Source organism: Sturnira hondurensis, unplaced genomic scaffold (assembly GCF_014824575.4).
Source record: "Sturnira hondurensis isolate 20B ecotype Veracruz unplaced genomic scaffold, ASM1482457v3 Scaffold0019234, whole genome shotgun sequence".
In the NCBI taxonomy this organism is placed as follows: domain Eukaryota; kingdom Metazoa; phylum Chordata; class Mammalia; order Chiroptera; family Phyllostomidae; genus Sturnira; species Sturnira hondurensis.
The window spans coordinates 1,148,631-1,291,329 of NW_028091865.1; the positions used below are offsets into that span (position 1 = coordinate 1,148,631).

A 142,699-nucleotide genomic window follows, 5' to 3' on the forward strand; every position below is an offset into this window, starting at 1 on the left:
GTGCGCAGGGAAGTCTCCCACGAAACCCAATGATCCACTCCAAAATGCTGGTGGTGGGAAGATGAAGAACCCCCTGACTCAGGTGCCCCGTGCTGTCTTCACCTCCCACCTGTGCTTGGCTCTATCTTTCTCCCTCATCCCCACGTGCTTACCTGGCCACATTGCGGGGACTCACACATTTTTGTTGTTGAGGTCCTTCCTTGGACCTCCGTACCAAGACGGGGGTGGATCATCCTTCACCATCGGACTCACCATCGCGGTCAACCAAGGCAAGGTTTTGCCTTGTTGATACTCTTTCCCTGGCAATCCACGCCGACCCCCGCTCCAGTCTCTCTGACATGTGTCCTTAATAAGGCCTGTGGGTGACAAACTATGCCGCGTTGCCTTGTGCCTCTGTTTCTCATTTGTCTACATAGTGTTGTGCTATAAATCTCATTCTATTTCTGAATGTGTCGCACTCAACAAAATGCTTGGAAGACCGAATCACGTTGCTAAGAGCCAACCGCTCTGCTTCATGGCTGGACGTGGTGTGAATCCACCACAGTGTGGGAGTTTTGCGTGGGAATGGTTGCCTTCCCCCGCCTGGACTTCCCAAGGGAAGTATCCGAGATGTGTCACCTTCCACTCTTCTGTAAGAATTTGGGAGGTGGGCGTTACGCCCGCCGTGGATAGTGCCATGTCACGTGATTAGAAAAATTCTACATCTTATTGAGCAGCAATCATTGAAACCCCATCTATGTGCCGGCGCCCCAAAACCCAGAGGTCTCCGTGGCACGGGAGGTGTGTCAGAGGAGAGAAGGAAGCCAGGTAACAGACTCCCCATGTCTCTGCCCCTCGGGTGTGGCATTTCAGAACACAAACTTCTAGGGAAAGCTGACACGGGCGACCGTCGAGTGACAGAAGTCTGAGAAGAGTATGAAGGTGCCGCCGGTCGCAAGGTATTGATGTCCCGGCCGCAGGAAGAGAAATAATCTCTGGGGCCCCCAAACTTCCTGCTGGCCAATGCATCAGGCTCTTCCTGTCTCACGTCCCAGGAATCCTGGCTGTGGTTGGTTCCGTCATCATCGTCCCAGCAGAACCCTGGGCACTTCCCAGACATCGTCCTCCCGTTTCCATTTTTGTTCCTTTATTGAGATTCGCTTTGGAGTCACGATGGCCGTGCACCACCACATTCATTTCAGGGGCACACACAGTGGTTAGACGTTTACATCCTCGCAATATTTCTGGCGCCCGCCTGGCCCCGTACAGAGTTCTTACAATATCATGGACCGTTCCCTTTGCTGAGCTTTACCTCCTGTGACTGTTTGTATAACTGGCAGTTTGTACTTCTTTTTCTTATTCTTTTTTTAAAAATGTTTTATTTATTTATTTTTAGAGAGAGGGGAAGGGAGGGAGAAAGAGAGGGGGGGGGACACATGAGTGTGTGGTTGCTTCTAGTGCGCCCCCTACTGGAGACCTGGCCCGCAACCCCGGCATGTGCCCTGACTGGGAATCGAACTGCGGACCCCGTGGTTCTCAGGCCGGCACTCAGTCCACTGAGCCACACCAGCCAGGGCTATTTTTTATTTCATTTTTAAACTTTTCAAGTACAGTCGCTCTCCAGCATCATTTCATGTGACTTGGAGGTGTAGAGCAGAGCGGTGAGACATTTCTAGAACTTACCGTCACACAGACATAAAGTAGAGAGGGGGGACTATCGTGGAAAATAGTGTAATAACTGCATGGGGTCAGTCGGTAGAAGCCTGAGGGAGGATCAGTTTGTACTTCTCAGTCCTTTCTACTTTTCCAGCTCTTCCCCCGCCGAACTCCTGCCATCTGGCGACCACCAGTTTCTTCTCTGTACCAGGGAGTGTCTTCCCGCTTTGTGTGTTTGTTTATTTTGTTGCAGTCCACAAATAAGTAACTCCGTCTAAGAAGACAAAAGAAGGAAGTCGGGCACCACTCAGTAAAAAGACAGAGTGGTCAGCGTTCATCTTGTCCCTTTTCTAGACTCTCAGTAAAACTCCGTTGTCCTCAAAGTCCTGTGGACGCAACCGTTTTTGTTCCCTGCGAAGCCATTTCACACCCACATGCCGCACCTTCCACGGTGTCTGCAACTCGTGTGTGGAGGCTTGCGTGGGGGAACACCAGCTTTCTTCAAACGGTGCCTTTCTGGGGTGGGCCACGCTCGCATGGATCATTGTTCTACCAAAATAAAATTCCACCCCCCCTCAAAAAAAAAAGAAAAAAGAAAAATGAAAGCCATTAGATGGATTCATTCAAAAGGCTTTCTTTTGCCCAGAGAAATAAACCCCACCTGTATAAATATGAGATGCTCAGGAAAGACCCTTTCACTTATTCTTATAGAGCCTACAAGACAGTAGGAAGCGAATCCGGTGTTTATTTTTCGACATGAAATGATATGGAAATCCATTGTAACGGCAGGGTGAGACGTGAGAGTCCAAATGAATGGAAATAGGATGAAACTTTTCCAAACGGGACAGAGGCACCGTCCGGCAGGTACGGGAGGCAGTATCATATGTCTGCTGAGAAACGGCTCAGAGAACAGCCAGCCCTGACCAAAATGCACACCCGAGGTATTTTTTCCTCTCCGACACGACGAGATTTGCTGATTCTGGGGTCAAAGCCAACCCTGACCGGGAGTATTACATCGTCAGCAAAGAGCCATCGGGACGTCCTGCGTGCCATTTTTTTAAAACAAGATTTTAAAGTACAATTTCTCTTGTCTGCCAATCCCCTCTTCTGTAATGAATGAGAGCCTTGTTCTCTTCCCTGTTAAGATTTGTTTTCTTTAACTCGATCCTATGTAGACATCCCTCTTGAGTCAAAGCATATGGAGGTTGCTAGAGATTATTCACGGGTCAGAAACAATTTGTAACAGCATTCTGCGTACGATTGCGTGGGACGTACGTACACTCACCAGCAGGCTAGGCGTATCCCACATTTACAGGGGGTGCAATTATGCTTTTCAAAACCATTCATAATTTACCCCAAATTCAAACGGAGCAGCCTGTGTTTTCTCTGGCAACTGTACCTTCGTGGGCTTAGAGTACAGCTTAGCCGTGTCTGTTTTTTTAGCGTGTTGCCGTTGGTACCACCATGCCGTCTTGGATGGTGGAGACGGACGGAATTGTCATCCTTTAAAAGGGACTCTTGTTGACGGTGAAACAACATGGGAGGTCTTAGCTCTCTTTTCGCCCTGTGACACGGATGACGGGCCGCGGGGGGGGGGGTCTGCCCCCTTGAACATCAGCCCCGACGGTTTGCAGGTAGACCCAGCATCGCGTGGGCGAGGAGTATCGCGCAGAGATAAATTCCCGTGGGGCTCAGAGCAAGGCTTACAGACGGAGCCCTCGGTCGCATCCTCGCTGTTTGGAGTCGGGCCAGTTGCTTCCTATGCTCTACGTCGAGAGGGAGGAAGTGGCCGGTGTCCCAACGCCTCCCTGCGAATCAGGGCATTGACGGAGACTGTCTCAGAAGCAAGAGCTCTCTAAAGAGGTGCTCTGACTGGCAGGCTCCAGGCAGGTGTGAAAGACTCACACCTTTTGAGGAGCAGGGGCGGGGGATGCGGAAGGCGCAAAGGAGCAAAGCCTCCTGGGGAGTCTGGACCGTGTGAGGAATTCCAGTATCAAGCCAGCTGGGTAGAGCTGAACTAGATGCGAATCCTGACGTGGAAACCGGGCCCGCTCACAGCTCCTGCCTCAGAGGTCCCAGGCCGGGGACAATGGGAGAGCCGAGAATTTAGAATCCTAAGCCTCGTTTCCATGGCTACTCATTCACAATGGAGACAGAGGATCTGAGGAATAAAAGAGGCCGAAGACCAGCTTGGCCGTAGGCCGGAAAAAAGAGTTCACTTCAGTGGTTCTGAACGGTCTCCTTGGGTCCAAACAGAGATTATTTTCAGGAGATCAAGAAAATACTCAATAGCTGTTTCTGACAGGGTTTTCAGCCCCGCCCCCAAACGGTGAAAATGGCTTTTGGCATTGGAGGGGCAAGGTTTGTAGAAGGGCGTCCAGGCCCAGGGGGCGGACGGGTGACTCCCGGAGAAAACACGAGGCTTGTGGGTGGGGCCTATGTTGTTACGTAACCACGGGTGTGTGAGTGGGTGTGTCTGTGCCCCTTGTGTGTTGACACCACCCCCCTACACTAAAGCCCTGGGAAAAAAACCAACACTCAACAGGCGTTATCCGTCATTACAGGACCTATTGCTGAGGCTGAAATGATTTATTTCCGTCGCGTTGCCCTGGCAGCCTGGGAGGTGTTTTGCATCAGTTCATTCCCGGAAACTTTTCAAGAGGACCATGAAAATCTCTTGTGTCCGGTCCCATCCATGGGCTCCACGTGGCCAGGAGGCTTAACGTCTAGCTCTCGTTCTGGTCTCTGTGTTGGCTGTGACCTCATTCATTCTTTTTTTCTTTTTTCCTTTGTTCAAACCAATCGATGGGGGGGAACAGAATTTTGGTTCCGAGTGTGTTTTAACGAACCCGAGATGACGAACGCCACCAGAGGATGTTCTGGGAGAGTTTCACTTCGATGGTCATTTTTGAGAATGGCGGTTGGCGTTCTGTATTACTATTTCAGGGCTTTTAGGTGTACGGGGTGGTGGTTACGTCTGAGTACAGTCTGTACTTCAGCTGGTACATACTCTTTGGAAGCTGCGTTCATGCTCTATGAACAGTTGGCTCAAGTGTTTGGTTGGACTAGCTTCTAAAAAGAATCGCCCCGTTATTCTCTTCCCCAATGCTCCATTAAACACCGATTTTCTTGCGCTTCAGCCCACTTCCCCTGATGCTGTTAATGCGGAACGTGACTTCACAGGCCTGTCTTTCGGCACCGGGGCACGGAGTCCCCGTCCTCCGGGGCACGTCTGCGGTTCAGAAACGGGTCGCGCCTCCCCCCGGCGCCAATTTCCCGACTCAAATCTGGGCCCAGATGGAACGAAAACGAGAACAACATCTTTGAAACACGTGAGTGAGGACTGGTCGTGGGCTAGAAGTGTGTTTTGGAAACAAAAGTGGCCTCTGACTTCCAGAACCTTCTACAATGAATTAAAACGTGTGAGTTTGTCAGAACCCACCGGCACCCCGTTATAACCCTGGCAACAGACTCTGAAGTTATCTGTCACGAGGCATTTGTAAAATAACGAGCAGTGTTCCCATCCGGTGGCCCTCCTTAAAAAAAGGATTCGCGGAATCACAGAATCATCGTAATGATTATTATTTTCCTTGTCCGGAGCCCGATAAAAGTCTAATCTCTCCCGATGGTCTGCAATTGCCTGGTAGACAGACCCACCTTGCGAAATGCCCTGGGGACCTGTAATGACTGGGATGGAATTTCGGAATAAGCGCAATTTCCCGCTGGTTCCGATGTCAAAGGAGCCCTGCGCCTGTTTCTAAGAATTGGGATGCCTGGCTTTTCGAGGCTTGGTTTTTTAGCACGGGCGACTGAAAGGACGCAGCAGCCGTAAAAAGGAGGCACTTGATCTCATGCTGCCCCTACGGAATGAATGGAGCAGTGAATTCACACAGTGGCGATAAGAATGCAAAGCAGGGGACTGGGCCCGGCAAGGCGGGCCCAGCTGAGAGGGACCTGTGACGATGTCTCCAGTCTAGGAAGACCTGCAGAGCGGACCGCTGGAATCCCGAGCACCAAGACACAGAGGAAGCTGAGGGGTCAACGCACAAGTGAGGTGAATCGGGGTCTTCGGTGGAACTTGGAGGAGGAGAGAGGAAAGGTGAGGCATTTTTTAAGTTTTCACTTGGGTGTAAATGTTTCCACTTAAAATACCAGGAACGCACCGATCAAGGGCTTGGCTAATGGTCAGACACCCCCACCTCCCCGGGCAGGGTGGCCCTGCCGTTTTTTCCCCTCGATGCCTACCGATGGGCCCTTAGTGACGCCTCGTAAGTGCCCAGAGGCACCAGGAAATGAGGAAGAAAAAGAGGAAGAGAACGGTGGGTTCTTCCTCATCCCTCCAGACATCCAAGAGCTGGTTTTTTTTTTTTTCCAGCTCTTGAAGGAGGACCGCAATGGCCAAGGCTAAAATTTCACAACCTTTCTTTTTACGGCCGTGTTGTAGCCCGTTGTGAAAATGGACCACGGGGTGTGTGTGTGTGTGTGTGTGTGTGTTTTATCCACTCACCTACTGATGGGCATTTGGGCGGTTTGCAGATCCCGCCAACTGTCAACAGTGCTGCAAAGAAGGCGGGATGCATGCCGTCTCTCTGACTGGCGTTTCCGGGCTCTGCTGATCTGATCCCAGCAGGGAGCAGTGCCTTTGGGTCTAACAGAAGTTCCATTCTTGGTTGATTCCGTGGACGCAGACAGCGGTGTGTGGTGTGGACCCAGGGAAGCGGGGCAGGGGTGGGTGGAGGCCGGCCAAGGGGAGGAACATCGGGACATCCGTAACAGCGTCATCACTAAAAACATACATTAATAAAAACAGGACTGGTAAAGGATCGTGTGATCCTGTCTTTCAGTTGCTGGTGACTTGGGATCCGTCCCAGGGGAAGTATTTACACGCCAGCCACTGGCAACAGCGCAAAGCCAGGGCGTCATCCCCCTGGGGACAACTGGTCGACCCGCGCTCCCCAGCCGAAGACCTTCTAAGCGTACCGATCGCTTCTGCAGCGAGCGGCGATACTCTCTTAGAGGCTCACGGGGCTGGCAGGAAGACGGTAGGGTAGGGACGCTTCACACTCTGCGAGCCACAGCACAGCTTGCTCGGCGTGACCTTGACGCTGGCCGCAGACAGAAAAGCAGACAACGGAGAGAAAATCGAGAAGACCTCTAGGAAAAACCGTGAGCTACCTAAAGGTCATGAAAGGGAGAGAGAAGACCCGGGAGGGAATAAATGTAAACTGAGGAGGGGAAAGCCATTGGCGGCCCAGCTTTCAGGCCAACACCAAGCCGAAGGCGGAAACCTGGTCCTCGGCAGGGTCCCCACTGTTCAGCATAATTGGCATGGAGAACAATACCGTGCTTCTCTGCATCTGCTAATTGACTTTCAGATACCGCAGGAAGCCTTCCCATCTGCATACCGATGGGTCTTCCTCCCCACACTCCACACCAACTAGACCCTGGAGTACAGAGGGGCCGCTGGCGAAAAAGGAAACGGACACACGTTTTATTTGGCCCTGGTACACTAAGATAACACGGACGCTCTGCAGGAGGGGGTCAGCTGCTAAGTTCGGAAGGTGAGGGGTTGCTGGAGGGGGAGGCACGGTGATTTCGTGAACACTTTTGCTCCAAAGCGTGGCACCCCTCGACTGCAGGTAGTTCGAGCAAGGATAATGTCTATCCACGTGTTCCATCTATAAGAAAACCCCATCCATATGTTGAGTCAAATGGCGCAAATTCATTTTTATATGTTACCTAAAGTTATACTCTGTAGAGCAGATTGGAAAAAAGAAAACGAACTGGGCAGTATTTCCAGGGGGCAGGAAGTCTAGCTCTGGGTTTGACCATGTCTCCCGGCATGAGAAGCGCTGTCATAGGGGCATGCTGGGTCACAGGGACTTCTTGTGGGTCTTAAATTACTGTGGCAGAAGAAAAAAGTCCCTAAATAATCTGGGAGGCTATATAACAGGAGTCCCACAGGAACTTCACGGGAAACCCACTCATGAAATACTGGGTGAGGGACAGCCGTTGCAAAGAAACGGAGACGATGAACACACGTAAAAATGTTTTTAGGCATCACACTAAGAGGAGAATGTGGATTACAGACAGGGAGATGTCACTCTGCTAAACAGAGTCAGTCACCAAGACCGTAAACGTTGGCCAAACTGGCTGTGGACAAAGAGGTCGGAAGGAATTTCATTCGCTGCCAATGGGTTAAATCGATACAGCATTTCTGGGTGACGAGTCACAATGCCCGATCCTCATTCAGTGCTTTTGGTCGGGCAACTTGTTTTCTTGGGACTGACTTTGCACACACAGGCACACTCGTGCAAACACACCCAGTGTCTGCAGACACTTTGCACAGTCTCACGCACGCGGTGGCATTTTCTAGAGCATCGGTCATAATGCACAAGATGCAGAAAACACAGATTGTCTTACTTTAAGCAACTGGGAAGTTGATCCACATTGCATCTGATCCATCAATGAGAATCATAACCCCGATTGGGAACCAAAACACAGGCAAGTCCATGCATAGTTCCCGGAAGCCGTAAATAACACGGTTTTCTGTGCATACAGCACCTTCCGTACGGTAATGACTATTTTAGGCACCAGGGAGGCAGCGCCCGCACAAAAGCAAAGGCCGCGTTTCCCGTCCCCGTGGACGGAGGGAGAGTGAAAATAAATAAAGAAGAAATGTGTATAAGCCATTAAGGAATTGCTCGGTGCTACAGAGAAAAATAAACGAGGGAAGGACCGGCAGGAAAGAATTGAGTGTTTATTGATGTGTTATCATTATTATTTTCAGGGGAATGAGAGGCCCCAGCGATGGCCCTTTGCACGCCCATCCCAGAAGAGCCAGCCCCTCTTTCTTCCCGGTTTCCTTCTTCGCTCAGAGGCCCACTGTCTGTGAATCCCATGGCGTGACTTGGTCTGCGGTTTTTCCACTTGGTGTCTCTAATCCTGCAAAAGGGGGCAGCATGACAAGAGTCCACCCTCTCGGTTGGGCGTGGTGGCACGCTGGGTCCTATTCTCCAGCTGGGACAATGAGCCTGGGAGCTCAGGATGTAGCAACCGTGCAAAGACCAGCCTCGCTGTCAACGTCACAATGCCACTCATCATGGACGCCTTCACCTGGTCCTTGCCGGGCCTGCATGGTGAGCCACCGTCAGGTGGTCCCTGACACCCAAATCTCATTTGACACCGCGGTTTCCAACCGGGGGCCAGTGCACTTCCCCGGGGACGTTTCAGGATGTCTACACACATTTGTGGTTGTCGCCGCTGGGGGGTGGGGGTGTTCCTGGCCCCCGGTGGGTGCGGAGGAGGGACCCTACCGTGCACGGGGCGCCCCACATCAGGGCGTCACTGGGCACAGACGTCCCTTGGGTGATGTCAGCAGCCTCAGATCTTTGCATGGGAGACAATGTACACCGATGTCCATTTATAACTATTTGTCATCTATCTATCTAATCTATTATCATCATCGATCCACCCACCCATTATCTATCTATCTATCTATTTAATCATTCATCCATCCATAAATCATCCATCTATTATCTATCCACCCATTATCAATGTCTGTCTGTCATCCATCCACCCTTCCCTGTGTATCTATGTCTCTACCCACCTCCCTCCGTATCTACGTACCCACTTACCTTTCTGTCTACGGCAGCGAGTTCCAATAAAGGATAAAGCTGGCCCTTGCCGGGGTGTCCATCAGCATCGGCCGGCCTGCGAGGGTGTCACGATGGAGGAGCCGCTGGCCCCCGTGGCTGGAAAACAGGGACGCACCGCCACACCCGATGGTGCACAGGACGCCCTGAGCACCGCGCACTGTCCAGCCGGCAAAGTTCCTCCTGCCACGTGCGACAAAGGCCACCTTAATGATATCATCGCCACGGTAAAGCTGTTTCTACCACCTGATACCGCAGGAGTCACTGCCGGCTTTCTGGGACGTACTTCCGGTTCCACACTCACCTGGGTTGTCTTTCCTGTCGGAGGAGGCAGAGGCCTCGTGAGCAGAGCAGGAATCTTGGGGTCACCCAGGGCCAGTCAGCCAGCAAAGGGCACCGCCCGGGACCAACCTGAGCAGCGTCGTGAGACGCTGGTTGACGCGCAGGTAAAGGTCGAATCAGGTAGCCCTGCGGTTTCTGTATGAGAATGCCCTAACTTGTGATGAGCCCAGAATCGTTTATGAATGTGGAAGTGGCTGAGTGGAAACCATTAAAAAAAAAAACAACCACCCTGAACTGAGAGTAGTATGTTTTTTCGTTCCACCATAAGGCCTGTGTAACCATGGCCGAAGGGGCTATTCGCGGTAATTCCAGTGTATCCATGGTTCTGCCGGTTTTAAATCTGTGTGATGTCTGACACAGTTGCGTTGTTGTACATATGCCGTTCACCATGTTAAATAGTGCCAGTGAAATGTGATCATCCTTAAAACTGGTTTAGGAAATGAAATTACTTGAAAGATTTCATGTTACAAATGGAAGGGCTTCCCTATGCTTCTCCAAGGAAAAGTGAGTTTTTCAGTGGGTTATCCACACTGATTTTGCCTGGGAACAGGAATCTACCACCGTATAGGGAGCGGAGAGTGACAATTGTCCATCGTTACTTTAAAAATTTTTTTTTTTTTTTAGCTCTGGCTGGTGTGGCTCCGTGGATTGAGCCCCAGCCTGTGAACCAAAGGGTCACTGGTTTGATTCCCAGTCAGGACACAGGCCTGGGTTGTGGACCAGGTCCCCAGTAGGGGGCGCGCAAGAGGCAACCACATATGGATGTTTCTCTCCCTCGCTTTCTCCTTCCCTTCCCCTGTGTCTAAAATAAATAATTTTTTAAAAAAGAAGAAATGTTTAAAAATATTTTTTTAGTGTGCAGAAAACAAAGCAGATTTTCAGCGAAGACCCATGGACCAAAGATATCAGCAAAGAGTCCCATTCGGTCAATGAAGGGAAGGAAGAGACTCGACCAGGACAAGGGGAAGCCACAACAGCCGTGCCTCCGATCTGAAATAGTTAAACGCCGGAGACGTGCACTTCCGCCTCCAGCTCCCCTGGTCCCCCTTTGGAAAGAAAACACGCAGCCAGCGGCCTCGGGGCCTGCACAGGGCACCCCGAGCTGCCTCTGCGAGAACCGGGAAGGTTCTGCGTAAGGGGGCGCTGCCTGTCTCACCGCCACCCAGCGATCGCCAGCGCATCTCAGCGCAGATCGGAAAACTCCAAGAGCAAACTGCACTGGCAAAGACAATTATGACCCAACCCTTGCAAAAAAAAAAAATAAATAGCTGGACCCACTCTTTTTTCCTTGGTCCAACTACAAATTTATAGAGGCGCAGGAAAAAAAGGTGGAAAAAGGGAAAATGTGACCTCTGCCACGGCTCGCCATCCATCAAGGTCCCCTGACGCGCCCTAGCGGCCAGAGGGCAGGCGCGTGCCTGGGCGCACCATGGAAATGCAAATAAACGAGCCCACCCTCTGCACTCACGGATGCCGCCTGCGGGAGACCGGCGGGTTTGCTCTGGACCCTCGCGGGCCGGACCCTCGGGGCGTGAAATTGTGCGTTAGATCACCAGCCACGTGGAAAAGGAGAGGTTCAGAGCAGGCGCGTTTTTTTTTTTTTTTTCCTCAGAAAAGCGTTTTTGTTAAACTACTAAGCAAAACCCATGCATTCCATTTGGGGGCCCTCACTAGGATTCAAACGGAATTTGGAATAAAAACCAGAGGGCTCTTTTCTTTTGAATCCTCACTTTCCGAAGGATGTTTATTTATTTTTAGGGACAGAGAGGAAGTGGGGGCGGGGAGAAAGAGAGAGAGAGAGAGAGAGACAGAGTGCCCTGGCTGGGGATCAAACCGGAAGCCTACCTATGTGCCGTGACCGGGAATCAAACCCACCGCCTTTGGGTGCACAGGATGGTGCTCTGACCAACCAAGCCAGGCAGCCAGAGCACCAGCACTCAATTTCATGTGAATAAAACCATATTTGAGAACACGATTTCTATGCCGTTAATTTTGCAAAGTTAGGGCTGGAGTTTTCCCATTTGGTCTTCGGTGTGTGGGCTTGTGAGTCCTGGAGGTTTCTCCCAAATATCCCAAATATATTCCTCACGCTGGCCACAGGAAATATTTGCAAGACATGGCTTACACAGTCTTTGATTCAGCTCCCATTAATGTGAAGATTATATACTCAAAGAGGTATAAACATCCCATAATAGACCACCAGTAGAAAGGGTAGTCGAGGGCTGTGTTGGAAAGAGATGGGAAATGAAAAGACAGAAAAGACACCTGGCTGGTGTGGCTCAGCAGTGGACTGAGCATGGTCTGAGAACCAAAGGGTGGGGGGTTCGATTCCCAGTCAGGGTACGTGCCTGGGTTGTGGGGCATTTCCCCAGTAGGGGGCGCACGAGAGGCAACCACACATGGATGGTTCTCTCTCTTTCTCCTTCGCTTTCCCTCTCTCTAAAAACAAATAAATACAATCTTTAAAAAATATATAAAAAAGGAAAAAAGGCCTAAACATCCGTCCACAATAAAATGGATGGTTCTAGGGCCTTCGAGGTATGTTGCACAATGTGAATCACCTCCACCCCAGTCTTTGAGGCCTTTGTGACCATGACTCGTCAGTTCAAGAAAAGACGCAGCCCGGTGGAAAATAATCATAAACCTCAGACTTCTGCTGGCCAGATTTCCTCTGTTCACTCCCCACCGTGACATCACTTTTTAAACTTTGCCCTTTGAGGATATTATATATATATTTTTTCCTTTTTTTCCAAGGCACCGGTTTGAAATGGCTGCACACACATTCTGATTCATTACGAAGAATTGTGTTTCGGCCAGTGGGTCTCGGAGACATTGGCCCCCAGGGGCTGATAAAGCTGAGTCTGCAACGGGCTGAGAGCCAGACGTCTAGAGTGAGATCAGAAAACCCGGACCCACTCTCCGTGACATGCTTGAACTGCACACGTTTCCCGTGAAAGGGAAGACCCCAGGCGGTCAGGCCCCTCACTTTTCCAATTTGAGACAAAACCGGGGGCGGGGGCGGGGGGCGGTGGAGAGGGAACTGGGGTGTCCCTCCTCCACGGGGACGCCGTTTTGATCCCACAAATGGAGTGACTCCGAGAGACCCGCTGGCCGACACGGTGCTTACTTACAGAGTGGACAATACTCTATGGTGCATTCACATTTTATTCACTGGGCCAATTTCACAGTGCGTGGGTTTTATTTTATTTTACTTTATTTTTCAACCACCGTAAAAAAAAAAGTCTCCGAGTTTGCGGCCTCACAGGTTTATGAAATGGCCTGCTGGCTGGGGTTCTGAAGGGCAACGTGCCCGTGAAAATAAAATCTGATTCTCAGAGAGGTTGCTTAACCAGGGTGAGCACACTCTGATTTTCGGCCTCAAAGCGAGCCTTCTCCTCCCCACCCTCCTCTTTTCAATGCGCTCATTGTCGATCTCTGGCATTGGCCAGTTTTTGCCAAGGTGCTCCTCGGGACCTCGGCAATCTGGCTCTCAGTGTCTTCGCTGAAGACCTGCCGAGCTTCTAAATTGAACCCTCATGGGCTCCTGCGAAGGGGCAGGAGCAGATGGAGTTTCCATCTCGGCCCCGGGATTTATTAAGTGTGAGAGGTCTTGCGTAAATAAGTGAGTCTGTCCTGGCCTCCACGTCGCTACCTTTCGAGGGGGCGGATATCCTATTTCACAGTGTTTTTAAGTCTTGAAGTGGGATGTGGACCTGCCAGGGGAATCGCTGGGTCACAGAGTAGTTCTCTCTTTAATGGTTTGACTCCCCCTCCGCCCCGCCCCGGAAGGTCCCTAGTGCCTTCTACGGTGGCTTTCCAAACTGAAAAATCCCACCAGTGGTGCCCCAGGGGGTCCCTTTCCTCTGCATCCCCACCGACATTTCTTATTTCTTGCCGTGGTGACTGTGTCCATTCTAACGGGGGTCAGGTGGTGGTGCCTCAGAGGGGTTTTGATTTGTACGTCAGAGACGTACCACACCCCGATGTTCACGATAGATGAAAAAAAACCCAAGTCCCCGGCGACAACTGAGTGGATAAAAAATGGGGGCCCCCCCGTGTAGACAACGGAATATTACTCGGCCGTGAAAAAGGAAATTCCTCGCCATTTGTAACCACAGGGATGTGACCGGAGGGCTTTCTGCTTAGCATAAAGAAGACACGCGCTGTGTGATCTAACTTACATGTATAATCTAATTAAAAAAACTCATAAACATAAAGAATAAAATGGTGATCGCCAGGATGTAGGTCGTAAGGAATACAAGGATTGTTTGAAGGGTCCAACCGTGGCAACCAGTACATACGTACATCCTGGAAATGGAATGGAACGTAGAGCAAATACGGTCGTTTCTGTCCCTTTACAGAAATGGAGATAGAGTTAACGGGACACTATACGGGGGGGGGGGGTGCGGCTATTTGAGAGGCACTAAGAGAGTAGGTGGTAAAAGGTCTCACCCCCCCCAAAATGGACAACTCTGCGTGGCCACACGGAACACAGAACCACAACCCGAATTCGTAAAAGATACAAAGTCTTTATTAGACAAACTCGGAATCAACAGGACAACTCCATAAATTAGACAGCAGTATAATTTTCTGAGGAGATCTATATACAGATCACAGTGATTTTCATTGTGCAAGGAATTCAACGGATTAGAAACAGTTTGCTTTCCGCCCCCACAAGAGAAGCTGGGACACCCTGGCAGGGGGTTCCTGGGCGGGGGGTGGGGGTTGCCGGGGCGTGCCACGGGTGACCAAGGCACTCTGTCTCCTGTCTGCGGCACGCTCCGGCAGCCCCTGGGCCCCCAAGGAACAAGGGCCACCTGGCCAGGTGGCCCGCGGCACAGTGTGAGAAAAAGCAAGGCTACCGGGCAAGAGCCAAGACTGTGTGGGGGTCGTCGAATGGCTTCACATCCCATCCAAGGAAACAGACATGTCATGACTTTTGCTTATAAATAACAGAAGTGCACAGCGTGAGCGAGCGAGCGAGCGCAAAATCAAACAGCTTGAAAGGCAATCATTTATCGGAAATCATCACAGAGCGTGTTTCCTGCGTGGAAAGGGCTTGCTCCTCTGGAGGCGAGCCTGCCTGCCGGGTCTGCGAGGCCAACCTGGTGTGACAAGGGTGTGACTGGCAGAAAGGGTCCCGCGCACTCCACCTCCGTCTCCGCACGCACACCAACGCACACACCAACCGCGCTATCCACACCCGTGAGTCACACAGCTGTCCCCGTGCTTTGCTCTCTGTTTTCTCGTCGGCGGGGACCAGCCCCTGTCGTTGGACCCCTTCGTCGGGGACGGGAAGGCAGAGAGTCGGGCTGCAGCTTTTCATCCGTAGCATCGGCCACCTGCCACGTATTCACACGGTCCAACGTGTAGAGGCAACTTCGGTGGACGGAGAAATGGGAAAGGCGTGCCGCGTCACACACGTGTTTCGCGTGAGGAGGAGTCTGCCACTGGTAACACGGTGGTCTGGAAGGTGGGATGGGGAGAAGGCGACGAAACGTTCCAGACACTTGGTGCGGCGGGTCCCTGGGTGGGGGGGGTGTGAAGCGCACACGGGGTCTCTTGTTGCCGGATGTTTTTTGCATCGTCGGTCACACTGACGGCAGCCAGCAACGTGGGGCCATTTCGGGCAAGAATAGTTTTTACACGGAGTGGGACTCTGACTTCTGCGGGCAAAGGGGTCCCAAGCCGGCCAGTACCAAGGTGTGCTATGCTGGGTAAAATCAATTGCGATTTTATTTCCTTTTTAGCCCGGGAGGCGCTCATGAAAGACGGGGAGTGATGCTTCCAGCAAGAAAACAAGACCCACCTCAATTTAAGTCTTCTTGGCTTAGAGCCAAATCCTTTCCTGAGCCGCATTTTGTGATTATTCCCCCGAATTGGCTTCAAAACTTCACCCACACCCACACCCACACCGATTCTAGATGATGACGGGCGTGTGCATTTCAGCACGACCCCACGGAATGACTTATTAGAGGTACACAGAGTGTCTCACGTGTGGGAACTCACGTTGATGAAATCAGCGTTTTTGTCGCCACACAATTTAAGTCACGTCTCCCCACGGACGCTTGACACACCCGGCGTGTGACGGGGAAGACAGGTACGGCGGTCAGAGGTGAGTCTCAACAGCATCGGGTACTGTCAGACATTGTTTTTTCCTCACTCGTCTGCGTTGCCCGGCGGGTGGCCGGTGGCCAGGCTTTCCAAGGGCAACGGGACCCGCGCACCCAGACACCTGTCGTTCTCGCCCGATGGGCTCAAAATTTTGTGGAAAATTCAGGCAGTTCCACGCCATGCTGCCCTGATACTATTTCCATTCTATTTAGTCAATCCCGGACCACAAGAGCAAAGCCTAAAACTATGCATAATGGCAAATGCGTTGATTGTATTCAAGAATAATCTCTCAATCATTTTTCAAAAATTTTAAGAACACTCCAAAATGATTCTGAAAATAATAATAATAATAATAATAATAATAACAATAATAATAATAATAATTTAATGTTATAGGAAGGAGGGGTGAAATATGCTTGTCTTTCTAGGTGGCTAAGTCAGGGCAGGGAATCACCTTGCCAATCTAATCAACCACGTCACGATGAAACGGTTTCGAGGGTGCTGACGTTTTAGGCAAGGCTGGCGGCCCTCCACGAAATCCGCACGGGACGATGGCTGAGAAGTCCAGGGGGAAAACACACAGTTCTGTCAGGAACACGTGCACAGAACCCATTTGGCAATAATGTCTCATCGAGTTGTGCGTTGCAGAGAGGTTGCTTTATTAAATTCTGTATTGAGGCTCACCTCCTGCGTTCGTTCTGGCTGAAGAGCAGGTCCCATCTCACAGGTCTCATCTGAGAAGGGGGAACCTGCAGCATCTTCGCGTGGACTGTCAAATGTGACAGTGTCAGAGGTGCAGGTGGTCTTCATTTCACCTTCAAAATACACCCGGGGGCCTTCTGATGCGTGAGTGGCATCGGCCCAACAATCGGCCCGGTCGACACACCGCCTTTGCCGTGCGTGCGGCAGAACGACGATGCGTGACTTTGTGGAAAGGTGGTCTGTTGTGCTGCTCGACCTGTGTGTGGAAGACGGAGGTAGCCAAGAGGTATGGGAAGACACGCCTTTGGGGACACAGAAGACAGTATCGACAGCAGAGAACCGCCTGGTGACTCGAGAACACCCCTGAGCCGCATACTCCTAAGAAGGCACACAACAATCCTTCCAATCCCCCCCGCCCCCGCCCACCGTGTCCACCGACCTAACCCCCGGGCACACTCCCCGTATTGCAGCTTCTACAGGAGTTAGACCCGTCTGGACAAGACCCGGGAGGAGGGGACCGAAGAGGGATGGCCTTGCTGTCACTGAAGGCTCCAGAAGCCACTCTTTAAATACCCAGACCTCACATCTCCACGGGGGGGAGGTCCTGGCTAAGCCACCAGGCCAGGTACACGGGGATGTGGGCAACACTGTTTTCCCAGCTGCCTCAGTCGACGCTGCGTGGGCAGCCTGCTTAGGTTGGTAGAGCGAAAAGTCTGGAATCACGGAGCAGAAAATGGGAGAAGACAACAAATGATGGACCACGCAGCCACCAGGGACGTCGATGAGGGCCCTGTTTGGGGGGAAGACTAGCACGGAACCCCAGGTACTTGGTGGCCAACCCACCTCTAGCTTTCAGGAAGTCAACCTCTCGGGGGAGAGTCGGCAGGGGTCTTCTCCACCTATGCTCAGAATCGGCTCCAAGGAGAAGCACTCTCACCCGCTCGACCTCCCTCATGCCTGCCCGGTCTTAGGAGACCACCGTGTGCAAGACGCACTCAATTCGACCACGAGCGCGGAGAAAAGGAGTTGAGCAGAAACGAGGGGAGTCCGTGGGACTATATCCAGTGCGGACATCTCCCCGGTCATCTGCCTGCTCCTTCCCCCAACGTGAAAACGAAAAGAACATCTCTGGCTGAAGGTGGTGCATGCAATGGAGCCAATATCGGTCACCTTTCCGGGGGTGGGGCGGTAGGTTTTGGAATTTTCATAGGCAGCCTTCCCCCGTGCCGTGCGAAATTTGGGAAGACCCTGGAGATTTTTGATTGCATCCCTTGAGCAACTATCGTGGCCCCTGGCCACTTCCAGATTAAAATCCAAGACTTCCCGTTAGCAGATACCGAGGACTTCAGATGTTAGCTGTGCGGACGCCACGGGGTTATTATTTTTTTTTTCCCACAAATGCACGGAAGTATGCACACCACGCCCCACTTCTCAGGCCTTGTTCCCAAGAGAGCAGTGTTGGGGAAAACGGAAAACTGAAAATCATCGGCTGTGCAAAGTCTGAGCGTTGTCTCCACATTTTCTGTCACAGGGGGTTGCACCCGCACGCACACAAGAACACACACCATCTGTGGTTATCACCCAGCACGCTCGGTTCCAGCTTATAAAGCCGAGGCTCCGAGGAAACCAGATACCATCACGGTAAGAACCCGCAGCGAGGACAACGTAAAACCTACAACCCAGCGATTGTTCGAAACACCCTCCTGTGCCGTCGACTTCCAGTTGCTTAAATAACGTGCGGTCCACGAATGTCCAGTGTGGCTTCCAGTCCCTTGGAAGGGACGTACACATGGGGGTGGGTTACAAGGTGGTCCCCGAGGCTGCGTAGCTGGACGTCTTTGTCCCCCGCGGGCTGATGTCACGGCGTGTCTGGTGGGAAGGAGAACAAAGAATGTGGCTCGTTTCCGCTGTGGGAGTCAGTGGCGTGATAAAGGGAATCACACCATAGAAACCCACCTGACTTGGCCCTTCTTGTCGCCAAGAAGGGCCACAAACCTGAATTCTACGAAGGAGAGGTTGTGCCTCCCAAGAGCAATGTTTCATTTTTTTCTCTTTCCTTTTTCTTCTTTTTTTTTTTTGAGCCGTTTTTGAAATGGGGGGCTTTCCCTGTTTATACGCTATTCTCATCCATGCTAGGAGATTCGCTGCTCCTGCAGAACTAGGTCTCTGTTTCAATGCGCTTCACGACAAACGCCACTAAAACAGAAAACGAGGTGTCTCCCCTTCCTGGCCCGCCGCCCCGACGTTCTCCCCCGGCGCGCTGACAATCGCGCGGAGCGATTTAGACACCGCCAGGGAAGTCCACCGTGCTTAATCCTCCGTGGAGACCACTTCATCCGGGAAGCGGTCGTAGGGACGGGGCGGGGTTCTGCTTCATGAAGAATCACGTGCTTGCGTGGTCTCTCCACACCTAACCACTCTTCCTAAAACCAGCAGGTCTTGGGTCTGTTGCCCCACGGACAAATTATGGTCGGGAAAAGGACCGAGGAAGAGTAAAATAGGAAAAGGCGGTTTTCAAAGAAAAGAGCCACGTCCAGATTTGTGGAATAAACGGGAAGCCCCGTGACCAAGGAACGGTGTTTTGGGGTTCCCTCCTATTCTTGAGGTACGCCTTCAGACCTCAAGCTCACTCGTGCACAAAGTACATTAAAAACGAGTCCACCAGGTGAAATGGTCTTTACACACTTTCCCAAGAGGATATACCCCATTGAGGAAGGTGCTTTCCACGGGCATCAGCTTCATAGGGTAGCTAGGGACACGGGACGAGAAACTGCACCGAGTAGGAGGCACCCATCTTAGCAGGTGGCCGCCTTCTGTGTCTTTCAGTAAATGTCATCCTGTCTATACTAGGGGGGAAAAAACCTCTCTGTAGTTAGCTTATCAATGAAGGGTTCTTCATCGATAACGTGAAGCAAGTCTTTTAATCCCTTAATGAGCATTGGAAAAAAAAACATCGTAAAACGTTACAAGCAAATCAGACAAAATCGGAGCATCTGAGTAGACCAGAAGGAAAAACGAGTTTTTCTAAAGATCCGCGGAGATTTTGTGATTTTTAAAAACCCATCCCTGGGCCTCCTCGCTCGCTGCGGAGGGGCTGGGGCGGATAGAGGTGCTGTTACGTTACGAAAACCAGTTCACATCGTAGAACCGATCATCGCATGTTTGAAACATAAAAATATGCCCAAGAGACACAGGGCTTCCTCCTAGACATGCCCGCCTATGTCCCTACGACGATCTTTTCCTCTCTCCTATCAGCGTAACTCTCATCCAGCTCTCCCCCTGGTGTTCCCGGGGAAATGCCGGTCGGAAGAGAAGCGTTTCCGTTACCATGTCCGTCTCTTCCGCCCAAGCTGTAGCCACGGCGGGTTTTGCGAATGGTGTTGGCCAGACAGTGGGATGATTTTTTCTGGTTCTCATAACGGCTACTGGGAAAATAATCACGGGGGGGAAACAAGACAGGTCTACGACTAAATGCGTCATTGGTGGCGGCGTGTTGGTAAAGATCGGAGGTATCTTTGCTTCTCTGAAGTACAGGACAAAAACTTGACCTTCGAGGTCACGGCCATCGAACCGGAGATCTTGAAACGTTCAACGACATACCAAAATCACTTCTTTAAAAATCTCAAATGAAGTCTTGCAAGAGTCCCTAGGGTTCGTTTTTAACAAAAAGGCAGCCCAGAATCGTTCTGGAACGGACCGGTCAGGACTGTCAGGAAGGCGCTTTGAATCTCGTGGTTTTCATAACGCGAGAACGGAGGGTTTGTGACCGCCCCCAAACAGCCGTGCCTGTTGAACATGTAGACACACCCCACTCTCCAAGGGGTCTGATTTTGACACGCAGGTTCTGCCCAAGGCTGACCTGGTTGGGGGACGGGGACCCTGCAAGACGGGCTGATACCCTGGGGCCACACCACACACGCCGAGCAACGCCCACTGGGGTGTTTACAGGACGAACTTGGAAGGACCGTCTCTCCCTGGTGCACGGCGCGGGAGAAGACCTACTCCCCCAACACAATACCCCCTGACCATGGAATCCAGTCCGCCTCGCTCCTTTTCATTTTTATTTTACTTTTAACAAATATTGCCGGGTTTATTGGGGTGACCTGAGCTAATAAAATTATATAGGTCTCGGGTGTACCCCTCTGTCAGACACCTTCTGTATTTTGCGTTAACCTTGCCTGTTTTGTTTTGTTCTGTTTTCTAAACTGCTGAGTACGCAAGACGTACCTTCCCGGGGTGGACGCGCGTCCTCAGAAGTTCTCGAACATCTCCAGCTCTTTGGCAGACACCGCGGGAGCCGTGTTCCAGTCGTTGTCGGGATACGTTTCAAAGTTGGAGGTGTCGCCTTCGCCGCACACCTTGGGCAGGATGGGGGGCTACAGGGTGGGCCGAGACACAAAGGTTACAAGGACGCGGCAGGCACGGCACCTCCGTCCATCCACCCCCCCTCTGTGACTTCGCGCGGCCTAATGGTGTTGGTGGTGTGGGCTGACCCCCCCAGTATGGGCTGGAGCCCGGGCATCGGCGTGTCCATCCTGTCCTTGCACTCCAAAGCACAAAGTGGGGGGCCCTCTGTGAGGAAAGCTGTCACTCACATGCTCCGTGCGGAGGAAGAGGCTCCACGGAATATTGTCTATCTCATCTACAATCAACACCGCAAAATACCCACAACTCTCTCTCCGGGACACAAGCTTTCTCATCATGGCCACTGAGCCAGGGGGTCCGACAGCCCGATGGCCAACCCTGGGGTCTTCAGCCCCCCTGGCAAAGACACCCACTGAACAGGCAACATGGCTTATGGCCGGTTTCAAAGGATGGGTCGGCTGGTGCCGATGAATGCGGGATCAGCCATAAACAACTTAGGTTGTGGACTCAGGCTGTTGTTCGCTTTTCTCGGGATGCCAGGAGAAGAGGCGCCCTTGGATGAATCGTATACCTTGAGTTTCCTCTGCGGGACGGCTTCCCAGTCCAGGCTTCGGAACCAGCGGTGGCGTTTCACGTCATCAGCTCCATTCTGGGAAAGAGACACGCGTCATCGGGGCCCAGGACGTTGGCGGGACGGGAGATAGAACATCCTGAAGAATCTGCGTTCTTTCAGTACGGAAACGAGCCCAAACGATTGCTAGGTTTTCAGGAATTGTTCCTCATCTTTAAAGTTTTAATGTTTTTCATTAAAACAGAAGAGAAAACTCTTTGTTACCACACCTACAAATTGGCGATGTGAGTTGCTGCCAGTTTTTTCTTTTGCTACCCTTCTGACAATTCTTCTTTTCTTATCGGGGAAAAAAAATTTCACTACCACACCAAGGTCCAGCAACAGACACCTGTGGACGGCTTACCTTACGTGGGGTGGGGAGAGGGCAAGAAAGCCTTGGCGTTGACTACTTTCAAGTAGTTCAAACTCTCGTGCAGACACTGAGGTATGACCATATCCGGGTAGATGATAGGAAGATGGAAAGATGGACAGATGGACAGAAAAGTAGATCGGAAAATAGATGGTACATAGAAAGACAGAAGAGATAGATGGGATAGATATGGAGAAAGAGAAAGAAACGTCATAGATACATACATAGATGACAGATAAACTAGATGAGAGCTCAGCCCTGGCTGGCGTATCTTAGTGGAATGAGCATGGGCGTGTGAACCAAAGGGCCACCGGTTCAATTCCCAGTCAGGGCACAGGCCTGGGTTGCAGGCCAGGTCCCTAGTAGGGGACACAGGAGAAGGAACCACACACGGAGGTTTCTCTACCACTCTTTCTCCTTCCCTTCCCCTCTCTCTAAAAATAAAGTATTTCAAAAAATCGATGATAGATCCATATGGAGAGAGAGGAAGGAAGATGGACAGAGGATAGAGAGATACACACATATATATGATGGATAACAAACGATTAAAAGGTAGATAAATCACGAATAGAGGATACATACAGAAAAACAGAGGATAGGTGGGGAGTCAGATAAAACACAGATAACTGTGGAGACAGAGAAGGGAAAATACATGATGGGTGCATACACAGACAGGTGAACAGGGAAGACAGATGACAGAAAGATCAATAGATGGATCGATACATTGACACATAACTAATCTCTCGTAGATCACTGTGGAGTCATTTCCCTGTATGCACATGAGATGGGGTGCGCACCCTGCTGGAAATTGGGCCGACGATTCAAGATGAGCACTGTGCCTTCATTCCACTCCCCCAGATCTCAAGTGTGGCGTCAATGACAGTGACGCGTCCTGGAAACCGCCCCACGGACAGGGACGCACACTGACCTTCATGTTTCCAAGGCGCCTGGTCCGGTCGACCACCAGGAGTTTCCTGATGAGGTCTCTGTTCGGGGAAAGGAGACAAAGAAAGGAAAGCCGTTCCCATCACGATAGAGACCCGAGTGAATGGAGCGCGTCAACAGCCCTAAAACCTACCCACAGAACGTGCCGTTGGGCAACGCTTCGATTGCTCACATTTTTTAATATTTCCTCCCACTTCCGTTTCAGCGTGATCCATCCCCAAATAACGGACGAGACGCTGTGTTGCCTGCACACGGGGAGTGAGCTCACGGGAAAAGAGGCCGATGACGTCTTGGCACAGACAAGGGGAGTTAGACGAGGAGACACAGCTACACCTGCTCCGAGAAGTGTGGGGCTGACGGGAAAAGGCGCCTGTCAGGAGGCCCCTCCCGAAAAGACAGCTGCTCTCACCGAAACAAGACAGTCGTGCCTGTGCCCTGTGGGCTTCCGAATTTACGGGGTCCTTGGTTTGCAGTGCCTGCCTTTAGGGCACAGGGCACTGGAGCCTGTTAAGGTCTGATGTCTCATTCGTTAGATCTCGCCCCTCAATGGCAGACCGGGTCAAAACACAGCAAGCCGGTCCTGTTCGGATGGGCGACGAGGAAGCCCAAGGTTGGAGACAAGGACCTGGGACGGCATAAATGATGAGGATGTTATTTCTTTTTCTTCTTCCTTTTTTTTGGCGGGGGGCGGGGGGGGATTGGAGGGGAAGTAGAGAAAGAGTGGAAAGATAGTAATGAAAAAACAGAGAGAGAGCGGGGGAGAGAGAAAGAGACCAACGATGAGGAATGTAAACGAAAATAAACACAAACTACGAGAAGGCAGGTGGGAAAAGGGACCAGACCTGGAGGGTGGTTATTTCTGCGATGCCTTCTTTCCCCACCCACAAAGTGTTGAAAACCTAGGCAGGGCATTCACCGAAAATGACCTTCCCACGAATGTCCTCATCCGTGGCCTGAGATTTTTGGACCGTCCTTCCCTGGGGAGACCTGCCTTGGAAGAGTTGAAGTCATTGCGTACTAGACACGGGGGAATAGACCTGTGACCTCCGGAACTGCCCGAGACCCTTTTCAGGGTCACGTCCCCTGCGGGCAGGACCCCCGCACCGTGCGCCTGAGCCAGGGCCATTTTCACCACCCCCAGGTTCACCCAGGAGAATTCTGGGGGGCCAACGCGGGCCACCCACGGCCAGACTTCTCTGCGGTTGTGAGTAGCTTTTAATCTCATCATTGGGCAATCACTGCAAATACAGAACTCCACTTGAAAACTGCTTGCTGCCCAGGCGAAACGCCGTGCCTCGACTCAGATGGACCCCGGAAACGAAATCTTATGTGATAGCGTTCACGTCTCTCCAGACAAAGTAGACTTTCGACTGCGGCCTTTGCTCCTCGCTATCTCACCGTTCACGGGGCGGGGTTTCTTCTAGGGGGTGAGCTTTAAAGGCAGCCTCTTTTTTTTTTTTTTTGCTAAAAAAAACTTTAAATGAATAGAAAAGAGAGCCAAGTTTGCACATGAATTAGATCTCGGATGCCTAAGGGGTAAACACACCCCTCCACCCCCCTGGTGCAGCTAGAAATCAGGACTCAGGATCCAAAATGGCTAAAAGGGGAGCAGACTGGTTAAGGTATCTGGAAAACCAAGAGCCTTCTTGTATATTTTTTTAACCTTAGAGGGGCAACAATTTGTTGTCCTACTGACTGATGCATCGCGGAGTGATTCTTGCCTGTGCCCCGCCTGACCGGAGACCAAGCCCGCGATCTTGGCCTGNAAATCTTATGTGATAGCGTTCACGTCTCTCCAGACAAAGTAGACTTTCGACTGCGGCCTTTGCTCCTCACTATCTCACCGTTCACGGGGCGGGGTTTCTTCTAGGGGGTGAGCTTTAAAGGCAGCCTCTTTTTTTTTTTTGCTAAAAAAAACTTTAAATGAATAGAAAAGAGAGCCAAGTTTGCACATGAATTAGATCTCGGATGCCCAAGGGGTGAACACACCCCTCCACCCCCCTGGTGCAGCTAGAAATCAGGACTCAGGATCCAAAATGGCTAAAAGGGGAGCAGACTGGTTAAGGTATCTGGAAAACCAAGAGCCTTCTTGTATATTTTTTTAACCTTAGAGGGGCAACAATTTGTTGTCCTACTGACTGATGCATCGCGGAGTGATTCTTGCCTGTGCCCCGCCTGACCGGAGACCAAGCCCGCGATCTTGGCCTGCGGAGACGATGCTCTAACCAACTGAACTACCCAGCCAAGACCCGCATTCGTACATTTCTTAAAAAACTTAGGGTTTTGTTTTCTTTCCCTACCGCCACGGATTTTAATGAAAATGCACACGCAAAGATACCCACCACGTCGAGGCAATGCAAACGTCCTGGAAGCTGCCCGCTGATTTCGGAAAATCTCAGCGTGCAAAAAGGACTCACAGGGTGAGAATAATTCAGGCAGCAGGGAAAAAAAGATAAAACTCTGCTAAACTCACCACCACGGATGCCAGCTGCTATGTGAGCTACGGGAGGAGGGGGGCCTCCGCGCGAAACACCCCGATGCCTCTCTCGTTAAGGATGACAACAAACGCAGTGACGTGCTCTTGGTAAATGACATTTGTTATCAGAAGGTGCCAATGACCGCTGAGACTCAGGACCAGGGTCCATCACTGAAGCAGAGCCGTGAAAACCTCCCCCCTCTCCCTGGAAAAGATGCCCAAGATGCCCCCCAAACACGTCACACGCAACGCGCAGGAAAAGAGCACCGTACAGTCTCCTGCTGGGCAGACGCCTCGCGGACGGTGGGTTTTTCTCTTCTTCTTTTTGACGCTTTAAAAATAAACACGTTCCAAAGACGAAGGGCACGTTTCACTTACTTGACGTTGAAATCCAAATGTCTGGGGAAATCGATTCTGCCGGCGAGGATCTTCTGGTAAATGCCAAACGGGTTGTCATCAAAAAATGGAGGGAACCTGTCGGAAGCACCGAGATTGGTTTTTAGCGGGCAGGCGGCGGGAACGGATTTTTCCCCCCACCCCGCGCTGGGTGACGGCGGCTGTGCCTGGTCCGAGGGGACAGGACGTACGTCGTCTCACGTGTCCCCTTTGCTTGCATGTGGGAGTCCTGCCAGGGGGACTGTTGTAAGTCACAGGGCTCGGCAGAGACCAGGCGACCACAAAGACATCACGTGACCAGCTCTGGTGTGGCGGCTTGTGCAAGGGACAAACATCCCCACCGTGGGCCGTGACCAGCCCTCTTTGTGTTTTTCACTCATCTGCCCATAGGTGGCGCACAGGGGGACCTCCATAAATGGGTCCAGGACACGTGGAAGAGATGGGGACTTTGTCTTATTTTTTTTGGCTACCGTAGTCCATAACCTTATTTTTATTTTTAACCCTCACTTAAGATACGGCTAGTGATGTGTGTGTGTGTGTGTGTGAGAGAGAGAGAGAGAGAGAGAGATTGATTAGTTGCCTCACAGCTGCACCCTGACCGGGGATCGAACCGGCAACCCTTTGAAGTCCAGGATGGTAACACTCCAACCAAGTGGAGTGTTACTTGGTTGTCCTGGCCAGGACGGTCCACGGCTTTTACAGAAGCTGGTGTCTGCCCCTCCAGAGTCGATGAAGTCCCCTAGGCTGCTTTTCAGCTTGCAACCTGGGTTGAAAACCAGATCTGGCCTGGGGAGGCAGGGCGGGGCGGGGGGCGGGGTTGGCCAGCGCGGTCCCACAGTCTCACTTGGTACACAAAGTGTTATTGATCCACGGCTTAGCGATTGCCTGTGGTCGAGCTGCAGAGTTACAGAGGCAAGGATTGTAACCGTTCTCTAGAAATCAACGGACCTATCTTTCCTAATTAACATCTGGAAATGGAAAAGTAATAATCATCAGAAACAGTCTAAAGAAGAAAGATACATACACGTGTGAACAAGAAGAGCAATCCAAGTAAACCGAGGACTTAAGAAATACATACGCCATGCCCACGTACAGCTAACTCGGATATGTTGACTCGAATTTGCCGAGTGCGAACACCCTCAACTCAAAAGCATACCCTCTGGTTAGCTGCCGGAGAACCAGGTCTCGTGAGTCAGTGGAATGGGCAATGGAAACAGGTGACAGCAAAGGGGTTTTCCAAGGATGTCCGCGTCCATGACAGCGCGTTTCGGTGAGCGGAAACAATTCTCTTGTTGTTTCCCAGTGAATCCGTTGGGTTTTGAAAGAAAAAAAAAACTAAGAGGAGTGGGTCGGCCGGTGGCCTCCAAAGAGAATGTTGTCACATTCTGGCAACCTGTGAATCTGACTCTATCTGGAAACAGGGCATTTGCAGGTGGGATGAGAGACAGATCTGAGAGGAGGTGGCCCTGCNTGGCGCACAGGGGGACCTCCGTAAATGGGTCCAAGACACGTGGAAGAGATGGGGACTTTGTGTTATTTTTTTTGGCTACCGTAGTCCATAACCTTATTTTTATTTTTAACCCTCACTTAAGATACGGCTAGTGATGTGTGTGTGTGTGTGTGTGTGAGAGAGAGAGAGAGAGAGAGAGAGATTAGTTGCCTCACAGCTGCACCCTGACCGGGGATCAAATCGGCAACCCTTTGAAGTCCAGGATGGTAACACTCCAACCAACAGAGCCACCTGGCCAGGACGGTCCACGGCTTTTACAGAAGCCGGTGTCTGCCCCTCCAGAGTCGATGAAGTCCCCTAGGCTGCTTTTCAGCTTGCAACCTGGGTTGAAAACCAGATCTGGCCTGGGGAGGCGGGGCGGGGTTGGCCAGCGCGGTCCCACAGTCTCACTTGGTACACACAGTGTTATTGATCCACGGCTTAGCGATTGCCTGTGGTCGAGCTGCAGAGTTACAGAGGCAAGGATCGTAACCGTTCTCTAGAAATCAACGGACCTATCTTTCCTAATTAACATCTGGAAATGGAAAAGTAATAATCATCAGAAACAGTCCAAAGAAGAAAGATACGTACACGTGTAAACAAGAAGAGCAATCCAAGTAAACCGAGGACTTAAGAAATACACACGCCATGCCCACGTGCAGCTAACTCGGATATGTTGACTCGAATTTGCCGAGTGCGAACACCCTCAACTCAAAAGCATACCCTCTGGTTAGCTGCCGGAGAACCAGGTCTCGTGAGTCAGTGGAATGGGCAATGGAAACAGGTGACAGCAAAGGGGTTTTCCAAGGATGTCCGCGTCCATGACAGCGCGTTTCGGTGAGCGGAAACAATTCTCTTGTTGTTTCCCAGTGAATCCGTTGGGTTTTGAAAGAAAAAAAAAACTAAGAGGAGTGGGTCGGCCGGTGGCCTCCAAAGAGAATGTTGTCACATTCTGGCAACCTGCGAATCTGACTCTATCTGGAAACAGGGCATTTGCAGGTGGGATGAGAGACGGATCTGAGAGGAGGTGGCCCTGCATCCAGTGACGGTGTCCTGAGAAGGGACAGAAGAGGAGACGCAGAGAAGGAGGAAAAGCCACGGGGAGACGGAGGCGGAGACGGGAGGGACGCAGCCACCAGCCCAGGGACACGGGGAGCCCCAGGAGCCGGAAGAGACGGGAAGGACCCTCCGTGGAGCCTGTGGAGGGAATGTCAGCCTAGGATCCCTGGATGACCTCAGCCATCTGGTCTCCAGGACGGGGGAGGGTGAACGTCTGTGGTTTAAATCCCCCCCAGTGAGCAGTCATTTGTTGGGACAACACCAGGACACACATACACAGACGATACACGTTAACTCTCCAAATATCTATCAGAGAAGGAGCAAAATGGAAAAAATAAAAACCCGACCTATCACCTACAGAAAGGAAAGTCAACAGGAAGCAGAGGCAGGGGAGTGAGAAAAATGAAGGATCCGAAATCAACATAAAAATGCAGCCGGGACGGACATGGTGTAAAATAGTCTTAAAAAAAAAAAAAGTCAGCCCTGGCTGGTGTTGCTCCGGGGATTGAACGCGGGCCTGCGAACCACAGGATCCCGGTTCGATTCCCAGTCAGGGCACATGCCTGGGTTGCAGGCCAGTTCCCAGCAGGGGACCCAGGAGAGGCAACCACACATTGATCCTTCTCTCCCTCTCTCCTTCCCTTCCTCTCTAAGGATAAATAAATAAATAAAAAATAAAAAAAATCCGTTCCTTTTACACTTTGGCGTGAACAGAGACACCGTGTGGAGGAGGCAGCAGCCCTACTATGCGTGGCTGTTACGGTCTCCTAACTAAAACTATTTGGCCCCTGTGTACGAGCTACCCACAGTGAGACACCCCCAGGCCGTGCTCGGTAGTAAAGGGGTGCATATTAACACTTCCAATCCCTGCCACCCGTGAACGTCTTTGAGTTAGTAATTCCTCAGTCCATCCCTTGGCCGTCCAGCTGGCGAGGCACCGCGCAGAGCCCGCAAATGCCCAGGGTGGGTCCGGCACGCCCAGGGCCAGGTGGATCTGAAGGAGTCTGCCCAGAACACCTGACTCTTTCCAGGGGAAAACGAAAATAGACCCACCACGAGCAAGCCGCTGGCTGCCTGCGAGGGAGCACAAAGGTCAGCTCGCGCGGCACTCTGGGTCGCAGAGAATCTTAATCGCTCACCATCAATTATGCTAATCATAGGGCCTAATGATAAATCAGATTCCGGGCCTACGGTTCCCTTTTCTATTCTTATGATAGGAAAAGATGAGAAATATTCTATTACTCATCGTCTATTTGATTGAGAGAAATAGCCCATTAGAACAGAAATCTCCTTAGAATAATAGAAATACTGTGTCTTCTAACATTATAGCATATTTTCACGTTAAAGTATATTACATCCTATTTCTATCCTAGTCATCGTCACAGTGCCTTATATCTTTCTGATACGCCCTTTTAATATTTCACAGTCTCCTGTTGTAGTCTTGCAATATGACACTCAACCGTGTACTGCCTTTTAATATTGTATTTGCTCATGGCATTGCATGGTATGGTGTTTGGTAATGTTCTATTTTACCGTGAAAACAACACCGTAAGGGCAACACATGGGAACCTCATTCTGTTTGCAAGACCGTTGAGCCCCCGATACCATTATCGGCGGGCAGTACCGCCCTCTAGTGGCCGAAAACATGGCGGCAGGAAAGCGCGCTGATGGCGCCCGAGGGGAAGCTGATTCTGGGGGCAACAGGGTAGCAACTTCTGCGTCTTCTCCAGAGTCGCCTGGCACGCAGGTAACCCTGACCTGGGTCTCCGCTTGGGAACTTCCTGCGCGAGGGTGTCCGTGAAGGAGTGGGGTCCTCGTGATTTGCTACGCGCCTCGGAGTGAACAGTAATGGAACGTTCCACATCATTTTAGGGGGATAAATAGATGGATGATAGAGATGATTGAGAGACAGATAAGCAGGTGGATAAATAGAGAGATGGATAGGTGGGTGGACAGAAACATAGGTAGATGGGTAGGTGGACACATGACAGGTAGACATAAATGATAGGGGACTAGACAACAGAGAGAGAGAGAATTGAGATAATGGATAACGTTTAGAAAGAGAAAGATGGTAGATAAATAGATGGATCGATGTGTGGGTGGGTGGACACAGATGTGCAGATTCCCAGGTAGATAAATGATACATACATAGGCAATGAGTGATAGATAGATTGATACGTGAATTACCAATAGATGCCTGGTAGACAGAACAATGAGTCCCAGTTTGCACAGACTCCACTCTGGCCAGTCGGCCTCTCTGTGCAAAAAAGAAATCCCTCGCTCCACCTTCCTGTCCCCACCCCACCCCCCGCCCGGAAAGGGAAGGCTCCCAGGTACTATCTCGGGGAACAGATGCAGGGTGCAGGGCAGGGTCTGGCTTTGGATAGCACCAGGAGTTGAGTGAAGTGTGAGACTCACGGACCGGAAACAGGGGTGCGGAGGGAAGAGAAGCTAGGGGAAGGGGAGCAGGTGTGAGGGGCAGAGAGGCAGCCCGTCCCACGGTCCGCAGAAAGGGTGCCGGCACTTCCCCGGCTGGCTGGCCAGCAAATAAAACAAACAGCCTTCGGCTCACAGGATGGGAATGAGTCCCCGCGTCCTAGATTCCTAGGATCGGAGCGCTTGCTTTCTGCAGCTGGTGGAGGGCACCAGACCACCCTTAGCCGAACGCCAGGCTTCCTGACTTCACTCCAAGGACCCCGTGACAAAGGGTCGACCCCTCGGGCAACTGGACGAGCGAGAGAGGTGTGACCTTCCAAAAAGTCGTTCAACGCCAGTCCTGGGTTTCGGAAAAACAGGCGCTTTTTTTTCCTTCCCTGGGTGCTCTCATCAAGTCCTAAACTACTTTTGATTGAGGTACGCATAGCCAGCAGGGAGCTCACCCGGCTCCGAAGGCGAACTGCTCTCGGTTTCTGGTCTGAGGAAGCCAGCGGCGCACGCTCAGGGCGCCCAGCCAACGAGGGCGCTGGGAAATCCGGGTGGGAGCCGCACCCCCAAGAACTCGCCACCCACGCCGCGCACCGTCCAGGGGCTGACAGAGCAGAGGAGGGACACGGGTGACGGACGTTTTGGGGCGCCGGTACTCACCCTGACAGCATCTCGAATATGAGGATGCCCAGGGCCCACCAGTCCACCGCTCTGCCGTGGCCCTTGCTCTGGATAACTTCAGGGGCCAGGTACTCGGGGGTCCCACAGAGAGTCCATGTCCTGTGGAGACAAAGGGGTTCACGCAGGCTCAGCAGCGATAGGCCACGGACCGGGGCCCTGTACCAAGTATTCACGATAGAACTCTCTGACCTCACCCGAAACTGAGCACAAATGTCCACTGTCACGGAACAATAAAAGAGAATTTGGGGGGGGGGAATCCAGGACTTATACTTACACATATTGAAATTACATATATACACACACACACATGCTATTTTCCTATGACAGTTTACAGGCGATAGGATTCTGCACTGATTTCCGAAGAATGGTACGGTGATTACAAACCCGTGTGTTTTGGATACGCCCCCCTGTATTTTAAGTTACGTACCTATCAATAACCAGTTTAAATACAAATGGATTAAATGCTTCAACCAACGGAGGGTAGCGGAATGGATAAGAAAACAATACCCGTGTATATGCTGCCTCCAAGAGGCTCCCCTCAGAACAAACAGAAGTATATTTGACTATTTTTGCTAATTGGGCAAAATGGTTGCCAAAGCTGATTTTTTTTTGGGGGGGGGGATTTGAAAATACAGTTAATAAATAACTGTCTTGACCCCAAAACACCCGCTAAAACAAAATCAAATTCCTTGGGGCAGGACAAAAAAAAAGGAACCCGGGCCAAGGCTGGTGTAGCCAAAGGGTCGCTGGTTCGATTCCCAGGCAGGGCACGTGCCTGGGTTGCCGGTCTGGGTACAGAGCGGGCCAGAGGCCACCCACCCGTTGATGTTTCTCTCCCTCTCTTTCTCCTTCCCTTCCCCTCTCTCTAAAAATCGTTACATGAAATCCTTTGAAAAAGTTAAAAAGAAAAAAAGGGACGTGGGATGGTCCGATAACTTCCCTGACCAGGACAAAGTCCCTGTCCGCACCCCTTGAGTGGAAACAGTATCGTTATCCCAGCTGCCTTGGTCTCTTGCAAACACCTGCATCAGAGTGGGTAAGGTGCAGGCTCGGGGTGGTGCCACGGCTTGCTACTGTTGCCTCTGTTTTCCCCCTCCGTGCTGGAGCAAAGGGGTGAAGGCCCAGCAATGCTTGGGTGCACTTGCCATCATTTCGATGGCCTGGGCGGCTTCTCACATCAAGGGGCCCCGGGGGGGTTAGGGGATTACAGGAGGCAGAAAATGTGTGAGGCCTAAGGTGCCAAAAATAAAAACTAGCTTCTAGCGCCACCTAGAGGACGGCTGGATGGAAGCAAGAGATTCTGAACAGCCAAGCGGTTTTGGGCTTAAGTGGTTGGTTACCATGTTTCTCACTGGGATCACCCCCGCGCCCCGTGGGTCTGTTCCTCACCACGAAGGGGCAAACCGTTCCTTTCTTCTCCTTATAAAAGAATTCTCTCTGCACTTAAAAAGAACTGCGGCGTTCCAATTCCAATCTATAGATTTGGGATGTTTCTGAAGATGTACCTTCGTTTTATGCTCTATTTATTGTCTGATTGTTCTGATTGGCTCCTAGTCTGCATAACTCGGCATGGCCTATTTGCTGACACAATCTCCCCTGTAAACAGGCGAAGGTACGCCCTGGCTGGTGCGGCTCAGTGGATTGAGCACAGGCCTGCGAACCAGAGGGTCGCCGGGTCGATTCCCGGTCAGGGCCCGTGCCTGGGTTGCAGGACACGCCCCCAGTAGGGGGGCGCCCGCGAGAGGCAACCACCTATGGAAGTTTCTCTCCCTCTCTTTCCCCCTCCCTCTAAAAGTAAACAAAGGAACATCTTTTTTTAAAAAAGGTGAAGGTACCAACTTCCGCTTAAAAGGCACAGCACTGAGACTATAGTTATTCGATGCTAACACCGTGTCATTTCCTTGCAAGTTGCTAAGACAGTAGATGTAACAGTCAGCCCAAGAACGCGATGATAACTAGTGAGGAGGCGCGTGTTAACTAGATTTTTGCAACATATACACATCTATCGAACCACTGTGGTTGAGACTGAGAAATCATAGAATATCGTGTTGGGTATATCTCAATTCAAAACAAAGCATACAAAGGAAAAACACAAGAGCCTTGGCCAGGCAGCTCAGTTGGTTGGAGCATTATTCTCTACACCCCAAAGACTGCGGGTTTGATTCGGTTCCCAGCCGGGGCAGGTACCTAGGTGGCGAGTTCAGATCCTGGTCAGGGCGCATACAGGAGGCGACCGACTGAGGCTTCTCACACCGAGGCTTCTCTTTGTCTTTCTTCTTCGGGCTGGAGGCCTGGTTCCTGCTGATATTAGAGACCACGCGTAGAGGCGGCCGGCAGGTAACGGGACCTGCCTCCGATACAAGCGTCTCCGCTTACACTTGGGGAGGTGAGTCTGTGTTCCGGCCCCGTCCAGGCTGTGTCCTGGACCCGTTTCCAGTTTCTAAGGGGGCCTCGGGGGACACTCGGTTAGGGTAGAAATCCCTGCAAAAAGCCTCCAGTCTTCTGAGATGGACAGGGGGGGCAGCCACTGATGTAAAGGGTGTCAGGACTGAAGTACATGTGTGCCCAAGACCCATACCCGGGTCATCGGGAGGCTGCGGCTGGTGGGGACTGAATAATGCATGACCCCGGGCTTATCTCCTTCTGCTCGTGGAGAGGAGGCAAGGTGAGACGGCTGGTCTCGGTTGGCCCACGGTCACCCCTGCCACCCTGGCAGGGGTGGGGGACCGTGTTCGCCAAGGGAAGACGGGGCTCTCTCTCAAATAGGATGGCCGAAGCTCTCACGGCCATGGTCCCGCACTTGCCTCGTGGGCCATCTGAACTGGGGTGACTCGTGTTCCCCCCAAAAGCCATCGACCCCAGTTCGTGTGCATGGGACCTTATTTGGGAGCAGGGTCTTGGAGACCCTGGGATCACATCGCCATGAGCTGACAGGGAATAAGAGGGGGCTAACGCCATGACTGGCATCCTATGAGAAAGAGAAAGAGACGGAAAGGCAGAAAGACAGACAGACTTCTCTGTGCGCCATGGGAGGGCATGGTGAGGAGGGGGTCACACGAAATCCAGGACGTGGCCAGCACCCTGACCTGGGACCTGAAGCCTGCAGAAGTCCGAGAAACCAATTTTTACAGGGTTTATCGATCCTAGGAGATTACGACCCCACTTTCTCTTACAACTTCCTCAAGCCATTGTCTCCAAACACAGTGGCATGGGTGGGGGGCAGGGGAGGGGTCAAAGATTGGACACAGGCCCGTTGGAGGGACACAATTTCGTGCGTTGCAGTGGTAACCATGGTGGCAATTATGGTGGGGATGGTGGGGATGGTGATGGAGTTGACAGTGACCAACGCAGGGCACCTAATGCCTGCTCAGTGGTGGATGATGGACATACAAGGGTGCCCGGTGGGAGTAGGTTAGTCTGGCAACACTGCTACCCACACAACAGTCATTTCCACCGATGGACGGCCGAACAGGGAGGTGTGCCTACTTCTCACGAGGAGGCAAAAAAAACCCCCAGTGCACCATCCATTTCTTTAAAAACAAACAAAAAACACAAAAAACAATAGGGGAAGGGAGAAAGAAACAGACCCTGGATGTCCCCCAGCCCATCCATCTAACCACCCGTGTACAAGACTCCCTGGGGACAGGACACAAGAAAAAAAAAATGACAATGTCAGCTGGCAATCCACCACACCGAGGCTGCAGAGTGTCCCGATGGACAAGTGACCCAGTGCGTCTAACAAATACATGGCAAGGTGGAGGGGGAGAAAAAAAAGTCACAAGGTGAACTTCATGGATTAAATGCAGCCACGAGAGAAATCCGCCAAATGCCATTTAGAAACCTGGGTTAGATTCTGACTCTCGCTGGCGGGGGGAGGGGGGGGAAACGACATTTTTGAGACATTTGGGGGGAATGGGAATGTTGACTGGGTGTTAGGTGATATGGTTGAAGATAATTCCAGAAACAAAAATAGCCGGGGGGGGGCGGGGGGGGCAAGAAACCAAACAAGGTGCCGGTGTTTCGCTCACGGGGAGCGTGGGAGTGAATGTACACTCTTCTCTGGACTTCTGTGCGTGTCGGAAAATATTGGGGGGATATTGGCAACGTCATGTTGCACGTCATCCCCAGCAGGAGGCCAGAAATACAGACTCAAAGGACCGTATTTAATGTGTAACATCCGAAGTAACGAAAGTACAATAGAATCACGGCCACAGAGGAAGTCCACCACCACTGAGAAGGAACGGTATGAATTTCACGTGTAAAATCGAACGGAATATTCTCAGTAGCCTCTTTTGACCATTTTGGAACATGCAGCCGTTAATTTCAGTTCGTCCCTTAACTTTCAGGAGGGCTGTGTGTTTAAGAATGTCAGCTGATTTCTGGGCAGCAACTTTGCCGCCGGGCATTGGAAAGAAATATTCAAAGGGATGAAAAGGAAGAACCTACGGCCTAGAGGACTCTATCCGGCAAAGCTATCACGTAGAATGGGCGGGCAGAGAAAAACGCTTCCCTGACAAGGTCAAGCTACAGGACTTTGCCGTCCCCAAGCCCTTATTCTAGGACGTGTCGAAGCGACTTATCTAAGAAAAAGAAGATCAAAACGATGAACGTTAGCACGGCGATAAGCACATACGTATCAAAAATGGAACCCAGGCAAGCAGACTGGAAAACAGACTCATGGATACAAGCACCGATTTGAGACCGTTGCCAGATGGGAGCAGGGTGAGCGGCCGGAAGAAAAAGGCGAAGGAATTGAGAAGCACAGACCCGCGGTTACAGAAGAGGCACGGGATGCAAAGTCCAGCACAGGGAACGTGGCCAGAATGTGGTCAGTAATAGTCAAACAGCTGTGGACGGGGCCAGATGGGTGAGAGATTTACTGGGACGATCATTTTGTTAGTTACTTAACGTCTGATCACTGGGGGGTGTACGCTGGAAAGGAATGTAGCATAATGGACACCGACTGTACCTGAACAGTACACATGATTCAAAAAAGCGAAAAACGTCTGTAGGCAACACCGTCTCAAACAAGAATAAGCAACGTCCCTGCGAGAACACAAGAGTCTCGCAAAAATCAAGTGGCGAGAGAAAAAAGACCTTTAGGAAACGCATCCTCCGTAAAGTCACCGTGAGCCGATAAAAACTAAAGTCGTACGATAAGGAGGGCATTGCCGGCGTGCTGAAAGGTGTTGTCCCTCACAGCATTAAAAAAATGTGAGAAATATGCTTCTCTAAGTTGCAGTGTCAAAAATATTTTTTCCGGAGGAAGCCTCTGTGTTTTGTTCCTTCTATTTTGTTGTGATTCCTGGGGACTTTGGGGGAAGGTCTCGCTGTTCTTACACTGAAGGGCTGTGTGAACGGCCTGCGTTGGGGAGAGCTGGCTCTGACAGGGCTGCTTCAGGAAACCAAGGGGAACACATGAAAAAAAAAAAAAGGACTAAAAAAAAAAATCTTTGCAAACCACACTATGCATGTCTGGGGAGATAAAAGTCCTTTCTAAAATCCATCCATCAAGTTGATAATAAGGCCGTCTTTCCGAAGCGCCAAGCTATGCATCGGGTTCACTCGTCGCGTGTTGTTTTAGGCTGAACTGATTTCATTTGTTGAATCTCCAGCAGATGAGCTGGAGAGGAACACGCTTTGCCGAACTTGCAACCGAGTGAGCGTGAGAAACACTTTCTGCCTGGTTCATAGGCACCAGACTTCCCCGTAAAATCAATTCCAAACGAATCAAAGGTCCGTCCTATACCGTGTGCTGCCGACAGGGGGCAGCACTGATGCACCGAAACCGACATCAAGGATAAAGGGAGTTTTTCTCTCCAGGGTAAAAACACTTCCTTCTTCTCTGCTTGATTCTTAGAAATGTAACCAATGGGATTCTATAAGGGACAAGGAGAGTGAACTGATCTAAGAAGCTCCTGGGATGGCCCCGAACAGACCACCAGAGAGAAACGCAACTTACTATGGAACTGCCCCAAATTCCGTTTCCCTTAAACACAGAGGTGTCTCCAGTGTGATGCGATGCAGTTCTTTCCTTCTCGGGGCCCCCTTGCCTGATGGGCACCTACCGATCCCTTGACATGCACTGAGAAACTCGCATTTCCGCCTCACCGTGTTAATGGAAAACTTGACAAAGCAGTAGGTGAAGCAGACGTTAAAAACGCTGAAGGTTTTTGGAGTGTTTGCGCAGGCGCACCAGCCTCTGAAGCTGTAAATAGGAGGCGCCGAGCGTTCCTGACACCGATTTAGGGCCCTGGTGCAGGTGCCAAAAATGCGTGGAAACTCTCCACTTTTATCAGGATCGCGTGCTGCAATGACTGTACTTGTAATATGTTGAATGAAATGGGCACGTCCGTAAAATGATCTGTGCTACTTAGTAAAAAAAAAAAAAAAAAAAAAAGAGAATCAANAAACACAGAGGTGTCTCCAGTGTGATGCGATGCAGTTCTTTCCTTCTCGGGGCCCCCTTGCCTGATGGGCACCTACCGATCCCTTGACATGCACTGAGAAACTCACATTTCCGTCTCACCGTGTTAATGGAAAACTTGACAAAGCAGTAGGTGAAGCAGACGCTAAAAACGCTGAAGGTTTTTGGAGTGTTTGCGCAGGCGCACCAGCCTCTGTAAATAGGAGGCGCCGAGTGTTCCCGACACCGATTGAGGGCCCTGGTGCAGGTGCCAAAAATGCGTGGAAACTCTCCACTTTTATCAGGATCGCGTGCTGCAATGACTGTACTTATAATATGTTGAATGAAACGGGCACGTCCGCAAAATGATCTGTGCTACTTAGTAAAAAAAAAAAAAGATTCACTGAAAATTTTCAGTCACCCAGCAGTGGTGCTCCGGAAAGACAGGGATTTTAGAACATAAATTAGTAAGATTGTCCGGAGCGACCGTTTTACGGATCCATGTTGCCGTCGGCAGGCGTGGTGATACCAGAAAAGAGACCGCCCCAGATGGCTCTGGTTGGGTGTGCCTGTCTTTAGTGCCTAATGGGACTCTGTGATTTGGTGAGCCCTTCGGGACGTGAGAAAGAGGGCTCACATTTTATTACGGGATACACCGAGGCACAATAACGCCAAATGACAAGACTAATACTAGAAAAGTAACGTGTGACATGAAACGGGAAATGCCGAGGTAGCAAAGAAGAGTGTTTCTTTCCTCCAGTGTCATTTCCTTCCTTCTCTCTCTCATCTCTTTGTGCTAAAACTCCAGAATGGCATTTGAAAACAAATGTCTGGGCCCCCAAAGACACCCGCTGTACTGGATGGGAGGGCCCCCCCCGCCGGCTTACATGTATGGGATTTAGACCATTAAGAGTGTTCTGTTGAGCCCTGGCTGGTGTAGCTCAGTGGACTGAGCGTGGGCCTGTGAAGCAAAGGGTTGCTGGTTCAATTCCCAGTCAGGGCACCTGCCTGGGTTGCAGGCCAGATCCCCAGCAGGGGATACATAAGAGGCAACCACATATTGATGTTTCTCTCCCACTTTCTCCTTCCCCTCCCCTCTCTCTAAAAATAAATAAATAAAATACATTTTTTTAAAAAAAAAGAGTGTTCCGTTGAAATCCTAAGAGGCAAGCACACCCTCTGTTTCGTGAAGGTGGTCCATCACGCGGATTCGTTTTGCCAGGACGGGATCTCACCTATCACGGTGTGGGGGCTCTTGAATGTCCTGCTCAGGGCCCGTTGGTCATATGTCACTGGGAGCTTCCGTGGTGCGCCTGCAACTAATATATTAATACCCGGCGCCAACTAGAATTGACATTATATATGAGGTGCTTGGACACAGCAGTCAGAGCCATTTTCTCCCCCAGTTGAACAAAGCGGTCAAGGAAGCCCAAACATATTTTATCCTGAACTACGTGAAATTTTATTGATGTTGGCTATTCTGAAGAAGACCAGTTCTCTGGTGCTGACAGTGGTGAAAACGTCTGTCCCAGTAATTTCGTTTTTGGAAGTCGACACTGAATTATGGTATCGATTATACAGTTTCAAGCTACATTACAGCTTTAGGACTAATCTGAAACGGAATATTTACGCCCAGTGTATGCAACACACTTTTCTTTATATAAGAAAACACTGAAACTAATCAATGACGTATCCACCAAGAGGACCTTTTTTTTTTTTTTTTGGTATTTTGTTATTATAAGAAATAAAAACCAAAACATGGACTTTTTAAAGAAACGATACATAAACACGCCCTCACTATTTTTATAGTCATATTCTGTTTTTTGTCAACCACGGTGAAATGAAACAAGCTCCGCAATATGGAATAAAAATGATTTGTTGGTGGCTCTAGACTAATTTTAAGCGTAACTCGCAGCAATTAAGGGACAAGTCGAAAATACAGTAGTTTTGGGAGCTGCCCGAGAGATGGGGTGGAAGGGCTGGCCGAGCAGACCTCAGGTGCGAAGACGGCTGTCTGTTGAAAATGAAATTTTTAAAAAAAAATGGTGGGGGATGGGTGAGGGTGGAAATAAAGTTCCTGGATTTCCAGATTTTAGTTAAATCGAAAACGGCTACCTTGAGATACACCATCGCACACCGGTGAGATTGGCTCCCACCCCTCCACCCACAAATGACAAGTGCTGGCGAGGCTGTGGAGAAAAGGGGACCCTGGTGCGCGGCTCCTGGGAACGCAGACTGGTGCAGCCACGGTGGAAAACAGGATGCAATTTCCTCAAAAAAAAAAAATTAAAAATGGAACTGCCTCTGGACCCAGCGATTCCACTGCTGGGTATCTATCTGGGGGGGGGGACCCAAAAGAGTCATTTCAAAGCATACGTTCCCTGCACTGTGCTTCACGATAGGCAAGATTAGGAAGCAGCCCAGGGGCCCGTGCACAGGTGAGCGGAGAAAACATCTACGGCACATTAGCGCAACACAAATACCGCTCAGCTATAAAAAAAAAGGCAATAAAAACGGGGTCTCGAAGAGAAACTTGCACCCCAGTGCATCGCAGCACTATTGGGAGCTGAACGCCAAGGCGTGGAAGCGACCTCACTGTCCACTGACGGATGAACGGATGGAAAAACAGTGGTAGACAGAGGCCATGGTTAGTACCCAGCCGCTCGCCACAGCCTGGCTGGACTGAGCAGGTGCCCTGCTGAGTGAGGTGAGCCAGACAGAGAGCGCCCAATGCCGGAGGATCTCCATTACCTATGGAGTCGTCAAGGAAAGGAAGAGCTTGCAGAGAGGGAGCAGGTTGGCGGCTGCGCGCAGCAGGGACAGGGTGGGGGCGGGGCGGGGCGGGGCGGGGCACGGCACGGGGAGGGGGGCGGGGCACGGGGAGCCCGGTCACTTACTTGTCCACCAGCTTCTTGGCGAACCCGAAGTCGGTCAGCTTGACGTGCCCGTCCTTGTCCAGCAGGATGTTCTCGGGCTTCAGGTCCCGGTACACGATCTCCTTGGAGTGCAGGTACTCGAGGGCGCAGACGATCTCGGCCGAGTAGAAGAGGCCCGCGTCGTTGCAGAAGCGGCCGCGGTTGCGCAGGTAGCTGAACAGCTCGCCGCCCGGCACGAACTCCATCAGCATGTAGAGGAAGCGCTCGTCGTGGCAGGTCCAGAACCTGCGTCGGGAGGCCAGGCCTGAGCGCGGGGGCGGGGCCCCGGCCGCCCGGCCGCGCGCCCAGGCGGGGAGGACATGCGCAGAGGCGCGCGCACGCCACGGTACCAGGGCGCACCGACGCGAGGGCGCGCATGCGGAAGGGCACACAGGAACAATTGGGATGGGTTGGGTAGGGGTTCCGCGCTTAGATATAAGCCGAAAATACAGCACGCTCAGAAGTGATGTCGCGGGCCTAAGCTAGACGTACAGAAATGGGTATCCTGATTAAAGGCACACAGCTTTGCGAATGGCCCTGGCTGGCGTGGCTCCATGGCTCCAGCGCTGGTCTGTGAACCAAAGGGTCGCTGGTTCGATCCCCAGTCAGGGCACATGCCTGGGTTGCAGGCCAGGTGCCCAGTCGGGGGCGCGCGAGAGGGAGCCACCCATGGATGTTTCTCTCCCTCTCTTTCTCCCTCCCTTCCCCTCTCTCTCTACACATAACGAATGAGCTATTTTTTAAAAGCTTGAGAATGGACAAGAGTAAACACCATATGTCGGTAATAACGTGGCTAACAGCTTTTGACAGGCTGAATTCTGTCCTGCACAATTGAAATAGTTCAGTCTTCCCCTCCAGGATTTCAAAAAGGCACAGACACAGACACGTCCAGAGGGACACCCCTTTGAGGGGGAAGATGGCCACCCCCACACGCCCAGGAGAGAGGCCTCAGGGGGAGCCAGCCCTGCCCACCCCTGGGTCTCGGACTGCAGCCTCCAAGGCGAGAAGGAAGAAATGTCCAAGGCCCCGGACACGCCTTTGAAGGGTGGACAACACTGAACGCCATTTCGTGGCCTGGGAGAAATAAATCTCTGTCTTTTAAGCTGCCCCACCGAGGACATTTGCTTTGGCATCTCCGGCGCACACGCACCCCGTGGGCATATTGGCAAAGGGAATCACACCCGCCAGCAAAAGGAGGCATTACAGGCTGCACGCGGAGAGGTTTCTAAGCCATTACGGGCAGGAGATTGCCCGGGAGAGCCAGGGAGCGGCAGCCTCCTTACAGCGGCATGGGGGGGGGGGGGGCGCTCCGTTCACGAAAGAGAAGGCTCCCGTCAGGATTCGAGCAGCGAAAACAAGGGTGGTGGAGTGGATGAGACACGGGGGTGTGTGGGGGGGGGGGAGCTGAGTGCTGGGTGTATTTCAGACATCCTGGGGATAAGGAAGGCAGGGGCTGGTGGAAGCAGAATGTTTCCATGTCCAGGAGACGAGGCAAAAGAGAGACTGGGGTTTCCATCACATATTCTCATAACCCCCTGGATGTCCAGTGAATTGGCTAGAGTGGTCCTCAGAACTCAGAAAAACATGCTCTTCGCAAGGCCCCCAGTTCTGTTTTTTTTTGTTTTTTTTTTTGTAAAAGGAGGTAACTCCGAGGAAGGAAATGGGAGAGACGTGCCCGGCAAGGTGTGGAGAAGGAGTGAGGGGCATTCTGTGTCTTGTCCAATCACTACCTAGGGCTGTTTGTCCATCCACAGGCTGCCCAAGTTCATCCTCGTGGGCTGATGGCAGCTTTGTGGGGCTCACGGTTTACACCCCAGCCCCTCTCCCCTGCCTGCAGGGCAGAGGGGAAGGATGGAAAGCTTCCACCCCTAACCTCCTGGCTGGCCCACCTGGTCTCCAGCTCCCACCCTCCGGTGAGGCCCCCATCCTCGGGTGAGGCCCCCAGGTCCCCTCGTTGACAAAGCACGCCTTGATCGTGCTCCTCACGGGACATTGCAACGGGTTTCAGAAGCCGCGTCGGAACCCGGGAGGAAGAACCGGCCACGCGGTTCTTACTAGAGACTGCCACACGGCTGCCTCCCACAGGGGGAGAAGGGACAAGCCGTGATCATGCCCCCGAGAAGCCCTGATGCCTACGTGGCCAAAGTCATCTTTCCCTGCACACATCGCACCCACGGGCCACCAGTTTTCAGCCTCCTTGAGCCTTAATAGACTCCAGATAAAGATTCTCCATCATCACTTAAAAACAATGGCTGCGAAAAGAAGAATTTCCCCCGAGAGCCCCAATTCCGACTCCTCCGTCTTTCTCCAGAGCACTGATGTCAAAGAAAGAGCGTGAGGGAGGGGGGAAAAACACTCCTCAGGCACATCCTTCCTGCAGAGCTCCCCAAATAAGACTTCTGTTTTAGACCCAGCACTTACGAAGAGTCGGGTATCACTAATGATCAGAACCAAAGTATTCAGAGCGAGACTAGTATCGCCGTTCCCAGGGCGTCTACAAAGATCAAGGCGTCCCCTGGGGCTTGCGTGCCGATGGGAGAAGACAGCCTGTGTAGCCACGAGTGGATTGAAATCCGAGTTCAGAACATGACAGGGCTGAGTGTGAGCCGGCCACCCGCGGGTCAGACAATCCTCCTTATTTTGCAGGGTGCCGGCCGGCCCTTGCACCAAGGCTATCAACCCACGAGAGTGCATTTCACTCAGCCTAATGCTCTCCAGGTCCATCCCTACAAAGGGTAAGCTTCCTTTCTTCCTTGCAGCTGCGTGGCGTTGGGCTTTCGTATCCACTCATCTGCGGATGGACGCTTGGGCTGCGTCCAAACCTTAAAAATCAGCCAGAGAGAGAAAGGCAAGAGCCAGATGATGTCACCCCTGTGCGAAATCGAATGAAGAAAATGAAGGAAAAAGCAAAATAGGCACAGACGCGTGGCCACAGAGAACAGACGGACAGCTGTCAGGGAGGAGGGGGTCGGGGGCTGGGTGACGTGGTTAAGCCCCCCCAAACCCCCAAGCACCCCCCCAAACCCCCAATCCTCATCGACCCAGACGACGCCGTGGCGATGACTGGGGACGTACAAGCAGGTCAAGGGGGGGGACAAGTGATGACGGAAGGAGACTTGCCTCGGGGGTGGTGACCACGCAACACGATATCCAGGCGACCTGTCGCCCAATGGTATGCCTGCAACGTGCACCGTCGCATTAACCAACGTCACCGCTCTGAATTCAGCACAAAATAAACGGCAAAGGCAAAGAGACGACGAGAAGGTGGGTCCCACGCATAACAGGAAAGAGAGGCGTGTTTCGGACCCAGCACTCGCTGTCGGGTTCTTGAACGTTTCTGGCCATGCCACCCAGCCCAGGAGGTCCGACTGGATGCAGGTGCGGAGGCTGGGGAGGCTGCTCAGCGGGGCAGGGGGTGCCCCACCGCACACGGCCCCCCAGCTTCAAGGGTCCGTGGCGCTGCGTTTGAGAGACCCGGTTTATTCGCACGAGAGGCTCTCTTTGTCTCTCTGTCAATAGGTGTACCATCCATCTATTGATCATCGATCAGCTCTGGAGGTATGAATTATCTATCGATGCATCCACCCCTCCATCCTTCCTTCCATCCATCCATCCAGACAGGGGTCTCTGGTCAAGGACAATCTCCTGGACGGCAGTATGTCCAACAACTTCGGGGACACTTTTACTTGCTGCTGTGGTAAAGGTTGTGTTGCCAGCATCACGGGGGGTGGGGCCAGGGATGGATACTGCTCCACACCCCGCACCAAACAGAACAGCCCCCCCCTTCCCCGAGACTTATCTGTCCCCAGCTGTCAAGAGGGCCCAGTTCCAAACACCGCTAAGACGCTGGCCCTCTCTAAAGGCCGCGAGGCCAACGAGGGATCTAGGTTTGCACGAAGACTGCAAGCCCTGGTCCCCGGACACCTTGGCTTTGCCACGCCCCCTCTGCACCCTGGACAGTGCGCGCCTGGGCCCTTCTGAAGTTATCTCGGCAGCGGCGGGGCTGGCCTGGCCTTGGGGAGCGGCTCCCTCCCAGAACAGAGCGTGTTCCTTCCTGCACCTTGAACGGGTGCCCGGGCAACTTCCCAAACACAGAACCAGTAGCAGCTTGCACNCGACAACTTCGGGGACACTTTTACTTGCTGCTGTGGCAAAGGCTGTGTTGCCAGCATCACGGGGGGTGGGGCCAGGGATGGATACTGCTCCACACCCCGCACCAAACAGAACAGCCCCCCCCCCCCCCGGAGACTTATCTGTCCCCAGCTGTCAAGAGGGCCCAGTTCCAAACACCGCTAAGACGCTGGCCCTCTCTAAAGGCCGCGAGGCCGAGGAGGGATCTAGGTTTGCTGGAAGACTGCAAGCCCTGGTCCCCGGACACCTTGGCTTTGCCACGCCCCCTCTGCACCCTGGACAGTGTGCGCCTGGGCCCTTCTGAAGTTATCTCGGCAGCGGCGGGGCTGGCCTGGCCTTGGGGAGCGGCTCCCTCCCAGAACAGAGCGTGTTCCTTCCTGCACCTTGAACGGGTGCCCGGGCAACTTCCCAAACACAGAACCAGTAGCAGCTTGCACGCCGATCAAAGACCGGGGCCTCCAGTGGCTTCCCCGACCGTTCAAGGCACCCTCGGCGGGGCGTGCGGTCTGGCGAAATGCGGAAAACCGTGCTCGGTGTTTCCGGAAACAGCACGGGGAGCAGAGGTCGGGGGAGGGGACCCAACACTCACAGGAGAAAATGCAGGGCACTGAAAGGCATTCGGCACTCGGGGTGTTTTTCCACCAACACACGCCCCTTGTTCCGAGGCCCTGGACGGCTTCCAGGTCCCGGCTCCGGGGCCGGGCTGGCCAGATCCCACAGGCTCTGTCTGGCGTGCTAGGCACGAACAGAGAGCCCTGGTCACACCAGGTCAAGTTGCACGCCAGTTTGAAACACACCTGGTCTGTCAAGGGTACTGCACAGAAAAAAACAAAACAAACCCAAACAAAACCCACTGCATGCCAAAGTGCATTATAACAAGACCCCTGGGCGCTGAGACACGTCCCCTTAGCAAAGTCTCTAAGTAACGGTTACGGGTGGAACGAAGCTCCCGGCTTCACGGGTTGAAGCCCTGACCCCCAGGACCTCAGAGAGGGGCTGCATGTGCACATGGGTCTCTAAAGAGGGGATGGGGACACGGACACAGGGATGGACGCGCGTGGGAGGACACAGGGGGGAAGACGGCCGTCCACACGCCCAGGAGAGAGGCCTCTGGGCGAGCCAGGCCTGCCCACCCCAGCCTCCAAGATGAGGAGGACGAAACAGATAGGGTCCTGGACACGCCTTTTTGGGGGAGGGCAGCATTTCACTCGCCACGAAATAGAACTCCCCGATCCGGAGGCCTTCCCCGCAACCTTCCACGGATCGCCCGCAACGCGCGCCCTAACCATGCCCGGGGAAGGGCCTGCACTGCAGAACAGAGGTGAGCCCGATACGGTCAGTGGGTCCCTGCCACCCACTCCGGATGCTGGAGGGACCTCCCGCCACCAGCTTCCTCCATCTCCTCCACGCGCGTCGCTTCTCCCTAGCAGTGCCTGAACCTTCTTGCTTTCCCGTGACTCCCTCCGGCTCCTCCTTCCGCGTCTCCTAACGTCACCCAGCGTCCCCCAATGTCACCGCCAACGCGCGCTACAACTCTTGCCTCGCGCGTGGTTTCTGGAGACACACCGGGGGCCTGGCATGCTGCCCACGGTGTTCCTTGGAAAGGCAGCTAGAAATCACCTCGAGGAACTCACGCCGTTTGTGGTTGAGTTCCTCGTGTTGGGCGACCGCCTGAGGCGTTTGCCCGGACACCGACGGTGACGGTTGGGCGGTATTATAACACAGACCGTGTCTCTGCGGGCAAGATTTACTGAAAAGCCCGGTCCGCTGACGTCTTCCCCAGAATCCCTATTTCGGCCCCTAGAAGACCGACCCATCATGAGCTCTTTTTCCTTTCACAGGAACGCCCACGACATCAGTGTCTTCTGGCCGCCCTGACCCCCCCCACCCCCCCCCGGGCTGAGTGCAGCCCGAGACTTAACAGACAGGGGTGCAGAGAAAGATAAAGCCAAAAGTCCCCCGCTTCTCCTCTCCCATCATTCCCCGTGCCACCCGAGACAAGTCTGTGTGAGAGCCTGCTTCGGGCTTCGAGGAGGATACTCGGGAATGTGGGGGTTCGGCGGTGCCCCTCCCTGTGTGGGGGTGCGTGCAATGTGTGTGGAGATCAGGATGTACAACACCTGCCCCCGTGCACACGGGTGCGTGGGACACGTTCCCACGCCCTCCTGCCCTTCAGGGGACGCAAGGGCGTAGGAAGAGAAACCGAGGTGAAGGAACACGAACTCTTTCCAGAATCCTAAGTCCCCGGGGTTTCGTTCTGGGCACGTCAGACACTCGCCACGGAGTCCTCTGTAGAGACGCAGGTTGTTGGAGACGCAGGTGGGAAAAGAACCTCCACGGCTCTGAGGTGAACAATGCTTTGGCGAAAGGCAATGTTCGGGGTTGGGATAAGAAAGGGGTGATGCCAGGACTAAATCAGGGCGGCGGCGGGGGTGGGGGTGGGCCCCTGAGCCACGCCATTGGGCCTGAGAAGGAGCAAGAGGAAGGCGAGAGAGGGAGGGGGTGGGCAGTGGTCAGAAGCTGCCCAGGGAAAGGGTCAGACGGCCAGCTCGGGGGGTGCGGACCTCTGACAGCTGGGTGGGCAGGGGTCTTCTTCCCCTGTAGTAGCAGGTGGCCCAGGGCAGAACATCGGTCTCCGTTCCGTTCTGGGCCCCTTCCCCCGGGGAGTGGGTTCCGTGGGAGCTCGTCACGGACCCAAGGAAAGACGCGAGGAAACGAACGAGTGTGAGAAGGTGGCCGAGGCCCCTGGAACGCCCACTGTGTGCGGAGCTGGGGCAGCGGGCCCTGACGGGGCAGTGCATTTCGGGAGCCGGCGCCTTTGTCCGTGGCCCCGGCCGCCCCGGGGTCCGCATCCTCGGTGGGACCACGCCTGCGGGCTCCAAAGCCGACGTCAACTCAGACATGACACGGTGCGGGTCGGCGGCCGGGCGCACTCACTCACACCTCCTCCAGCCACGACCTCACTCCACCCCCTGCCTGGGGTTCCAGGGAGGAAGAACACGAAGGAAAAGACCCCGGGGGGGGAGCCTCNGTCTCCGTTCAGTTCTGGGCCCCTTCCCCCGGGGAGTGGGTTCCGTGGGACCTCGTCACGGACCCAAGGAAAGACGCGAGGAAACGAACGAGTGTGAGAAGGTGGCCGAGGCCCCTGGAACGCCCACTGTGTGCGGAGCTGGGGCAGCAGGCCCTGACGGGGCAGTGCATTTCGGGAGCCGGCGCCTTTGTCCGTGGCCCCGGCCGCCCCGGGGTCCGCATCCTCGGTGGGACCACGCCTGCGGGCTCCAAAGCCGACGTCAACTCAGACATGACACGGTGCGGGTCGGCGGCCGGGCGCACTCACTCACACCTCCTCCAGCCACGACCTCACTCCACCCCCTGCCTGGGGTTCCAGGGAGGAAGAACACGAAGGAAAAGACCCCGGGGGGGGACCCTCACGGGGAGAAGGAGCTGGGCGCGGGCCCCGCGCGCGGACTCACAGCTTCACCAGGAAGGGGTGGTTGACCTCCTTCAGCACCGACTTCTCGTTCTGCACGTGCTGCTCCTGCTTCAGCCGGATCACCTCGGGGATGCTCATGACCTTCAGGGCGAAGAAGCGCTTGGTGGTCTTCAGCCGGACCAACTGCACCCGCCCGAACGTCCCCGTGCCTGCAGGGAGACAAGAGACGAGGCCGTATGGGCACCTGCGTGGGACGGTGGCGGGGAGCCACTCCGTGCTGTCTAAGGCGCCGGCCACACGGTGTGCGGAGGCACTCTTGTGTAGGATTTTCCACGGTGGGCCCACGTGGCCAACACGCCTCGGCACAGAGGGCCACGTGCCCCTGAGACATCCTTTAACCGGAGGGCAGCTGGACATCGTCTCGGGAAACACACTCCCACGCGTGCGCGCCCGTGCGCACGCATGTACCTTGAGAGGGAGCGTGGAAAAGCAGGGTGCACGCATGCCTTCAACGTGCCGTCGTTCCAATGTCGTTTAGATGGAGTCTCTTGGAGACCCTTGGGTCAGTAACACCGGGCAGGTTGTGGGACAGGGTCCGGCCCACAGAATCCTCCCGTCCGCCGCCGTCGTCCCGGACACAACCCTGCTGCTCTGGTGGGAATGGGGGTGGGTGGACAGAGTGGTCCCCAATACCAGGTCTCAGGGAGACATTTCTGTCGTACAGTGTCTGTATTGTGTATTGTGTGTGCCCCTCCCCGAGTCCAGTCTCGTTCCCAGCGTGCGCTGTGTTTCGGGCTTTCGGGACACACAAAGGCCACGCGGCCGCCCGCGTGACGGAGCCTCTTTGACGCGCGACAGGTTGCTCATAAGCGCACTCGGGTCCTCCCCTTCCAGGTTGCCAGGCATCGCACGAAACGAATGCGGGGGCCCACAGAAAGGCAGCAGAATCAAACACGGCAACCCCCTGCCAGGACGGAAGCACACCAAACCCCGTCTTGGGCATGCCCACGCCACACGTGTCACACCGGGTCTTTCTCTTCCCCGTACTTCCGTCCTGCTCTGTCTCCTCCCGGATCCTTCTCGTCCTCTGGGCCTCAACGCGGCGATTCGTGCACACCTTCCACCCCCACCGCGCCTGGCGATCCCTTGGGCAACGATCCCATCAACAATGGAAAAGGGATGCCACGTAAGCCCGGGCAAGACACGACGTGGGGGAAGGAAAATGGAAATCTGTCCACGTGCCTTGGCAGTCAGGGTGCTTACACGTGGGGGTGGTCTTTTACGTCCCAGTCCGCCAGGAGGGAGCGCGCAAAGAAATGCACCTTTTTCCGCAGCCCCGCGATGGCGCTCTGTTGGCCAACAGAGCTCCCCTGGCTGGGAAAATGGCCGTCCAGTGCATGAGACAGGAGGGAGGCGAAGCCCAGCGGTGGCTTGAGAAGAAACAAGCTCTCCAACGCAACCGCACAGCAATGGGCCACTGCGTCCCCTCTCTTTCTTGGGTGGCGCTGGGAGGCGCACAGGGCAACCACCAAAGAGCCAAGTTCTCCTCGAGCGATGTGGGTTTTCGGCCTTTTCTATCAACTGAGGTTCCCCCGAGAGACCAAATCAATCTATTGAGGGAATGGAGTGAGGAGAGGGTGGGGCGGGGCCGGGGGGGGGGGACAGCTTATGGAACCTTGGCTTTCAGACAAAATTTCCGTCATGAATATTTTATCCCAGCAGAAGCAGAAAGCAATCTGCCAACGGCAAGACGTGTGTGTGTGTAAGAACGGCAGGCGAGGCGTCACTCGTTTTCAAAGGGTAGTCTCACGCAAAGACGGCGTGGAAGGAAGCAAACCCAGAATCGTGTAGGAGGAAGGTGGCGTCGTGCGGCTAGGAGAACGTGGCGCAGGGTCAAAACAGCCAGGCAGCCCGGCAAAGGGCTCCGGACACAGTGAACGGAGGTAGTGCAGGGGCATTTAGGCGGATGGGGGATGCTTCTATTACGTCAAGCACATTCAGCTGCAAACAGGCTGCGTCGTCCAAGAGTTCCCCTGGGTTTGAATCGGTGACCTTAGCGGAAGGAACAAACTCTTTGGGGGTTCCTGCGGGGCGAGGCTCCCAAAGCAAAGGACGGTCACTACGAACACTATGATAGTCTTGCCGCATTCTAAGATGCTAGTAGCAAGGAGAAGACTGTGCGTCTTGGTCTTTTGCCCCTGTGACGGGACTCACCCCTTCTTGGCTGGTATTGACCGGACAATGCTCCGCCTTCTGCGCTCTCCTATCTGCTGGGCCGCCTGCTGAGAGGCGTCGGTGCCCACGAGAACCGTAACACAACTATGACTCAGCTGATTTTCCAGTGGTTGCGCCTGCCCCGTCTTTTACGCTTTGTCCGAGCTGTGAGTTATAATCACACAGGACTCCCCAATCCCTCAGCCCTGAACCTCAGGCCTCGGTCGCCCCAGGGGGATGTGGGGAGACCCCCCCGAGCCGCCAGCAGATGGTGGGCCCACACAGGGATACCCCCGGCATCCTGGTGCACAAGCCCAGTGTGCTTCCAGTTGGAAGGTGAGGTGTGTATGAGTGGTATTGGGATGGAGTCATGATCGCCGTGGAAACAGGGAAGGCGAAGAGATCATTTCCTGTTGGTGTCGGGAGTCTGTCTCACATGCATCCCCGCCTCTCAGCATCTCCCATGAGAAGGCAGAAAGGGCCAGTTTTCTGTGCCTTGGCACCAGGAAACAGTGACCGCAGGGGTTACATCTGCCCAAGCAGCACGGTGGGATACAACTCGGCCACAAAGAACGAGGAAACCCCGGCATTAGCCATGACCTGGGCAGACCGAGAGGGTATTGCGGTGAATGGGAAACGTCAGACAGAGAAAGACAAATGTCATACGATGTCCCTGCCACGTGTGACCTAAAAATAATGAACTCACGGACACACACCAGGGAGCGGGGGTGGCCGGAGGTGGGGGGTGGGGAATGGGTAAAGAAGGTAAAAAAAAAAAAAAACCAAACCAACTTCCACCCATACAGTGATTTAACTTTTGAGGACAGAATGTACGAGGTGGTGACTACAGTCACGAACTGTATCATGTGCTTGGAAGTGGCTGACGGGACACGTGTGAAAAGTTCTCATCCCCGGGGGGGAGGGGTCAGGGGGCAATGGAGACAACTGTGCTGGAACAACAATAAAAAAAGAAAGAAAGAAAAGAAGAAAGTTCTCACCCTGGGAAAAAAAAATGCGTTACTATGTCAGGTGATGAGTGCTCACTGGACGTATTCTGGGGTGGGGATGACATGCGTGCCACCGTACAACGGTCTTCGCTTTCTTAATTCATAAACTGCGTGTTTCCTCTCTACCATAGTAAAATGGAAGGTAAACTGATACTGTAAGGGAAATGAATAGATGACAGAATTATTGCAGTATAACGAGCGTGTCATAATGCACAGATTTATCATGGCGACTCACACTTTTTTTTTGTGGAGTTTCCGCCCTCACGGGAAAATCGCAAAAGGGGCCCCAATCCACAATGTTTACCACTCCCCACCGGAGATGAGAACTTTTAACACGTGTCCCGTCAGCAACTTACATCACATCACAAAGGTTCAAACCCCTCAGGTCTCCTTTAACAAGGTGATTTCTGAATAGTCAAGGATAGTCAAGCTTCTGTGTGAGAGGGAGAAAAGTCTTGAACACTTATTTTTAAGTGTGTGTGCTCAGAATGGTTAAACTGAAAACCACAGAATTGCAGGCACGAAAAGACGAAATCTTACAGTATGTGTGTACGATTACGTCCATAACGCAAGTGTGCCCCCCCCCCCCAAAAAAAGGAGGGGTGCTTTCGGGCAGCGTTATGACGATTCTTTTAAGAACTCGGACGGTTTAGGCAAAGATCAGCTGAATAAACTGAAACCCACTCAGCTGGGGAAGAGGGCGGAAGAGGCGGGGGCCAGTCCTCTGAGTTCACTTGTCTAGACGGCCCAAGGAAACACGTACGCTAGCAACTCCCTGGAAATTTGGTTGAATCCAGCGACATTCCATTTGGCATGGCCTGACTCGGAGAGATAAAAACACAGCAGGTATTTTGGGAGCTCCGTTTCTCTCTCTCTCTCTCTCTCTCTTTTTTTGCACATTATTGGCAAAGCTATCCTCTCCAACGGGAGACATGTAAAGTAAATATTCGCCACAGGACAGAGCCCTGCAGGAAGCCACCCTGCCCCCGGCACCCAGCACTGGAGCAAGGACATTGTGGGAGGGAAATTCCTGGCATTCCGGGCACAGGCCTGGTGCTGCCATCGGCAGGACGTCTGTGGCTGGGGATGGCACGTCGGGGAGTTTCCACCCAGAAGAGCAAGGGCTGGACCTCACGTGTTCAGAGTGCACGCCAGCCCGGTTCACCCCCACAGCCATCCAGGATGGGACAGAAGGACGTCACGGTATCCCCCCAAATGATTGCTCTTTCAAGCTCAGCACAGGGGACATCTGGGGCTGGATGGGTGTCTGGGCTGGAGGGCGTGCCGGTGCACCTTGGGTCTCTTCCCACGACATGGGAGTTAGCATCCTTCACGTGGTAACAAGAAATGTTTGCAGAGGTGGCCAAGAGTTCCTGGTGGATAGAAGCACTTTTTTGGGAGAGGCACCGTGGCAGGTGGATGGAGGGATGGATGGATAAACGAATGGATGGGTAGATGGATGAACGGACAGATAGATAATACAGATAGATTACTGGTAGCTAGTTTATATAAACAGATGAATGGATAGAAGACATATAACAGATGTACAGATAAGCTAGAGATATGCATGTATGCGAGAGACAGACAGAGAGAAGGAATGAAAATCTCTGCTGGGTCAGGGTGTCTCCGCCTCACGCACTGACAATCGGGGGCGTCCCGAGCACGGCAGGGTGCTGAGCAGCTTCCCTACACTCCCCCCCCCCACGCCGACCCTCAGTTTCAACGGCCAGAGAATCTGGAGATGTGGCCGAGTGTCTGGTAGGAGCCGCATCACCCACCATCGAGAGCCCGCAGCCCAGAGCAAGCCTGTCCGCCGGAGCTTTCTGAGACGACCCGCACAGACACTGTGCCCTGTACCATCCAGCCCAAGGGCCACACGCTCCCCCAGCGGGCCCCCCTGAGGACGTGGGCTCTGGCCACCACCTCTTCGTGGGCGTTGCTGTGGCTCGTGGGTTCTGACTTCCACGTTCTACCCCTCCGCTCACACTCAACGCTTACGTCCGCGGCCAACTGAGGCACAGTGCGCACACCGCACCTGTGACAACCAACGCTGGCTCATCTGTGTCGTGAAGACAGTCTCTCTCTCTCTCTCTCTCTCTCTGAGAAAAACGGGGGCCCCCATAAGGAAGTGTGGTGTTTGTCCCCCCGCCCCCCCAGCACGGAGGCATCGCTGTGCGGGGGGTGCTCCAGATGGGGCCGAAACAGCCAGGACGCAGGGCAGGCAGGCCCTCAATTCCACTGCCCTTAGCGACCGACCCCAGACATTCAAGATCACGGCAAGGATGCTCCGGGTGGGCTCGGCGGGGTTCAGCAAGCTGGTTTCAGAAGGCAGGGGGGGCTGAGCCACGTGAGCACCCCCTGATCTCGGGGTTGGGAGAGAGGCTGACTTGGGGGGAAGCCAACGGAAATCAGAGGGCGGTCTGGGGTGACGGCCCAGCGCTCACGTGGAGGGTGCCTGAGGGCGGGCGAGGCACGGCCTCCAGAGAGAGAGCTGAGCTTGGGGGGATCCTGTCAACGAGAGGAGGGGACTCTGAAAGCCTCTGAGTGAACTCTTTCTGCCAAGGGCAACAGGAAGTCTCGAGGCCAAGAGCGGGGAAGTGCCTGGGTGGACTGGGCTGTGCGTGGTTCTGTGTTGCTGTGTTGCAGAGGTTTCTCTCGGGTCATGGAAGCCGGGCTGAAGGACGACAAGGAGAGGGAAGAGGGGACTCTGGCACCCACCAGGCAGGTGCCAGGGACCAGCGGGGTGAGCTGCGGTTGGTGGGACAGGCACCGCCGAGTGGGATGAGTCCAGCGCACGGTTTAGGTGTCTGAGCCGAGGGTGAGAACGGCCACGCGGACGGGTCACTCAGCTTGGTGTGCAAAGACCTGCTGAGTTTCTCCGTTGGGGGAGGAAGGGGGCGGGTTCCTTGAAGGACCTGTGGGGACGTCGGGGGCGAGGCATGCCGCAGGCGGCAGGATGTCTCCCCGAAAGGCAGGCTCACGTCCTAACCCGGGCTACCTGGGAGCAGGATCTTATCTGTAAACAGGGTCTTTGCAGGCGGGATGAGGGAAGGATCTGAGCGGAGGGCGTCTTGGGTCAGGTGGCCCTACGTCCAAAGACAGGGTCCTCCTGAGAGACGCAGACCCAGAGGAGAAGCCACGTGGAGATGGAGGCCGAGACGGAAGGGACGCCTGGAGCCCCCGGAGCTGGAAGAAGTGGGAAGGCCCCTCCCTGGAGTCTGTGGAGAGAGAGAGCCCTGGGACCCCTGGACCTCAGATGTCTGCTCTCCAGGACGGGGGAGGGGGACTGTCTGTTGGAAGCTACCAGCTGCTACCAGCTACTACGGCCACGGGAGGCTCACACGAAGGACACACGGAGTGCCCAGGGAGACGTGGACCCCACAGGCATGGAGCGTCCACACCTTGGAGACTCACCCACGGCACCCAAGACAAACACGGAGATTATAGCTGCGCCTTTGAGGGCAAACATCTTTTTGAAGTTTTCTCCTTGAAATGTTTTTTGAAGACTGTTATTCATTGATTTTTAGACAGAGGGGAAGGGAGGGAGAAAGAGAGGGGCAGACCCATCCGTGTGTGGTTGCCTCTCGTGCGCCCCCTACTGGGCACCTGTCCTGCCACCCAGGCGTGTGCCCTGACTGGGAATTGAACCGTGACCCTTTGGTTCACAGGCCGGCAATCAACCCCAAGCGACACCAGCCAGGGCTCTCCTTTAATTTAAAAAGAATTTAGGCCCTCTATTATTGAAAGTTCTTTCTGTTTCTTTATGATTGTAACATCCCTTTTTTGCCGTGGAACACGGCATATTCTCAGGATTTTCTAAATATATGACTCAAAATGACCGTTTAAAAAAATTTCTCTGATGTTCCCCTTTTTGGTTGAACCTTGTCTTAGGTTCCCTGAATGATCTCCTCTCTCTGGGACCCCATGTGCTTATTTATGCTGATGTTTCTCAAAGGCGAAGCCATTGATCAGCCCCGGGTTTGAGATTATTTTCCCATCACGAGTGGAGCCCCAGAGAGAGACTCCAGTGGCCGTGTGACGCTGAGGGACCCTCGGAGGGAAAGGTCAATGAGCATTTTACTCGATGGCGCCCACCTCCCATTTGCTTATGTTTTTAACACACACGAAAAAAAAAAAAAACTTTGCTTTTTGCAATCCTCATGGTTTTCTGAGCTCTGGGCTTATCCCAGGAGACTGCAGAGTTCTCCAGCTTTGGCCTCAGGAGAAAAAAAATCAGAGCTAGTCTGGGGTCAGGACTACCCAGTGGCTCCCTGGCGGGAGCCTCCTCAATTCACCCCGCACTTTGCCGTCTGCTCTGAGGTCTCCCAAACCCGGATGCACCTTCGGACCTGCACGCGACCCCTCCGTATCCCTTTCGACGTGCGTCTGTGTGTTTTATCCCTGCGTTTATGACAACAGACTGTATTAACAGCTTCATACCAACTACAGCGGGGCAGGCGGCGACGCGTGTGTGCACACAGCCTGCCGCGCCAGAGGAAGTCTTTGGTGAGACGCCGTGGTGCACTGTATGCCGTAAGATACAAAGTGCCATTTCCACTAGATTCGGTGGTCTGTTGACAAACTCGTCAAATATTTGCCTCATTTGAAAGCTTTCTGCCACAAAACCCTCGGGGTACTAGAGTTTTGTATAAAAATAAAAGGGGTCACTGTAGGACTTTGGCAGGATGGATGTTTAGAAAAATGTAGGGGAGCCCCGGCCAGGTAAGTCAGGTGGTTGGAGTGTTGTCCTGTCCGCCCGCGCCCCCTCCCCCCGCCCCACTGTACATCGGAAGGTCGCAGGTTTGATCCCCGGTCAGGGCACATGCCTGGGTTGCCGGCCACGACCCCAGTCGGGGGGGCGCACAAGAGGCAAGCAACCCATGTCTCACCCTCCCATCAATGTTTCCCTTCCTCCCTCCCCCTCCCTCTAAAATCAATACGCTTGTCCTCAGGTGACGGGGGGGGGGGGGGGGGNTGTGTGTGTGGGGGGGGGGGGGGGGGGGGTAGGGGGGAAGAAAGGCCATTCGTAGGGCTAAATGGTGACCGTGTCTATTTTAGTCGGCCGCAGTCCGGTGGAAAAACAAACATCCCAGAGGGGTTCGTCTGACACATACGGGTAGACTCCGGAATCATCACTCATCAATCGCTGTCAAAGGCCTCGCTAGGTCAAGATCAACTTCGACCCAGACGCTCGTGTAAACAGGAGCTCTCAAACCGTCCCGTCCAGAAGCCCGTGGAGGACCCTGCGGAGCCCCGGTGTGTGTGTGTGTGGGGGGGTTGTAGCTAGCGACGGTCACCACGTGAACGAGCGAAACAGGCATGGGTAGACCACGAGAGCGCGGAAGGAAGGACGCACGCCACTGTGGTCAGAGACGATGTCACCCGACATCGGGAAGCCTGTGGACATGCCCACACGCACGCAGCCAAGCAGGCGTGAGGGAAAGAGAGACAACGCTCTCCTATTGTGACGGAAATAGCTGTGACCCCACGGAGCCCCGGGCACGTCCCCAGGGGTTGCCAGGGATCCCAGGGCACCCCAGGGAAAACCCCGCCGAACTCCACGCCCAGCAAGTAACAAACGCACGCTCCCAAAGCACATTTTCTTCCTCTTCTTGGAGTCGGCAAACAGGACAAAGATCGATTTTCAGTTCACACTCGGTAAAGAAGGTGTGATTTTACTTAGGGTTTTTTTTTCCCCCTCGAATCTGCCCTTTTCCTTCTTGTTCAGTATTTATGTAGCTACCACAGAACAGCCCAAGACAATAAAGGTGGGCATACCCTGCCACACCGTAGCCAGACTTATAACCTCCTTCCATAGAATGTACTTGTAATGGTTGCTTTTAAAATCAAGTTTGTTTCTCTATGCTCACAGGGGCCATTTGAGAATGGGACTAAACACAGTGCTTCCCCCCAACCGTCTTTCTTCCACGGTTTTTTTTTTTTTCCCCTGTGTTTGGGGGTGGACATGCAAGTCCCACCGCCTATCCCTGGTCACCTACCTAAGGGGCTTCTGCATTATCCCGTAGGAGGGCCTGGGAGGATGTGAGGGTGTCGGGCCATGGTCTTTGAAATGTCCATGTGGACCGGGCCAGGTGGCTCAGCTGGTTGGAGTGTCATCCCCAAACCTGGGAAGGTGGCAGGGTGTGTAGAGGAGGCAATGGATCGATGCTTCTCTCCCTCTCTCTTCTCCATTCCTATCTGCCTCAAATCAATAAACACAGCTTCGGGCCCTGACGGGCATGGCTCACCAGACTAGGAAGCAAAAGGTCGCCGGTTCGATTCCCAGTCAGGGCACATGCCTGGGTTGCAGGCCACGCCTCCAGTAGGGGGCGTGCGAGAGGCAACCACACACAGATGTTTCTCTCCCTCTCTTTCTTTCTCCCTTCCCCTCTCCCTAAAAATAAATAAATAACATCTTTAAAAAAGTAAAATGAAATAATCACACCTTCGGATGAGGATTGAAAAAATAAACAACAACTCAATAAAATAAAAGTCCCTGTGCTCTGGATGGAGGTGCAATCCTGTCCCTTCATGTCTGCGTGGCTCAGATGGCCCAGCTCCCGGGCCAGCCCACCGACCGGACACATCGACTCAGAAAGCTCCCAGGGAGCCCCTGTCCTACTAGCCGTGTGCGACCCTTGGTCCGGCGAGAGCGAAACCACGGGCGATGTTCACAAAAGCCGCATTCTCACCCCAGCCGCTCCCCCCACGGAGGACGTGTGCAAAGATGGGGCACGCCCAGGAGCTCTTGCAGAAGGAAAGCCCGTGTCCACCACAAAGAAAGCCAACAGGAGACAAGAGTCCACCACAGAGCGCGCTCCGGGCTTCCCTGGGCATCGTGGGAGAAGCCGCTCTCCGTGTCGGTCCCCTTCCTGAACCCTCAGGTCCCTTCTGTGTCTCGTCAGTATGCATGACGCCCTGCGGTCTCCCACGGCCGCTGTATCCCATTGATAAACTCCTCCTTCCACCATCATCCTGTGTTCTGCTTTCCTCGCATCACGCGACGTCCGCTCCGATTCCCCACCGTGTTTGGTGGGCTCAGCCCACCCACGGCCCGACGGGACAACTGACGGACCGCGCCGACTCTGTGTTCTGCCCCCTCCCCAAGAACGCCACGGGCGAGAGACCGCCCCCCCCGCCCCCCCCCATGCAGTGTGGCAGCTCATCTCAGCGTGCACCAGAACACTTGCCAAAATCCAGAAAAAAACGGCGTTTTCCGCCGTCAGAACAGATGTCAAAAGCCTTTCCATGCGCATGGCCGTCTGCCCCCTCGTGGGTGGGTGTTGCGGTCATAACTGCCTGTGGCCACACACCTCGCACTCAATAACCAACTAGGTCGAGGAGTGCTTTCTGTCGTTACAGAAGAAGGGGTCTCCGCTCCGTGGCACAGGAGGTGAAGGACCTGGAAGGCACACCCGGCCACCCACCCCATCGCCCCGCCGCGGCTTCGCCAGCGGCATCGCGGATTTTAGATGGGGGTTCTGAACCGAACGCCTGCACCCCGCTCTGCGCAGCAGGCCTTGATTGCCGCGTTATTTCACCGTTTCTTTTAAAGGAAGGCCGGGCGCCCGGAACGCAGCTCCCAGGGAGGGACAGGCATCTGGAGCAGGTGGCCGCCGCGCTGATTTCTTCGGGCTCTGTAATCACGGAGGCTTGTTTGGTGGGGAGGAAGCCCGCGTGGTGATTGTGCGGGGGGGAGGGGGCCGGAGCTACAGCATCCGCTCTGGGAGGGAGAGACGGAAACCCACGGAGAAGCAGTTCGTCAAGACGGTCAGCCTGACCCAGGCAGGGGGGGAACGCCGCAGAACCTGGAGGACGGAGGTTCGCCACTGGGCCGCCCGGAACACAGATTGAGGACGGAAAAAGGGGGTGTTTTGGTGGGCAGTTTCCTGGGTTACTATTTCACTTCTTCCACGGCTCCCAGACACACTCCAGCCAGCTGCCCAGGACCTTAACCAACATAAAATACTCAAGAAAACTACACAAACAACACTGTACATGCCCATATACACGAAGCCACTTTATAGCAGAACAAAATGACCTCCGTACTGAGCCAGAGTCACCCTGTGTCCCCAAGAGCTGTGTGCAAAGGGGACAGGGAAGCCGACGGGGTGACGACTGGACGGATGAGCACAGGACCGAGAGCGAAACACGCTGTGGAGAATCAGCGTCACGAGGCCAGGTCAGCTGCGTCCACGGCCACGCCTCCCTGCTGTGGGTGTCCCTGTCCCCTCCCCTTTCTCACAGGTGCCACCCCTGTGTCTGCTCCACATGGGGACCCTGTGTGGGCTCCTGCCCGAGTCAGCGCTTCCCCAATGGCTGCTCTTAGGGATCTCACATAAATCACCTCTCCCTTGGAATAAAGCTAAAGGCCCTTTAGTTTCAGATGGACAAACCTAGAGCAGACAGAAGAACAGACAGAAGGAAAATGAGCAGAAATCAATGAAATCGAACACGGGAAACCAATAGGGAATCAAAGAAACGAGATGCCGGACCTTCGAAGAGATCGATAAAAGGGATCCAACAGAGTCTGTTATCAAACTAAAAGGCTCACCTGCTGAGAACGCCACGAAGGAAACTTTTCCTCAGGGAAACCCCATCCCACAACGACCATCGCAACACTCAAGGATTCGGGTGACACTCTGACGTGCTCGTGACACTTTTGTTCATTGATTTTATGGAGAAAGAGGGAAGGAGCGGAGGGGAGAGAATGAAACGTCCATTTGCGGTCCCAACACCTTGGCGTATCGGGAAGACACGCCAACCAAATGAACCACGTGGCCAGAGTGGGGGTCGAGTCTTTTCAAAGGGTCCTCGGGAGGCCTGGCCAGTTTGGCTCAGTTGCTTGGAGTGCCATCCCCAAACCAGAGGGGTGCGGGGCTCAGTTCCCAGTGAGGACACACTCCGAGGTTGTGGGTTCAATGCCCAGTCCGGGGGGCAAACGGGAAGCAACCAATCGATGCTTCTCTCTCACGCCACTGTTTCTTCCCGCCCCTTCCTCCTCTCTCTAGGAACAATTAAAAAAACGTCTCCGGGAGGTGATTAAAAACCAAACCCAACCCTACCCTGAAGGTTGCCCTGCACGTGTCTTTGGTGAGTCATCAAAATATACCATCCAAAAATACGTCCAGACGAACAACTTCCAGAAAATCAATAGAAGGCCTGCCCTTGAGACCGCGTCAATATATCCTCGAACTGGCTGCCATTATCTGTAGGGACTGTGCGTCCTCACTTCCTTTCCCTGGCAGCTGGTGGAAAAAGCAGTCTCATTTCCAAGGGGGTTAAATGGGGTCACCACCCCCCGCAGGAAACACACGGCGGCGTGAAAGGAGGAGCAGGTTTTGAAATGGGGGATTAACCCGTGGGTGTGGGTGGGGCCCCTGGGCACCCAGGGCTTAGCCCGGGCAGTCCTTGGGGTGTCAGGGAGCGGGGACACCTGGGCAGGGCTGGGAGAGGCCACCGGGGCCCCTGACGGCAGATCAAAGTGTGGAGACCTTGTCTCGAGGTGCCCTACGGGGAACTCCTCAGCTTGGCGAGGAGCGGGCTGACTCACCGAAGTGGGAGTGGCCTCCCGAGGGGAGAGTCCGGACACCCCAGGCACGCGGGGTGCCCCGGGAGGACAGAAGCCGAGCCCAGGAATGCACTCCTCCATGCTCAGCCCACTCCCATCCCCGCGTGGCTGGGACTGATGGACACGCCGTCGGTCGCCTTAACGGAGGAATGGCCAGACTGCTTCAAACTCGTGGCTATTTATCACACCGTCTCCTACTCACACGTACGCCAAATGCCCACTGGACGTCCACCTACCTGCCTTAATGGGGGAGCATTAAGGGCGTGGCGCCCTCTCGGCCTAACCCAGCGTGGACGCAGAGGCCCCACCGTGTGACCGAGGGCAAAATACTCCTGAACCGGGAGCTTCTGAGAAGCCCTCGTCATCGTTGGTTTCATTACCTTTCCACAAAGTAGCTCCGAGAAAAAAGAGCTTGCTGAGTTTATTTATTTATGTTTTTTACGTACCCTGGCGATCCGTTCATTCATCCACACGCCCCACATGTTGGAGACGACCCACCCCCGGCTTTGCCTTGAGGCTCCAGGGGGAAACTAGCTTTGTGTGTGGGATTCCCGGGCCCGGACTCCCTCCCAGAAGGTAGGAGACCTCATCTTTGAATAATCCTGTGCCCGGGCTCCCTCACGGTGTTAGAACTGGTTCTGCTGGCTGAGCACAAGGGAGGGACCCGGAGAGGTGCCAATTAGTCCTCGTACACGGTCCCAGCCAGCCAGGAGAACACAGAGGCGTGAGCGCCTGAGTGAACTCCGCTCCTTCCTTCCCGGGCACACACACCCTCACACACACACACGTGTGAACACGGACAGCCACACCCATCGCTCGTCGGCGTGAGCCTTTCTGCGAGCCCTTGGGGATGCGCGGAAGAGCTTCTCACTGTTGCTGTGGTTTCTCCGTCGGCGGGAGTCCCCACGGGGCACGGAGGACGAGCCCAGGCCAGCCCGTCCCATGCACACGGTCACGCCCTGCAGGATGTCCTCGCCTGAATCCCCGCAATCTGTGAGTTTGCGAGTGAATGAGGCAGAGGGGAAAGCGAGCGTCCAGACACTCGTTACCCATGGCCAGCCTTTGTCCTCCGATGGGGAGATAATCCTGGGTTTATCTGGGTGAGTCCCGTGGAATCCCAACGGGCCTTATTCGTGGGAGCAAGGTAAGGGTGAGAAACCAGAGATGGGAGCGTGAAGAGGCTTTGACCCAGCACGGCTTGCCTGCAGGGTGGAAGAAGGTCTCGTAAGCCAAAGCTTGTGGAAGCTTCTAGAAGCTGGGAAACACAAGGACACAGACAAATCCTCCTGGCGACTGCAGAAGGCGCCAAGCCAGCCAGCACCTTGCTGTGAACCCTTTAGGGCTGATTTTCACTCTCATAATCTGCCAAACGGGGAGAGGGTACATGCCCGTGGTTGTAAGCCATTCCGTTTTGGGCCATTTTTTTAGGGCAGGAGGCCAAAACGGGGTGAAAGCCCATGAGAGAGACACCAGGAGGGGACCAAGGAAAGATGACCGTGCAGCAGATGTCCTCTGGGTCTCATCCTGGCCTAACCCAGGAGCTGGAACAAGGAGGTGGCCCGTGCAGGGCACGGGGAAAAGCCCTGGCACACTCACGGCAGGGGAACTGAGCAGAGTAAGGTCTGAGTGGATGCAAAAAACACACCCCATCCATCCCTGAAAATGAGGGGAGCCTGGGCCATGTCGAGAAAGTAACGGTGAGGAGGATGGTGGTGATGACGATAAGGACGTTTGCCTTCAGCGAGGGGTGCTAACTCCCCAGCTGGTGTAGCAAGGACCACAGTCATTGGCACTTACGGCCACGCCGTGGAATAGTCCCACGAAAAACAGTCCAATGCCCACCAGATACACACACACACACACACACACCCCTTTCCAAGCCTAAGGAAAAAGCACCACCCTGGGACTCAGTTGAGCAGACCACCTCTGGCAGCTCCGTAGCCCCAGCGAGGGAGACCTCCCCCACCACGTGGAAGACCCTCAGTCCTTCACGGAGACCTCCTCAGGGATTAAGCGGAAAAGAAGAGTAACCCAGAATCAAGTAGACACACAGACGTCCCGAAGCAACGCTCCGTTGAGTGAACAGAGGAGGGGAACAGAGGTGGCTTCTGCTACCCGCACGCATTCTGGGCCCTGCAGCCCGGACCCTGGACCCTGGGCGGATTCTTTGATGCACTGGCCACTGTCCCTGAGCGGGGAGGACACGGCGTCCAGGGGACGGCAGAGACCAGCCTCCGGGAGAGAAGGAAGGCAAGTCATGCCACCTGGGTAGGCCCGGAAGTCATGACGCTGGTGGGAAGAAGCCAGGCGCAGAAGGATCCATACCATGAGACTCCTTCGATAGGGAATGTCCACACCAGGCAAATGCTCGTGGACCGATGAGACACGAGAGGCTCCTGGGACTGGGGACGGGGGTTGTGGAGTGACTGCTTGATGGATACTGGGTTTCCCATGGAGGTGACGGGAAAATGTTGGAAGTGGGTAGTGATGATGGTTGTACCACAGCATGGACTCACGAACGGGACTGATTCTGACACTTAACAATGGTTAAAGTGGCCCTGGCTGGGTAGCTCACTCAGTCAGAGCATCGCCCCCATGGGCCGGGGTTGTGGGTTCGCTCCCCGGTCCGTGAACATACGAGAATCAACCCATAGCTGCGTCATCCAGAGCAATTTTACAACCCTTTTTTTAAAAGAGAAAAGTTGAGGGAGCTTCCTGACCCCCGACAGTGCTCACCAACGGTGACTTGGCAAGGCGCAGGAGAACCCTGGGGCACACAGTAGGTCACACAGACACAGCGCCGGACATGGCAGAAGGTCACCCACCTCAGTAGACTGGGGAGGAGAACCAGGGAACACCCCTCCAGAACCCAAGGGAGCCTCCGCCATTTCGGAACCGGGGCCTGCACGCGGCGTTCCCCGGAAGGAAGGGGCCGTAACGCGGAGTGACAGGCTCTTCCACTTTTCTCTGAGGAAACCATGCCCCCCTCCCATGCGTGACGCTGAAGCTGTCATCCCAATGAACAAAGAGCCTTTGGTTGACAACCGCCATCTACCTCTAAGTCATGACACCTCTCTGTGACGGTCACAAAGGACCAGGAAAGAAGGAAAGGCAGGGGCGGCCGAGGCCAAGACCAAGCAGGAGGGGATGTCTTCAAACCAGGAGCTCAGCCTGCCATCTGTTGACTTAAAAGGAGCCTCCCTCCCGCCCTCCAAGCCTATGAGTCAAACCTGCCCGGTGAGACGTAAAACTACAGAGTGATGGGGAGGCGGAGGCACAGAGGCTTTGCAGGGTGCGTCGGAGTTTCATGGAGATGTGTCTTGGTACAGGTGATTAACTAAACTGAGGTCCCTAGGGCGGCCCTGATCCCCCAGGACGGGGGTCCTTGTAAGAAGAGGAGATGGGGACACAGACCCCCCCAGAGGGTGAGGACGCAGCGGGAAGACGGCCATCCGCATGCCTGAGAGAGACCCCTGGATCCGAGCGTCCAGCCTCCGGAACGGGAAGGAAGAAATGTCTGTTGTTTAAGCTGCCCTGCCTTCCAATTCTGTTCCTTTAAAGAAACGAAGGGAACCTCTAGACAGACCAAACCACGGTCCATCCGATGCGCGACGCAGCACCGAGCCAGAGGAAAGGAAAATGAAGACGCAGGGGCCTTTGGGGACGAAGGGGCCTTTGGGGACGCAGGGGAAGGTGTCACACAGGCAGGGAGTTGCAACCCGCTCTGCCGCCTCTCATTCCAGCCACGCCGGGAGAGGGTGACGGATGGAGGGGACGCGACTACCGCCAGGCTGTGTACAGTCTACGACCCCTCACGGGCCCTCGCGAAAGTCAAGGCACGCGGGTCGGCTCTGCCCCACCCGCTGGGGACAATCTCAAAAAAAAAAAAAAAGTGGGCCCGCATCCTACTATTCTTCTCTGCAGGAAACGGCCTGGGGAGCGTTCCAAGGAAATCAGGGAAAGAGGAACCCTGTCGATAGGGTCCTGCTGCGGTGGCACTGGGGCTGTCACAAAAAGAAATTGTGGGGAAGTACAGAGAAAGCCCCGGGCAGGGGCTCCCAACGAGACGGACGGCAGCCAATAGAGAAGTCCGAACACGTCTCTCCCAGAAAGGAGGCCGCGTTGAGTAGCGTCCTGTGACCTCAGGGAGGGGAGGGTGGAAGCGAAGCTTCGCTCCGTGTCATGTGGTCCCGCTGTCCCTTTTCTCCTGGTGACAGAGGGGGTCTGTCTCTCTGGGGGTCCCCAGCTGTGCGGGGACTCACCCAGGAGCCAGGGCTGAGACCGCCTAGGGTGGCGGCGGCGTGGCCCTGTCCACGTGGGGGGCCCCAGCTGGGTCACGGAGGATTGTCCCCCAACGCAGGGAGGTGGGGGGGTCCTCCCTGGGCATTCCCGTGTGTGACAAAGTCAGAACACTGCTGGAGCAGACACTTTCACCCCCAACGGATAGTTTTAGGGGAAGACAGGCAAAGCGGCACGGGACGGACAAATCTAGCATTAGGGCCTGATGTCAGTGTCTCCGGAAATCGGTATATGTGGAAGCCCGAACGCCCAATGGGATGGCGTTCCCCAGGAGGGAATTAGGATTCGATGAGGTCACAAGGGGGTGGCATCCCCCCGATGGGACAACCGTCTTTACGAGAGTCCCGAGAAGACACGGTCCCCCTGTTGGCTCTCGGCCATGCCAGGACACACCGAGAGGCAAGCCGTCGGCCGCCCAGAAGAGAGACCTCTCCGGGGCTCTACCACGTTGGCACCCAGATGTCACCGGAAGTATAAAACGTAACCCCCTGAGGCCTTAGAAACTCCCCTGTTTAGGGTATGTAGTTAGAGAAGTCCCAATGGAGGAAAATGCCAAAGTTGGGGCTGATTCAAGATGGCAGCCTTCGGCCCAACCACGTGAGATGCGGGGTCTCCCCTAGGTTTACGGTTGGGAATGAGGTGGGCTGCACACTGTGTGCCGGGCACAGTTCTCTGCAGGGTCGGGGGTCGGGGGGGGGGGGCAGGGAAAACCAAGTCCTTGGCTCTCTCCATCTGCCCCCGAGCCCCTGCCTCCCTGATGCCTCCCCAGAAGAAACACCTGGGCTTTAACTGCACCCCTATCCTGGCGACCGGGCGTCTGACAGCCAGGTGCCGCCAGAGCCTCGCTCGCTCCACAGGCTCCAGGGAGGGGCCTCCCTGCCTCTTCCAACTGTGTCCCTCCAATCAGAGCACGTGCCTGGGTTGCAGGCCAGGCCCCCAGTAGGGGGCGCACGAGAGGCCACCACACATGCATGTTTCTCTCCCTCTCTTTCTTCCTCCCTTCCCCTCTCTCTAAAATAAATAAATAAAGCATTTTTTTTTTTAAATGGAGGAACAACTACCTGCCAGACTTCTGTACTTGGAAACGTCCTTCCCTCCTATTTTATCTAGTTTCTAACTTTCCTGGGGTGGTCCGATGTCGGCACCATCATGCACGCCTGGGGGGGGAGTGTGCTTTCTAGCGCCCTCTCAAAATGAAGAATAGCATGAAAAATCTCACTGGGCACAGCAAAATCTCACTGGACCCGATGGCACTGGGTCTGGAGGGGTGCTCAGGGGTGCTCAGGGGGGACAGTGCAAGGGGTACGAGGAGAGCCCAGGCGGACAGGAGAGACAGTAGGGCCGATCCAAGGAAACCAAGATCAGGGGAGAAAGGGCTGTCGGTACACTGGAAAACGCTTGTGGGTGCGCGGGAGAGAACTTGAGAACGACGGGTTCGTGAAGGGAAGTCTCCTGAAATATAGGTTTCCCACCTCGGGACGTCATGTAGTGAAGGGAAGCATTAAGCACTAGGGAGTGCTTGGTGAAGAGGGAATGAGTTGTGTGCCTTGATTTTTTTTTTGGGGGGGGGAGGGGGCTGTCTACATGGATGCCCTGCCTAGAAATACACAGGCACCCAGGCTCAGAAACACCAAGGGGACCTCTGAAAGGATGTGCCCCAGCCGCCATCCTGGTTTCCACATTGTGCTACAGCCACCACGGATGTCACCGTGTCCCCATGGGGGGAGGGGTGGAACTCTACATAGAGCTTTAGGAATCCCCTTGGAGGTTATAATTAGGTCACTGTGGAAGGAGGTGGGGGACGCGGCTTGGTTCCATGCACCGGAATCGTGGGAGATGGGGACGAACCATTTCTTGTCTAGGGAGCAGGGTGGCTGCCTTGAGTCCGAGTGTGTCCGTCGGTGACGTCACAGTTTAGCTGGGATGTAACGCCACAGTGGCCCCTGGGGCTTTAAGAAAACACGGCACCGTGAGGTAGTTCGCCGACACACCCCGTGCGTTCTTCCGGGCGATTCTGAATGCCCACCATGGCCCGCAACCTAACGCAGAGAACGAGGACACGGGACAGCCCCTGACGTCATGCTCTTCCTCATTCAGAGCCCGGACACGCGGTCCACTCGTGCCAACACCGATGTCTACTCCCAGCTGGATCCCAGCCTTGTGGCACCTCCCTGAGGGGAGGTGACTCCTCCCCTGACTCCCGCTGTCCTCGCCGCCAAGGGCCCTAAGACATCAACGTCACCTCGGCCCTGTCTCATGGATTGGGAGTCAGCAATTCTGTCCCCAGGGTGGGGACTGCCCCCCACGCCAAGCTCACGGGCAAAAACAAAGGGGTAAAAAATACAAGAGTATGTGGGTGACGAAAAGAACCTGTCATCCACACGGGGAGAGACCGGACTAAAGGAACAGGGGCACGAGCCAGGGGCACAGACTGCAAACAGCCTTCAGAGAGCAGCGTCAACGGAACGCTGCCTTTGCACTGTGACTTGCCCTAGAAGCTTGCAGGGCCGGGGACGGCGAGGGTGAAGAAAGGGTAACACAGGGTTGGGGTCCCGTCGCGAATCTATGTGGGTGTGGGTTGGATGCCCATGACAGAGAATCGCCTGGGTCAGCAGGAAAAGGGCACATAGACAGACACCCTCAGAAAACTCAGAACCCCTGTGGGCGCCTGTTTGGGACCGGCAGACACTTAGGGATGGGACCCAGGAGCCGGCGGAGAGGAAGTTGCTTCCCTGAGTTGGAAACTTCTGTGCCCGCCCCGACTACCTCCTCACGGCAGGTACAGGGCCCACTGTACCATCTGCAATGAGCCAAGGGCACCCTACAGGGTGACTCAGAGACGCCCAGTTCTGATGCTTTGGGGAAGGCTTGTGATTTTTTCTTTTCTTTTTAAGCTTATTCTTAATCTCTTGAGTCAATCATGCTCAGATTCACCTCTCTCCCTCACGGATATTCAAGAAAGGAGTTTGGGTCAGAGGTTGCAGAGAGTGTCGGCAGCTTTGACGCGAGGGCCATGCACGCAGGTCTGGATTCCTGTCCCCTGCGTGTCCAACGCCTGGAACAGCAACAGCCGGACTCTCCCTCCACGCCCGCGCAGCCCACAAGAAGTTGCCCCGGACAAGCACGCGTCATGTTCATTCAGATGAGCAGAGGAAGGACCCAACAGCACCCTTCCCAGCCCCGGACCAGCCCGGCGCCCTGGCCTCCAGCCCGTGCCCACCACAACAGGCCCAAGCGCGCGCCCGAAAGGAACACAATGGCGGGACCCGGTGCCAAGGGGCGGCGGGCGGGGCGGCCACCAACTTTCCATCTTTCCATCGTTCACCTGCTTTCCACCTCCTGTGTGACTCCCGGGGGAGCAAGGAGAAGGAGAGCGAGAGAGAGACAGAGAAAGAATGAGAAGAAGAGGAAGACGGGGGGAAAAGAGGAGACAGGGGAAAAGAGAGAGAAGGCCACAGGACAGGTATGGGTGGGCGGATGCACAGATTCACAGGCAGGTAGGTAGGGACACAGGTAGGGAGATACACAGGTGGACGCAAGAGAAGGAAAGGGGCCCAAAGAGGTAGGCAAGAGTGTCTCCCACTGAAGTCAGAGCCTGCCACGCTGAGAAGGTGTTCAGCAGCCTCCCCGGTCTCCACCCGCCAGGCGGCAGGAGTACCCCGCCTCCCCAGTTGTGGCAACCACAAGTGTCCCCAGACGTGGCTGCATGTCCCCAAAGGCACAGCCATGTCTCTTGCACGCCTTCCCCATAGGTGGATAAATAGATATCCAAAGAGAGGGGGTCCCGCTCACCCCCCCCCGCCCCCCCACATCGGGAAACCTTCCTCCCACCCAGCTCCACTTGGAAGAGAGAAGTCCCCTCCCCATTGGGGCTTTCACTGTCCTTCTGGCTCTGGACCTCATGACCCTGAGCTCACCCTAGGGCGCTCCTCTTTTCCCAATTTGGCGCGGAGGGATAGGGCAAAGAAACTTCTTACACACCCCTGCCTCACGGGTCACCCTCGGCATGCCCCGCACCGGGGTCCATAAACAACAGGTTGGCGCAACCCGCTGGCACCGTTGCCAAGTAGCCACCCGCGAGCTTGGGCGCACGGCTTGCACTCAGGACCTCGCAGGGTCGGGCATCTTTCGACCCAGTGCGGCCGGACCCACGGACCCACCAGCCGGCGCGTTTCGGGATCCAGGCACCCGGGAAACGGGTAACTCACATTCCCAGCTGCCCGGCTGCGGGGGATCCAATTGGAAGAGAGAGGACAGAAGGAAAAAGACGTCTGGTGAAGGGATGACAAGTTTCGGATGCAGGGGATGAAAAGCCACAGCGGTTTCAGGAAACGTCTAATCCATCCCCAAATGTCCCAACCCAATGTAGCGCGGCGGGACACCTGTGCCCAAAGCAGTTCGTTCCAAGGCCCACCTTAGACGCTGCCTCCTGCCACGGGCCGGAGGAGCGCTCCTTCATCTCCCCAGTGGCCTCCTCTTCCCCTGGGGGGGGGGTCTCAGCTCGGGAGGGAGCCTGAGGTCCCCCATGTGAGGTCACCTCCAGGAACTTTTGTGACGTCGGGGAACCCAGGCACCGGAGTGGTTTAGGGGCGGCAGGTATCAATAAGGTGCCTTTGGAGGCACCGGGTGGGGCACTGGTAGCTAGACAGGTACTGGGGGGAGGGGGCTGGGGGGGGACTCACTCCAACTCTCCGAGCATCTGTGGGACCGAGGGCGCCGGAGCAGGCGGGACCAGGCGGAGAGCTCCACGGGAGGCAGCCGGGGGACGACACTCCGGGAGCTTTGTCTGCCACCCGGGACGCGGGCAGCGCCGAGCACCCCTGCGGGCCAGGTCCCCACGTCTCGCACTCACCCACGGTGGCCAGCGTGTCGAAGTCTTGCAGGCGGTAGGCAGGCGACTCGGACGCGGGGGTGTCAGAGCCCGGCCCCTGAGCGGGTGCCTCACCGGGGGTCTCTTCCAGGCTCTTGGGAGGGTCGGGGTCTGCCGCGGCCGCTTTGGCCAGCCCGGGCGCCTCCATGGGGTCGCGCTCCAGGGCGGGGGAGCCTCGCCGAACCAGGGGGAAGAGGAGAGCCGGACTTCCTGGGACGCAGCCTCGGAGTGCGGCGCAGCAGCGTGGGCATCAGTTGCGCCCACCCAGGCGCCCCTCGCCTCCCGACCGGCGGCCCGGCTTAGCTGGCAGGGCGGCGGGGACAATGGCGCGGCGCGGGGCGGCGTTCACTGCAGCAGCGGCGGCGGCAGCGGCGGAGGCAGCGGCTGGTAAGGGTAGCCGGCGGCTTGGGCGGGTGGGCGGCGCGGCTTCGGAGTTGGACGCGGCTGGGCTGCGCGGAGGAGAAGCCGGGTCCCGGCTGCTGGAGCCGAGCGCCCAGACCACTCCTCGTGTCCCGACTCTGCCTCAACTGCGGACGGAGGAGCTGTGCGCCTGATAATAGGTAGTCGGGCGGAAGCGGCCAGGGCGGGGCTGCGCTCTCCCCGCCCTCGAGGACCCGCCTGCGGGGCGGGGTCTCTCGCTGTCGCCGCTCGCCCCGCCCCCCCCAGTCCCCGAGTCCCCGCCCTGGAACCGCGAGGGGGGACGAGGGGGGCTGGTCGCACCGCTCCGGGGGGGCGGGCAGCTTTGGGGAGATGCCCACGCCCCTCCGCACCGCGGGCCACCCCGGGGTGGGGTGCCTGCCGATGTCCCCCGGGGGGGATGCGGGTGGTTGGCCACAGAGGTCGCTGGGCCGCAGCCCGGAAAGTTGGGGACCCGGGGCGTGTGAGGCGCACCGAAGTGAAGTTAAAAAAAAACAAAGCCGAACGAGCAGTTAAAGGCGGATGGGAGGCTGGGGGAGCTGCGCGGCGGCGCCCCCAAGTCCCCACGGAGGTGCCGGGTCTGCTTCCTGGTGTCGCTGCGGGACTAGAGCTGGGCGGGACGCTGACTGTGTCATGGGCACGGAGTGCCATGGGCCTCTGGGACCTTTCAGGACGGCTTCCTCGCAACTCCTATTTCCAAAAAACCGTTCAAGTCGTAACACGGATCCTAACCGATTTCAGAGGCTGAACAGCGACAGGCTGCGCGTGCCAGTGGCTGGGCCGCTGTCCCAGACGCACCAGGGACACTTGCAAAAGCAGTCAATTCCTCGTGTGTGTGTGGCAGGCCAGATGTCTGGGTTTAGAGACCCTGCACAATGCCTACAGCGCATCGGAAATTATAATGTCGTTGGAGGTCCCGTATTTTCAATGGCCGCTATCTGCCGTCGCCCCCCCCCCCCCCCCCCCCCCCGGCATCTGGTTAAAACGCACGCTGGCTTCCTGGGGCCCTGAAAGCCGCGGTGCTAACCAGGCCCCCGGCTGCCCCAGGTGCCAGTCCGCGGAAGCCACTGGGAGCAGAACCGGGGCGCCCTACTGGCCACTTCGTTTACAGGGGTCTCCTCGATTCTGATCGTGGCAGGCGGGTGGGGGTGGGGGGAGGTGTCCCGCCCGCGGGGAAGGTTTCTTGGAGAAGTAAGGCCGCATGCTAGCGACAAATTCAAAGCGGAAACCTCGACCAAGCTCCAGCCCGGTGGCTCTCGGGGAGGGGGCGACAGGAAACCGGAACGGGCTCTGGGTGTGGTTCTCTGGCCCGGGCCGCCAGCCTCGCCCCGCCTCCTCAGGGGCGCTCTGTGGGTGGCATTTTCGCCGGGCGTGACGCCTGCTCTTCTCCTCGCTGGTTGCCAAATCTGCAGCTGGAATTTGAAAAATGCGCGCCAGGAGTGGGCCGCGCATACCCGTGCGCCTAGCCTGGCGACAAGACTGAGGCGACCCCCGCGCCTGGGCCAAAAGGCCCCGCCCGTCCGAGGGGCTTGGGGAACATCGGGTCTGTCCACACGGGGCGAGGGCCTGTCTGTCTCCCCACGGAGCGCTGCGCCCTCTCCACGTGGGTTCCATCGTGGGACTGCGCGGGGCTGGGGGCTGATGTGCGTCAGTGCTCAAGGCCCCGCGGATTCCGCCGCCCTGAGCTGAGGACAGGCCTCGCCCGCCTATTTGCGGCCCAGCCAGACAATGCCAGGATCAAATTCTGGGCTGCCGAGCGCCCGGGACCCCTTCCACTCCCACCCTCGAGTCTGACCACCTACCTTCCTCCATTTCCTAAAATGTCCCGGGCCGGTTTCGCGAGGCTGTCCCCGGCAGCTTTCATCTGCGAGGGTGGCCTGCATTGCCCAGAAAACACAGCCATGGCCCTGGAAAGACCAATCATCCGGGGTGAGGCAGGTGTCCAGGCGCCACTCCCCCCGCCTTTGGAGTAGAGAGCGCAGGAACCCCAGATACGACTCCTGCCCCGCCCCGCCTCCAGCAAGAAAAACAGTCTATGAGGCACGTGCCCCGCCTGGGAATCGAACTGGCCACCCCCTAGCTCACAGGCCGTGCTCAGTCCACTGAGCTACACCAGCCAGGTCCCCAGTGGGGCCACGTGAGAGGCAGCCACACATGGATGTTTGTCTCTCTCTCTCTTTCTCTCTCCATTCCTTCTCTCTAAAAATAAATAAATAAAATCTTTAAAAAAGAAAAAAGGAAAACAGTCTACGAGGGCACTTCTTTCCCAGGATATGATACGCGTATACACACAGACTTGTGCATATAGATGAATGTGTGTGCCCCCATGCATGCGTGTAAATATACATGTACAGGCGTGCATATAGACTGAATTAAAATGGCCAAGAAGCATCCAGCTACCTTCGGAGACTTTGCAGTTCCTCTGTGGTATAGTACTTATTCTAATACATCCTATTCCATGTATTCTAATACGTTTTATCACACAGTCTGTGACTTCTAATGCATGTAGGAGAACAAAAGAACTTCTCAGCTGTCTCCACAGATTTTTAAATTTCCACAGATTGTATTACACTTGAAATGCTCTGTAATATATCGTGTATTCTGTAGTATATACAGGAAGAGAAACATCCATGTGTGGTTGCCTGTCACGTGGCCCCCACTGGGGGACCGGGACTGCCACCCAGGCCTGTGCCCTGCCTGAGAATCGGACTGGCGACCCTTTGGTTCGCAGCCCACGCTCAATTCGCTGAGCTACACCAGCCAGGGCTATTGTATGTTCTTATATATTATAAAAGAATTTTTAAGCCACCGTCACACACCCGACAAGTTATATGTACAATACGACATGTTATATGTATTATGTGGTCAGGGTTTCATATACCATCTAATATATTACATACATTCTAATTTTATTATAGGGTCTAACACATGTATTTTCAAGNGGCCCTGGAAAGACCAATCATCCGGGGTGAGGCAGGTGTCCAGGCGCCACTCCCCCCGCCTTTGGAGTGGAGAGCGCAGGAACCCCAGATACGACTCCTGCCCCGCCCCGCCTCCAGTGTTAGCGAATTCAACAGCAAGAAAAACAGTCTATGAGGCACGTGCCCCGCCTGGGAATCGAACTGGCCACCCCCTAGCTCACAGACCGTGCTCAGCCCACTGAGCTACACCAGCCAGGTCCCCAGTGGGGCCACGTGAGAGGCAGCCACACATGGATGTTTCTCTCTCTCTCTCTTTCTCTCTCCATTCCTTCTCTCTAAAAATAAATAAATAAAATCTTTAAAAAAGAAAAAAGGAAAACAGTCTACGAGGGCACTTCTTTCCCAGGATATGATACGCATATACACACAGACTTGTGCATATAGATGAATGTGTGTGCCCCCATGCATGCGTGTAAATATACATGTACAGGCGTGCATATAGACTGAATTAAAATGGCCAAGAAGCATCCAGCTACCTTCGGAGACTTTGCAGTTCCTCTGTGGTATAGTACTTATTCTAATACATCCTATTCCATGTATTCTAATACATTTTATCACACAGTCTGTGACTTCTAATGCATGTAGGAGAATAAAAGAACTTCTCAGCTGTCTCCACAGATTTTTAAATTTCCACAGATTGTATTACACTTGAAATGCTCTGTAATATATCGTGTATTCTGTAGTATATACTATACTATATATATTTTATACTATATATTGTATTTTATTGTATATTCTTTTAAAATTATTTGTTTGTTTATCCTGAGAGAGAGAGAGAGAGAGAGAGAGAGAGGAAGGGAGGGGGAAAGAAAGAGAAACATCCATGTGTGGCTGCCTCTCACGCGGCCCCCACTGGGGGACCGGGCCTGCCACCCAGGCCTGTGCCCTGCCTGAGAATCGAACTGGCGACCCTTTGGTTCGCAGCCCACGCTCAATTCGCTGAGCTACACCAGCCAGGGCTATTGTATGTTCTTATATATTATAAAAGAATTTTTAAGCCACCGTCACACACCCGACAAGTTATATGTACAATACGACATGTTATATGTATTATGTGGTCAGGGTTTCATATACCATCTAATATATTACATACATTCTAATTTTATTATAGGGTCTAACACATGTATTTTCAAGAGTGTTCAGCTGCCTTCACAGACATTATGATGGTCAAGTTAAAAAGGCCCCTGTATGTATTCTGTGTTAACTACCCGTATGCGGATGGCTACACACCCAGGTGAACAGACATGAGGAAGTCACAGAGTGCCTTCTGCTCGACTTGGGAAGAGGTCACCCCAGGACTTCCGGAAGGAGACCTTCCCTGCCTGCCGTGTACAAATGCCTGGGCAGCTGGGCCTGGCCGGGCAAGGAGATTTCAGACCCTACGTTGAGCAGAGAGAGGGTCACTTGGGATTTGGCCTCTGCAAGCAGGCAGGAACCAGGGTGACCCGTCTGGGTCCAGGCCTGAGACCCCAGACTCCAGCAGGAAGATCTCGACGCAATTCACAGTCTCCCGTGGAAAGGGGGGCTCTGCTAAGGCATTTCCCGGACTCGGGGCATCGCTCCTACTGTCCTTGGGTGAGCTATCAGGAAGGCACTCCCGGGGGCCTCGGGGGCCTTCATCCAGGCCAAGGAACATCTTCCTGGCAAGGACAAAGTCAAGTTCGTGGAAGCAGGCACTGGCAGTCGCTTTGCCCGCATGGGCTTCTCCCTTCTCTCTCGTCACCAGACAACCCCGTGGTGGACGCAGGTTGGTTTGATCTGTTAGGAATTTCCTGATAAGCTAGGGTGGTGTCCAACTTCTGTTGCCCGTGACGCCCGTTCCTCCAAATGACACTGAAGAACCAGGCCCCACCTCCCTGAACCCTGAGCACTCCGTCTCTGATCAGCGCCCAATGTTCTAGAGATCTTTCCTGGAAGTGGAGCAGCCTGTCCCAGCATCTGCGGGCTCACTCCTCCAGTTACATTGGAATTTCAGGTGCCGGAGAGGGTCCAGACCCGACATACGTTCACCAGCGCCCTTGCGTGGGAGCCGGGAAGGCCCCGTAGGGACAGGGGCAGCAGCGCCGTGTTTGAGCGCACCTCTGGCGAGGGGGCTGTGAGTTCCAAGTGGGCTTAGAGCAAGGAATTTGTTCATATTTACTAACCTGCCTGGTTAACGAACTTCAGGCTCCGAGAAACATTCACCCATCACCAGCCTCGCCGGTAAAACCAAACCTTACCCCACTCACTCTAGAAATTGAAGTTTAAACATCGGAGGCAGGTCTCACTTCCAGCCTAGATGGAGGTTTATGTAGGCACCCGGTGCCTCCTCACACAACCAAAAGAAGGGCAACAGCAAATTGAAAAAACAAAACAACAACAACAAAAAAAACAACAACCGGAACTGCCAGAAAAACAAACTGTGTGGGAGTCCGACAACCAAGGAATGAAAGCAGAAACCTTCATACAGACCAGTAGCAGGGGCGGAGAGGTGCTGCTGGGGCAGACAGGACCGGAGAACGGGCAGAGTGAGCGGTCCCACATTTGCGTGCGGATGAACTGGAAGGAACAATTAGGGAGCGAGACAGACCACGCAACCCAGGGCTCCGGAACGGGGAAATAAAGCCGCAAAACCTCTGACTGAAATCACCTGTGGGGGGTTGAGGCGGCAGCAGGAGAAACTCCCAGCCTCATAGGAGAGTTTGTTGGAGAGACCCACAGGGTCCTAGAACGTACACAAATCCGCCCACCTAGAAATCAGCACCAGAAGGGCCCAGTTTGCTGGTGGGAAGTTTAGGAAGTGAACGAAAGCCAGGGAGAGCTGAGCAAGCAACACAGTTCCCTCTCAGACCTCTCACCCCCTCCCCATACGGGGCCCCAACGCAGTGACCTGGGTTGCCCCACCGTGGGGAATACCTAACGCTCTGCCCCCCTCCTCTGTACCAGGTGTGCTGAGACCAGGAAAAGAAAGTGGCCCCAATGAAGGAACAGATCAAACCTCAAGAAAATATACAACTAAGGTATACAGAGGTAGCTAACCTACCAGCTGCAGAGCTCAAAACCCTGGCCCTCCAGATGCTCACAGGCTAGGCTGAGTAAGGTTGCAACGTAGAGGAAACAGGGAAGGCTATGAAAAGTGAAATAAAGGAAAAGGCACAGGGAGCCAACAGTGACGGGAAGGAAACCTCCACTCAGATCAAGGGTTTGGAGCAGAAGGAAGACATAAATGTTCAACCAGAATGAAAAAGCAATTGGGAAAAAATGAGGAGAGGCTTAGGAACCTCTGGGACAACTTGAAACGTTCCGACATCTGGATTATAGGGGTACCTGAGGGAGAAAGAAACAGCCACGAGTGGAAAGCTTCTTTGAACAAATAATAAAGGAGAACTTCCCCAGTCTGGCAAAGGAAATAGACTTCCAGGAAATCCGGGAAGCTCAGAGAGTGCCAAAGAAGGTGGACCCAAGGAGGAACACACCAAGGCACATCATAATTACATTAGCCAAGACCAAAATGGAGGAGAGAATCCTAGAAGCAGCAAGAGATAAGGGGACAGTCACCTACAAAGGAGTGCCCATTAGACTGTCAGCGGATTTCTCAAAAGAGACCTTCCAGGCAAGAAGAAGGGGCTGGAAAGAAGCATTCCAAGTCATGAAATCCAAAGACCTACAGCCAAGACTGCTCTACCCAGCAAAGCTTTCATTTAGAATGGAAGGGCAGGTAAAGTGCTTCTCAGATAAGGTCAAATTCAAGGAGTTCCTCATCACCACGCCCTTAGTATAGGAAATGTTAAAGGGACTTATCGAAGGAAAAGAAGCTATAAAATATAAGCAGTGAAATGACAACACACTCACAACTATCAACAACCGCACCTAAAACCAAAACCAAAACCAAAGCAAACTAAGCAAACAACGAGAACAGCAACAGAACCACAGAAATGGAGATCACACGGAGGGTTATCCGTGGGGGGAAAGGGGCATGGAATAAGAAGCCTAAAAGGTAGGTCCAAAATAGACAGGGGGGGGATTAAGAACAGTGTAGGAAATGGAAATGCCCCAGAATTTATGTGAACGGGCAACTATGATAGCGTCGTCAATAAAAATATTTAAAAATACGAGGCCATTCCAGGACTTTTGAGATGTGACACGGAGATGGTCTTATTTGAGCACCCACTTCTGAAAATAACGCTTCTGCACCTGCCTGTCCCCTCTGAGGTCTGTCCCGAGTGGTCATTTCTCGAAAGTCATAGAGAGAGGCGTTGAAAGTGGGGACCCTGTGTGGGGACCACACCGGTCTGCAATTCAGACATCCCGGGTACCTGAATTGCAGGCACGTGTATTCTGACGCGTCTCACCCAGGTGGAGAGTTTTAACTTTTCAGGTGCCGGAGGGGTTTGCATAAAACTCCTGCCAGCTCCTGGGGGCTTTTACCAGGATTTGTCAACGTGAGCTCCCAAGACCGCGTGGCACCCAACGAATAGTAGTGATTCTTTGTCACGAAGCACTGTCGTAAGCAAGGGCTGACGTAGGAGAAACGTCATATCATATCAGGTCACGTATGTCTCCAGACACGATAAATAACACAGCACCATTAGCCATGACCTATTTTGGGACAAAGGCATGTTTACACATGAAAGAATATACCACAAAACGCGTCCCGAGAAACAAAAACTGAAGCGAATTCCCGGAGCCTTACATTTTGAGGGGAAGAAAACCCAAACGGATTCCAATTAAGGACGCAACGAAACAGTGAGTTTTCCAGCCCCTGGAAGGGGACGGAAGAATGTTCTGAGGTTGACAGGACCACCCGGGTGGGAAGGTCAACCCCCCTGAGTACCTGAAACACGTAACAAATTCACGGAAGTGTCAACAGTGTACAAACACACAGCAGCCATGCCCGACGCATCAGAAATGCACAGAAGCCGGACTGCCGTATGGGCACAAGGGCGTCCAAGGGCAATTCACTCGAAAAAATAAATAAGTAAATCAAGTCAAAGACATGCTATCGGTCATTCCCAGAAGGAGAAACGATGTTTAGAGTAAGTAATAAGCAAGGAGTGACACTAAGCGGCAATGTGGTGGCTGTGTTTCAACACCCCCCCCCCCCCGCAACTTGACCAGGAGGAGACATTCCAAGTGGGCGAGACGATTCTTACACACCTCAGGTTGTGCTGTGCGTGAGGCGAAAGCCTTAAGGGTGTTAGGAATGCTCACGCTTGTCCACTCTGGCCCAGTAATTCTGCCTCTACAGATTGGTGGTTCAAGACGAATCTGGGGGCTCCATCCAGAGCTCGGTGATTGGAGTTGCCCAGGGTTAGGGGCTGAGTTGTGTGTCTTGCCGCACCTGGAGGCCGCCGTCCTGCCCCCACGACCTCAGGAGGGGGCTGCATTTGGAGATGGGTCTTTATAAGAGTGACGTAGGGAGCACGAGGTCCCTAGGGTGGCCCTGGTCCCACAGGAGAAGAAGAGGAGACGGGGATATAGACACCCCCAGAGGGACGCCCATGGGGGGACCCAGGGGGAAGACGGCCGTCCACACGCCCAGGAGGGAGGCCTCAGGGGGAGCCAGCCCTGCCCACCTCTGAGTCTCAGCCTCCAGCCTCCAGGACGGGGAGGGAGCAATGTCTGTTGTCGAAGCCCGTCTGTCTGTGGTGTGCCATTAGCGTGGCCTTAGAAGCATCATATTCTTGTAACTCAAGGCCGTTTTTATTATTGAGAAACAACAGACATACTGTGAACATCCCCAAACAAGGGAACACGTGTGTTTATTCTGACGTGTTCGTGGGAGGAGTCTTCAGGTTCTCCATAAATACTGAACAACATGGTTACCACGGCCACCCCATTTCAGGTCCTACGGGGCCGTATACCCCCTCCGGTCTTCATTCTAGGAGGAGATGGTCCCCCCTCCCAAAGGCAGGACTGCAGGGGAAAGGTTGTGCTTGGCTTTGTTTATCAGTGTTTTCTAATGTTGTGCCTGGGCAGGGTTTGTTTTTTTTTCAAATGAGGCAACAGATTTTAGACCACATGATACACGATGTCACGGGAGATAAACGCACCCAGAGATCTGGAAAACAGATTTCACAGAGCGAGGGGTGGAGAGCGGTTATCGCTCGGGAACCGGGGTTCTGTGGTCGATCGCCGCGTCCAGAAAGCTGGGATGGGAGGCCTTATCAGCACAGCAGATTGTTGGCCTTAGTCACGGGCCCCTTTATCTGCCCGAGACCCGAGAGTCCTCAAGGACGTAGGGAAGCAGGGACATGTTTGGTGGCCTTGCAGGCGGACGTGGGCGACTGCACTTCCCCCTTGGCAGGTGAGATGTTGAGGTTCCTGTCTTCCTGACGCTGGGTGGTTGCCTGGGTCTGAGAAACCCACGTGAGAGACAGGACTGTGAACCTCTGAGAAAATAAGACTCTGCCGGGGGTGAGAACTGGCTTTTGTCAAGAGACAGGCAGGAGTTAAAACGCAGTTTGAGGGGAACATGGTGAATTGTGGAGTCACCCCAGAGCCCATGAATGGGGTGCAGAACACTTGACCCACCCCATACATGACCCCAGAGGGGGACACCCGTGTGTTTCACAGGCAGCCTGCCTTTTTCGCCCTTTGTGCCAAAGGGTCTTTTCATGGGTTAACACGTACAAGAGAAAGGGAAGCCGCAGGGTATTAAATGTAACTATGCACGTTAAAAATGCAATCAGAACCGCAGGTTTAGAGTATAATTTATAATACCTATCATTTATAATAGGTGATGGCTATCCAAATGATAATTTACATTACATATAATTTATACAGAGGTCATATCACGTACAGGAGATATAAATGATGTATGTGATATACTTATACATTCACATATAATTTATAGGTGATGTACAACATGATTTATAGAGAGTAGATATAATTTGCATCTAAAACACATCATTTATATTATATAACATGTGTATAAAATACATCATATATATTATACAAGTGACATCCAAAATATGTATAATTTTGGGACACACAGGCTTTTCCAAGAATCCATAAAGAAAGGTCCATTTGTGCTTATATTATACAGGAATATGATACATGTTTTAATGCAGACACATATCTATGCATATACATGGAAAAATGCATATGACTATACAATGCAGCATTACAATATATACCATGGAGACAGATACACATGTCTATGTACCAAGCATATATTACCATAGAATACAATGTTACAATATATACAATGGAGACAGGTACACTTGTCTATGTATCAAATGTACACTACCATAGAATACAGCATTACAATATATACAGTGGAGACAGGTACACTTGTCTATGCACCAAACGTACACTACCATAGAATACAATGTTACAATATATACAATGGAGACAGGTATGCATGTCTATATGCCAAATACACATTACCATAGACTACAATGTTACCCTATAATACAATGTAGATAGTTGCACATATGTATACAGAGTAGACAAGAAAATGTAAACATGTACATAAGTGCATGCTCCCCCAAGGCCAACACCCACAGGCGTACATAATCAGAGCTACTGCTTGTGGTATCTGTGTCCATAGGCGTGCGTGCGAACATAGACATTTGCACTTTGCATACCTGAAAACCACACAAACTGATTTCCAAGGCCACTGTGGAAGTGACAAATACCTGTGCGCCTCCTGTCCTTCACGCCACGCGTGTTCAGGTCTTGCTTTGCTCTCTGCATCTCCCCTTCACCACACCGCCCCTGCCTTTGCTCACTTTAACTCTGACCTTGGCTTAGAGGCTGCTGGGGGTGGTATCGCTGCTGGACCGAGCGCCGGGCCCTGCGGGTCCTCGGGGGAAGCGATGGGGCCGGACACCCTGTGCCAACACCCCTGAGACCCACACTCAGAGGGGGTGCAGGTTAACGGGCCCGGGACGGCTGCTCTCCCCGGCAAGGCGCGCCCACCCACCACACCCAGGGTTCCCACTGCACCCTTCAAGGCTGAGCGGGGATGGGTCGGGCCTGGACAGTGATGGCTTCCAGGGACCCAGCCAGGTATGCACAGGTGTTTGCAGAAGCGCTCCCTGGCAGCGGAAGTTCACGTGAGACGGGGGTCCGTCCAAGGGGGTGCTGGTGGAGTCCGTCCCCTGTCCCAGGGATCCCCCAATGTGGGCATGTGGGTGAAGCAGAGGTAAGCAGACCCCCGGGGCCTGGGACTCAGATACCTGTGGAGGGTGATGGGCAGACAGCACCAGGAGTCACTTACAGGGAAGCAAAGACTCGAGGGAAAACAAGAGAGAGCAAAGTCGGAGAGCGGAGAGTGGGAGAGGGTGTAGAATGTGATCATTATCTGTACTCGCTGCATATATAATTAGCTGTAAGTATACACTGCTATTCCATATCTCGCAATAGACGTGTGTGCACATTTATGATTGCATGGATGTAGGTCGGCATGCATGCCTGTGCATTGCCTTCCAGAGGAGGCGGGATGGGAGCAGCTTCAAGGAGGGAAGGCGTGAGCGTTGTACGTCTCAGGACGGGGCCTCGACAGTGGGGTTGTGCCTTGAACTCTCCGCAGGGTTGTCGGATCGAGCAAGGAAACATGATAGCATGCCAGTCCCATCAGTGAAGTTCACAGAGAGAATGAAGAAATCATTGCTTCGGAGACTCATATAAATGCCTTTGCACCTCAATGTTAATAAGGGGGAGCGTGTACTGCCATGGAAAAGTTCACAATTTCATTTCAAGATTTTATGTATTCCTTCGGAGACAGAGGGGAAGAGAAGAAGAAAGAGAGGGAGAGAAATGTCGGTGTGGGGTCGCCTCGCGCGAGCCCGGTACTGCAGACCTGGCCCTCGACCCAGGCGTGTGCCCTGACTGGGAATCGAACCGGTGACCATTTGGTTCACAGGTCGGCACTCAATCCACTGACCGACACCAGTCAGGGCAAAAAGTTAATAATTTTAAAAAGTTAGATAATAAAACTAAATCATTGTTTTAGTATACGTACCCCCCCCATTCAACATTTGGGATATATTTATGCTAAATGCGAAGCTGAATTTGAATTGCCAATAAACAATCATTCTTTTTTTAAATTTTATTTCTTTATCTTTAGAGGGGAAGGGAAGGAGAGCGGGAGAGAAATACCAATGTATGGTTGCCTCTCGTGAGTCCCCTGCTGGGAACTGGCCTGCCACCCAGGCATGGGCCCTGACTGGGCACCGAACCACGGTTGTTTGGTTCGCAGGCCCGTGCTCAATCCACGGAGCTACACCAGCCAGGGAGCAATAAAGAGTAATTCTCATAACTATGCTTCAAACTCAAATGGACTCAGTTTGAATTTTAGTATATCTCATTCATCTTTGGGACACATTTATACTAAATGCCCAGCTGAGTTTCAATTTCAGATAAATTTAATATACACATGTCCAGTGCAATCTTTGGGATGTTTTTATATTACATGCCCAGTTAGAACCGCGTTTTAGCTAACCATGAGTAATGCTTTGACTATAAATGTGTCCTATTCTGTATTTGTGACATAGTTACACTAAAAAAAAAAAAAATCATTCACGCTGTACCTGGAATTCAAGTTCAACAGGTGTCTTGTATTTTATTCGCTCAGAGTTAGCAGCTGTAACTCTGAGCAACACCCGGAACCATTGTCAAACTGGGGGCAAGAATATGGTTGTTCTGCTCTGTGGCAAGACAACCCGCTGCCTGCTGAGTGAGGAATGAACTTCCCGAACCCCCAACGGGAGTTACAGCTCCCTGGAGCGTGACAGGAACCCCGGGGGAGATGAGAGGAGCCGTACCCGGGAAGCCTCCGTAACCTCACTTTTCTGTACATGGACAACTGCCCCGAGAGATAATCTGTCGTGAAAAATAAAACCACAGTGATGCGTGCCTTTGCAGCCCAGGACTGCGTCCTCACGGAGAAACGCCAACCAGTGTGCCCTCTCTGTGTGCATTGGTGGAAACCTACCCAGGCCGCATTGATAAGACATGATTTGTCGCAGAAGATCTGAAGCGTGAAGGGTTCAGCGATGTGTAGGTGACCGTCCCCGAAAAGGCCGAGTGAGTCCTGAGAAGCAGGGCTTGGCTCTGAGGCAGGGAGAGCGAAGTCACGGTCGGGTGGGGAATTCAGTGGGTGGGTGGAAGCTGTGCTTTTGATCTAATGTCTTTCGGGTCGATTTGGGTTTCTTCACGGGAGATGTCGTTTTGGAAAAGTTTTTTTTTTTTTTCTTTTCGGTATTCTTTAACGAAGTCATTTTGTTAGCCGCCGGGATCGTGAGGGTCTCCAGTTGCGTGCCAGCAACCCGGATGTCTGTTACGAGATGCCGTGGGTGGGGAGCCCGATGCAGGCCCAGCCTGCTGGCGAAAGAGAAGAAATGTCATCCTCACTGGCAAACAAGTTCAAAGGCTATTCATTCCTGACGGTTGGCTCAGGAATCTTTGTGATGCGGGCGGATAACAGAGCCCGCAGAACATTCCAGTGCAAGAGGAAAAAAAAAAAAAAAGAAAGAAAGAAAGACAAGTTGACCTTGGCTGGGTAGTTCAGGCGGTTGGAGCATCGTTCTGTAGACTTAAAGGTTACAGGTTTCATCCTGGGTCAGGGCACAAAGAGGCAACTGATCTCTCTCTCCCCCCACCGCCCTTCCTTTCCTTGTGAAACAAATAAACTTATCCTCAGGTGAGGATGTAAAACAGGAAAAGTTCAAAATACATGAGAACACACACAATGAATGCTTAGGTACATTTCCCCTACAATGCAGTCTGTATTTATGAAGCGAGTCAAGGGCAAAAAAAAAACAAAAAACCCCAAACCCAAACCCCACCCCCAAACAAACCCTAACGACTGTAGAAAAGTACATACATCTTATTAGATGGAGTTCGAGATTCCCCCACAGATTTCATGTTTCACAGCCTCTGGGGTATCATTAGAGCAACCCACAGGGGACCGAAAATTATGGCCCGTGAAGAACTCATGCCACTAATGACCGTTTATTTATTTTTGAATTTAGAAGCGCCGCTCTCATCGCGAGATGCCTTGAGACAGAGAAAGCAAAGAAAAACAGCAACGTAGAGAAAAGCAAACCGGGCTTGTGCCACACACGCTTGGCCGAGTGGACAGGGGATGCCCAACTCCGCTCTCAGGAAGTAGCACGGAGCTTCTAAGCTGTGGGTTCTCCTGGAGGTGGGGCTGGGGCTGGGCCCGGGGCGGGGGGTGTTGGTTCAGGACCACCTGGAGTTTTTTTACTTCTGCCTTTGTTTACAAGTGGGCAGGGTTGGTTCCGTGGACGCTGAGAGAGAGCAGATGTATTCGGAACGGTAGGAAGGGAATTCTAGAGCCATTTGCTGCGAGGTAGTGAGACTCCCTATGTGGGTGAGAGGGCAAAATACAGGAGCAAAGATCTCTGTTCTGAGGGCAGGTCCCAGCCATGTGGCCAAAGAACGGAGCCGTGTGTCCAATAACGGGGAGCAAAGAACTTCTTTGAATGCCTTTCTAATTCAGCCAACGCTTTTAAGTAGCTTCGCCACCTGAAATGAAAGAAATCGGTCCAAGGGTCCGTCAACAACCCCAGAGAAGCCCCATCCTGCATGAATCTGTTTGGACACGTTCACGAGACGTCACAGAAAGTGCATGCGCCGTCGGCCGTTGTCACCACAAGCACCCAGACAAAGACCCCACGGGGTGCCGAGACTCTGCTGTGTCTTGGAAGATGTCCTTGCATCGGGAGGGTGCAGAACGGCTTTGGGACGAAGAAGACACGAAAGAGAGAAAAGTGGTTTGCTGTGGTCTTGTGGGAATGGTGTGGAAGGGGCGGCCATCCACGACCATTAGGCCACCGATGTCTCTAATCAGCGTGTACACTTAGTCCAAGAGTAGGACGCTCTTTAGAATGTGGGTACCATCCTGGATGCAGACAGACAGGGGTGGAAATAGCCAAAGGGGGCCCCGGACACCCCCACCCCATTCTGTGAAAGCGGGGAGAAATGGCACATAATCTTGAGGAGCAAACACCAGCACCCACAACTCGTACCTGCACTTGAACTCAAAGACATGGAGACGTGAGGAAGCAGGACGGGAAAAGCTCGCGAGGCTTGTAGCTCGAGGTCCCCTGGGGCCAGCACCAGCGTCTGCAACGCGATGTCTTGATTGAGGGAGCGGTGCCACGTTGCACAAAATGAGTAAATGAGTGTCTGGGGTCACTTGTTCTGCATTTTGCTTCGTGTCTCAGGACAGAAGACTGATGGGCAGGGTTGGCAGGTACGCTGGGGCCTGACAATGAGGAGCAAAACACCTTCCTGGTGCAGCAACATGTTGAGAGATCTCCGGGGCCCCCCGAACGAACCCCGAGTCTTTGCGATGCATTTAATCATAGAGAGAAATAGAACAGACACTCGGTAGACATGGTTCGGTAGAGCTTTTGCTTGTAAAACTGTGGGCGTGTTCAGAGAAGATGGACAGAGTTTTAGAGTTGCCGAAGATGGTCAAAGACGTTCCGTGAGCTGAATGAACCGTTTGGGGGAGGGGGGCAGATGGATGTGTTCATGGACCCAGCCTTTCATGGGGTGAGAAGGGGTGATTTTGTGTGGACCACGAAGCCACTGGAGGGATTGAGACGTATACATGGGCAGTGACGGAGTGGCCACGGAGCTGTAGACTCCAGCACAGGGAAATACAGTCAACGCCATTGTGATCGGTGTGTGGGGGGCCGTGTGGGTGCTGGAAATACGAGGGGCATCACTTTGTAACGCATACGACCGTCCAACCCCTGTGCCGATCACCGGAAACTAACACCCAATCGTATTCGATAGCGACTGTACCTGGGAAACGCTTCAAAAAGCAAGAGACTCCTGAGCAAGGTCTAAAGTTGGCAATGGGTCGTCATTAGGGAGTCAGAAAGTTTCTGGGTAAATGTGATTCCTGGTACTAGGCAGTATATATGTATGTAGGTTAAAATACACATATATAGTGTGTGTGTGTGTGTGTGTAGACACACACTAGTCTTCAATGAACATTGTGGACAGGTTCTTGGAACCTCAGCAAACGCACGTCTGACCAAACCAACTTGACGATAGCCCACGTGATGTAAAGGAGAGTTGAGTTCCTAGGGCGTCTCATCCTTATTATAAGGAAACCAGGTTGAGCAAAAGGATGTCATTGAAACACCTGGGGGGTGTGTATGTGTGTGTGTGTGTGTGTGTGTGTGTGTGTGTTCATGGTGGGGACTTTGGACGCTTGGCGCTTCCAGAAGGAACCCCATTTTCCCACGCGCTGAGGCTGTCCTCACGGCTCAGAAAACAAGTTCCCTGTGTGACTTCAGCTGGGAGGACGTTGGCCCAGATTCCATTCTCGGGACACCAAGGGTCCGTACATTCCCTTCCTTCTGCCTCGTCTCTCGAGGGCTCCACCACCAGCTCGAACCCTCTTCCATCCGTGGGGGTTCCGAGCTGTATCGAGACGTGAGTGCTTCTGAAGATGCCTCCGTGCTCCCTCCCCAAGGGCACGGAACAGATATTTCCCAAACAGCACACACACACACACAAGTCTCCGCAGTGTCCTCGGCCATGTGGTGGGCTGGCTTTGTCCTTTCCGAAGGAGCAGGTGGGACCTGGGACCTGCCAAGACGTCCCCTTCGCAAGGGTGCAGGAATCTTCCGGAAGGCAGCCTGTGTTTGGGAATGGGACAGCTGCTTCAGGATTCTGGCCGCCCCCTCCCCCCCCCCCCCCGGGAGCTCTTGCCACCCACGGTCTTGCTCCGGAAGTTCTTTCTGGAACTGCCCGCCTGCAACCGTCGAATGCAGGCACAGAGCAGCTCTCCGACTGGGCACCCGTGTGTCTGTTCCGTGTGGTGGGTTGTTAGGGTCCCGGCTGGGGTTGTTAGGAGCCTGTGGGGTTTTGTGCCAGTGGCGGTGGGGGGGGGGTGTTGGTTGTTGTGAGCTTTTGTGGGGCCAGCTGGGGGTGTCTGTGGGCAGACCCTCACACCCACAGCATAGCTTCGTGGAGCCCGAGGAACGCTTTGCTCTCCAGCTGGGCTCCGGGCTGATGTTTCTGGGCGGATGGCTGCCAGGTGGTGCACCCTCTGGGTCTGGGCAAACCAAGTTTCCCAAAAACCTCACCCACAAAGACCTGAACACAGTTGCTTTGGAAATGGACTTGATTCCTGGCCCCCATGCTTCTTGATGGGGTTGACGTAACACACACCTGGCCTTCTCTCTCTCTCTCTCTTGCTACCTGGTTTCAGGTTTGGTCAACGGTTTGTGTTNGGGGTGTCTGTGGGCAGACCCTCACACCCACAGCATAGCTTCGTGGAGCCCGAGGAACGCTTTGCTCTCCAGCTGGGCTCTGGGCTGATGTTTCTGGGAGGATGGCTGCCAGGTGGTGCACCCTCTGGGTCTGGGCAAACCAAGTTTCCCAAAAACCTCACCCACAAAGACCTGAACACAGTTGCTTTGGAAATGGACTTGATTCCTGGCCCCCATGCTTCTTGATGGGGTTGACGTAACACACACCTGGCCTTCTCTCTCTCTCTCTCTTGCTACCTGGTTTCAGGTTTGGTCAACGGTTTGTGTTTAACGGCAGTGATGCTGGTCTCATACGGCGATGGTTTGGGTCCTGTTTGGGGATGAAAATGGGGAGTCGCCACGCTGAGGACCTGAATGGAGTGATTTGGGGACTGGGGACAGCTGGGAATGGCCTCAGAATGGGGCTGGATTTGGAGATGGGTCTTTGTAGAAGTGATTTGAGGTGACATGAGGTCAGTAGGGTGACCCTGGTCCCACAGGACATGGGTCCTTGTAAGAAGAGGAGGTGGGGACACAGACACCCCCAGAGGGACGCCCGTGTGAGGACACAGGGGGAAGATGGCCTTCCACACGCCCAGGAGAGAGGCCTCAGGGGGAGCCAGCCGTGCCCACCCCTGGGTCTCGGCCTCCAGCCTCCAGGACGGGGAGGGAGCAATGTCTGTTGTTGAAGCTGCCCCATCTGGGGTAGTTTCTCGTATCAGCCCCAGCACATGAAGCCACGTGGGCCACAGTGGGTCCGTCTCAGACTCGACAGGAAGGAATGAAAGTGCACGTCTTCCTGGAGAAGCCTTTGCATAGAGCGTGTGGTGGGAAGAGGCCAGGACATTAATAAAAAAAATGCACTCACCTGCCGCCCTCCCCCCGTTCGACACACCTTTTATTCAGGGCAGGGAAAAACAAGACCCGCTTCATCTGAAGTCGCCCAGTCCCTTGTCCCCTACGAGCGACCCGAGACAACCCCTCCTCTGGTGAACGCAACGTTTCAGCTTCCTGGCTTGTCCGTGGCCGACACCCAGCCCCACCCCTCACACTTCCTGCTTTGGGTTTCCCTCAGAAACCGTCGGCACGTTTTATTCAATCTCGTGATGTAAACAATACACGCTTTGAGGGGTAGGGCGTTGCGGAGAGCTGGGTTTCTGTTTATGCTTAAAAAAAAACACACACACCACTGAAAAAAACATATGTCATTGATTTATTGGAAACTTTGTTAGAAGATTGTTTGGGGGCTTCCCATGTTCTTTGCAGGCGCAGTAGATAGGGCCTGGGGTCCTCTTAATGGCAGGAAGATGGTATGGCGTGGGGCGTGCAGGAACGGAGGCCGGCTTGGACGCCAAAGCACCGACCGCTGGTTGACCAGAGAGTCGGAGGCAGGGAGGCGCCCAGCAGACCCCCCCCCCCCGCCCCCCCGCCCCCAGCATTTGAGGGGACTTGCTCATTGTACTGTTCCTTCCCTGGGTGGGGATGGGATGCATCCTGCTGGCCTTTCACCTCTGATTTGGACCCCAGGGCTACTTGACCTTGGCATTGTTAGCCCTTGGAGCTGCCTAATCCTTCGCTGTGGGGTGTTGAGGAGGAGCACTCCTGGGCTCCCCTCGCCACAGGCCAGGAGCTCCACCCGTCCATCCCCCTCCCAATCGCTGTGACAACCCCGGTGTCCCCAGACGTGGCCACCCGTCCCCCTGGAGGTAGAAAGCGTTGTCCCTGGCTGAGACACACTGGCTCAGAAGCATGTATCAGTGACATCCGGGGTGTCAAACGCACGTTCACCACGGGGGCCGCATCGGCCTCAGCTGCCTTCAGAGGGCTGAATGTCAGGTGGGGACTGTATAAATGCAACTGCTCTTTCACAGGGAAGCGAGAGAACTCAGTGCTGCCGCCGGGGAAAGACAAGGTGCCTGGGTGGAAACAACAAGGTGGACGGCCGGGTCTGGCCACCTGTGGGCCTTGTGTTGGCCACCGGTGACTTATGTTCACCGCCGAACGCGGACATCATTTACATACATCCCTGTGCTTGTCTGTGCTGCATACATAGATTGGTAGATAGATGACAGGTATACAGATAACAGAGGATAGATTGATAGGTAGATCAACAGAGATAGAGAGCAGAGACAGACAGAGATTACCCGCTCATCGACACCTAAACAGAGAGGCCCCAAATTGCCGTTTAGAATTTGTCTCTAATTCCCATCGTAAAGGAACGCCACTCCTGCTGATCTGTCTCCACCGGATGTTGAAGACAATCTTACAAAGGCATCAAGTGTGCAGGCGTCTGTCCTCTGACGCCCACCCAATGAAGCCCCCTTATAAGGAAGGTGCGCCCTAAAGATCTCGCACCCACAGGCTCCGTGGAACTCTCCGGTTTGCCTGCTCACCCTACGTAAAAAAGACTCCATCGGGGAAGCTGCGATGGTATTTGTGGGGAACCCGGGAGAGCCGGAGAGCCGAGGCAGGTGCCACGGGCGTCCAACAAAAACTGGCCTGTGTCTGTTCCTCACAACTGAACACGCTCTGACGATGTAGGATTTTTTTTTTTAGATGACCACACGGAATTGGTGGGAATCCCCTGGGTGTGCATGGGCATCTTTCGAGACGTCACAGAACCTGAGCCCTGTGATGCTCTTCACCGCCGGCTTCAATAATTCCTTACCCAATAATTCCCGAACCCGCGGAACGACTTTCCACGTACGGACAGCCGAAAATCAGGGTGGAAGCAAGAGAATGATTGAGATAGTTTGAGCTGATTCCTACCAGAGCCTGCACGAATGTACCCATGCGTGTGTGTGTGGGGGGGGGGGGGGGGCTGAGTAATGCAGGGAGAGAGAAGGGAATGTCCACGCTGTTGAATCCTGATCTCGTCTGTGGCATGAGAGACCCCGGGGTGGTCAGCAGCCCGCAGCCTTCTGACTGCCCCTGCTCCCAGAGACGGAAATGCAGGGCCACGCGCGTGGGTCCCTCGTTGGCCTCTTCTTGACCTGCAGCTCCTTGCCAGCCAGGGACACAGGACGCAGGGAAGGAAACAGTTCCAAATGCCAGGCGCCAAACAATGTTGCCATTGACATCCATCGGATCCTTGGTGTAGCCCTGGGCTTGAAGCAGGAGAAGGGTGCGGTTTACGTGCTCTCCAATGACTAATGGTTATTCGGTTCACCACTGAGACAAAGCACTTTTAAAGGGGAAAACCGTGTAAAATGAAAGTGCGTCCTCTCTACGCTGACTTTCATTAACAGGGGGAAAGGGAACGAGCCTGATCATCCTCAGGTGTGTACAATTAGCGCCTAACACGAACCCTCTTTCCTTCTTTGAGGACGATGGAACGGAAACCCGGTGAAATTTCTACACCCTCTCAATTTTCCTGAGATGACCGGGAGTCATCCTTCCCATCATTCCTGAAACATGAGCATTTATTTTTTTCATCAACACATCCACTGCCAGGATTTACAGGAGACACACATACCCATGTTATTACAAAAACGTATTTACAAAACCCAGTGCATTCCTTCACATTGCATTGGAAAGGTGGGGTGGTGTGTTTTTTGTTTTTTTTTTGTGAGCTCCACTCCGAAGGCACTGGAAGATTCAGATGTGGTTTTCATTCTCCGGCGAGTGATAGAGAATACGATACCCACACTTTATCTCTGGACAAGAAGATCTTAGAATGTAAGCACTTAGCCCAGAGACGCGAGCAGCAGACAGAGTTGCCGATGGCTCACTCACCCACAAATGACACTCATCTGCCCGCCTGTGCAATTGCTGTCTCCTAACCTCCGTGCTGCGGACACTGTGGCTGATGACTCTCCGACCCGGGGCGTCCTGTGCACGGCAGGGCGATGGTCAGCGCGTCTGGTGCCAGGAACGACCCGTCCCCCATCGCCGTGACAATGAAAACGTCCCCAGACACTGCCAGGTGTTCTCAGGAGGGGGAAAAAAAATCTCCAGTGTCAACTAATTGCCCTGAGAATGAGAGCAATACAGAAAGTATCTGCCGATCGTCGACTCTGGGGTTAGCTGGGCCCACTGGAGTTCCTCGGGGCTGCCTTCCACCTTTTGGGGGGCGCTCACCTCTTTTCCTCGTGTCGGGAAGCTGGGGGCCAGCCCCAGGGGCAGCAGGCATTTTGGACAGGGTCCTTTTCTGTAGTGAAGAGGAGCAGAAAGGGCAAAGCAAACTGTCACCTCGGTGAACGATTCCTTGCCCCGGGCCACCACCACGCTCCCAAAGCAACACCTCGAGACAGCCCTAGGCCCCGTGGGCCCCTACACGGATTCCAGCGCCTGCCGATGTCGAAACCTCTAAACCTGCAGACGCTGTTTATAAAAACATGCTCGAGCCAAACAGAGGATACACCTGTGAACGAGGTCTCAGCGGACGGAGAAAAACGGTTCTCAGAACAAAGGTGCGTTTTCTGTGTTGCAGTTTTGGGAGGGGCGGGGAGGAAGAGCACGGGCAGGGGGGAGAAAGCCAGGCTGGGGGGTGGGATTGCAATGCCGGGGAATTAGGGTTGCGAGGTCAGCGATGCCTTTGCGGGGCACAAACAAGAACAGTGAGCCGGGCCTCTTGAAGGCACAGTCGGTGGAGCCCTTCACTGCGGAAGTTACAAGCCTGGGGTGGGACTCCCGATTAGGAGCCGCCCGGTTAGGGGTGTGTGATCACATCGCCCTGTGACACTCTTTTTCGGCTACATCCCCTTCTGGCCGTGGGGCATGGTGTTTCCGTGAACACGCGTGGACATGTTTTCTTTCCTAAGGACATTTTTATTTCCCTCGGGTTTATTAGGCCTAGGAGCAGAAATCGTGCATCAGACATGGGTGTGGAGAGAATAGGGACCTTTTGTTTCCCGTGACCTCCCGGCAGGGCGTGTTCCTTGCAGATTGGACGAGGGACACCTTAAGAAGTGACGCAGGTACCGTACATCTTAGAGGTCACTGGCAGTTGCTGGCTCGGACCTGTGGCTTTTTGGGGGGGTGTAGGACTTACTTCCTCTCATCTGGGCGCGGGGAGCTTCTCGGGGGGCGTGAAAACAATGCCTGCTTCCCTTCATTTTAGTCCTGGGAGGGTGAAGGACTGGACAGGAGTAGAGTTCACCAAGTCGGAGAGAGGGAGCAGGCAGGGAGGCCGGGAGAGTCTGTGAAGAGGCGTGGGCTTGGGGGTGGCCCAGAAGATTAGGCCGACAGGACACCCAGAGCCGAGAGCTAGGCTGAGCCGGTCACGGGCAGCAAGGATCCAGGTGCAGGGCACCGAGACTAAGACAGGGAGTCTTAGTCTAACCCCAAGACAGGGAGCTTGCCCGGACGTCGGTGGGAGCGCCCTCTTCCCCGCTGTCTTCCCCGGGGCAGGCTTGGTCAGGCGCCTCTCAGGGGTGGGGGCGATGCATTCAGAGACCGGCACCCAGACCTGGGTTCAGGGCTGCGGGCGGGTTCAGGGTGCGTGCAGGGAGCTCCGGGATGGGACGCAGCTCAGAAACTCCAGCTCTTCATTTGGCAGGCCTCCAGGACACCCCTGTTTGCATTCGCGAGCTGGTGGCGACATGGCCTTTCCCGGAGAGTTTGCTGAAGGGAAGATGAGGCTGGGGGGCAGACTATTCACGGCCAATGATCTGCTACGGTGACTGTTCCCCAGACAGTGAGTCACAATCGGTCACTTTGGTCATACTTCTTAGCCTCTGGCATTTGAACGGAGACAGGCAAGGGGCTGGAAGGCATCGAGGGGAGGGGGAAACCCAACCATGATGAGGCCATTTATAGTTCAAGGAGGCCCCCCTGGCTGTAAAGAAATCGGGCGTTTTCCTGCACTCGACAGCCCTCGAGACACCCTGTTATTCTCCTGCTATGGACAAATAAGGAAATGTTGCCCAGACAACTGGTCCACCTCAGGCCCCAGGGAAGGTGTGGTCAGAGGGCAGGCCATTGTTCCCAAGTCCAAGTGCTGGGCACAGGAGCAAAAACTGGGTATGACCCCACAACCTGCAAATGGCGAGTTTTTACAGCTGGGCGGCCTTGAATCCTCACGAGTCACTCCTGTGGGTTTATTTTGGACACCTCCCTCCTGACGGAATGTTTCTCTCTTGTCTACAGAGCAGCCTGCAGCCCAAGTTCCGTAAGGGGTGGCTCTGGGCGGTTGGGGTCCGTGCGTTGTTGTGCCTGGGACCGTGGCCACCCTCTGGCTCCTCACCCAGTGAGTCCTCCTCCTGCGTCGTAACGTCGGGGCCGCCCGGGTTCAGCCAGCTGAGCAGACGGAGCTCCCCGAAGAGGGCTGGGGCTGCTCCCTGTTCCCGTCGGGCCCCACCTGGGAGCTTGTTAAAAATAGCCACACCCCAGGGGGTTCAGAGGCCACAGCCTCGGGCTGGGGCCCCAGTTGACGTGTTTATTAACAAGCTCCCCTGGTGATTCTCACCCGTGCCAACGTGGAGTCACTCACCACACGAAGCCGGGTGGGCTACCCAGTGGCTTCGGGAGTCGTTTGGGGGTATTTCACCGCAGAAGGAGCTTCTGGAAGCGGGCGGGTTCACGGAGTGTGGCCCCCTCCTGCGTCTGCTCTCAGGGTTTCTTTACAAACGTTTAGGTGTGGGTGCACTCGTGTCCCTCCCCCGCCCGCAAATTCATACGTGGAGGTCGTAACCTCCACTCGCTCACAACGCAGCCCTTCCGTGGAAAGAGGGTCTTGGCATAGCCACCTAGTTCTCCCATCTCTTGAGCTCCAGAGTGACACCTCGAGATGTGACAGTGAGGACAGGCCCATGAAGCCCAACGGCCCCAGACTTCTTTCGTGGCCACGTTCTTCTTTTCCATTTCGGGTGGGTATTCAATATTCCACTCGTTTCCCGCCTGCAGCATGGTGGTCAGACATGTCCATAACATATGAAGCCATCCCGCCGATCCCTCCAGTCCCCACGTGACATTCTCTGTACTGAGTGCAATGCTACTGATGATATTCCCTGTGCTGGGCTCGACGCCCCTGTGGCTACTCTGTGCCTGCTGTTCTGAGCTTCTGAGTCCCCCACCTTTGTTCACCCAGCTCCCCAATCCCCCCGCCGCCGGATCTATGGGCCTGTCTCTGTTTTGCTTCTGCATGTACTTTGTGTTTCGGATTCCACACGTGATCGAGAGCCTACGGTATCTCTCTCTCTGCGTCTGACTTTTGTTACCCATATCCTCGCGGTCCAGCCACGACCCTGTGGGTCCCAAGTGGTAGCCAACAAAACGAACAAGCCAACCAAATAGCACCAGAGGCGCCGGAACTGAGAACAGGCTGACAGTGACCAGAGGGGAGAGAGGAGAGTGTCCTGGGGGAAAGGGGGGACGGGTTTGCAGGAACAAGCATAAAGGACACACGGACAATCACAAGGGGGGTGGGAAACGGGGAAGGCAGGTGGGGAGGGGGCGGGGGGGAGGCACAAAACCGTCCTTGAACAACAATAAAACATGTTAATTAAAGAGAAGGGGAAGAGCTCTTCCTTTTGCATGACTGCGGAGCATTCCATCGTATGGAGACGTACCCCAGGTTCTGAAGACACCCCAAACACTGGTATATGTACCAGGTATATGTACCCCTATCCTCATAGCAGCGTGATGTACAACAGCCAAGACTCGAAAGTGCCTGAGCGCCTATGAATGGATGATTGGATAGAGGATGCGCCCCCCCATGCATCTTTGGGTGTCCGTTCTTAGGGTCGTCCCCCCCCCCCGATCCACGTGAATGAAATAGTCTTTGTCCCCCGTGGTCCCCTGTTCCAGGAGGAGCCGGACCAGGAAAATGTAAAAGAGGAAAGGGAAAATTACCTTTGCCCCCCCCCCCCCCAGCTGGCCCTCGGATTTCCAGGTAGAGATTAGGGAGGAATGCGGCCCTGTCTGGAATCCTAGAACCCTTCCCGTAAAACAGGTTTCGGGCAAACGCAGGTAGAGATAAGAGAAAGACACAGCCTGCTGGGTACAAAATGGATGCCTCTGGCTTGTCCCAAATGCCTTCCTCTGGCGGAGGGGACAGGGCTGGTGACTAATCCTGCGAAGGGTCACGCGCGAAGCGTCTCTGGAGGCTGCAGGGCCTCACCCACTCAGTGATGAGGACCCCAGGCAGGAGGCTGCCGGGGGGAGAGAGCCGCCAGGTGAAGGAAGTCGTGCACAGGCCCCGTCTGACTCATCCACAGGCCACATGACCTTGAACCCTTCCTTACTCACGTCTCTGAAAGAGCCTGTTTGCAAAACATGGAGGATTTGGGCTTCACGGGCTAAGGTTTTTCCGCTTGCCCTCACGTGGCACGAGTTATAGGGACTCTGATTTCTCCCCGGCCGCTGTCCCTGTTTGGTTTCGGGCCCTGGGGCCCCGGGCAGACGCTTGGCAGCTCCGTGACCTTATGAGCCATTGCCCGAAGCGTGGGTTTCTAGTGGAAAGATTTCCTGTTCCTCTGGGGAAAGAGAGACCACAGAGGCCCCCCCGGGGGCTTGTTGGAAATGCAGGTTCTCAGGTTCTGCCCTGAGAGGCTGCCTGGCCATCTTTGCGTTGGGGCAGCACCGAGCAATTTGCGAAGGACGTTTGAGCATGGAGAGGACCCCTAGAGATACCAGGAGATGGAAAGGGGGTGCTTCTGCCCAGAGACTCCCACAGTTTATCACCGCCTGACCCCTGGGAGGTTGGCACGCTCCTCTGACAGCAGCCGCCTGGGGTTGCAAAGGTGGGGTGGGGAAAGCACCTGAGAGCCTAGGGCTTTCTCCGAGGGGGTCCTTCCGGTCTCTTCCAGCTCCCAGGGCTGGGGGAATCCCTCCCGTCTCGGGCCTCCGTCTCCACGTGGCTTCTCCTCTGGGTCTGCGTCTCCTCTTCCGTCCTTTCTCAGGGCACTGTCATTAGACGCAGGGCCACCCTGACCCAGGACGACCACCTCCTCTCCGACCCTTCACTAGGTCTCATCTGTAAAGACCCCGTTTCCAGGGAAGGTCCCAGCGTGAGGTTCGGGGTGGTCAGGAATATCGGGGCCACCGCGGAACCCACCCAGAGCCGTCTCAGGAATCTGGCAGGCACCCCTCGTCTGGTCCATGTACGTCCTAGGGAGGAAATTCAGAAGCGCACTTGCTGGGTTCCCAGCCCGTTAAAGACTGACATTCGTGGGTACTTTCTCCGCCTAGCCTTAAAAATGGAGACAGCTGCAGCCTTAAAAAAAAAAGCCCCCAAAGGGTAGCCCGTTGTTGGGGCACACGGTGAATACAATGGAAAGAGTGCATAATAGAGGGAAATAGAAATGATGAATTCTGACGGTTCTCTGCTTCTCTTCTGGGGTACGTCTTTATTTCAGCCGGCACTTGGTCCAGGAGTCTCCCACCCTAGGGGTGATCTGCACACAGACCCGTGATTTTTTTTTTTCAGTCGATCACAGAAATATTGCCAGTTTGCCTATTTCTAGCCAACAAACCCCTTAAGACACTCAAACCCGCCGCCTTCCGTTTGCCGTCGCCCCCCCCCCCTCATGTCGTATTTCACCAGGACAGACTCCACCGAGCTACCTGTCCCGGCCCACATATTCTGTCATTTTCCTCCGTTTCCTTGACTTCAGTTCCTTTGTCTTGAAAGAGGGGCGCGTTGGAAATACCTTTCCCAAGGGTTGGGGGAGGGGATGGGTTAGCGGGCCTCCGTGTCCGAGGACCGTGAGCTCGATTCCACAGGACACCGCCCTGCCAGACCGTCCCCTGAACTTAACGCAGGTTTAACCCGCTGCTGTCATCATACCAACCGTCTAATTCCATGCGCAATGAACGTACCCTTAGGAACCCAATGACTACTTAATCAGAGCTTAATCAGGTGCCTGCCAGGGCGGCTGGCACCTGCTTTGCGAGGGATGCCTGCTTTTTCTTCGCATTCACAAAGCAATTCTAGTCTCATTAGAGCGGTTTGTGAAGGGGGGTGGAAAAGGCTTTTGCTGGTTCCCTGGAGCGGCTGTTTGTTAGATACAGTTTCATTTCTTGGTGGAACTGTTACATTCGAACTGTTACTCTCCCTCCGAAATGCTGAGAGGGTGACGTCCTTCCAGACAGGTTTTTAGGCTTAAACTGCGTGCGTGAAGCCCCGGGCTGGGCAATGCTGAAAGTTTAGTCGTTCTTAGCACGTGCACTGTTGCAATAAAGATCGACCAGAGGCTGTAACCCAGCAGGCAAGCGGCCCAAGATGCACAGAGTCCGGAAGCAGGAACGCCTGCCTGAGAGTGGTGGGGAAGGCTGATCACATGGGTGTCAGAGTTTGTAGCTTTAATGCAAGCATTTCACCTAAAACGTCCTAGGGTGTGCTGGAGTGTGACCGGGTTATGCCACAGAAGTACATGCTTATGATGTTGTAGTAAAAGGTTTTGTAATAAAGAGGGGCTGTTCTTTGTTGTGGGCGCTGGGGTCTGGCTTGAATGGGGTTCAGGTGTTTGGGAAAAAAACACCCTACAAGATTACTGGCCGTGCAGGGTGCCGGAAACACCAGACTTTGCAGCATCTGGGGGTGGGGGGCGGGGGGGGGGTGGTGGGGGGAGGTTGCCGCACTTTCCCTAATAAAGACACCACCGAGAAAGTGGAGAATTCTTTATTTTTGAATTGTTTACTATAGGAGCGTTGTGTGCTTTTAACTGGGACAGCTCAGTGTCCATCAGGAGCCACGGACACTTCTTATTTTAATTCCAGTTGGCATTTCGTATGGTGTGAGTTTCCAGGTGGGCAGGAGAGTGGTTAGACGTTTATGTAATGTAGAAGGTGACACCCCCGCACCCCNCCCCCCCCCCCCCCCCCCGCCCTCCCGGTGAGGCTGCTGCCCACCTGGTACCACACACGGATATTACATCTATTATCGACCCTATTCCGTGTGCTGGGCTTTACCTCCCTGTGATTTTCTGTGACTGCCCATCTGTGCTTCTCAATCCCTCCTCCCTCTCCACTCATCGCCCCCAAACTCCTTCCCCTCTGTCCCCTTCCGTCTGTTCTCTGGGTCTGTGAGTCTGATTCGGCTCTGTCTGTTCACTGACTTGGTTCTTTAGATTCGTCACATGAGTGCGCTCAGACGGTCTTTGTCTTTCTGTGTGTGACTTAACTCACTGAGAATCATTCCCTCTGGGTCCATCCCCGCTGCTGAAAATGGGAAGATTGGATTACTTTTACCGCCGAGGCATATTGCATTATATAGGTACCATGTTTGTCAACACTTTTTCCATCAACGCAAAACGAATACAAAAAAAAAAAAAAAAAAAAGGCAACAAGACGCAAAAGGAGCACCAATGTCCACTGTTAACGGGAGAACAGATCAGGCCTCACAGGAGACCCGCCCGCAGACATTATCGTCTCCTTTCCTGCCGCCTGGGTTGGTTTGCGAGGTGCGCTCTCGGGTCCAGAGATGCCGCCCCCCCCCCCCCCGCACATGCCACAGCCTTAGTTCAAAGGGTACCAGCAGCCCCGGGGCGGGGGGACCAGCATGGGGAGCAGCATTCCTCGCGGTCTCTCATCGGTACCCACACCCATTGCGCACCCAGACAAGGATGGAAGGAATGCCACGCATTTCCTGAGTCATCGGGCGCTGGTGCCAAATACGGGCATGCGCGTGATTTTCCGTGCGGAGCGGTGTCTGACCGGGTCTCGTTTTTTGGACTCACATAGCCCCGAGGATCCAAACGGTTTGGGCTCAAGGCGGGCGGGGCGCACGCGGGAAATCCATGTGCTCTGCGTTCTGCCTCCAACAGCAGAAGGCTCCGCGCAGGGACTCGCAACAGTGTATCCCCGCTTCCCGCCTCCTGAGCGCGTTTTTTTGTGACACTGTAACCAAGCGCCGTTTCTTTCCAAGTGCTCCTGGAGGAGGCAGGNCCCACACCCATTGCGCACCCAGACAAGGATGGAAGGAATGCCACGCATTTCCTGAGTCATCGGGGGCTGGTGCCAAAGACGGGCATGCGCGTGATTTTCCGTGCGGAGCGGTGTCTGACCGGGTCTCGTTTTTTGGACTCACATAACCCCGAGGATCCAAACGGTTTGGGCTCAAGGCGGGCGGGGCGCACGCGGGAAATCCATGTGCTCTGCGTTCTGCCTCCAACAGCAGAAGGCTCCGCGCAGGGACTCGCAACAGTGTATCCCCGCTTCCTGCCTCCTGAGCGCGTTTTTTTGTGACACTGTAACCAAGCGCCGTTTCTTTCCAAGTGCTCCTGGAGGAGGCAGGGCACAGCGGGCAAACGCAAAAGTGCCAGGGTGCCCTGGGGGATGTGCACAACCTGGGGACCCCAGAAAACACGTGCAAGTTCTGTTCCTGACCACTGGGAACGCGTGCCGGGCGCGCCGTTGGAACTTGCGTGGAAAGGTACGCTTTTCTGCCAGGAAAGTGGACGTGGAACAGGTAGGGGAGCTGAGGGTCCCACCTAAGAGGCCCAGAGAACAACAGAACACACGCAAACAAAAGTAGCACAGGGAAAAACAAAACAACGGAACAAACGACACTTCCCCACCCCGCCCCAGTGTTTACAACATTAAAAAGCAAAATGAACCCTCACGTTTTAAGCGTTACTATACCATGCGTTTGCCTACAAAAGTTGCATTTTCTTTATTTGTTTATTTACTGCCTTTATTGCAGTGACACTGGGTAATGGAATTGTCCAGGTTTGGGGGGTACCACTCCACAAAACATCATCTGTGTATTGTATGGTGTGTTCAGCACACCAAGTCAAGTTTATGGGGGAAAAAAGAAAAGAAAACAAAATAAAACAGAGAGGATCGGTGTGGTTGAAAATGACAAGGATTTGACTTTCTTTTTCAAATGAATTCTATCTTAAAGTGAAGCTGAATGTCAGTGAAATCAGCATAAGCTTCCATTTTGCTTTGAGCATATCTTCCTTTCCTTTTACTATTGTCAAGTCCATTGCATTTCCAAGTTTACCCTTCAACTCACTGTGAGATTAAACTTTCATTGGTAAGAAAGTTGAAAAGACTCTAAACCAAACAGAAATAAGTGGCAGACATAGAAAACAAAACAAAACAAAACAAAACAGCAGTAGAATAGGAACCAACCCCACTACGATTGGGAAGGAAACGAATACATGCCCGTGAATGTCCCGTTAAAAGTAAATAAGAGAGAGAACTTCAAGGCAGCCGGGTTTATAAAGGAAGTAATGTAATCATGTGAATTCCGGTCCAGTACATGTGAAAATGTGGGCGCAATCCATTTAACAACTGTGTCGCCAAGACCCCCAGGAGTACATTTCTCGGACCTGAACAGTGTTATGGAAAGTTCATTGATTGATTCGTCATTAAGAAGCTTCCCATCCAGAAAACGCTAGGCTGGGGAGTCTCGGAAGGTAGCTACACATTCCAGCAGCATCTGAATTTCTGCGGGCAACACGCCTGAACGCTTTGAGAGGCCCGTGGTATTGCTCTCCCTACCTCCAACAAAGGAACCACAGAATGAAAGTTACAGAACAATCTCACTCCTTGTGGCTACAAGGTCTGAATTCCAAAATATTTGCCAAGAAAATCCTGTAAACCGTTAAACCCATTTGCTTTCTGTGGAGAGGAGAAGGGTCAATGTGAACTTATGGTGATGCATGAACTCGTCACGTATTAGTAGAGAGAAGAAAACAAAATAAAGCACTCTTCTCAAATCAGTCGATTCAGGAAATAATAGCCGGAGCATATGTGTTCGCGATTTAACACACCAAGAGAAGATCAAAACTTTCCTAATCTACTAGTCTTTCTGCAAAGAACCTTGTGCACAGCATACTAAGGAGCAAAATTTTGAAAGCAGCCTCTTTAAAATCAGGAGGAACTTAAGACGAACTATTATCATCAGTTCTCAGCACCATAGATTTGAGGGTTCCAGCCAGTACAGTTCCACCATAAAAAGAACAAAACACACAAGAAATGTAAAGCAAAGTAATCATATTATTTGCAGATAGAATCTGCTATATGTCTATGAACAACAACAACAACAAAAAAAAAAACCCCAAACAACTTCTAACTAAAACATAGAAGTAATACAAGGGTAGCAAATTGCCATTTACAAAACAAAGTCAATGTTGTGGCAATACTGCCACACAAAAGTATTTCACCACATGATAAAATTATTTATAAGAGCAAAAATAAAGAATAAGGGCCCTAGAATTGCTTCCCTCAAAGACACACAAGAATCCGTCAAAGGATGCAACTTCTGTGTCCCATTGGCAGACATCCCCAAAGAATATTCAAGAGAGATGTCACAGTCAAAGTTGGAAAAATGCAGCCACATAAAGGTTCCTACAGATGTGGAGCACATTTCTCTCTCTCTCTCTCTTTTCTTTGTGCCATTTTTACACTTTAATCATAGCGCCTGCGCTGTGCTTTTGGGAGGAGCCAGACTTGAGAAAAACCTACCTGCCACTAGCCGATACTGTGCAGATAAATTTGAGGAGGAAAAATATGGTATAGAGACCATCCCTGGAGGGGTGAGGCTTCCTTTGAAAAGGCTGTGGTACGAATTTCGTGTCGTGTGGGCACCAGGGCTGAAAATGGTCCCATGGGAGGCAGGCGGCTGTGTGACAAGCCCGTGGGAAAATGGTGCTCTGCTCACAAAGTCTCCGGGACAACGGCTCATCCTCCGTGACCGAACTGGTCAAGATTAGGGGGCGAGATACGAAAAGCCAACCCCTCAGCATTTTAGAAGGAAAGGTAAGCAAGCAAATGTATTTAGGACCTTGTGCAGGAACGGGATTGGTTCACCGGGCAGCAGCCGAAACGGGGAAGGAAAATACGGATGCGCTTTTTTTGCATGAAAGCTAAGAACGTGTTGGGCTCAAGACTCCAGTAAGAGAGTGGAAACTCGAGATGGGCTAGGAGAGAACATACCTGCTCTGAGAAGCCAACCGATGACTGTTCACCAGACATAAAAAGTCCTACCCGTGCACTTGAAAACACAAAGCAATCCTAGGCACACGGGTAAACTAGGAAAACTGCCGGGCAAAGGCACTCTGAAAGGACCTCGTCTTCTTTTCCATGAGAACAAAGGGGTTGTGCGTTTTCTCCGGGTCTCTTTTAGTGTTTCGATCTAATGATGATACAGTTCAACCGAGAACCCAAATAAGGGATGTCATCTGGTCTCGGTGAAGCGTGAGAGTCCTTGACCCCACGCTGGCCAGGGGTCTTCAAGGACAACATGGTCTTGACGTGAGCATGGGAGGTCTTTATTATCTCTTATTACGTCCTTGTAAACCTGCGTTGGATGTCATGCGGGGGGGCGGGGGCACGTAGGTTTACAGCTGTGAGTACGTGAAATACAGAGTTGATTCTTGCATGAATATTTATCAGTTATCATATCTTGATTCGTTTCGTTTGGTCCAGTGCACGGGGGAGGGTTCCAGGCTGGTGAAAAGGATGCCCAGCGTTTGCAGGGGGAGGTTCAGACAAAAGCCAGACGTGAGGGGGTGCAGGGAGCCCCTCGAAGGCCTCTGGGCTCCACAGGCTTGTGGTCGTGCTTGAGGGGGAGCCTTTTGAAGACACATTCACCCAGCCCAGCCTGGGGGCCGCCGGCCAGGGAGGGGAGCCAGGTGTGGTCCGTCTTGCTGGTGAGCTCCCCCTGTTCGCCCAGGACGAGGTTCTGCAGGGGGTGAGGGAGCGGAAGGGCTTTGCAGGCAGAACCGGGGCCCGCAGGTGCACCAGGGCCTGGGTTAGGTTCTTCCCCAAGGCCGAGGCGGCTTCCACGGCAGCCTGAGTTGAACCCCACTCCTCCTGGGAAGGCTTCAGCACGTGCTGGAAGAGAACTCGGCCACCACGCTGGTTCTGCATCATTGACAGACAAGTGGCCCAGAAAACAAGTGGCCGAGGCCCAGAGCCACAGGGTCCTGGTCAGAGGGAGGCAGGTGTGAGAGGCCACAGGTGCAGGGTGACCGGGCAGTTGACGGCAGCTTCTACCTTGGTGAGTAATTCTGGAAAATCTGGCAGATCACGGTCGCTCAGCAATCAGGAGTTAAGGTCAGAACACGGGGTTGTTGGCTGGTCTCGGGGGCTGAGGGGGGCCGAGCTGCTTCTGAGGTCGAGACTGGAGAAGAGGTTCGAGGGGCCGTCGGAGGCTGGAAGGAGGGCCGGATTGGGGAAACCACCAAGGGCAGTCTGTCGTCCCATGATTTTAAATTCAAACGACCGTAAACCTCCTTGTGCCCCACCGTGTAGAGCAGGGGTGTCCAACCCACGGCCCCCAGGCCGCATGGGAACCAGGAGGGGTAGGAATGCCGCCCAACGCAAGATCGTAGATTTCCTTAAAACCGTTTTTTCGTGCATCCGTGTTCACGAGTGTCTGTGTATTGAATGCGCAGCCCAAGACAACCCTTCTTCTTCCAGCGTGGCCCAGAGACGCCCAAAGGTCGGACACCCCTGCTTGGCTAAAAATGAAAAAGGGAATTTCTTTCTACGCAGCTCCCCCACTGACTGCGTCCCAACCCAATCTGGTGGTTCCGTTTCTTAAGCTTTGAAAAATTAGCTCCCACTACGGTGCCGTCCCCACACACCCTCATCACAAGTGATGTTTGCTTTCGTTCCTCCTTTCACAGCTCAGCCACTGACCACATCCTGTTCAGCTGGCTTTGATCAGCGCCTTCCAACCCAGACTGTTCTTTGCTTCTCTCCATGGTCTGTCCCCTAGCCTGGACCGTACGGGTCCATGCCTGTCGCAGCCTGCAGCCTGTGGCTTTGTCTCAGGAGTCGAACGCACCCGGGGGGGGGGGGGCACCGCACAGAGGGATGCCCCAAAGCGTTCCTTTTCCACCACGGACAATGCCTCACTGGGTGCCCACTTGCACGTTCTTCCAAACCAAGGAGCCCGTCCCGCCCAGGGGTCCGTATGTACCACCTGGCGCGTTATGAAAGAGTGCGTTGTCCCTCAGTGTCAACCCACGTGGTCCTTCCACTCCCAGGGCTCAGCAAGGCCCCCCGAGGATGGAGAGAGGTGCGTGTGATGTCATTGCAGTCCAGAGGGGAGGGCAGAACACGGCAGTCACGCTTCCATTCCAGAGAGCTGCCAGAATGGAAGCAGAGAGAGTCCAGGACCGAAGAATGCACCTCATGGTCCCTAGGTGTGTTTCCGTCCGTGTCCCTGGGATGAATAAATACATCCAGCATTGTAGACACGGCAAAGGACTCTAAAAAAACCCATCGTCCGTTGCCCTCCGCGGGCACAGTTTCCTCTAGGTTTCACAACTTGCGTGGTCACGGACAGGCCAGAACTGCGACGTCATTAGTCAGTCGAGTCCCTCCTTGACCCTCGGGTGGCTCTTTGCATTGTATGACCTGCGGGTTCTGAGGAACGGCCGATGAAATCTGCCCACCATCCCAGCATCACGCAGAATCATTTCTTTTTAAAACAAATGTCTTTATATGGATTTTACAAAGAGTGGGAGAAAAGGGGAGAGAGAAAGAGCAAGAGAGAGAGAGAGAAAGAGAGAGAGAGAGATGAATTTGTTGTTCTACTCTTTGGGGCATTCATTGTTTTTTTTTCTTGTGTGTGCCCTGTCTGTGCATCAAACTCACAACCATGGCCTAGCGGAATGACGCTCTAACCCACTGAACCGCCCAGCCAGGGTCCAAACAGAACAATTTCCACGCCCTGCACACCCATTCCCTTCGCCTCTGCTGTGAATCCTGCCCGCCCTCCGCACGGATTCCGACCACCACTGACTGGTCTTCCATTCCCTCGAGAGTTTTGTCTTTTGTTTGTTTTGAAATGTCCACCCAGACAAAGGTGGACGCGCGGCGGCGGGAGCTTGCTGTTGGAAACCCAAATGGCGCTGGGTCTTGCGCCCTTCATTTTCATTCGCGTCACCGCTTTGGCTGGCGGGGGACGCTGCCTTCTCTCTGGGCCAGACTCTGGGCTGTTTGCCCACAGCTGGCGTGTTTGCCAACGTGGCAGGTGGAGAGCTTGGCTCGGCCACAAGCCCCGCTGTTTCGGGGTCTGTTTTGGGGGCTGCCCCTTACCCAGGGCATATTGAAATTCCATATGACTCACGAATAGGGTCAGGAGGAAGATGGCCCAGAAAATGAGGATGGCTTTGTCTTTAATATCTGCTTCTTTTGGTGCGAGTTCTGGCCAACACAGGGATTTCAGAAAGCAAATTCTTTTTTTTTTTTAAATCAAAGTAAAATGCCCATAATATGTAGTTAACCATTGGCGAGTGTACCTTTCAGTGGTGTTGAGTACACACACGGTGTTGTGCGGCCTTCCTCGTTCGTCCCTGTCTAGTTCCAAATCGTCTTCATCTCCCCCCAAAGGGGACGTCACACCCGTTAATACTCACCCTGCACCCTACTCTCCAAGCCCCTGGCAACTATCAGTCTCCCTTCTCACTCTATGCATCTGTCCATGGAAGGCAATTTGTTTTTGCCGCCATGGACCATCCATGACTGATAAGGTGATTGCCATGGGCCTGTCTGATACTCAATATATAGAGGACAGAAATCATGAAACGTTACCTGGTCAGCCTATGTGTGGGCACAAACAGGCTATAGGGACAGAGGTTGGACCATAATTCAAGCTATAAATGTACCCCTTCAAATGGCCATGGGATATCTGTACAGAGGACAGTTATGGAAACTGGGATAAGGGAGAAGTTTGACTGACAGACGTCTCTCAGTCATTCTCCTTGAACTTGACCCATGACGCGTGAGGGGAGCCGTGACAGGCCAGGACAACCAGAGAGGATTTGACCAAACCCAGAAGCAGGTCTGCATGCAGCAGACCCAGGGGAAGATGGAGAGAGACATTTGGAAGACTAGGGTGATGGCTGGTGGAAAGAGTGATGGATGAGTCAAGATTAGGAGTCAGCAGGAACATCTGGTCAACCCGCACCCAGAGGGTACCATTTCCACAGGCTGAGCAGGGAGCCTGCACTGGAATTGCAGAGTATGGAGACATACAAGGTGTCTGCAGGGAGATAATGGATGAGGAAAACAGAGCTCACTGAGAGAGGTCACGGGCCACGGGGTTTCTGAAATAGGCTTTGGAGAGAGCGGCCCCTTTCGGTACCGATCTCAGTCCCTGACGCGATTCATCTACAGTTTCCATCACATGCAGATTGCCCCCAGTCCCCCCGGGGATCCTGTTGGAACAGGAATCTGTGGGGCACACTCAAAGCCCGGGGACCCATCAGGCGGGGAGGGACTCCAGAATCCACGATTTCACCAGCAGGTCAACTGACCGCAAGCACAGGGTTCTCAGGCCACGTTTGGAGACACCGTGGAACAGATTCCACGAATCCCAATATCAGAGGAACTACTGACGAGTTCAGAGACAGGAGGCATGGCCGGCTTCTTGCTTTCTCTGGTCCTTTAAAAAACAGATTGTATTTCTTTATTTTTAGAGAGAGGGGAAGGGAGAGAACCATCGATGCGTGACAGAATCACCAATCGGCTGCCTCTCGCACACCCCCAGCTGGGGACCTGGCCCGCAACCCAGGCATGTGCCCTGACCGGGAATCGAACCGGCGAACCTTTGGCAGGCCAGTGCTCAGTCCACTGAGACAGGGCTCTGTTCCTTTCTTGGTGCTGGCCAAACAGTGTGCCGAGAATGACCACTGAGATGCTCACTGTGAAATATTGCCCAGTGTCTGAAACTAGGGTGAGGGAGACTATGTTTTGCTGGTGAGGAAGGTGTGAGTCTTGCAAGGCTACAGATCTGAGGCCGTTGGGGGCTTAGTTATTGAGCCCGAGCCAGTGAGAGGTCCTCGTCTTTGGGTTCTTCCATCGGCAGAAGGCCTTGAGGTTGGGAGTGTTTGGGGTTGAGATCAGTTTTCTGGGCCACGTAGAGGCAGCCTGCATGATCCCAGTGGGTTGCTGCCTTCTCTCTTCTCTGACAGAGCCTTCTACATGAGTGGTTTCTAAGTAAGGGAGTGTGTTCCCAGGGAAGAAGAAAAGATCCATGGAAATATGGAAAAATAGGAAAACTTCTACTTCTCTGGGTTTCATTGACTACACAGGAGAAAGCTTCTACTAACACGTCACCTTGTACGAGTATCGGACGTGGCCTTCCAAGGTTTAAAATATTGCACTTAAATTTTTTTTTCTCGGCTTCTGATTTCAGCAACTCACTTCCTGTTCCTGTCTCTCAGAAAACAGTGGAGATTTTTGTTTTATTTTCAGTAGCCCCCCCACCACCCACACCCAAACTATGTTTTCAAACAAGAATTTTAGTGCTTCCGTATTTTTATTTCAGTGGGGGATTTTGGGAGAACTCAAAGTCAAACTTATAATGCATCACGAGGGCTCTCTTCGTCTTCTTTACCACTGAGCATGTCAATTTTTGGAGAGTCAAGGAGGACATTTATGACGTTTTTCATGTCATGCCATTGGAGAAAGGAAACCCAAGAAGACCAAAGATTGCTTGATGTTCATTCCTATGGAAATGCTTTTATAATTCATTGCTCGTGTGTCGCTGGGTAGCTTTTTCAAAACTGGAATACGTACATAGAACTGACTTCACAAGGAGACAAGTACAAGGCCGTTATTTTTAGTCCCATGTAAGGCTGCATAGAGTCCTTTCCGAATAAATCCTGTCCTTGTAATCTCCCCCTGCCACGTCTGTCCCCTTTCTCAGCGATTTCTGGCTTCTGAGGTGGGGGGTGGGGAGCTGATGTGCCTTCCAGGAAGAGGCGCGGGGCGGGGGGGGGGCAGGTTTCTAGGTACCGTCGGCTGCCGTCCCAGGTCTTTCTGTCTCTGTTCCAGGAATTCCTGGGAGCTGCCGGCACGCGAGGCTGCTGTCGGTGACCGGAGAGCGCCTCAGTCTTGCCAGGGGCAGATGGCGCTTCTGGCTCCAGTTGTCCTGGAGTCGCACCCTGTGGTGAGTCACCGACATCTCTTCCCCTCCTTGGTAATGCAGTCTGTCCTGTCCCCTGACCTGGCCATGGGGGAGGGGACCACGTTGCCCCGTGCCTTAGTGGCGCTGGGATCTTGCTGCAGCTCGCCTCTCCCCATCCCAGCGAAGCTGGCATGGAGGGGCGATGATACCCCCTTTCTGCCAAGCAAGTCTGAGTGTGCCCAAGCATACGCGTGTGTGGTGAACAAAGTTAGCCTCTGATGTTTCTTTCGGGGCGCCGAGGGACCGCTCGCTGCTTTCCCATGTGCGAGATGTCTCCCTCTTTGCAGAGCCAGCCTCCAGGGTGGCCCGTGAGCGCGTCGCCCGGGCAGAAAGGGGCAAAAGCAGAGTGACGGTGTGGATCCCTCAGGGACGGAAATAAGGGAGCCCAGTGAGGGGGCCACGCTGCGTGGACCCTCAAGACTCATCTACTGCCTAGAAGAACACAAAGCACCCATGGCTGACGGCATTGGCCTTGGAGAACAGAAACAGCTCTCAGCGGGTCCCCAGAGGCGTTTTCCTTCCGGAGCAAAGGCTGCATGTTTCCAGGGCTGCCTGGCAATGTCTGCAGGCAGAGTTGGTGGGCACCACTCACAGAGATATGCCCTGCCGGTCACGGCGCAGGGGACCCACAGCGTCACAAAGGGACGCAGCCTCCCATGTCAGCGATGCTGAGGAAGAGAGATTTGGCCTTTGCGTGAGAGACTCCATCCATCTGTCCATCTTCGTGTCTGACATCTCTATAGGTGTCATCTGTCTGTGATCTATTATTTATCTATCCATCCAACCCTCCATTCATCTTTGTCTCTATTATCTCTGTACCTATCATCTACCTCTCCACGGTCTACTTATCTAATAACTATCTACCTAGCGTTTATCTGTCTAGGTATGTGTATACCTATCTTTCTATCATCCATCCATGTCCACCTGTCTTGTCTCTGTATCTATCATTCATCTCTGATCTAGCTCCGATCTATTATTTATCTATTCTCTTTCTATCCATCATCCATCTTTATCTCTATTATCTCTATATTTATCATCCACCTATCCATCCGTCCATCTCTCTCTATCTACCTATCTACTTACCTATCTATCATTTGTCTCACGGTGGTTGTCAGTCAAGAATGATTCTGCTTCTCACAGGACAATTGTCAACATCTGGGGACATGGTCAAGGGTCGCCCCTACTTGCGTGCGGGGGTACCATTGTTATCTTGTGGGTGAAGCTCAAAGATGCTGCTTAGCACCCCAACATGCACCGGAAAGCTCACCGAAGAGAGTCGCCCCGTGCCAAATGTCAGTTGTGCGGGGGAATGCGGGGGAACGCTGACCTAGATGGGAAACAGGCAGAGAACCTTTAGAATCTAAAGGCAGGCCTTCTCGGTCCATTTCTCCCGAGCCTTCATGGTCATTTTACCTGCTCAAATATTGCTCTCTTTCTGTCACAGACTGGTCTTACCTGTCTCACCAAGCCACGCGTACCTTGTGGGGATCACTCAGAGAAGAACAGGTAGAAGCATTGAGGAGGCCAGCCTGCGTGATTGCCAGGGTGCCCACGCAACATCTTCCCTGAGTCTACGGGGGCTTGTCCGTCTCACAGCGCGGACATTTCCGAGCACACGGTTCCTTGAGGTGGGGGTGTTGTCTTGTGCATTATAGGACATTTAGTAACATCTCTGGCTTCCACTGGGTGCCAAGGGCAAACTCTCCGGGTGTCGGCAGACGTTGTCCAGGATCCCTTTGCAGAGAAACAAAAATCACTCTCGATTGACAGCCGTTGCTGTAGGCTGCTTCCCCTAAAGGGCCCATTTCCTTCCCACAGAGAGAGCAAAGTTCCTCTCTGTGTCGGAGACATCCTGGTCACATTTCCTGCATCCTGTTCCCGTTCCTTGGAAGAAATAAAGAATATTGCGTCCTCAGACACACAGCCGCAGACCAGAGGGCTGCCTTTGTGCGTGAGAATTGCTGGGGGCAGCTTTGAAAACTCCATTCCACGCCCCCCACGGACCCCCAGGCCAATGGAATCAGAGTCTCTGATAAATTAGACTCCGAGGTTAATGCTTTATGAAATCTCACCTAGTGGTGGCGGCCAAGGTTAAGAATTTCTGCGCTGGGGAGTGGTGTTCTGTCAGAGCCGCATGGTAAACGGTGAGATGACAGCTGCCACGGGCACTCCGCGAAATGGGGACCATTCCTCCACTCTGCCTGCAACGTGGCCGATGGACTGCACTTGGCTGCCGGGGCCTGGTTGGAGTGGAGGGTAGAAAACCAATGGTCTGGGGAGCGCTTATCCCCGTAAACCCCTCTCCAACGGAGGAACCCTGAGTGTCTGGGGCTGCATTTTGACACAAGGACAGACAAGTCTTTCACAAGGAAACGGAACGAAGAGACATGACCTGTCTTGGTTGCTGTTGCCCTTTGGGATGAAGGTGGGAAAATCTGTTGGGACCGGTGTGGCTGAGCAGGTGAGAGAGAAGATACAGAGTCGGTGGACAGAAGGGTAAGGCATCTTTACAGTCTTTCTGGATGGGATGGGGGGGGCTGTTTCACGTGGTCGTGTCCACTCACTCTCTCTCTCACACACACACTCTCTTCTGAGGGATGCATTGCCTCCTGTAGCACCCACAGACCTTTGGGGCTACAACCCTCACGGTTTCTCGGCTTTGCGAGTCATCCTACTTGGGGGGGGGATGTCCTACCGTGTTAGGTTGCTCTGGAGAGACCCCATGTGGGGTGGTAGCCCTTTGGAATCCCTTATCCTCACTCCACACAAGTCCCTGTGAGGGAGAAAGCATCTTAACCGACGTTTCTAAGGGTCCGTGTGGCCTCCACGAGGCATGTCCTGTGGCCAGAGACTGTACTGAGGGGACTGACTGGAAGCCCACTTGGAAGCCTGGAGTCTGCTCGGTTTCAACTTGAGCTCCTAGGGGGTCATCACCTCCCCGAGGGGACCCGTCAGGTGGCACCTGAGACCTCGATGGTTAAGACCCAAGGCACTAGAGGGGACAGAGACGTATCAGCAAAAGCAGCCCGGGAGACTTAGCCAAGGCGTCGCCCCCTGCGACTGGATGATGGACGAGGTCCAAGGAGAGACACGTGTGTCCGTCCGTGGACCGTTTTGCCCCGAGAGTGCTGACCTGCTGCTCTGAGTGGGCTGGGCTGATGGACTTGCTCCCAGCACAAACCAAGAAGACGTTTCTCAAGAATTATCCCCTTAATGGACTTAAAATGGGCTGTCTACGTATGTACTTTGCCACCTCTCTGTACCATCTAAACCCGGTCTGGATTCCAAATGTAGCCTTTTTGTTTGTTTGTTTGTTTGCTTGCTTTTAAAGCCTGTCCATATTCTCTTTATGATGGAAAGAGAAAATAGACTCCTGTAAACTCAGACGGGAAGACAGGGAGAGGCACCCCGTCTGGGAGACCCCGCGTGCCCCGCGTGAGCTGCGGGTTGCGTCTCCCGCCTCTGGGCTCGGGTTTCACGTGGGTTTTCAGAAGCAGAGCTCCAGCGTAGACGTGCATGTCCTTCAGCGGGCTGTTCTTCTGTTGTGAGGCAAGAAACACGTGGAGGTGGAATGTCAGGGGCTGGTAATGTCCCGGAGTTTCCGGGAACGGCTGCGGGCATGAACTCCGAAGCACGGCGGGAACACGAAGCTCACCTTGGACTGTCTCCAGAACATTCTTCCTGAAGAATGGAAATGGGTTTGTGGGGAAACGCTGGCGCACAGGCAGGCATACCTGCTTTGGAAATAACAGTTTTGCAGCTTTTTTTTTTTTTTAAATGGGTTTGGAATGAAGGAGGGGATGTAAGGAAGAGTCCGTGGAGGTGGGAGAAAGCAAGGTGCGGGGACCGGATTACAGGTATGCGCCCCGTTCAGGGCGAGCACCCCCTCTGAGGTGCATTACCTGTGATAGTCCAAAGGTGTGCTTAGCTAAGAGGTCTAAGAACCCCGGGCAGGGCTGGCTTCAAACCTTCCTCTAAAGAAGTTACGTGACTGAGGCGTGCCCCCCACCGTGGCCTGCCCGGTGAAAGGTTCATGATCCAATCAACCTGTCAGGTTACTCTCTATGGGACCCCCGCTCCCCATTTTTCGGGCACACCCTTTGGTTACACTAAGGAGAAGACCCAAGACAGGACTCGCGTTATCTTTTTGTTATTTATCCTGGCAGCAAGGGTTGATTTCATACTTTTTGCTGCTTCTACACACATACACAAAAAAAAGACTAAGAAAGAGACATGTGTTCTGATGGTGTGGCCTTGTCTTGAGTTACCCACTTATTGTCCCATGCATCATTTTTGCTGCATTCGGAGGCGCAATGGCCACCCCCCTTCTGACGCCCAGTTATCCAAACTGTCTGTATTTGGTCCAGTTGTCAACGTTCTCCTCAAACGCCAGCTCATTTAGGAAAACCCCTCAGGTCTCTCTTCCATCTGCCTGGTCCCCCAAGAACAGGTACACCCTCTCTGAACTCTCAGAGGGACAGGGGTCTTTGCTGGTCTCTCGTTGGATCTAACCAGAGTTAGAGAATTGCCTGGGAGTGTCTTTGGGGGGATGGGGAGCAGGGAGGAAGATGTGAGGAAGCTTTGATGGAAATGGGATGAGACAGTGAGGCCAGGGGAGGAAGGAAGGAAGCCAAGGACCTTCCTGCTCATAGGGAATTGGGGGATCTTAACACGTTGTGAGAAAGGACGGCCGAAATGGGTTACCCTCCAATTTGCAGCTCCCCGCTGGTCCAGGGCTGTCCCAGACATCAGTTTCAGCTGCCACGCTCCAGGACGGAAGAGGAACCTGCCCTGTCTCGGGAGCTCCCTGCAGGCTGCAGTCGGTATGAGCAGGAGATGACAGGGAGGAGACGCATTGCTCTCTGCTTCATCGTGCAATTCCCGTGGGCCTCCTCTCCTTCTCAGATATATTTGAAAGCCAAGGGCTGCGGACCTGGGGGGCAGGGAAAGGTGTATGCCTTCCGTGTAATAAAGTCCTTCACTAACCCTCGCTGACGTGTATCGCCTTCTCGGTGCGTGCAAAGCGATGGGATAATCCGGCCACTCACAAAAAGTCTTAGGAATACGTTTGAAAATAAGCCACGCAATGCAATCACTCCCATAATCTTTAAAGTCTATACACTGGGGACATGGTGTCTCTTCTGTTTCTCCCCTTCTCTTTGGTTCCCTGTAGTTGAGCAGCCTTCCATCAACTCACCTGGGGGACTGTGAGACATTCGTCGCATCTGGAGCAACCTGAGGACCTCAGACAAGAACATGTGTTTGGGTACCAGAAAAAGTGTAAGAGTGAGTTTGAAAATCAGGCAATAGAGCACGCTTCCTCCCCACCCTCACCCCAATTCCAATTGTAAGTCTGGACCGGAAACACGGTATTTCGGCTTGCGTTTCAGGGAGAGTGTAAACCCCAGGCGTTTGGGAAAATTCCCAAGCGGTGTTGACAATCCTCAATGAAATATCTCCTACGTAACGTGGCATTGGTCATAGCCTACCAACGCATTCCACGCTGTTTCTGTTACATTCAGATTTTGGAAGGGATTGTGTCCTCAGATGAACCTTTTCCCCTCAAAATCTTCTACCTGTAGCTACAAGCCTGCAGTGAGATACCTTTGTAATGCTTTGGTTAAATATCATGGGTCGTGGCAAAGATCATGTGAATTACAGGTCATGCTGGTTAGTACACCTTGTCGGGGGCGGAAATAGCTGAAGAATCCGTAAATATGATCAAGGTGTAACCTTATTTTTCCCCAATCAGCTTCTTTCAGTAGGAGTTTTTGTTTGTCGAGGACATAGGGGATCCCGAGTGCCTATGGCCGCTTCACTTTGTCTAAATTTCTCACGACTGACATTTCCTATACCCCCCGCCCCCCAACAAGGATGGTTTTCCGAGATGCCCTGGCTCTCCTTCAAAAGTTTTATTTACCTCCTGAGCTCGTACCCGTTGGCCTTAAAAACCAATGTTAAACTAACAACACGACTATAGAAGTTGTTCCTTACCTCCTCCAGTGCGCATTGATCTATGAGTTACAGTCATGACCACAGGTTTTCCAGTCAGCATGTAACTCATGTCCCGCACGTCCTAGTCAGTCTAGTGAGCGTTTCCTCCAGGTCACTTGAAGTCAAACCATTCTTTGTAAATGATCTCAAATAACCCAACAGCAGCTCAACGGTCATTGTGCTAATAGCAAAGAGACGGAAAATCAGCCCATGGGCTTTCTCCCCAAAGCCCCGTAGGTTGAGAGGGGTCTTGGCCGGGAAAACAGGGCGTGCTCGAGGTTTCTGGTTTGAGAAGAATTTGGAACAAGACCACTTCCAAAGATGCGGGGAGGGCATGCACGCGTGCTCGCTAGGTACGGGGAGTTCCGGCACCTCATTTTCAGAAAGGATTCGATTGACGGGTTCGAGTCTTGTTTTAAGCGTTGTCAGGCAGAACCAAAGCTTGATTCCGTCATGGATTCTTCCCCTCGGCCCAGCACCGAACCGATATGGTTTGGGAGATGCTATCCCATGCCTCAAGAGCTTAGGAGCTGTCTACGTCCTTGTGGGGACAGTCATTGTCCCTGGCTTTGCCCGAGTGCCACAGATAGCTCCCGCCAGTCCTTTCAGGGTCTTCCCGCCTCCCATGGGTGTTTTCTTCTCATGCACGTGCTGGGTAGTGGGACTTAACAAGGAAACCACCTGCGCCCCTTGGTGATTCTTTTTCTGTGTCGCTGTCTTGACGCTAGTGGGCCGCTCACACTTCTAAATGCCTCCCCCCTCCAGCTGAGAGCCTTCCCTAGGTATTCCCACAGTTCCTTCCTCTTCTTCTTCTTTAAAAAAAAAATTGTGTATTGATTTTAGAGAGACAAGGGAAGGGAGAGAGAGAGAGGAGCATGGATCTGTTGTGCCACTCACTGATGCATGCATTGGGTGCTTCTTGAAGGTCCCCTGACTGGGGACGGCACAACCTTGGCGTATCGGGTTGACGCTTTAACCCACAGAGTGACAAAGGCAAGGCCCAGCTCCTTGTACCTGGGCTGGAAAGTCTCCGTAGGCGCTGAGCTGGGGGACTTCGGATGAGCGTTCCTGGTGCATTTCCGACCTCAAAGATCCTCGAGGACGAGGCCCAGGGAAACCCGCCACTTTCAAGGTGGTGTTTTGCACTGAGCAGGCCGTTTATCTTTGTCCGAGCGCTGCTTTCCTCCCGAGAGTCTGTGCTTCCTCATCTCACCAGACACGCCGACGTCGGAGTCATTAACCCGGGGACGGTTTCGGCTCTTCGTGGTTTCTGCTCTGATTGAGCCTTAATGGGAGTCCAGACGCCGACGCCCAGTTCGGTTTTAACCAAGCCTCATGAGAAAGTCACACCTGAAACGGTGGTCCTGGGGTGTCACCGGTGATCAGAAACACCCAGAGGGCTGGAAAAACACCGTTCGGATTCTGTGGGTCAGGTGGTCTGCATTTGTTCGGAGGACCTGGTTGGCAACCAGCCCCTCAGGTGCTGGGTCTCTGATTCAGGGACTGCCGTTGGGAACCATTGCCATGGAAGCTCTTGTGAAGGTCGTACGAGGGAACGTGGGACTTTGTTTTCCCATCAAAAGGGAAGCCACACTCAACAAGTCTACCAAACCACACACACTCTGATGATGGCCTTGATGAAGGTCCCGCTTCCCTTCTAGCATAATCCCAGCGTGGCATCGTGCTGGGACATCGAGGGTCAGAGCCGCGGTGTCTGCAGACTCGAGCTTACTTCTGTGAATGGGCATCGGAGAGAAAAATAGAACCCCCAGTTGTGCACGAGGGGCGGACTCCCTCTGAGAACTCAATCGCCTCTTGGCAGGGGCTAATTTGTAAGCTTTCTTTGTTTCTTTTTTTTGGAGACAAGTAGCATCCAGTTTGAAATAATGGGGTCTGTTCAGAAGCAATGGAGAGGGGACGAGGGGGAGTGGAGAGAAGAAAGACCCCACGTTGAGGATGGGCGCTGTGGGCTGGCTTTACTCTCAAGGTTCCGGTGTAGAAAGTATGACATTGCGGAGGATGTGCCAAGAGGAGGTGGCGTTTGCCCTGTGCGTGGGGGTGACTAGTAATCCCCTGCGTATTCCCAGGGGAATCAGGAAGCCTTCTTTGCAGTCCCCACCGAGAAGGAGACCTCGAGGGCAGCCAACACGGCGTACATTGACTGAAAGCACCAAACTCCTTTCAGTGGCTCTTTTTGGGGGGGTTCAATGTCTATTCAAATGGTCCTTCGGAGACCTTCTGGGGTTAGTTACTCTAGGGCATAAAGGGCCAGCGCAAGGCCCACGGGCTGAATCCGGCCCAGCACCTGGCTTCTACCTCTCACTTCACTCCTAAGGAGTAGTTACGTTTACACAGTCCTAAAATGATGTGCTGCCCTTTGAAGGCAACCTTGGGGCTGAGGGGGCTCCCGGTGAAAATGAGTTTGACGTCTCCGTGTCTAGAGCCATCGACTGAGATTTGGGGGTGGGGGGGGTCCCCCTTGGGGTGGAGTGGATCGTAGAGAAAGGGAATGAGAGGAGAGCCTAACAGACTCACATACGTCTCGAAGGAGGTGCAGATCCNGCCAACACGGCGTACATTGACTGAAAACACCAAACCCCTTTCAGTGGCTCTTTTTGGGGGGGTTCAATGTCTATTCAAATGGTCCTTCGGAGGAGACCTTCTGGGGTTAGTTACTCTAGGGCATAAAGGGCCAGTGCAAGGCCCACGGGCTGAATCCGGCCCAGCACCTGGCTTCTACCTCTCACTTCACTCTTCAGGAGTAGTTACGTTTACACAGTCCTAAAATGATGTGCTGCCCTTTGAAGGCAACCTTGGGGCTGAGGGGGCTCCCGGTGAGAATGAGTTTGACGTCTCCGTGTCTAGAGCCATCGACTGAGATTTGGGGGTGGGGGGGGTCCCCCTTGGGGTGGAGTGGATCGTAGAGAAAGGGAATGAGAGGAGAGCCTAACAGACTCACATACGTCTCGAAGGAGGTGCAGATCCAAAGACAAGAGATGATGTTAGGAGAAAGGCATTTATACAAAGAGTCTCCCTATGAAGAATGCTTCTTTGCTTCGGTGCGGCGTGGGGGGGTGGTGGTGGTGCATATTTAATTTTGAGCTTCCTCTCCTGTTCCAACAATTACACAGCGCTTGCCGTGGGTCAGCTGTCTCCTGGCCCCTCTGTCTGTATCCTCTCACTGGCTATTTTCAACCTGCCCGAGAGTTGCGTGCTCCTGTTATCGTTTGGGCTGATGGGCCTGGAGCTTTCTCGCCAGGGCTGGCGGGAAACATGTCTCCTCTTATCAAGGCCCTCTCGGTGAAATGAGCCGGCCGTGCTAAAATTAGAAGCGGTGTCCAGTAACCCCGAGAAGGCAAACGCCCGCAGGCTGGAAAAAAACGAGGTGGGCAAGGAGCAAATATAGAAGGCTGGGAACAGCACCGGGGAGGAGAGATAGAAGGGGGGTCCTCCGAGGGAGGGGCAGAGGGGAGGGCAGGCAGGGGTGGCAGTTAGGGAGTCACTATGTCCCCATGTGCGATGGAGGGGGGGGTTACAGCCGGTGCAAACTCAAAGCAGGGGTGGACATTAGACGCGTCCTGTGTACTCAGGGGCCACAAACTCTTGTCGAGTTGACACCGGAGTCGCACATCGCTCACTCCTTTCTTTCGGACTCATTCCTCTCACCCAGAATAACAGTGTGAAGCACGACCTTGACCCTTGTTTTGTGGCTACTTCGTCTCCCCTATCACGATGCCACTTCCCCGGAACACGTTACTTTCCATTGCCGAAGCTTCCTTCCATCTGGATTTGAGGTTCAGCGCCCTACTTTCCGTCAAGGCCTTCACGAGCAGTGTTGCTCATGCTCCTTACGCCCCAGGCCATACGGGTGTTTCTCTCGTTGCTGGTCTCCTGTACCCCCAACTACCCGACAAGGCTCCCCGCCAGCCTCAGCTCCTTAACCTCTCCATGACCTTCATTCTCAGGTTATTTATCCTCTCGACACATAGGACTCTGTATCTACTGCTTCATTTCCCTCTTCTCTACTCAGTTTATGCCCATAGATTTTTCTGGAGTGACTCTAAAGGGCAACGGTGCGTGTCCCAGGTTTTGGGGGGCGCAGAGCACAGACTCTGTGCCTTGCACACAGTACCTAGCACAATACTATCACTTTTACTTTACTAGATAAACTCAGATTGAGTTATTCGTTTTTAAAAGATTTTACTTATTTACTTTTAGAGAGAGGGGAAGGGAGGGAGAGAGGGAGGGAGAGAAACATCAGTGTGTGGTTGCCTCTCGTACACTCCCGACTGGGGACCTGGTCCACAACCCAGGCACGTGCCCTGACTGGGAATCGAACCAGCGACCCTTTGGTTCACAGCCTGGGTTCGCTCAACCCACTGAGCCACACCAGGCAGGGCTCAGATTCAATCATGGATATTCTGAGATTTGGGTAATTTTTTTATCCTCAGCTGAGGACATTTTTTCCATTGCTGAGAGAGAGAGAGGCAGAGAGAGAGAGAGAGAGAGAGAGAAAAACACCAAGCAGTTGTCTCACGTAGCCACCCCAACCGGGGATCAGACCTCAAACCAGGCACGTGCCCTGACGGGGAATTGAACCTACAGCCTTCCAGTGTATGGGACAGTGATTCCAAATGGCTGAGCGACCCTGGTCAGGGCTCTCTATACTTATATCTAAAAGAATATGAAATAGTACCTGTTGGGGATTCCATTGCCTCTCCAAAGCATAGGTTCAAGTCTTCATCTGTGGATGTGACCCTGCTCAGACCTGGAGTCTTTGCAAATGCAATGACGTGAGGAGGGACAAGTTTGCAGTAGACCGGCCTTTAAACTCCGTGGCTGGTGTCCTCATAAAACAAGGAGGAGAGACACCCCCACAGGGAGAAGTCTGGGGGAAAAGGGGGGCACAGACTGGAGGGTTAGTCCTATAACCAATGTCAAGGACCAGCAGCAATACCAGGAGCTGGAAGAGGCAAGAAAGACCCACCCCTAGAGACGTCGGAAGGAGCATAGCTTCCACACTTCGTTCTCCAGAACAGTGCATGTGTAGGTGTGTATGTCTGTGTGTGTGTGTGTGTGTGTATATATATATATATATATATATATATATATATATATATATATTCATTTCGGGCCATCAAAGTTTTTGTCCATTTGTTTTGTCAGTCCAAGGAAATCCATCCAGCACTCAATAAACCTGGTCTCGGTACTCCTCAGAAAAGTAAACAACTTTCTTCTAACAGTAAAAAAAAAAAAAAATGTTCTCAAAGACTTGAGAGGAATGGTCACTTGAGACGCACTCAGCTTTATAGCGTTTTAAATAATGCAGAAGCGAGAGGGAGGTCAAAATGATGGGGAATGAAAATCATGGCAACCAAAGCGTTACATTCTACAACTGAATAACAGCACAAAGAAAAATACTCCAATTTATAAAAAATATGGGTGGGTTTCTATTTCCAGTATCAGAGCATTATATTAATAAACACTTAGCAAGAAGAATGTTAGACGCAGGCAAATGAGTTTCTCATAACCGTGAGTGAAAGTAATTTTTTTTTTCTTAAAATTTATTTTAGAGANGTGTGTGTGTGTATATATATATATATATATATATATATATATATATATATATATATTCATTTTGGGCCATCAAAGTTTTTGTCCATTTGTTTTGTCAGTCCAAGGAAATCCATCCAGCACTCAATAAACCTGGTCTCGGTACTCCTCAGAAAAGTAAACAACTTTCTTCTAACAGTAAAAAAAAAAAAAATGTTCTCAAAGACTTGAGAGGAATGGTCACTTGAGATGCACTCAGCTTTATAGCGTTTTAAATAATGCAGAAGCGAGAGGGAGGTCAAAATGATGGGGAATGGAAATCATGGCAACCAAAACGTTACATTCTACAACTGAATAATAGCACAAAGAAAAATACTCCAATTTATAAAAAATATGGGTGGGTTTCTATTTCCAGTATCAGAACATTATATTAATAAACACTTAGCAAGAAGAATGTTAGACACAGGCAAATGAGTTTCTCATGACCGTGAGTGAAAGTAATTTTTTTTTCTTAAAATTTATTTTAGAGAGAGAGGGACCGAGAGAGAGAGAGTGATGTCAATGAGTTGTTCCAGTCATTTATGCATTTATGAGTTGACTCTTGCAGGTGCCCTGACCAGGGATCGAACCCCCAATGTTGGCATATCAGGACGACTCTCTAACCAACGAAGCTACTCGGCCACAGTGAAAGTAATTTTTTCTATAGTGCGTCACCCCGGCATTATCCGCAGGGACTAGAAGAGGGACAGAAGTCCACTCTCAAAACAGAACAAAATGCCAGAGGAAACCAAAACCAAACAATGAGGCCCGAGAAAGGCGTGGCTGGAGCAAGGGTTGAGACTTCCATTCACCCACGACCTGAGTAGGCACGGCAAAGAGGAGCCTGGAGGCGTTGCAACCATCCAACTGTGGAAGGAAAAATAGATGTGCCTTGTGACCTACAGAAAGTGGGGATGGGTGGCAGACCACAGGGTGTCCCATCTGGTGGGAGCAGGGTGGGAAGGCCCAGGAAAGGGAGGCACGTAGCATCGGGGGGCTGTGGGGAAGGGGAAGAACACCATGAGGGAGGGCAGGGGAAGGACCCAGGGCCAGAAAGCGGGAGGTGGGGGGGGTGCCCAGAACTCAGCCCCTTGGCGCCGAACTCCTGGTTCTGCCCTTTCTTTACCCACCCAATTAAAATAACAGGTACTGATAACAGGGACTTCAGGGTTGGAAAATCTGAGTTCCAGTCATAGCTACTGAGCTTAGTGATCAAGGCCTGGGAAAGCTATCGTTCCAGGGTCTGAAGGGAGGGCGTACCCTGACGCCAGGACATCACAAGCGGTTCCACCTGTGTTCTCAGGAGGCCTGCAAGCAATTCAAGATGATATCTGAGCCATGGTACTCCAGGCGGTGAGGTGACCACCGCCCAGGACACAGCTTCAGAGCACCACCCAAGGTAAGAATGCTGAAGTGGTTTTGTTTTTTTTTTCAATCCAATGGACCTTTCCCTGAATTTCAAAACCTCTCACCGCACCTCGTTTATTCCCTGCTACAAACACCTTGGCCTGGAAAGAAAAGACAAGGTGGTCTGTTAGGGTGTGAACCTGCCATCTTCTCAGATCCCTGGTCATCTGAATAAAGTGCCCATAAAAGACTCAGTCGCTGTCTCTGCTTATTGGGTCTGGTAGTGACAGGCAGCCCAAACACCGATGTCTTTTCCAGTTTCAGTATCTCAGAAGGTTCTTGCAGAGGAGAACATGGCACTTGGCACATAAGATGTGTCCACTAAATATTGATTATTATTATTGACCTGTTGCTTGTGTATAGTCTAGTCGGGTAACATTACGGGAAGAATGTGGAGGCTAAAGAATTTAGGCTGGAAAATTGAAGGGCTGTTGTCATTATGTCAGGGTCGCTTCGGAGCTGATGAAGGATTTAAACACACACGTACAATGTCTGCGATATTTATTCAACATGTACTATGTGCCAGATATGTGGCACATTCTGGTGATGAAAGTGAGATACCTACTGTCTTGGATTTACCTTTTTTTTTTTTGGTGATACCGTGTTGTGTGGTGATGGCTTCTGCCATGAAAAAAGAATATATCTACCAAGACATAATCTGCTTGGGAAGGGATAGTGGTGGGTCTCTCAGAGGAGGAAGGCCTGGAGCCTGTTCCTCAATGGGCTTTTACTGGGTTTAATTTCCATAGAAATACAGGGCGTACCATAAAGCTCATTAACCATCCTCGGGCAGTAATGATCAAGGAATGCATTCAAGGAATTATAAGAATTTATTCTGAGTCAGGGTCAGATAGATAAAGGGAAGCCCAAGGGCCCTAAGACTTTGGGAAACAAACTCCTTTTGTGCTGGGACCCTCATCCTTTAAACTGAGGGCATTCTTAGCAAAGCAGGTTTCACAGGATTTTATGCATTCTTCCTTAGGCCCGATGGCCCTGGGGATACTTCCCATTCCAACACAGGGCCACACCCACCTCCGGCATTGTTTCAGGCTTAAAATCAGGCGGGGGCATGCGGGCAGCCCAGGGATTAGGAGACTTTTTACAGAGAGAATGAGGACTCGGGCTATGTCAAAGCCAAAGGGTGAGGGTCCACCACCCCTTTTCCATAGTCCCCCAAGTCCTCCCCCGAGGGCCCTTTCGCAAGCATGCCTGTCTTAGGTTGTCCCTCCCTTGAGGAATCCTGCCTGTCCGTGGCTGACCAAGCAGGGTAAAGTAAAGGAGGCAGAGGTGGTGCCCCAACCAGGAAGATGAGCTTTGTCTCCTTAGTGGCTTAGGATCCCAAGGTCTTTTCACGCAGCCTTAGCTATGGGGCGGGGAGGGGGGGGGTTTCTGAAACCAGGCAGGGCGGTTCCCGACAATAGCAAACTATATAAAGGACTATATGAATAAACATACAATGAAAATGAAACCAGAGCGATGCCATGACTACTTTAAAAAAAGGTTTTATTCATGTATTGCTAGAGAGAGGGGAAGGGAGGGAGAGAAAGACGGAGAGAAAAGCAGTGGGGGTTGCCTCCTGTACGCACCGCAACCCAGGACTGAACATGCGACCCAGCCATGTTGCCCTGACGGGGAATCAAACCGCTGACCTTTGGCTTTGTGGGGTGACACCCAACCCGCAGGGTCACACTGGCCAGGGCCTCACCTGGAACTGGAAAAGACACCGGCGTTCGGGCTGCCTGTCCCTGCCCAACCCGATAAGCAATGACGGCGATTGACTCTCTTACGGGCGCTGTATTCGAAGGGCCGGTGATCTGAGAAGACGGCGGGTCTGTGCCCTCGCAGACCCTCTTCAATTTCACTCTGAAATGGCCCTTTTTATAAGGAGAACTAAAGGGTAGGGAAGGAATTTGGCATTCCGGGAAAAGTTCATTGGATGTGAAAACAACGGCAGCATTCTCGCCCCGGACAGTGGTCTCTAGCTGTGTCCTGGGCAGCGGTCGCCTCACACCCCCCCGGAGGACAATGGCTCAGATATCATCTTGAGTCGCTTGCGGGCCTTCTGAGGAACCCAGGTGGAACAGCTCCTGGCCTCCTGGAGTCGGGGTGGGTCCGACCTTCAGTGCCTGTAACGGAAGCGTTTGACTGCCTTGATGACCCAGCTCATGAGCTGTGACTGAAACTAAACGTTTCCAACTGCTAGGTTCTCTCGTCACAGCGACTGCTCTAGATGGGGCTGTCTCCGAGGAGGGGACATCTATGGAGACATCGGAGGGAAACGGATTCTCTCTGGGGGTTTCCAGAAGGTTCCGTCTCTCCTGCTGACTTGGTTTGAGTCTCCCGAGGTCCCCTGGAAACTTTCGCCGCCCACCGCTACACGATGAGACATCCGCGCGGTTTTCAGCCAGTGTACGGTGACTTGTTACAGTGGACGCACGCAAGGGGTGCTCCTGCCTGCCCAGTGTCCTGACGTGGGTATTTTGCCTTAAGCTCTGTAGAGTACAATTTCAAAGCACGTGCAATAAATGGATAGAAATGGTGTCATCGTGTGCGTGCTTTTTCTGCGATGATGGGCTTTCTCTCTCTCTCTCTCTCTCTGTTTATGCTTTTATTATGCCCTGCTATTTAGTTACTCAGACAATTTCGATGAGTTGCCTTCACGTTTTTCAGGAAGCAAGTCGTTTTGTAAACAGAGGTGGGCACATTAGAAAACTGGTTAGTGATAGAAGGAGAATTCTAGACCTGGATGCCTTTCGCACAAAGATTTAAGGTTTACCCTGCCTCCCAGGCACCCACTCCACTCGGTTTGATCTTAAATCTCCTTTTGGAGAAAAGAGACAGGTTGGGACATGCCCCCCCGAAGTAAACGCACGGTCTCTGAGAACCCGGCAACAGTCGATTTCAGTGCCGGGTTTAGCTGTTGCTTTGCATACGTCGGTCAGAGGTGTGCGGCAATGGATGGCAAGGCGCTTGTCTGGGCCATCCAGCGACTTGCGTGGAAGGGGTTCATAAAGGGGACCTAAACTGCAAAGTCCCGGGAAAGTCGCCGGGGGAGGTGTGGCTTCCCTCCTCCACGTCCAAGGTGAGTGGGAAGGTAGATCGTTTTGGTCTCAGGAAGACCACAGGGATGCCTCATTGTGTCCTCACGCGGGCTTCCAGAAAGGGGACCTGGGTTCCCCTGCGAAGCTTCGCGGGGAACATGGCAGACTCAGAGCCCCCCTTTCAGAACCACCGGGGGCACATTTCTGACCGTCTCCCCCAACCCTCTTTCCTTGCATTTGGCTCAGGATGTTTCTGGGAGGCACCACGGCACACACCAAAAGCAATAAGGTGCTCCTGCAAAGAAAACCCAATGTATTATCCCGTTCCATTTCAGGGCCTCCTCCTGGTCTTTGATGTCCCCTCGAGTTGTGGGTGGCAGCTAAATGGATGACAAAGCATTTCTCTTGACATGGGCTTTCCTTCCCGATGCAGGTGAAATTACATTTCTCCCAGGAAGGAGCAGGGACAGATCAAATAGGCCTTCTTCAACTCAGGGCACTTGACTAATGGCCGAGAGAGAGAGCTGTGTCTACAATTATGGATCCTTAAGTAAGTCGCGGCTTCGGTTTTCTCGCTGTTCAGCTGGAAAACGCCGGTGTGCGTATGAACTGGAAGGCATTTCTTAGAGACAGGTTTTAGATTAAACAATCTGTTCCTCGTATTTGGATTGCCCACCAAGATCCTTTAGTGGTAGTCCCCCTATCTGTTCTTCCTGCTTGCAAGAAATCAGCAAGGCCCTGGCCGGGTGGCTCAGTGGGTTGGAGCATCGTCCTGTGCACACCGAAAGTTTGTGGGTTCGATCCCTGGTCAGAGCGCATACCTAGGTTGCAGGTTCAACCCCCTAGTGGGGTACCGATGGGAGGTAACTCACTGATGTTTCTCTCTCATATTGAAGTCTGTCTGTCTGTCTGTCTCTCTCTTCCTTCTTCTCTCTCTAAAAGCAATTTTAAAAAAGAAGTCAGCAAAAAGCCCAGACCCAGGGACCCCCTCATCTCTCCAGTTGAGGATGGGTGTCCATTCAGAGCCGACTCAGCTGCCTGTAAGATAAGACCCAACGGGCTTCAACAAGGCGGATGGCTGTTTTGCGTAAACCCTGACGGAGGAGGCAGGGGAAGGCCTCTGAGGCAACCCTGTTGTTATCAGGGGGCCAGAACACTTTCCTCCTTCTCCTCCACTCGCCTTGACTCTGAAATCCTGTCCTCTCGACACAGGGGTCAAGATGGCGCCCCAAGCCCAGCACGTCCAAGAGGCGGGATAGGAAGAACAAACGTGGTCCCCGTCCAGAAGCTTTCGTGAAAGACCCCCCACGTGGTTCCTGCCCACACACCCTTGCGAACGAAGCCCACCGGGCAAGTGGACACTGTGGGTTTTCGTCTTGAACCTCCGCAGACAGTCACCTGGACATACGATTCGGTTTCAGATACCAGGCATCCCTCCCGTGCCCGTGGCCTGCAGGCAGCTTGGCTTTCTTCTTTGCATCAGTGCCGTCGTTCAGGCAGCTTCCCTTCTCTGGCCCCACAGCCTCCCTTCAACAACGTGGGTGTGCGCGTAAAATAATTTTTGAAATTGCATTTATTCAGTTTATAGGGGCCTTAAGAGTTGGAAAATGTTAGTTCAAGTCATAGCCAATGAGCTTAGTCGTCCGTGCGTGTAAAAAGCTTTCCTTCCAGGAACGGAAGGTGTGACCCACCCCGACTGCAGGAGACCAGGAGCCCTTCCACCCGAGTTCCTCAGAAGGACTGCAGGCAATTCAAGATGATATCTGAGCCATGGTACTCCAGGGTGAGGCGACCGCCGTCCAGGACACAGCTAGAGACCACAGCTCAGGGCAAGAATTCTGAAGCTGTTGGGTTTTTGTTTGTTTTTTTCAATCCAGTTACCATTTCCCTGAATTTCAAACACCCCCCCCCCCCCACGGCACCCGGTTTATTCCCTGCTGTAAAAACTTGGCTTGGAAAGAAAAGACAAAACGGTCTGTTAGGATACGAACCTGCCCTCTTCTCAGATCACCCGCCATCTGAATAAAGCGCCCATAGAGATTCACGGGGCGTTGGTTGGGGTTGGTAGTGACAGGCAGCCCGAACGCCGGTGTCTTTTCCGGTTTCCTAACCAACTAAGCTCCCTGGCCAGGGTGATATACTTTGGAATTGGCCACAGTTGGGGGCACACAGCGAAAACCGGGCAAGACGTTCAGATCACGAACGTCTCCGTAGAGACGTTCCTCTCTGTAGAGAGAGAACCTTACAAGGAAGAACACAGGGAGCAGCGTTCAACTATAAAGCTCAGAACGAACCCGAAATCCACCTCAGCCCCACCTCGATGCAAAACAGATCTTTCTGAAGCCGAGGAGAAAATGGCAGCCGAGGGTTTTAGGGCAGACGCGCAGCGTCTTGGTGGCTGCCTTTGCTGGGCCCGTGAGGCTTCTGCGGGGTGTCTCGGGGATGTCTGAGGCATCTTGTTTGGTCTCTTTCCTGCTTGGGAGAGATGCTTCTCAGACGGCCTGCAAAGCAACTGGGAATTGGGTAACCAGACTCGGCAGTCAAGGCAACTGTCTCCAAGGAGGCAGGTGTGCGTCAGTCAGGTAAAGAGAGGAGATGACCAAAAGCTCTGCCGGTGGACGCCCTTGTCACGCGCCAAGTGTTTTTTTTTTTTTTTAAGATGTGTCAGGTACCGGCGGAGTGTTCCTCGGGGTATAGGTGGGGACACCTGGAGCGTGGCAGAGAATCGCATCCCAGGGTGGCCTGGACAGTGGGTGTTGAGGGGACGCTGGCGCCCGGCTGGGGATGGGGCTCGAGCTAGTACCTCGGCCCCTTTTCATGGCTGCATGATATTCCACGGCGTGAGTGGACCCCGTTCTGTTCACGCATTCACCCGCCGATGGGCACTTGGGTTGTTTTCCCGTTTTGAGTCCTGGGAGTAATCGTGGGAACACGGGTGTCCACTTGCGACTTACTTTTCAATTCTACGAGGTATTGACCTGGGAGCGGTAGTATCTTCAGAGACCCCGCCTCAGACTATCTCCCGTGCTGTCCTTAAAGTATTACAGGAGCTGTGATCAGGGAGTGAGTATTGTACGGTGACTGCATGAAGCTGGTGAGACTCTGACACCCATCGCCGCAGAGGAAACGAGGTGGTGGCCCCGGACTTCTCCTCTGGTGCGTCCTGCCTCTGGTGCGAAGGCGAGGAGACCGCGGGGATCTTCTCGGGAAGCCTCGTTTCATCTCGTCACAGTCCTCGGAGACAAGGAGACCGCGGGGATCTTCTCGGGAAGCCTCGTTTCATCTCGTCACAGTCCTCGGAGACACTGACGCTCGTTCCCGGACCACTCTGGACCCGCCCGCCCTCCGCCACCAGCATGGCCCCTGGACACAGTGTGGGCACTCGGCGCACACGGGTAGAAGTTCAAACGTGGACACACACACTTTGGAAAGGGTCAGCCTCCCGAGACTGATCCTGCGGTTCTGAGAAAGTGGGGAAGCCTGTCTGGCATCTCCTCTCAGGCATAGATGGTGTGAGTCCTTCCCCGTGGGTCCTGGAATGGGGGGGGACACTCGTAGCGAAGACCATGTGAAAGAGGTACCTTTCTGGCGACAAGGGGTGTCCCAGAGCCCCTGGGGATGAGTGGGCTCTTTTGCAAAGGGGAGAACCCACGTTGGGGCTTCTGTCTGAAAGGGCGGGTCGAGACTGGCAGTGACCTTGGGAACCACAGGTGCATCTGGCCTCTTGCCACCCGCGGGACAGTCACAGCTGGAATTTTGTTGGTGGGGATTGCGTTTCAACGATTTTATTTATTCCTTTTCAGAGACGGGGAAGGGAAGGAGAAAGAAAGAGAGAAGAGAGAAGCATCCATGTGTGCTGGTGTCTTTCACGCCCCCTACTGGGGACCTGGCGCACAGCCCCAGGCACGTGCCCTGACTGGGAATCGAACTGGCGACCCTTTGCTTCACAGGCCGGTGCTCAGTCCACCGAGCCACACCCGCCAGGGCTGTTTGTGAAATTTTTTTTTAAGAAACGGTCATAGTCCATAATTCTGTGTTACATAATTGCAATTTACTAAGAGAGTAGAACTTAAATGTTCTCACCAAAATAAACAAAGAGGAGGAATGCCTTCGGGGCTGGATGTGACGAGTACATTCGCCGAAGGTAATCTTGGATACATGTATACAGGTACCAAATCACTAAGGTGTGCGCTTTAAATACATTATTACAATGGTCTTCCATAAACACGTTGAGTAAAGATGGAAAAACAATTGTTGCTTACCGTCCAGCCTCAAAACTACGCCCCGCCCCCCCAAACGCACATCGCATAAAAAGAGAAGTAAAGAGTCCGTGTTCACACAGCATGGGACCCCAGAGGTTTTTCAGGGAGGCGAGTCTTCCAGCCCGAAGGCTGATTTTAGACCAGCCGGTGGTTCTTCCAAAGCCGCCTTCGCACCGGGCCCACCAGGCCCTTTCTCCAAGCTGCCATCAAAGATACGCTTTGCTCTGCGATTGCGCACAGGCAGACAGTGTGGGCGAGGAGAGGGGCGAGGGCCACAGGGCTTTCGGCCCCTTCCTCCAGTCCCCGCGCTCTCCAAACGCTGCCCAGGGCTTCTGCCTTATTCATGGTAGTTCACGTTTCCCCTGGGGGAGCTCCGTGCGCCGAGGAGGAATTTTCCACCCCCGGTGGACCCTTTCCCAACGTTGGGAAGGCTGCTGGGAGCGCCGCCCTCGCTTTCTGGGGGAGGGAGGCGCGCGGGGAGCGTGGGTCCCCGCTGATTTTGCCTTCCTTTCTTGCCTGGTGCGCCTCCCCTCGGTGTGCGCAGCCTGGACGATCGTGCCCCCCCCCCCCCCGCCCGGAGGCTGCCCTCTGCGCGCGTGGTTCTCCGCCGGTTTGCGACAGGTTTTTCTGGACTGCGCCCGAATTGAGGTCACGGCGGTGGCTCCGCGCCGAGTGGGCCACCGAGGGTGAAAGCAGAGAACCGGCCGAGTGCGCGGCTGCGGGCGGGACGCGGCTCCGCGGGCCTCCCCGGGGACGTCTTCCAACAAAGCGCAGGCATCGCGGGTGAAACACAATCCCCTCACCCCGTCCCACGCAGCTGGCTCCGGGAGGCGCAGGGGGGGCTTTGGGAAAGGGGAGACCCTGCGACCCCCGCTTTCAAGCAGTCCCTTTGGGAAGAGCTGCCCCCCCCAATAGAACAAATGTCTTTGTCGAAGTCTAGCCTCAGATGGAGAGCCAGCTGGGTTATTTTTTTTTTTCTTTCTTTCTTTTTTCTTTTTGTGGACAGGTGCGTCCCACTTGGGGCATGCGAGGGAACAATGAGAGCCCGCAGGGTCCCCGGGTGGGGCGAGCTCCCCCAGGGCCTCGTGGGGCAGGTAACTTCAGCAGCTTCTAAAGAAAGTCTTGTCAGGCGGTGATTCTTGGCTGCAAGGGTTTCTTTCCAGGCGCACTGGCTCGGATTCAGAAAGGAGGACGTTTGGGGGCGTGAGGGAGGAAGCCCAGGGCTTTCCCGGGCAAGCCCGGAGTTTCCAGCCGGGGCGCAGGGTCCCTGAGAGCACCCGAGCTCGTGGTGGAGAGGAGGCAAGCAGGCTTAGCAAGAGGCCCTGGCGCTGCAAGGTTCAGGGTGGGGTCCTGGGCTGCCCCTCTCGACTCCGTGGGGCCAGGCGGCCCCCAGAGGTTCTCTGCACTCTCCCCAGGCGGGTGGGGGGATAGGGCCCCTAGAAGGGGAGGCGGTCCAAGGGAAAAACCTGGACAGGTGTGCGCAGGTGGGCTCCAGCGCCAGGTGCTGCCCAGGGTAAGGTGAGGACGCCTGGACACCTGCCTCGAGTGTGGGTGCCGATGCTCACAGCAGCTCGGTTGGAACATGAGCCGAGCTGGGAGAAATGTAACACCTGCTGGGACAATGCACTTTTTTTCCTTCTTTTCTTTTTTTCTCCCCCCGCCCCCCGCAACTCCAGCTCTTGACGTGGATACTACCAAACACTCCCCCAAACTAGAGGTAGTGACTGAGCGAGGCAGAAACCGGCTGGGCTGTGACGTCTCCCCCCAGACCCCTGCGGCTGTGGGGCTTCCTTCCTGGTCTCAGACCCCCCAGCCTGGCTCTCGGGGGTGCCCTCTCTGACACCTTGGGTTTCTGCTTGTATTGTGGTGGGACGCGTGCGGAAGGGGCGAGGGGCTGTGTGTGCGATGGCGAGCGTGCGAGTCCGTGGCACTGAGCGTGCTCAGGACGTTGGGCAATCGTAGGTACGGTCCGTTTTAGAACGTTTTCCTGACCCCGCAGAGAAGCCCTCCCCCTGTGCAGGGAGCATCCTGGGCCCACCCTTCTCCCAAGGACCCCTCTGCTTTCTGTCTCTGTGGACGGGTCTGCTCTGGACGTTTCCTAGAAATAGAATAAGACGCGATGAGACCTTGCGTGCCTGGCTTTTGTCACGGAGCCTCCTCTGTTCAAGGTCCCTCTGTGCTGCAGCCCGAGTCAGCGCCTCACTCCTGTTCCTGGCTGCGTACTACTCCACGGTGTAGCTAGAGCCCGTTGTTTTCAGCAGCAAGAGCCTGGTGTTTCTGTTAATATTTCTCACCCCGGGTCTCCTGTCTCCCCCACGTTTTATTTTCGCTAATTGGCATGCTTTTTGTACACTTTTCTCCCATTCCTAGGCAAGGTTTCCAGATTGGCGTGGCTTGCTGTCTTCTGAGCAGACTCTGAAGGAGCTGCCTGGTTTAAAAATGAGAGAGGAGGCTTTGGAATCCAGAGCGAAGTGCGACCGTGTGCGACGCCTGAGGGCCCAGCTCAGCCTCTTCTGGAGACAGTGGAGGCATTTTCCTTTGGGGGGCTGGTCTACCTGGGCACCCTGGTTCAGCACGACCAGCCACCCCAGTCTCCACAGGTGCTGCACGCTTCCACAGAGGGACCGGCTCCCAAGGTCCAAAGTTCCTCAGCACGCAGTCCGGGGTGTTTGCAATCCCTCCCCGCCTGGCCGAGATCCCTTCAATCCCCTACAAAACGTGTGAGCCAGACCCGGCGCTTAGGGAGCCGTCTGACTTCTCCCCACGCGGGTCCTCGGCCCCCAGCTTCAGAATCCAGGAGCGGGCGCTTTGTGTATTTATTCTGCAGCGTGCGTTGGAAAGGAAGCGCATGGCTGTCCTTACGCTCCTGCATGACGTGGCCCTGGGAAGTCGTGACGAGCTGGGAGAAAGCCCGGGCTGTTTCAGAAATGAGGGTGCCCGTGCACTGGGAATAGAAAATTCCTAGCCGTTCGCCAGCACAGCCTGAAGGCAGGTGGTGGGTGGCCCGGGCTTCACTGGGATGGGACACAGGTGGGGCTGGGGGAGGCCACCGAGGAAAATGTTTAGGTGTTGGGGATTGAGATGAAGAAAACCCACATTTGGAGGGGGCTTGGGGCTGACGCGTTTAAAAAAAAATCGTGGTAAGAACGTTCCTGAACCTAAGAGCTAACCTCTTCGCAAAATTGTAAGTGCACCTCCCGGGGTTATTAATCACGGGCACTGGTTGCCCGGCAGGTGTGCACAAGTTATCGGTCTTGCGTGATGGGCACGTCATACCTATCGCACACCAACTCCTGCTTTCTTTTCCCCACGGCTCACGGCAGAGCGATTTGCTTCTGTGGGTTTGGGGGTGTCAGAGTCCACGTCTAAGTGAGCTAGCTCTCCCAGGGTTTGTCTGTGTCTTGAGTCGCTCTACTCAGCAGGATGCCCGAGGACATTGGGTTGCCTCCTCGTCTTGGGCATTATGAAGAAGTCCGCGACGGGCATAGGGGTGCAGCTGTCTCTTGGAGACCCTCCGTGGACCCGTTTGGGGTGTGCGTTTAGATGTGGGGCGGTGCGATCATGCGAGCGACCTGGTTTTAATTTTGTGCGGAGCCAGAAACGGGCACCCTTTCCGAGCCGCACAGCGGGGCGCGCTGTGGAGTCAGTGCCGGCACAGGGCTGTGCGTTATTTTTATACAGTTCCGTGCAGCAAATGATGGACGCATCGGGTAGCCGTGGCTCAGGCTACAGGCCCCCGTGCCTGTGATTCTGTGCACGCCTTGTTCTCACAACGTGGTGCTGTGCAACCTTGGGGGCGAGGTTTGGGTGAGGTCTCTGGTCCCGGTGGGCTTCAGCTCAGACGGTCCGTGCTGGGGACACCGAGCTGCAGTCCTGACTCGGCTCTGTGGCATTGACACGCCCACCTGCACGTGTCCCTGGCTGGGAGGCAAAGCCCCAATGTGTAGCCAGCTAGAGGGTCCATACCCAAATACCACAGCACCCCTTTATCGTGTCAGAGTCTTGGGTGCTAAAATCTGAGACCCAGGGGTGGGCAGGGCTGGCTCCCCCTGAGGCCTCTCTCCTGGGCGTGTGGACGGCTGTCTTCCCCCTGGGTCCTCACACGGGCGTCCCTCTGGGTGTATCTGTGTCCCCATCGCCTCTTCTTACAAGGACCCCTGTCCTGTGGGACCGGGGCCACCCTAGGGACCCCATTTCACCGTAGTCACCTCCCTACAGACCACATCTCTGAACACAGTCCCCTTCGGAGGTCCTGGGGGTTCGGGCTCCAACATGTGAATTGGACTCAATTCAGCCCATCAGGCAAGTCATGCCCGCTTGTTGCTATTATACGACTATATTATTATACGAACACCATCTTTGTATAAGGACCCCAGTCCTATGGGACGGGGACCCACTGAGCCTTTAGTACTTCCCAGTAGGCCGTATCTCTAAACACAGCGCCACTGGGGTTAGGACTTCAACACAGAAATTTGGGGGGTGCCCACCCCAGCCCTTCTCAGTGTGTCTTCCATTTGACCCCCAGTCTTGGGGAGGGGAAAAAGGTAGACATTTCAGCACCACGCAGCGCGACCTCTGCAGACTCCGGGACTTCTCTCACGAGTCCCAGCCGCGCTCGTGGGCACACAGGAGCGGAGGGCAACCGGAGGGCAAGCTGGGGCAGGCCCAAGAGCTCCGGCTCCCCTGTGCTCACCCGGAGTTGGCCGCCTGCACGCACCTGAGCTGCGTCTTCCGAGGGTCTCGGATGGCCTCCGCAGGGGGCATCACCTCTTCTCACTCCTGATTATCTGCTCCCCTGGGGATCTAACTGGGCGGCGTCTGCCAGGATCTTTCTCAGGAGCAGACCCACACCTTACTCCCCCACACGAATCAGAATCCGTGGAGTTTCTGCTAAGTACACACTGCCCCCCCGCCCCGACTCCAAATACCATCCCTGCATCCACCGTGGAGGGTGCAGAGATGACAAGATTTCTACATCTTTCAAAGTGCAAGTCTCAGGGAGATAGGTGTTTGTCGAAGTTACCCCCGAAAGTGCGCAGAGCAATCTGTTGACATCGAGTCAGGCAAACACATGTGAAGGAAGTATAGACCCGGCTTGGCCACGGACCCGTGGAGCCGGAGGGGGCGAGGGTTGGGGGGCCAGGAGTCTGCCTGCTCTTACGGGTGACTGTGGTGGATTCTTCTCGTGGAAGGAACACTACCGTCCCATGAGATTCCCCTTTCTGAAGGCTCTAACTCAGGACCATTCAGTGCATTCAGAGTGGACCACGCTCTCTATACAGCTGCCTACGGTTTTTCATCACCTGGACGTAGACCCGACACCCTCGAGCAATCATGCCCCACCCCCCTCGCCGGCTCCGTCTTCATCCTCTTTCTGTCTCTGCGAATTTGCCGGCCCTGGACATTTCCTAGGAATAAAAGTACACGATACGGGGGTCTTTTGTGACTCTTATTATTTGGCATACTATTTTCTTTTTCTTTAAGGTTTTCGTTTTTTTAAAAATTTTTTAGTTTTTAATCCTCACGTGAGGACTTGCTTATGGGAGAGGGAGAGAAACAGTGATATGAGAAACACTGGTGGGCTCCCTCTTGGGCCTCCCCGCAGCTGGGGGCTGAACCCACAACCGAGGCGTGCGCCCTGGCTGGGAATGGAACTGGCGACCTTTCCGTTGGTAGGATGGTGCCCAAGCCACTGAGCCCACACTGGCCAGGGCGTTTTGGCAGAATATTTTTCAAAGTTCAGCCCTATTACAGTGTGCATTACTACCTCGCTCCTTTTCGTGGCTGTATAATATTCCACTGTAGAAATCAATCCTATTCTGTTTATCCATCCAGCCATTGACGATGACTTGGGTTGCTTCTACCTGAGATTTTTAAAAAACGCCTCACTCAAGACACCTGGTCGAGGTTACCTCTCGTTTCCTCCAGCTCTAAAATTTCAGATCTGAAAAAAATTAACACCTTACCCGTCTGGTCCCAAATGCTGGGTTTGGGTGAAGCCTGTCAATCCATGCAGAGTTGAAAGCAGGAAAGGAGTTATAGACAGGCTCTGAGGAGGGGCTGGAGAGCAATCTAAGCCGTAAAAGGGAGCCGATGATCCAATTCTGATGTGCAGTGAGTGACGGAAGTAGTTTTAGGCAGAAAGAGAGGCAATGTCCCTATGGTGTTAAAAAATGTGAAGCTCGTATAATGTGAGTACGGCGTTGAATCACCAACCTGCTCCTTTCCTTTAAACATGAAACTTGAATTTGTTTCAACCCATGGCTCTACCCACCTTTGGTAAAATTGCATTAGGTGGTAATCAGCTTTTAATGTTTCCCACAGGGTCCTAGCTTTCCGGTTGCCTTGGAAGTACCGGGTCCCATGATTTAAAGCTTCCCACCCAGAGGGGGTTTTTTTTTTCTTCTATGAAAGCATCGTGTTTATTTCTCAGGCAGGTAATTGTGAGGTTGTCCACGAGCCCTGGGGATCGTGAGGGAATAGTACACCTGTCTCTTCCCCCTGGCAGTGAGGGGGGGAGTGTCCCTGTTCCCAGGAGACAGGTGGTCTTTGGGGAGTTCATTATCAGACCCAAGGAGGGCACACAGTCTGCCAGCTGAGTCTTGGGGTTTCAGCGGCCAGATACCAGCTCCTGTGAGGTCGGGGTGTGCGTCTCCATCAGACGGCTCTCGGCCGGGGGGGCAGGTGAAAGTATGTCTTCTGGTCAAAAAAAGCGACCCGTGGGGCTTGGCTGCAAAACACTGCTGTGTGGTTATCAAGAAAAGATACTTCCGACAACAGGTTCGCTGGAAGAGTGTGGGCGGAGACGACAAATGTGAAGTGTTCTCCGGGGGCACTGGGCAGAGGGCGCCCTGTGAAGGGGGGGTCGGACACAAGGGGAGGGTATCTCCCCGCGGATGCCTGGAAATCGGGGATGAGGACAGCTCTGACTTTGCCTGTGTGTGTGTGTGTGTGTGTGTGTGTGTGTTAATTCTGGCAAGAGGCCCATAACGCCCATCGACTATGTTAACTGTACAGAGTTCAGGGTCATCGAGGGCATTCACACGGGTGGGCCGCCGTCACCACCCTCCACCTCCATAGCTGTTTTAGCTTTACACCAGGGAGACACACGGCCACCTAAAAGAACAGAGCAAAGCAAACACCGCCACCCAAAGCCACCCCAAACAAAAAGAAACAGACCAATAAAAGGGACCAGGAACACAAAGCAATTCTCTGTAACAGAAGGAAGGGTATTAATTTAGGGAAAGAAGATGCTTTTGTCGAACTTTCGTTTGCTTAAAAATACTCTGAGGCCCCGGCTGGTGCGGCTCAGTGAAGCAAAAGTTTGCGGGTTCAATCCCCCGTCAGGGCACGTGCCTGGGTTGCAGGCCAGGTCCCCAGCAGGGGGCGCTCAAGAGGCCACCACACATGGATGTTTCTCTCCCTCTCTTTCTTTCTCCTTCCTGTCCCGTCTCTCTAAAAATCAATACATGGAATATTTGTAAAAACACTCTGAGAATTGTACTCTGAACTGATTTGTGTTCAACCCATTATGTTAGCTTGTGAATATTGAAAGTGGAAAATTCTGCAGGATGTTAATCATGGTGAAGATGATGACGATGGCGTTGATAACGGTGCTGCTGATGCTGCTGGTGATGATGGGGGTGAGTGTGGGGATGAGGATGAGGATGGGTATAATGAGGGTAGAAGGTGCTTCCTACCCCGGGAACGGACCTGGCTCCCGGGCGGATCCCGGAGCTCTGAGACGCCCCTGTGGGCAGACAGCGCCCTCTGCCTGTGTCGAAGGCGCCATCTGGCGGCTGCGTGGGGAAAGCGCACGACTTAGTTTTTTTCTCTTCACGCTAGGAGTATAAAGAAAACTTCTTTACACTCACAAACACCCTTCCTTATCTCATCTCAGACATTGGATTCATTCTCCTTATTCTCTGAGAAAAAGAACAATAAGGGGTTTCATGAATAACTAAGTCATACGACGGCAACCAGACGAATAAAATATGGAGTCGGCCAATCCCCACACAGCCTGGGCTTTGCGTGGGGTGATAGCGCCCCTCCGGTCCCCTACGCAGGACGACCTCCACGGGATGGACATCTTACAATCACAGAGGCATCAGTTTACCCAAAGCAACAGATCTCCAAGGAGAAGGATCCGACTGTTTTGTTTTTTCCCTGTGTGAGAAAAAGGCCCGCCCACTTGGGAAAAGGGAACAGAATTGTACTCAAACCAAGGTAGTTTTGTGGCATTCATTCGTCCCGGCTGTGTAGTATTCATAGTGCCTCCCGGCCTCGTGCCGCAGAAAACTCCAAGGCATGTGACCCACAGGCTCTATCCAGTGAGAGATGGTTGTCCTCGTGGTCCACGTGCACGGGGTTTAATTCCACTGGGAGCCACGCCGTTCTAGAACTTTCTCTCCCCAGACACGGGGCACCGGGTGACATCAGCTGCCTGTGTATGGTATCGGCAAAGGCTCCCTCAAGCACGTGGAGCTTTGGAAGGTAATAAGGAAAATAAACACTTACATTCAAACTCTGGCTCTGCACACCTCCACCAGCTTTTTCGTGTCTCGAGCAAAGAGCGGCCCTGCTGACTGGGAGGGTGCTGACTCTGTCGTTAGTAACCAGACTTCCAAAGCATCGTGCCTACTTATCTTGGAAGTGCCGTAGACAGCTCCCGGCGGGGAGCCTGCCTGTGGGAGATTGTATTTTTTTATTTTATTTTTTTCCCCCTGGCATGAGTGCTTGATTCTTTTTTCTTGATTAAATTGGTGACAAGGTCAAGAGCAGAGGCCACATCTATTCAGCCTTCTTCTGCCGAGGGACAAGGATGGGTTCCCAGCCTATGAATAAGGCTGAGGGAGACTTTTCATCCGCGCACCAGGTCCCCAGTCAAGAACCAGTTAGCTGACCGTTGCTGCCCATTTGTGGGGTTTCTCCAAATAGCGTGGTCAGAGCGGGGTTCGGAAACGGCACCTCAGGCAAACGCATCCGTAGGCCTCTTGCACGCACATCGACTCACTCATTATTCACAGCCACAGGGCAAAGTTGGGTTCACGTACTGACCACTTCATTTGGGTTTAATGGACCCTAGATGGCCAGAAGGGCCCAGGCTGTACCCGGAACAGGATTTATCAAACACGGAGAGACGACAAGTTTGGGCCGACACGGAGGGCGAGTTCCCTGACCACCAGGTTTTGCCCCAGGAGCGTGCAGAGTGCACATGCGTGGCTCACCTGGCCTCTGGTAGGAAAAGGAGCGATAAGACAGTCTCACCTGGCAGGAGAAACTCGGGGTCAAGCCCTACAGAGTAACCAAGCCTCCTTTCAATCTGCAGACACGAAAACGTTTTTAAAAACACAACGCGCACCGGGCACCTCGAAGATCCTTTGTAGCAATGGGCACGTTCCTAAAATACGTGACGTTTCAATCCTCCTGGATTTTCTGGCAAGTTCCCAGTTCGCAACCCTTGGGTATGGTTTTTTTTGGTGGTAGAAAGCTCTCTCCCCTGTCAGGCAGTTGAAGCAAGTCAGGATTTGGCGTAGCTGCGCGTGGCGTGGACTTTTGTCCACACGTACCTCCTTGGAGGGCTGGGCCCCCTTTTCTGACCTTCTCAGGGAGGGACTCAGCTGTCCGTGTGGTTGAGGCCCACAGTGCAGCAGGCTTGCTAGGCAAGGACTTGAGCGGTTCTGTGATGTACTTACCATACCAGGGGGAAGGTTGACCCATGGAAGTTGGGCGTAAGAGGGGGGTCCTAGAAAAATCTATTGGCCTTGTTTGATTTATTGATTGATTTTTACAGAGAGGGGCAGGGGTGAGGCATGAGAGAGGCAGAGAGGCAGAGAGACAGAGAGACATGTATTTCTTGTTCCCCTTACTGATGCATCGTTGGGTGATTCTTGTGCGTGACTGCAGACAGAGCCTGTAACCTTCGTGCATCCAGACGACGCTATGACCAACTGAGCTCCCTGGGCAGGGAGAAGATAGATTTCTAAATCAGGGCTCCCTGCGGGTCCCCGTTGGCTTCCTCAGTACCCGCAGCCCCGAGCTTTCTGAAGAACGTGGTGGCATCCTGCTGGGTATTGGACGAGGGCTTCCGAAATGAAATCCAGGCAGCGCTTGCTCAACGTGACCCTTCATCCCCTCTCCTGCGGGGTGGGGGAGGCAGGAGGGCAGGCACCTCTAACCCAGGGGACCGGAAACAGGCCCGTCATTATAACAACCGCACAGGCTGTGCGTGTGAAGGACTCGCTGGCACGCGGCGTGCTCTCCCCCTGTAGCCTAACGGTAAGGACGCGGGAACGACGGCGGGACAGCTCCGCTGGGCCGCTCACGGTGGCGTGGATCTTGCCCAGCAAAGACTGGGCGCCCACCCCGCCTTTCGGAAGGAGGCCTAGTGATGCCCGGGTCCGAGGACTCTAGATCCCTCACTGCCATGCAATGTCACTGGCATGGAGAACACTGCCACGCAAATATACGGAACAGACCTGTGGTGGCTCTCTCGCACTGCGTACCGGTGGCCGGAGACCCGTCATGACGATCTGGAAGCTGCCCGAGCGTCCATCAGCCAACAAGCGGAGGGTGGAGCGGCGGTCCCTTCGTGCAATGCAAGGTGACGGGTCTGTTGAAAACAATGAAACCCTGCCAAGCCCTGTAATTGTTGACTTGGGGGTTACAGTGACATTTCGGCAAACCGGTGAATCCGCGAATGTGCACTCTGCCGAGGACGAGGACCGTGTGCTTGTTTCGGCGGTATAAAGGGCCGGGGTCATAGTGACATGTCCTTTACCTCGGGTACAAAAATCAAATTAAGCCTTCGCCGCGTAACAATTCACGTCGCCGGGCAGTAGCTCACAGCAACAGCGTTTATCGCTTCCCGCCACTGTGGCCTTCCGCTGGGACGCCCTGTGAGTTTGTCAGCGTCCTGACTCCCCACCTTCGGTTAGATTCTTCGAACCTGAATATTCCCTCCTCAATGGCCCATATGCAGATGCGTGTTGGAAAAAATGGAGATATATATTTATATATGGATCTATAAATCTATATTTATATGTATTTTATATGTGGATATATAAAATTATGTATTTATATGCAAATATAAAATGATATATTTGCAGTTCATTCAGTGGTATTAGTAGCTTCCACAGGCAGGATGAGACACTGAACTCTCGTCATGTCGCCCCCGCCCCCCGAGTCCTGGGCGGTCTAAATAGAGTTAGGCGATTAAGGCCATCTCTGGGTGGGGGCCCCCTGAAGAAGGAGCCAGGCCGCGGATCCATGCTTGCTCACGTGGCTGACTCGAGGAAGCAAATTCGGGACAAAGAGAAGTAATTAGGGGCTCAGGCGCGGGTGTATGTCAGTGAGGGAAGCCCCGCCAGGGACAGGGCAGCGGCGTGCAGCACATGTTCCCGTGAACGAGGAAGGCAACACTCTGTCCGCAGCAGGCGAAAACGTCGTTCGTCCCAGGCACAGAGCGGATGAGTGTTTCGGTGGGGAAGAGTCTACCTGGAGCAGTGCTCTTGGGGCTGGCTCTCGTTTCGAAACGGGGCAGCCTGCTTTGGTCCTAAGTCTCGCCCTGGTTAGAGGAGACTCGTGAGGAATTACAGGCACACGGTTGGTGAATGAATGAATGAAGGACCCTCTTTCCTAATCTCAGGAGCCCGACGTCTGAGGGTCTGACCCCCCACCCCCCACGGGTTTCTTGTCATAGGATGAATGTAGCCTTGCTGCTTGCAGAAGGGGGAATGGGACACAGAAGCCTGTTATTGATCAGGAAAGCGGAAACAAGTCATTGCACCTGGCATTCAGGCAGGACCGTCTAGTGTGACTAATTAATTCCCTTGAGGTCAGAGGATCTATCAGAGCAGGACTTGGTGGGTATCTGTGGACTTGAGGAAGCAGGAGCAGACGAAACACCTGGAGGACTTTTCTGGCCACAGACGTCTGTTGGTTAAGGCACCCAGTCTGGGATCCTTCCTCACGAATGGGCTTTTCTCACCTTCTCTCCCTGGGTTAAATTCACACGGTGGTGAACATTCAGCCCTAAGCGTTGCTGAGGGCCTAGCAAAAAAAAAAAAAAAAAAAATGCAAGTAAAAAGAGCCTAGCAAAAAAAAAAAAAAAAAAAATGCAAGTAAAAAACTAGAAAGACTCCTGGTCCATGAACCCACACTTGAGTCATGGGACCGACCAACCAGAGACCCCCTCAATGTTGACTTAGCACGGGCTCTGTGGTCATGACATTGAGGTTCAGGGCTCACTAGGCCAACCAGGGATGAGGTAACTAACACACCTGCCCCCAGTTCCTCCTGTGGGCACCCACCTGCACCTTAAACCAGACAGAGAGCCTCCCCCTATTTCCAGATTATTGATCGAGTATATTTTACGGATGATGCTATTACAGTTGTCCCCATTTTCCCCTCTTGCCCCCCTCCACTCAGCACCCCCTACTTAACTCAGGCCATCCCCCTACCATTGTCCACATCCGTGGGTTGGATGTATAAGTTCTCTGGCTACTCCCTTCCCTGTCCTGTACTTTACTTCCCCAGGACTATCCTGTCTCTGCCGATTTGTGGTTCAAGTCTCGCTTGGGACTTGGGGGTGCCCCTGGGCTGTCATGCGTTGTCTTCACAAACTTCTCAAATACCCCTAGGAGAAAGGACTGGATACAGACATGTGACTGTTTGGAAACGGGTTTGCCCCCTGGCTGGGTGGTTCTCTGGGGGGGGGGGGTTGAAGCACCGTCCTGGGCACCCAAAGGTTGTCATTTCGGTTGGACCCCTGGTTGGAGATGGATGTTTCTTTCTTACATGGGTGTTTTTCTCTCTCTCCTCTCTTTCCTTTCCTCTCTCCCTAAAATCCATAAACATATCCTCAGTGGAGCCTTAAAAAACATAAATAAAGCTGGGGAAAAACAGAGCAGTTTCTTGGGTAAGGGGTTCTCTCCTGAAGACACTGTAGGATTCATCTAAGACGGGCAAACCCAGAGGGTCTTTTCCGTGTCCTGCTCCCACTGCTTGTTAAATCCACCAGAAGTCCCTGCACCTGGTCAGGCCAATCCACGCCCCCCCTGCTGCCCAACCCCCACCGCAGGGCTGGAGCCTGGTAAGGGGACAAATAGCAATCACACCCCCCAGCTGTCAGGGCTTCCAGACACTTGAGTCCTTAAAGGAGAAAGCCCATAAAAAACCGAGGGAAAATTCGTAGGCGAGCGGCGCCCTCTAGTGTTCGACTTGCAAAGTGCAGCGGGGGGCGGTGGAGAGACACAGCTGGGGGCTGAGTGAGGAGAGCAGGTGGGGGTGCGGGGGTGGGGGTGGTGGGGTGGTGGGGGGGAGAAAAGCCAGGTGCAGCACCTTAGGGCGGCCGGAGGGGGCGGCCCCTGGCCAGGAGGGCTTGTCTGAAAGACTTAATAGGGGTGTCAGACTCAAGTTCCTCCGGGGGCCACATCAGGCTCCCAGTTGCCTTCCAAAAGGTTGTGGGTTGGATTCCCAGTCAGGGCACCTTCAGAAGGCAACCAATCTCTCTCTCTCTCTCTCTCTCTCTCTCTCTCTCTCTCTCAAAAGTCCACACACACACACACAGCTTTGGGGGGAGGATTTTAAACCACAGGACAGTACCAGGACTCTGTAGCAGAGAATCATGTTCACACAACAGCTGTGAACCACTCACCTCTCTGCCTGACCCCACAACCCCATGAAGAAGTCACTCTAAGATGGAGTTGTTTTTATATTCTTTGCAATTGCCTGCATCATTTTTTCTGTCTGAGGACACCTCCTCATCACGCTGGGACCACCCGCCTCTGCCCAGAGCTAGACAGTTTGCTCTGGTGAGGATAAGCACATTCGGGAGGTGTCAGGAG

The 142,699-nt window shown here is 53.5% G+C and overlaps 1 protein-coding gene across 3 annotated transcripts; it reads right to left on the bottom strand.

Annotated features, from left to right (window-relative positions):
* Nucleotides 1-14,143: 14,143 nt before the first annotated feature.
* Nucleotides 14,144-70,462, bottom strand: PRKX (protein kinase cAMP-dependent X-linked catalytic subunit). Of its 3 annotated transcripts, none has more exons than XM_037027712.1 (10): nt 70,092-70,462; nt 48,189-48,357; nt 40,567-40,830; nt 33,451-33,561; nt 31,243-31,362; nt 25,593-25,688; nt 22,722-22,779; nt 21,385-21,462; nt 20,676-20,824; nt 14,144-18,317 (listed from the first exon to the last, which is right to left on the bottom strand). In XM_037027712.1, exons 1-9 carry the CDS (start codon nt 70,255-70,257, stop codon nt 20,699-20,701), a joined length of 1,188 nt encoding a protein of 395 aa, XP_036883607.1. In that variant the 5' UTR covers nt 70,258-70,462; the 3' UTR covers nt 14,144-18,317; nt 20,676-20,698. The 3 variants fall into 3 exon arrangements, with proteins under 3 accessions (XP_036883607.1, XP_036883606.1, XP_036883609.1); XM_037027711.1 differs by having other exon boundaries at nt 33,451-33,564; XM_037027714.1 differs by lacking the exon at nt 33,451-33,561.
* Nucleotides 70,463-142,699: the final 72,237 nt, after the last annotated feature.

Coding starts and splice junctions, on each gene's coding strand:
- PRKX (XM_037027711.1), bottom strand. CDS start 70,257: ATGGAGGCGCCCGGGCTGGCCAAAGCGGCCGCGGCAGACCCCGACCCT. Junction 33,565..40,566: donor GCCAAGAAGCTGGTGGACAA/GTAAGTGACCGG, acceptor CTCTAATATCAG/CAGGAACCAGGCCTCCAGCC. Junction 31,363..33,450: donor GATCTGAACTCGCCACCTAG/GTACCTGCCCCG, acceptor TTGTCTCCACAG/GACATGGACTCTCTGTGGGA.